The sequence below is a fragment of the Carcharhinus amblyrhynchos genome, chromosome 15, assembly GCF_965287045.1.
Source record: "Carcharhinus amblyrhynchos chromosome 15, sCarAmb.v2.hapA, whole genome shotgun sequence".
Lineage (NCBI taxonomy): Eukaryota > Metazoa > Chordata > Chondrichthyes > Carcharhiniformes > Carcharhinidae > Carcharhinus > Carcharhinus amblyrhynchos.
Window position 1 is genome coordinate 15,809,539 of NC_137338.1, and position 121,896 is coordinate 15,931,434.

At 42.7% G+C, this 121,896-nt stretch overlaps 2 protein-coding genes across 4 annotated transcripts; one reads left to right on the plus strand and one right to left on the minus strand.

Annotated features, from left to right (window-relative positions):
• Positions 1-8,658: 8,658 nt before the first annotated feature.
• Positions 8,659-54,832, plus strand: gpa33a (glycoprotein A33 (transmembrane), paralog a). Its single transcript, XM_080203455.1, has 7 exons — positions 8,659-8,783; positions 20,607-20,770; positions 25,340-25,553; positions 30,480-30,644; positions 39,078-39,194; positions 42,337-42,463; positions 54,326-54,832. Exons 1-7 carry the CDS (start codon positions 8,750-8,752, stop codon positions 54,531-54,533), a joined length of 1,029 nt encoding a protein of 342 aa, XP_080059581.1. The 5' UTR covers positions 8,659-8,749; the 3' UTR covers positions 54,534-54,832.
• A 10,042-nt stretch (positions 54,833-64,874) lies between these two features.
• On the minus strand, positions 64,875-116,376 carry LOC145352915 (protein maelstrom homolog). 3 transcript variants are annotated; one of them, XM_080203214.1, is made up of 12 exons: positions 116,245-116,376; positions 108,717-108,815; positions 102,954-103,017; positions 99,587-99,742; positions 97,276-97,317; positions 82,925-83,055; positions 81,289-81,343; positions 80,014-80,155; positions 72,375-72,437; positions 71,494-71,623; positions 69,536-69,614; positions 64,875-65,392 (listed from the first exon to the last, which is right to left on the minus strand). In XM_080203214.1, the coding sequence occupies exons 1-12, from the start codon at positions 116,374-116,376 to the stop codon at positions 65,265-65,267; spliced, it is 1,221 nt and encodes a 406-aa protein (XP_080059340.1). In that variant the 3' UTR covers positions 64,875-65,264. The 3 variants fall into 3 exon arrangements, with proteins under 3 accessions (XP_080059340.1, XP_080059339.1, XP_080059341.1); XM_080203213.1 differs by having other exon boundaries at positions 69,536-69,617; XM_080203215.1 differs by lacking the exon at positions 116,245-116,376 and adding an exon at positions 115,095-115,115 and having other exon boundaries at positions 69,536-69,617.
• Positions 116,377-121,896: the final 5,520 nt, after the last annotated feature.

The window sequence follows — 121,896 nt, forward strand, 5'->3', positions numbered from 1 at the left end:
GTGGAGCATTAAGATTTTCTATCAGCTTTTAACAGCATAATGATGGCGACTGACACACATGGAATGTACCATTCCGACGGCACACCGAGACTGATGGAAGGGTTATTGAGCAGTGAGAAGCAAATGCGAGGAATAACAAAATATTTGATCTAGGCTAGTGCTACCACTCTTGCAACAGGGTTTAGACTGCCGGTGATATTTTAAAAGTGTAAAGAAAACGTAAAGGGCCCTATTTTACCATTTTGATTCTAAGTGCTGGGCAGACTTGAAACTGGGAGTGTTTCAGATCCGACCTTTAGATCCATTCTATCAGCAATCTGCCTAAAAAAAATCCCAACTGAGTGGCTGTGGACCCCGCTTTGGGCCTTGGTAAAGGAGGAACCAGCACAGAGGTGGGTGTGGATCACACCACTCCCCTCACACCCAATTTGACCAAGTTTTCGCGCCCAAAAATGAGTGCAACGTGGTGGTAAAATTGGGTCCAAAGGGTTTGAGAAAAATTCTTCTGCAATATTTCCAACCGAAATCTTCATTGTAATATATGAGCACTGTCCCTGAGGTTTTACTGGGTGCTCAAGCATTATAGAGTGGCAATTGTGAAAAGGAAGACTTCATAGTGATGAGAGAATTGCAACTTCAGGCTATGGAGGGATAATGAGCCATCTTCCACACTATAACGGGCGGAGAAATGTCAAAAAGGACTGGACAGAATGCGTGGGCCTGCAGAAAAGTGAACAATAGCTGTATTGTCCAACTTGCTTGGATGCAGTGCAGAAAGTAGTTCACTCATCTTGTGGGACAATGGCTGCCTGTGCTTCTCTACAAGGACAAAGTATTTTTTATGTGTACACCAGACACTTCATAATCGCTATTATAATACAGTTCCAAAAGAACTTAGAACAGTGGTTAGCGCTGCTGACTCACAGTGCCAGGGACCCAGGTTCAATTCCCAGATTGAGTCGCTGTCTGTGTGGAATTTGCAAGTTCTCCCAGAATCTGCGTGGGTTTCCTCTGGGTGCTCCAATTTCCTCCCACATTCTGAAAGACAGGCTGGTTAGGTGCATTGACCTGAACAGGCACCAGCCTGTAACTTCATTGCAGTGTTAATGTAAGCCTTACTTGTGACTAATAAATAAACTTTAAATTTACTTTAAATTCTTATAGCCCACTGTTAAAAGTCTCTAAGCTTCACCATCTCTCCACCATCTCTCATCCACGGGGATATAACCATTCCTCTAATCAGCTCCACTTTGACATTTTTAGTTCACAATATTCATCCATATTTTAATATGTAGAAGAACGCATCTCCTGTGTCTTCACAAATCTGCTTTGATTAGCAGGAGAATAGCAAATCCTGAACAGGAACACCAGAATAGGAATAGGCCATTTGGCCCCTCAAGTCTATTCCATCACATGGCAAAGTGTAACCTAACTCCATATTGTCCCATATTACTTCGTAACTGTGGTTAACAAAAATCTATCAATCTCAGGGTTTTAAATTAAGAATTGACCTTGCATCAGTTGTCATTTGCAGATGGGAGTTCCAAACTGCTGCCATTCTTTGCTTGTATAAATGTTTCCTAGTTTTATTCCCAAAAAATGGAATCCTAATCTTGAGACTATACCCCATATAGATGCTACTCACCACCCTGACTTGGAAATATATCGCTCTTGCTTTGCAGTCACTGGGTCAAAAACCTGGAATTCTCTCCCTAATGGCATTGTAGGTCAACCCACAGTACAGGGACTGCACCACCACCTCCTCAAGGGCAATTAGGGATGGGCAATAAATGCCGGCCTAGCCACCGACACCCATGAATTTAAAAAAAGGCAAAGACTAATCTGCATATCTTTTTAAACTTTTACTTTTGGATTCACTTCTCATTTCTAATCTGTGTTAATGTGTGTTGTTTTCATTTTTATCTTCTCATATTTTAGTAACTAATACACTCAACTTTTCTCTAACTCAAGAAAACCTGGTTTAATTGGCTCCTTTTAAAACATAGATAAACCCGGACTGAGAAAAAGTATTGACAAGGGAGGGAATCTATTTAAATTAATCTTGCTGTGACCAACCAAGAGTTAAAGACAAAGTTTATTTATTAGTCACAACTTGGCTTACACTCACACTGCAATGAAGTTAGTGTGAAAGTTCCCTAGTCACCACACTCCAGTGCAGTTACTGTGGAAGTTCCCTAGTCACCACAGTGCAGTGCCTGTTCGGGTATACTGAGAGAAAATTTAGCATGGGCAATGAACCTAACCAGCACATCTGTGGGAGGAAACCGGAGCACCCAGAGGAAACCCACGCAGACACAGGGAGAACATGCAAACTCCACACAGACAGTGATCCAAGCTGAGAATTGAACCCAGGTCACTGGCGCTGTGAGGTAGCAGTGCTAACCACTGTGCCACCATGCACTAACCACTGTGCCCATGGGTATTGAATAAAGTGAAGAGGGATGAACTGGTTCCTCCAATTTTTCTGAGTAATCCTGAGGATCCTGCAGAACTTACTCAGTGCAGGGACATAGAATCCCTACAAAAACTGGAGGAACCAGTTCATCCCTCCTCAGCTGGGAGTGTGACAATTTGGGAGACCTTACCTGGGGACTGGTCGTAACAGTTAGTATGCTTGGATGCAACAGATCTGTTAGCTGTATTGACCCACTCTATCTATTTTTATCCCTCTTGTGTCTCAATTACTTTAAAGTTTATTTATTAGTGTCACAGGTAGGCTTACAGTCACACTGCAATGAAGTTACTGTGAAAATCCCCTTGTCGCCACTCTCCGGCACCAACTGAAGGAGAGTTTAACATGGTTTATTCACCTTAACTGCACATCTTTGGACTATCTGAGGAAACTAGAGCACCTGGAGGAAACCCATGCAGACACGGGGAGAATGTGCAGACTCCACACAGACAGTGACTCAAGTCAGGAATCGAACCCAGGTCCCTGGCGCTGTGAGGCAGCAGTGCTAACCACTGTACCATTGTGCCGTTTCTCTTTCATGATAATTTGAGCAGCATTTTCTGCCTTGGTAAAAGTGAATGCAAAGTATTCACATAGAACTTTAACCTTGTCTTCAGCGCTCTCTCATAATTCCCCTTTTTGGTCTAACACCCCACACACCTGCCACCCTACCCCCTTACCTCACCCACCCTACCCTCTTACCCATCTCACCATACCCACTTACCTCCTCTCCGTAGCTTTTCAAAAAAAGCTTTGAGACATTTAACCTGCTTATATAACAGAATATGACAGCAGAATATATCATATGTAAAAAGGGGGCGTGACACATGTGCAGATTCCCTTCAATGATATAGCCACGGGTGGCACAGTGGCTAGTACTGCTGCTTCACAGCACCAGGGACCCAGGTTCAAATCTGGCCTTGGGTTCACTGTATGTGTGGAATTTGCATGTTCTCCCCATGTCTGTGTGGGTTTCCTCTGGATTCTCTGGTTTCCTCCTGCAGTCCAAAGATGTGCAGGTTAGGTGGATCAGCCATGCTAATCAGCCTCAGTGTCCTAATATGTGTAGGTTAGATGGATTAGTCATGGAAACTACGTGGGGTTATGGGGATGAGGCAGGGGAAAGGGCCAAGGTAAGACACTCTTTCAGAGAATCAGTGCAGATTTGATGGGCCAAATGGTCTCCTTCTGCACTGTAGGGATTCTATGTTCCTGCACTGAGTGAGTTCTACAGGATCCTCCACTGGAAGATTGCCCAGACAAATTGGAGGAAGAAAAATCTGTTCTTTCTATCTGATCAAGGTTGGAAGATTTGGGCATGATGATCTTGAAAAGCAGCCCATTGCTCAGATACAATCTTGCCTTCCAGTCTTTGAATCCAAATTTCAAGGACCAAGTCCATTCTCACCTCTCTGAAACTGGTCCCTCTCTAATGAAGTATATCTACTCAGGAGTGCTCCTCATTTGCCAATGCATACACAATGGACTGAATGGTCTCCTGCACTGCAGCAATACTTCCATAGTTAACCTAACCCTTATGATATATGATAAATGTTCCGATAAATGGGCGGTACTGTGGCACAGCAGTTAGCACTGCTGAACAGTTGAACCCAGGTTCAATTCTGGTCTTGGGTGACTATCTGTGTGGAGTTTGTGACAATCAGTGTGGAGTCTGCACGTTCTCCCATTGTCATCCCTGGGTTTCCTCCAGGTGCTCCGGTTTCCTTCAACACTCCAAAGATGTGCTAGTTAGGTGAATTGGCCATGATCAATGCGCAAAGTTATAGGGTTAAGGTGGGCATTGGATCTAAGAAGAGTGCTCTTTTGGAGAGTCAGTGCAGATTCAATGGGCTGAATGGTCTCTTTTACACTGCAGGGATTCTATGATTCTTGATCCACCTCATTCCCAGAATCCAGGTTGAACAATGCTCCCTTCACCAACGGGCCAGAGACATACAGATCAAGAAATTCTCCTAAATACCCTTCAAAAGTTCTCCCCATTCTCTGCTCTTTACAATATTATTTTTCCAATCTGTATAAGAACATAAGAACATAAGAAATAGGAGCAGGAGTAGGCCAACCAGCCCTTCGAGCCTGCCCCGCCATTCAATAAGATCATGGCTGATCTGTCGTGGCTCAGTTCCACATTCCCGCCCTCTCCCCATAACCCTTAATCCTCTCCCTTATCAAAAACCCATCAACCCGCGTCATAAAAATATTTAGCGAGGTAACCTCCACCACTTCAACGGGCAGAGAATTCCAGAGATTCACCACCCTTTGAGTGAAGCACTCGGTATTAGAATTAAAGCAATTTTTGTCACATATGCAGGAATTCTACTACCCTGCCCACCATGAGAATCGGAGTGGACAAAGAGCAGAAAATGATTGATCTTGGGCAGGATTTTCCAGTCTTGCGTCAAGTGGAAAATCCCACCCATTGTGTATGGATTTTGTAGCTCTCTATAAATTCCATGCAAATTTGGTCCTCTATATCATTCCCATCAGTTGGTGGTCAATGGAATGCATCTAATAGCATTTTGGTATCTCTATTGTTTCTAAACTAAATAGATTTTGTCACCACCCCCTCAAGGACATCCTGACCAGTGCCGTAATTTTCACCTTAATTATTCCTGTCATCCCCTTTCTTTTGCGAATAACTTGCACCCAGAGATATTTAGGAGCCAGTCACACCAATTTTTTTCAGCAAGTCTCTGTTAAAGCAGCAAGATCATTTCGCTACATGGCTATCTGTGCCTTCCACTCAACAACAGGACTTACATCATTCTGTGCATTTATATAGATACATTGTAAATGTAACTTAGATCTCATTGCATCTTATAATATAAGATAATGAAGGGGATGGATAGGGTAGAGATAGAGAGATTCTTCCCGCTTAGAAAGGATAGCAGAACTCAAGGGCACAGCCTCAAGATAAGTGGGGGGGTGGCAGTTTAGATTGGAGTTGAGGAGGAACTTCTTCACTCAAAGGGTGGTGAATCTCTGGAATTCTCTGCCCGTTGAAGTGGTGGAGGCTACCTCGCTAAATATATTTAAGTCACGGGTAGATAGGTTTTTGACAGACAAGGGAATTAAGGGTTATGGGGAGAAGGCAGGAAAGTGGAACTGATCCACTTCAGATCAGCCACGATCTTATTGAATGGCGGGGCAGGCTCGAAGGGCTAGATGGCCTACTCCTGCTCCTATTTCTTATGTTTTTATGTTCTATTATTCTTAATATTACCTGTTAGAGCCTCGCTTGTCCCAAAACATAAAATCCCGCCCAAGATCAATGTAGCTTTCCATATTCCGCCCCTTGCCCACTCCGATTCCCGTGATTGGAGGGGGTGGGCAGTAAAACTCCAGCCATTATGTCTTATTTCAGTGCTATCTATCCTTTCCAACTCTTCATGAAACTTGTTTCTCCTTTCTAATGCTACATCGTGGCTCCCAACCTCCAGTCAAATCAGATTAAACGATTCTCAACAACATAAGTGAACCAGAAAATCTGTCCTGGCTCTATTGAGCCTGTAAAGGTCCCACTTCCCCCTAAACTAGACTCCATGGCTCAGAAATCTGAGCTCTCCCTCCTGCACAATCACTCTAGCCTGGATCTGTTATATCCTCACTAGCATGTGGCATCAGGAGTAATCCAGGGAATGCTACCTCTGAGATCCCATTTTGCCAGTCTCCTTCGCAGCTCCCCAAGATACTTTCTTGACCTAATGATGTGATCTAAAATTGTTGACTTCAATGTTAAATCTGAACCAATGTTAAAACGCTGAACCAAAAGTTGAGACCCTGTTCCTTCAGCTTACATTGAGTTTTACTGGAACAGTACAGAAGACCCAGGACAGAGTGGTACTGGGGTGAAGAATTAAACTGTCAAGCGACAAGAAACTCAAGGTATGCTTATGGACTGAATGGAGATGTTCAGCAAAGTGACCTCTCAATCTACATTGCTTTCACTCACACAGAAAAGGCTGTACCATGAATAATGAGTACAACGAATATACTGTTGTTAAGAAAGCCCACCAATGTCTCTATTTCTCAGGAAGCTAAGGAAATTTGGCATGCCTGCTATGACTCACACTGATTTTTACAGATGCACCATAGAAAGCATTCTTTCTCGATATATCACAGCTTGGTTTGGCACCTGGTCTGACCAAGACTGCAAAAAAACTACAAAGAGTTGTGAACGTAGCCCAATCAAACCAGCTGCCACCACCTCCCCCCTCCCCACCCCCCGCCATCACCCCTATCCATTGACTCTATCTACAGTTTTTGCTGCCTCGGAAAAGCATCCAGCATAATCAAGGACCCCAGACATTCTCTCTTCCACTTTCTTCCACTGGAAAAATGATACAAAAGTTTGAGGTCACGGACCAACCAACTCAAGAACAGCTTCTTCCCTGCTGCCATCAGATTTTTGAATGGAGCTACCTTATATTAAGCTGATCTTTCTCTACACCCTAACTCTGACAGTAACATTATATTCTGCACCCTTTCCTTCTCTCTCTACGAACAGTATGTTTTGTCTGTATAGCACACATCCCAATACATGTGATAACAATAAGTCAAATCAAAAGTAGGATAAATTGAAATTTATTTCTACAACTAAACTGTTATATAACCTGATGTGTGTTTGGACCCATGTATGGTGGAAAGTGGGAGGTGAAAGGCAGATGTTGCATCACCTGCTCCTGAACAGATAGATGGCAAAATAGGGAAGGAAGGAAATCAAGTGGACCAGGGGGAAATGGGGGGAATGATCCCTTTGGAATGTTGAAAAGAGAGGAAGGGGAAGACATATTCGGTGATGGCATCAAGCTAGAGATAGTGGATGTTCTTTGTAAACAGGATAGGCCAGATTTTGCAATAGATAAAAATGGTAAGGCTATCAGCACTCATTGTCATTAAAAAACAAATCAGACACCATTTCCTGCAACTGCACACACACAGCGGCACAGTGGTTAGCATTGCTGTCTCTTAGCCCTACAGACTCATGTTTGATTCCCGGCTTGGGTTATTGTCTGTGTGGAGTATACACATTCTCCCTGTGTCTGTGCAAGTTTCCTCTGGATGCTATATTTTCCCCCAGTGTACCTGCACAGGCACCAGAGTGTGGCAACTCGGGGATTTTCACAATAACTTCATTGCAGTGTTAATGGAAGCCTACTTGTGACACTAATAAATAAACTTTAAACAAATCAGGAAGTCACTGTCTTTAAGAAGCTTTACTGTCACAATATCTTGCCATGGAACTCGCCATTCAAACACATGGAATTGTCAGGCTTTTCAGTATTAACATAATATATACTAACTAAAATCTCCAGCAAAATATAGGCTATGTCTATTCCGGTGGAAGTACATTTTTTATTGGCATGATAAATCTAAATGATTGTCAAATAACAGTTCTGGGACTGAAAATTAACATTTACTAGTGCAGGGTCTCATTCCTTCAGATTTTAATTATTGTTGGAGATTTTAGTAGAAAATTTATCTTCTTTATCTGAGACATTTTCATTCAATTTCTGTGCATAATTGGGCAGTGAATTAAATATTCTAGTTTGCTCCACACTGCCGATTAACAATTCCTCAATTTCTTCAGTTGCTTCACGTATGTCCCAGATCCACCGTGTTGATCTGAAATTGTTCTCTAATTGGTAACTTCCAGTGCAAAACTCCCATAGAAATTGCAGTGTGGCTGGCTGGCAGATAGCAAAACCTGTTTTTTTTAAACAGTGCTGTACAATTAAGCCTCCGCATTCATCTAACTTAAAGCCAGGCAGCGTGCGATGCAAAGCGAACACTCTTCGGCACTTGGATCACTAGGTTAAATCAGCGACCGTAGAAACTATGAACTTCCACCAGCGTGTAAAAAAAACCTCTCGATTGGTTTCCATAAACCTCCACCTAAACATCATTTAGCATATCAGAAAATCATTTCCAGATGAGGACAGTTTGGGAGATACTCAAGGACGAGGTGACAAAGTGTTTTGTGGATGTTAAAAGGGGAGGAATTTTTTTGGGGGGGTTATTAAACTTGTGTTCGCCCCGAGGGGGAGAGCACTTACTCCCAATCAAAGTGAAGGAGTTCTGCGGCGCTCCAATGAGATAGTCCCTGCAATGATTGACATGTCCTTATTCTTCCGGGAGCAGGCTACCTGGCAGAGGGGCAGGCAGGTTATCACTAAATCAATACTTTCAGTTTACACTCGCTTCGTGGAGGGTTCGCTTCTTTTAAACATCTCACCACCGTTCAGAGTTAACAGGAGAATGTTTGCTGGAGTTGGGCTGATTCTGTTTTCTGGTAGGTGTTCCGATTGATCAGTGTACCTGGAATCATGGTTGGTGGCCGCACCTTACATTTGCAGAGAGAGAGAAAAAAAACGAGCCATCGGTTTCGAATTTACCTGAGAATGGAGTTTGGTCAGATAGCTGGAACTGTATTCATCGTCTTCGTTAAGTGTGAGGATGGAAATATGAACTCTTCTCCCATCTCTCTTTGTTTTAACCCAGTTATCCCCCCCGTCCACACACCGTGTACTGGGTTGTTCTGATTACTTTTAGGCACTTTGTTTTTTTTCCTCTCTCCCCCTCACTTCTCTTATTTGTTAAACCAATCACTTCCTCATTCGGGGAAGCTACCAAACCAGGTCAGAATTAATGGCTAAACTACCTGGAGCATAGCCAGAGAGAGAAACTAATCCAAATGCTTTACAATTCGTTAAGAATAAGTTGAAGGAAGGTCTTTATAAGACGGGCAGTCATTGAAGGGTTGTGATCCGATTTGCCATATTAAGCATAAAGAGTTAGAACATAGAGCACTACAACACAAACAGGCCCTTTGGCCCACAAGTTGCGCCGATCATATCCCTACCTATCAGGCCTATCTATAACTCTCAATCCCGATAAATCCCATGTACTCATCCAGAAGTCTCTTAAAAGGCCCCAGCGAGTTCGCCTCCACCACCACCGACAGCAGCCGATTCCACTCACTCACCACCTTCTGAGTGAAAAACTTACCCCTGACATCTCCTCTGTACCGGCACCCCAGCACCTTAAACCTGCGTCCTCTCGTAGCAACCATTTCAGCCCTGGGAAATAGCCTCTGAGAATCCATCCTATCTATACCTCTCAACATTTTATAAACCTTTATCAGGTCGCCTCTCAACCTTCGTCTCTCCAGGGAGAAGAGACCTAGCTCCTCAACCTATCCTCATAAGGCATGCCTCCCAATCCAGGCAACATCCTTGTAAATCTCCTCTGTACCCTTTCAATAGCTTCCACATCCTTCCTGTAGTGAGGCGACCAGAACTGCGCACAGTACATGATGTGTTTTTTTTTAAGTATTTCAATTTTATTTATTAGCCACAAGTAGGCTTACAATAACACTGCAATGAAGGTACTGTGAAAATCCCCTAGTCGCCACACTCCGGCACCTGTTCAGGTGACACTGAGGGAGAATTTAGCATAGCCAATGCTCCTAACCAGCACGTCTTTCAGACTGTGCGAGGAAGCCAGAACACCCGGAGGAAACCCATGCAGACGTGGGGAGAATATGGAAACTCCGCACAGACAGTGACCCAAGCTGGAATTGAACCTGGGTCCCTGGCTTAGTGCTAACCACTGTGCCGCCCCAAGATATTTAATATTTAGATATGGCTTTTTAAGTGTAACATCAGGTCTAATGCCTGTTCTTGTCAGTTTCGATCTTGTATGTCTGTCTTGTGGGAACTGTGAGTTGGACTCAGTTTAAATTGTTTTTTTAAGCGAGCGAGGAGATGGATTAAAGGCTTGCCCTGTCCACTTTACAAATCGGCTTTGTAATTGTAAGAAAGGAATAAAATTTTATTCCTATTTAAACTGAACTTTTGTCTGAATTCATGTCACAGTTTCATTTCTTGCTTGGGCAGGGGTGGATGTGGGTGACAATCTGTGTGCCACGTGCCCCACTATTTTTAAAACTTATTTTGAACTTTATCATTCTCAAGGTCATGGAGGTAAGAACTCCACTCTTGTCCACTCAGTCAAAGGTTACAGCTTCCCCAGGGTCTCATTAGTCAACAATTGTACTAACTTGTTCCAGTTATCCAATAACTCAACATTGATAGGTAGGAATTAGGAGTAGGCCCCTCGAGCCTGCTCCATCATTCTTATAACTTGAGCCCCACATTCCTGCTTATCTCCTTGTCAATCAAGAATCTAGCTAGCTCTGCCTTAAAAAAAAATTCAAAGACTCTGCTTTCACTGTCTTTGGAGGAACAGAGTTCCAAAGATTCATGACCTTAAGAGAAAAATGTTCTTATCTTTGTCTTAAATGAGTGACACCTTATTTTGTTTAAACTGTGACCCCTAGTTCTAGATTCTCCGATACAGGAAACATCCTCTCCACATCCACCCTGTTCAATACCCCTCAGAATCTTAAAGGCCAGCTGCCTCACAGTGGGGCGGCACAGTGTTAGCACTGCTGCCTCATAGCCCCAGGGATTGGGCTCAATTCTGGCTTGGATAAGAACATAAGAAATAGGAGCAGGAGTAGGCCATCTAGCCCTTCGAGCCTGCCCCGCCATTCAATAAGATCATGGCTGATCTGTTGTGGCTCAGTTCCACATTCCCGCCCTCTCCCCATAACCCTTAATCCCCTCTCTCATCAAAAACCCATCAACCCACGTCTTAAAAATATTTAGCGAGGCAGCCTCCACCACTTCAACGGGCAGAGAATTCCAGAGATTCACCACCCTTTGAGTGAAGAAGTTCCTCCTCTCTGCCTGGAGTTTCCACGCTTCCCCTATTTCTGCATGAGTTTCCTTCCACACTCCAAAGATGTGCAAGTTAGGTGAATTGGTCATGCCAAATAGCCTCTTAGTGTCTCAAGATGTGTAGGTTAGGGGAATTAGCCATGGGAAATATGTGTGGTTACAGGGAAAGAGTGAGAGAGAAAGCCTAGGTATGATACTCTGATAGGGAGTCTGTGCACATCTGATAGGCTGAATGGCCTCTTCTGCACTGTAGGGATTCTATGATTAGTCATGTAAACTCTAGTGGATACAAACCTAACCTCTCCAATCTTTCATCATAAGACAACACTGCCCATTTCTGGTATTAGTCTTGTAAACCTTATCTGAATTGCTTCGAATACATTTACACCTTTCTTTAAATAAGGATACCAGTACTGTACACCCTACTCCAGGTGTGGTCTCATCAATGCCCTAAATAACTGAAGCAGAACCTCCCCACTTTTGTATTCAATTCCCTCTCTCAATAAATGATAACATTCTATTAATTTTCTTAATTACTTACTGTACCTGTTTACTGTGACTCAGCGGTGTAATTGTAATAGTAACGAGACTAACCAGATTGTTTATACACTAAAATTGTGGATGAGGTGGTAAGTGGATCCTGTCACTTGCAGCAAAAGGAAGGACCAAGTTGAATTCAAATAATGTCTTGGTCAAGATGAACTCCAAATGCTTTACAATGAGGTTTTATTGGGGTGGAACTCTTGTCATAAAACAGGATGTAATTCATTTCCTCACAGGAAAGTAGCTGAAACTGCAGTGAGATGATTGACCTGAAAATTGATTTCTTCTGCTCTTAAATAGAGAATGAATGTTGACCGGAACAATGGGAGAACTTTTCTGTTCCTCTCAAAGATACAAAGGAATTACACCCTTCCACCTGAGCAGGTTGATGGGGCATTTGTCACAACTAAAAGATACAGCATTTCTTCAGTCCGCTACAAGAATGTGTACTACAACTTATTAGTGGTTGAATGAAATAGAATGATGCCAGAAACTGGGTGTGACTGAAACTTGTGATATGATTTCGCAATTGTGTTTTGTAAATGAATTATGTTTATTTCCCATTATCTTACACCAGAAATTAAATTCTCTGCTGATTTAAATGCACCTTATTTTACTATTTTTTTTTCTCAACCATTTATTTGAGCTAAAGAATAATTTAAAACCATAAAATAACACAGGACAAAAGGAAGCCTTTCAGTCCGTTATAAAACTAAGCTGGTGCCTTGAAAGAACTATCCAATAAGTCTGCCTTCCCATCTTTTCCATATAGCTATGCGGTTCTTTTTTCATTTTCAGATAGTTCTCCAACTCCCTCTTTGGAAGTTATTAAATCTGTTTCCAGATCTGTTTTTCAGCAATGCATTACACATCATAACTATTGCCTAAGAAGTTTTTTTTCATATTCTAGCCATGTCTGTAACACTACATTCTGCAGTCTTTCGTTTCCTTCTCTATGAATGGTATGCTTTGTTTGTGTAGCATGCAAGAAACAATACTTTTCACTGTATGCTAATACATGTGACAATAATAACTCAAATCAAAATCACTTCCTATTCTTTTGCCAATTACTAAAGCACGGAAATAAGGTATAATCTGTAAAAAAAAAAGTCTCTCACTGGAGGAGTTAGATATTTAAACAAAAATAGTAGATTCAGGGCTTCACTACAGCTCCAAAGGTTCAATTCCTTTTATGTCAGATCACAGAATGGTTAAAGCGCAGAAGGAGAGACCATTTTACTCATTGTTTGGGATTTTCGTCCTCGCTTGTACCAAAATCATAAAATCCTGCCTGAGGTCGACAGACCTTCTCATTTTCCACCCCTTGCCCTTGATTTCTATGGCAGGCGGGGCAGTAGAATTCTGGCCATTGTGTCTAGGCTGACTTTCCAGAGGTACATTTACCTAGCACCACTCCCTGGACTTCTCTTCCTTTCCACATCATAATCCAATTATTTCTTAAATACCTTGACTGAATCTGCCTTTACCACACTCTCAGGCATTGAAGATTCCACTGACTCACTGTGTGAAAAGGTTGTTCCTTGTGTCCATTGTTTCTCTTGCCACTTCCTTTAAATTTGTGCCTTCTTATTCTCGATCTTTCCACCAGTTTCTCCCTATCTACTCTGTCTGGATCCTTCATGATTTTGAAAACCTTTATCAAATCTCCTCTCAACCTTCACAAAGGAAAACAGTCCCAACCTCTCCAATCTATCTATGGAACCAAAGTTTCTCAATCCTGGGTCGTTATTGGGAATCTTTTCTGCACTGCTTCTTGTACCTTCACAGCTTTCCTGAAATGTAGCACCTGGAACTGGACACATTACCCTTGTTTTTTCCTTACAGGTTTCACATGACTTCCTTGCTGTTGTGCTTTATACTCCTGGTAATAAACCTAAGCTGTGGCATCCTTTATTAACTGCACTCCCAGCCTGCCCTTCACTTTAATTTTGCATCTATACCCCCAGGTCCCTTTGCTCTTGTACCCTTTTTAGAATTCTACCCTTTATTTTATATTGGCTTTCCATGTTCTTACTACCAAAACGAATCATCTCACACTTCTGTACACTGAATTTCATCTGCCAATTTTCCACCCATTCCGCAGACCTGCCTGCAATCTTCCTCACTGTTCACAAAGCTTCCAACTTTCATGTATCCACTATTTTTGAAATTATGCCACAGGCACCAAGGTTTAGGTCATTCATTTATGTATCAAGTCTGTTGTGCAGCACACTTCAAATCCCTTTTTGAAGCTTGTGTATATCATATCAACAGCATTACCCTGATCAAACCTCTCTGTTACCTGATCAAAAAATCTTCTAGTTAGTTGAACACAAGTTCCTCATGACAAATGGCTTTCCTTAATTAATCTGCATTTTTCTCAAGTTGCTACTTAATTTTGACCCTAATCATTGTTTCTAGAAGCTTTCCCGCCAGTGAGGTTAAACCGACTGGCCTGCAGTTGTTCAGTCACCCGGTGGCACTGCTACCTCACAGCGGCAGGGATCCATGTTCGATTTCCAGTTTGAGTCACTGTCTGTATGGGGTTTGCACGTTCTCCACATGTCTGCGTGCCCTTCCTGTGGGAGGAAACTGAAAGACGTGCTGGTTAGGTGAATTGACACAAACAGCAACCAGAGTGACGACTAGGGGAATTTCACAGTAACTTCATTGCAGCATTAATGTAAGCCTTACTGTGACTAATAAATAAACTCTAACTTTTTCTTGCTGTGGAAATAAAATCATTGCGTGGTAAAATTGTTCTAAAGAAAGCTAAAATGCAGTTTGCAGGAATACTGGTCTAAGACTTGTGCTGTAACGTGGTAGCACAGTGGTTAGCACTGCTGCCTCTCAGTACCAGGGACCCATGTTTGATTCTCAGCTTGGGTCATTGCCTGTGTGGAGCTTGCACATTCTCCCAGCGTCTGCGTAAGTTCACTCTGGGTGCTCCAGTTTCCTTCTACAGTCCGTAAGACATGCTGGTTAGATGCATTGGCCATGTTAAATTCTCCCTCAGTGTACCCGAATGGGTACTGGAGTGTGGCAACTAGGGGATTTCACAGTAACTTCATTAAAGTGTTAATGTGACACAAATAAACAAAAACAATTCTGTCATTTGATTTAACACTCCATGTTTCCTTGGGAATCTTGACCTTACAAATATAAATGATATGAACTCTACCTATGTTTATTGCATGGTAACTAAGCAACTTCCACTAATGTACAACTTTCAACAACAATGTTGAACATTATTGAATATTATTCATCATTACAAGTCTCAAAACACATGCCTGAGTCATGGATTATAGCATTCTATAATGTTCTATACTATTTTAAATTAAATAATCCTCATTCATACCACAATTTCCAACCTCTACTAAATCCACAGTACTGTGTAAGGATGGCGGGGAAAGCCTGATTCATGTATACAAACCACTGTCTTATCTTGTCTTAAAAAGCAATTACATGTGAACTTTGGAAAATTTAACCTTCACGTTAAATTCGCACACTGCGAAGAATGTCTCTTCAAATAATTCAAGTGATCTTGACTTTTGTCCTTTCAGGAGTTTATTTAGTTGAACTGATGGAGATTAGTGAAGAATTTCTCATCAGTTCCTTTTACTGGTTTGAATCTGGGTAGCCCTTATCTTACTCTGAAAGTGATCTTCTGAGTCTCTTTCTATCCTGTTTACCATAACGTGCACCTTTTAAAATCATAAAACTCTAAGTCGCAGGAGTTAGATATGCCCTGTCATTATTGGGGACGAAGTAGAAAGGGTCGAGAGCTTCAAGTTTTTAGGTGTCCAGATCACCAACATCCTGTCTCCGTTTTTCACACCCCCCCCCCCCCCCGCCCCCCCCATGCTATAGTTAAGAAAACCCACCAATGCCTCTACTTTCTCAGAAGACTAAGGAAATTTGGCACGTCCGCTAAGACTCTCACCAACTTTTAAAATGCATTCTTTCTGGCTGTGTCACAGTTTGGTATAGTTCCTGCGCTGCCCAAGATCGCAAGAAACTACAAAAGGTCATGAACGAATCCTAGTCCATCACTCAAACCAACCTCCCACTCATTGACACTGTCTACACTTCCCGTTGCCTCAGAAAAGCAGCCAGCATCATTAATGACCACGTGCACCCCAGACATTCTCTCTTCCACCTTCTTCCATTGGGGGGGAAAAGATACAAAAGTCTGAAGTCAATACCAACCGACTCAAGAACAGCTTCTTCTCTGCTGACATTAGACCTTTGAATGGACCTACCTCACACTAAGTTGATCTTTCTCTATACCCTAGCTATGAATGTAACATTACATTCTGCACTCTCTCGTTTCCTTCTCTATGAATGGTATGCTTTGTCTAGTGCGCAAGAAATAATACTTTTCACTGTTTATTAATCCATGTGACAAATAAAATCCAATCAAATAGACCATTCAGCCCATCAAGTCTGCTCCTTTGTTCAATGAGATCATGACTGATCTGATAGGATAATCCTCAACTCCACTTTCCCATCTTATCCCCATAATCCTTGATTTCCTTATTAATTAAAAATCTGTCCATTTCTGCGTTGAACACAGTTAATGACCCAGCCACTACAGCTCTCTGTGGTAAAGAATTTCACAGACTCACCACCTCCTGAGAGTGTTAATGTAAGCCAACTTGTGACACTAATAAAGAAACTTTAAAATTCCTCCTCCTCTTTCTTAAGTGGATGACCCCTTTCTCTGAGATTGTGCCATCTGGTCCTAGACACTCCCACAAGGGGAAATGATCTTTCAGCATCTACCCTGTCAAGCCCCCTGAGAATCCTGTATGTCTCAATAAGGTCACCTCACATTCTTCTAAACTCCATTGAGTGCAGGTTCACCGTACTCAACCTCTCCTTGTAAAAAAAAACCACTAAGATCACCTACTGAACCTTTTCTGGACTGCTTGCAATGTTGGTATATCTTCAATCAGGGGACCAAAACTTTTCAGCGTTCCAGATGTGGTCAAACTAGTGCCGCGTCTGGTTTTATTGATCATTATCTCCTTCCACGGCTGAGAAAACACTTTCAGTTTCCTTTCAAAGCAGGAGTCATTGACAGAAGATTTGTTCTATCCTCAAGCATTGTCTCTAACAATTTAACGTGTGGCTTAGTGATCAGATTGGACGCAGGTTAGACCGAGCTGTACAGCATTTGGTCATAACTTTCTCTAACTTAAGTTTTACTAATCTTGTTATGTGGTTCAACATTTTACTGCTTTTGTTGGTTGTTTATACCAATCAATATGCAACATTGAGTCCCAGTCAGATCCTCAGCCCACTTCAACATCATCCCTGTTTGAGCTATACTGATGCAATATATAGGTAGCTAATTTTCCCATAATTTGTAGAACACTTCATACTTGTCCATCTTTTAACTTAGTTTCTCATTGATCCATCCACCGCATTGTTACTTTTGATTCATACTCTCAGGTTCTGTTATTGCTCCTACTTTGTTTTAATTGGAACATTTTTGAACCAGTTTGCAGTAATATCGTCACGCAAGCCACTGATATAAATCAGAAACATTACAGCTATTGACACCAGAGTACAACCCCCATCAAACTAACTTCAACCAACATCTGTCGCTTCCGAAACTTCCATCATTTTTATCTATTCCGACAAGTGCCAGGCAATGACCCAACAAAGAATTTAACCATCTATCCTTGACACTCCAATCACCAAATCCCCCACCATCAACACCCTGGGCATTGCCATTAACCAGAAATTGAACTGAACCAACCATAAAATGTTGTGGCTACCAACACATTATGTGGTGAATAACTTCCCACGTCCTGTCTTCCATTGAGACGACTCAAGTCCGGGGTGTGATGATGCCTGGATGTCTGCCGCTGTGACGACACTCAAAGCTTGATACCATGCTGGACAAAGCAGCTGCTCCATTGGCACTCCATCCATCACCTTAACCTTAACCATTCACCCACTCCACGTTGGTGCATAATGGTACAAAATTCACTGCAGCAATTCACCTGGGCTCTTATAAAAGCACCCTGTGCATCCATGACCTCTGCTACCTAGAAGAACCAGTGCATGGGAAAGCCAGGGCCTCCACGTTTCCTTCCATGTCACACACTAGGAACTATACCATCATTCCATCATCACTATTAGGTCAATTCCTGCAGCTCCCTCCCTATCAGAACTGATAGGAGGGGTTGCAGACGTTTAAGAAGGCAGCTCATCTCTACCACCTTGAGGGCAACGGATAATAATAAATGCTGGGCTTGCACTCATGCCACGGAGTAATTTAAAAACACAGATTTTAAGCTTAGTTAGCAAACTTGAGCTTTAACTTAGAATGCTATCCAATGATTTTCAAATTGGCTTTGATAACCATGAGATTCAATGGGTGCAATCGTACCAAAAAATTCAGAGTCTAAAAATCAGAGTGTTGGCACTGAAATCTTGTTGGTTTTTTTTGACATTTGGGAGATTTGCACCAGAAGGGGAGGGTGTTGAGCTTATGGATACCAGGGAAGCTGGCACCCCAATTACCAGTGCACTGTGAGACCTCCTGCCTGACTGCTGTGTAACCCCCTCCACTGTAACATGGGTCATCAGCATCGGGACCCTTCCAATAAGCCCCCTGTCATGGCACCCTCCCACCCCCAATCTTTGCTGATCAGACCCCCCCACCCCCTTAATCTCAGGCCCGATCCCTGGCACTGCCAGGCTGACAATGCCCAATGGCCACTGCTTGACCATGCCCCCAATCACCCAGGGGTTTCAACAGACTAAGATTGAGCCCCGCCAGTGGAGTTGCCTAATCCCCTTTGGTGGTGACCAAGAGTGATTCTAAGTGTCGGGAGACTGGAAAAGGCCATGCCAGACACATTAATGTCATACCAATCATGACAATTCCTAAATGGGCCCCGTCAGCAAAAAAAGAGCCAGGAAAATGACGTTTGGTGCAAGACCAATTTGCACCCAGCACAACCCAGCGTTTTGGGCTGCTTCCTGGCCCACCATGCTAATCAACTGGCGCAGTAGACCGGTAAGATCGTGCTCGATGCCTGTGATAAGGGGCTTGGCCCAATCTCCACAGATGGGGCATTAGTGCCAGCCCCCTATGGGGAGAATAAACTACGCATCACATCATAAAAGAGTGTCTAATTCACAGACTCGGCCTATCCATACTCAACACTGCAGGACTGGAAGAAACTGCTTGGCTTAGGGACTTTGCATTCATTAAATAAAATAATAAACTTGTGATAGGAAAGCAAGATTCACTGAGGTTTGTGTTCTTGATGGTGGAGGAGGAGAGGTTCAACCCCAGCCACAATATGGGCAAATGATCTGCCAATGCTACCCATCAGAATCATATGAATAATTGCCATTTGGATTAGGCATGAGACAATGCCCATAGCACCATCCCTCAGCAAGATAGAAATACCTTGGAGAGGGCGAAAGAGGTTGGAAGAAATGGCATTTTAGACATAGTATCCTGAGAAGCTAAGTTTAATCAGTAAAGTGGTTTTTGTTTGAAGAAAGAGCATCTGTCGATTTTTTTTTTAAATCAAATGTGTGATGTTTTTCAATATAATGTGTTTTTAAATTATTGTATCTTATGTTTGTCAAACCTTGTTTAATTCAAATGTTTTGATTAAAAATAGTGGTCTAATTTTAAAATGGCCTTTTCCGTATGATGTCTAGTTGAGCTGATCATTGCAATCCCTGCAACTTAAGCTTGTAATGGAGTGAATCAGTGTGCAACAAGCTTCTGTTGTTTGTTTAGGAAAACCACCTGGTTTTACAGCAACCTAACTGGTGGAAAATCTGCATGATCACCAGTATACATACTCGGATGATTAACTGGAGATATTGAGCAGATTGGGCCTATATTCATTGGAGTTTAGAAGAGTGAGATGTGATTTTATTGAAATATATAAAATACTGAGTGCCAAGGTTGATGCTGAGCAAATATTTCCTCTAGTGAGGGGAGTCTAGAATAAGGCAACATAGTTTAAAAGGAAGGGGTCTCCCATTTAAGACATGAGGAAGTTATAAGTTCATTTTTTAAAATCGCCAGCTGGCTTACGTTAATACTACAATGAAGCTAGTGTGAAAATCTCATAGTCACCACACTCCGGCACCTGCTCGGGTACACTGAGGGGGAATTTAGCATGTGGCCAATGCATCTAACTCTCATCAACTGTTACAGATCCACCATAGAAAGCATTTTTTCTGGTTGTGTCACACCTTAGTATGGCTCCTGCTCTGCCTAAGATCACACAAAGGGTCGTGAATGAAGCTCAGTCCATCACACAAACCATCGATCCATTGACTCTGTCTACACCTCCCACTGCCTTGGAGAAGCAGCCAGCATAATCGAGGGCCACGTGTACCTTGGACATTCTCTCTTCCACCTCCTTCTGTCAGAAAAAAGTTATAAAAGTCTGAGGTCATGTACCAACCGGCTCAAGAACAGCTTCTTCCCTGCTGCCATCAGACTTCTGAATGGACCTACCTTGCATTACGTTGATTTTCCTCCACACCCTAGCTATGACTGTGACACTACATTCTGCACTCCCTCCATTCCTTCTCTGTGAACGGTATACTTTGTCTGTGTAGTGCAAGAAACAACACTTTTCACTGTATACTAATACATGGGACAATAATAAATCAAATCACCTTGCTGCATGATACCAATTTATTGGCAGTGATAATTGAAAGAATGTGTGTTATATCTGGGCCAACGTTTAATCTCATTGAAGAAGAATAGCACCTGATGTGGTAGAGATTCTCTTGGACCTAATTGCAATTTTCCTCCTTTTTTAATTCTACAGTGCTAACAGCTGTGACTGCAATTGATGTCATCACCTCTAAGGATGCATTGGAAGTTGCCAAAGGTGGTGATGTGCAGTTAAGTTGTAAATATATTTCAACTGCGCCAAGAGGCAGTGGATTTAATGTTGAATGGTTTAAACACCCAAACCAACCAGGAGATTTGGTAAGTGTAAGCCTTGCATTTTAACCACTTCACTGGTGGCTGTGCTCTCATACCTTGAGTGCTAAGCTCTGGAATTTCCTTCCTATGCTTTTTTACCTCACTTTTTCCTCATTTAATATACTCCTTAAAGTCTACCAACATTTTGGTCACTTGACCAAATATCTCCTCATATGGCTCAATGTTATACTTTTGTTTTATGAGAAATGCCTTTGTAATGTTTTACTGCATTAAAGTCACTGTATAAATATTAAAGCAAATTATTGCGGATGCTGGAATCTGAAACCAAAACAGATATTTTTGTTGGAAAATCTCAGCAGGTCTGGCAGCATCTGTAAGGAGAGAAGAGAGCTGAGGTTTCAAAGCCAGATGACCCTGCATCTATGCTTTGACAAAGGGTCATCTGGACTCAAAACGTCAGCTCTTTTCTCGGCTATGTAAATATAAATGGGAAAGTTGTACTTTTGGAATTAAATGGTTACAATCGTAATTGTTGCTAACACTGCTTTTTGAATCATTTGAAGTACTGAATTGAAAGAGGATTGCAGGTGAACTGGATTAGCATTAGTGACAGTCAGAATTTACCCTCAGTAACGTGCCACTTTATAATGGGCCAGATCGTACAGTCACGCTGAAGATTTGCTGCTCTCTAAGCTGACACCCTACTGAGTTGAGACTTGTCATCGCCAGGGGCAGGATATGTGGGGCTGAATATGGGAGGTGGGCAGATGCAAAAAAAAGACATTGTTGTTACTACTGTCAGCTACTTTGCCTGGAGGGAAAGGCGACGCATTGCAATCTGCCAAATTCAGCCAGAAGGCACATTGATCTTGGCAAGTCATCAAAGGCCAATTTAGAAATGTTGTGGGAAGACCTGGATTACGTGAAAGATCACTCAAAGGAGGCAGCAAAACAGTCAAGAAATATGGCCACACCATTCAGTTAGGTGGAGGGCTCATTGCTGAGAGGGTAACGGGTGGTCTAAGCATGCTTAAACCATGGTGACTCGCCAGGGAATATTGGCCAGACGAGCCAGGGATAGAGGAGTCCAGTAAGCTTTGGTAGTCCAGCTGAGCATTCAGTGAACTGTCAAAATGAAGTTCCTGAAAACGTTGGTTGCTTCCATTTAGGCAAATGTTGTCTGGCATTTGGGCTCTCATTGAGGGAGGAAAACCTCAGGCCTTATAGTACTGCCCAGCATACTCTACCTTGTAAAGTGCCTGCTGCCTTGAACTTTTTCACCTGTAGCTCATTCTAAGAATCAGCTATAGACTTTAGCATCTTTCAAATGACAGCACACAATTGCATCTCAAGTGTTTTGAACTCCAGGGAGACCATTGAAAGGATTTGAATGCCCAGCTTTTAATTGAAAGAATAATGCCACAAGATTTCATGTTTTAAACAAAAACATTTAATGTTTATGAGTTAAGCAAAGCAAGTACTAACACATATATAATTTGTGAAACCTTCATTACTTGGACTTGAAAATCTCAACAGACCACTTTCAGTTCTGTTTTTGACTCTATTTGAGAGATCCATTATACCTTCTGGGGCCATGTAATTTCTTTCACTTCTCCTTGGACCTAACAATAATGTGCCACAGCTCTCAGGAATTCACTTTGATTATCTTCAGTTTCCCAGCCTGGCACTTGCGCTTCCAGAGCGCTCCCATTGTGAACATTCCATTGTTGATCCCTTCCACTGGCTTTACCAGGCAGATCTGACAATTTTAATTCTTCATGTACTTGGTTTTCTCGTTCTGAGCACAGTTCCCACTTCTAATTTGTACTTAGTTACTCCAACACAGGAACATCTCTTGTTCCTAATAGCCTCTCTGCTACTTGTTCTGGTTGTTGGGAGATGCACTTTTGCCTTCTCACAGTCTTTCAAACTGACTCCTGGCATCTCTCTCTGCCTCTTGAAAAAACCACCTTTATGAAATCTATTCCCATGGCAACATGGCATACTTGGGATGTTCAGATCATTTCAACTAATTAATTTCAATTTTCAACCTTTGATCTGAAAAGCATATTAAGTAGAAGCAACATTTTTTTTTACCATTTGATTCTCAAATATTTATTTGATCTGGGATCCACGTTGATAATTTAGCATCTTAAGAAGGCAACTGGAGACATTCCAACTCTGCCAAGTACCTCAGGAAGGACTGGATGGTAATTATCTTAGAGGTGTTTACCAATTTATCAAACCCAGGCCTTTTCCACTTATCTCACATTTAACAGTTTAATCCCCAAACTAAAAGTTATATTTCTAAAGCATTTGAAAGTGAATAATTTCATGCTTCATAATGCTGATTTGAGACAAGCTGTGTGTAGCCAGTGAGAATCATTAACAGGAACTGCTTCCATTTCCTAAGTATTCAGCTGCTCTGTGATAACTAGCTTGGTGCCTGGGTGTGCTTGCTGTCCTGGAGCTCCTCATGTCACCACCCAACCTCCACACGGACAGATTCTTAAGGTGAACCAACACAATGTGCAAGCTCTCTTGAATATTGCACACATTCAATGTGCAATGTTCAGCTTAAGAACATCCCTTGAAGGGCTGTCTGCTAACCCTTTTGCATGATCCCGAACACACAACAAAGCTACCTACTCACCAGGACTACCAACATGCCTCTGAAGATGTAGTTCTGATGCCTCAAGGATCTTGCACATTGTGCTGGTTCTCTATAACTTGGCCCCTCCAGACCTGGAGGAGGGTGAGGCGCTAGTGAGGAGGAGAGAGATGCAGAGCAAAATGGTCCCCACGCTGAGCAGGGAAATGCCTGGGGTGGCTTGCGAGTGAAATCTGTCATTAGGAGGGGGTCAGTGCAAGGGCTCTCCTGATGAAGTGCACTTCACCTAATTGTTCTGTTACCGTGTGTCCTTGTAAGCCTTTTCTCCTATGTTATTATATTCCTCGTGTCTGTCCACCTAGCTCAGAGGGATATTTGCAATAGTCTGGAGGGATACTTCTTTATTGCCTCCAGCAGCTAATTGAATTTGGCTGGAATTTAGTATGTTATAGTGTACACATTGGGAATGATGCTTGTGTCTGAAAGTCAGAGGAACAAATGGTGAGAAATCCACTGCTATCTTTTTGGATGTAGTTCTGGGATTTCAAGAGTTACGGAAATTTTAAAGTTGAATCTGGAATTAAGCAGTTTCCCCTTGGTATATGTTTCTCTAAATTCATCCTTGGGATGTGAGTTAGTCAACAATTATTGCTCCTTCCTAACTACCCTTGAGAACGTGGATAGAGAATATTGTTACGCGTGACTTGTATTGCATTTGACGTTGTGATACAGATGATCTGCCAGTATTTACAATGATTTTGAGAAGATGACAGCTATTGTGTTCAGTTTGCTAGTGGTCAAGGCTTTGGAGGTGAAATTCTTTTAAGGCCATGGCAGAAATAAGTAACCAGAAATCATCTGCCCATTTTGTAGTCAGGCATGGTGGGAAGCAGGCTGCCAAAGTGCTCCTGCCTGTTTCCATGCTCAGTCTAAAGCCCTATGTATTGTGAAGTAAGTCATGCATCAACGTTCTCTGACTACCTATAGACTGTTGAAGCAACTGTTGCGATGGGTAATTTGTCCGATGTGGATTTCCTAGTTGTAAGGTGGCACGGTGGTTAGCACTGCTGCCTCTCAGCGTCAGGGACCCGGGTTCGATTCCCAGCTTGGGTCATTGTCTATGTGGAGTCTGCATGTTCTCCCCCTGTCTGCGTGGGTTTCCTCCGGGTGCTCCACTTTCCTTCCATAGTCTGAGAGGTGTGCCAGGTAGGTGCATTGACCTGAACAGCGACTGGAGTGTGGCGACTAGGAGAATTTCACAGTAACTTCATTGTGGTGTTAATGTAAGCCTTACTTGTAACTTATAAATAAAACTTAGATCTTTATTTATCTTATTTATGTTCTCTTTATTATGTGCCACAGATTTTTGAAATTTATTTATTTGTGTCACAAGTAGGCTTAGATTAACACTGCAATCAAGCCACTCTGGTGCCTATTCAGGTTAACCGAGGGAGAATTTAGCATGGTTACTTCACCTAATCTGCACATCTCTGGACTGAGAGGAAACCGGAGCACCCGGAGGAAACCCTCGCAGACACGGAGAATGTGCAGACTCCACACAGACAGCGACCTGAAGCCAGAATTAAACCCCAGTCTCTGACGCTGTGAGGCAGCAGTGCTAACTACTGTGGCACCGTGCTGCCCGATTTTTCTGCTTTGAACCTCTTAATGATCGACAAATGGGAGTTCTGGGTGTTTAATACACCACCGTTAAAAGGGAGTGAAATAGCGCAGCGTAAGACCTACTTAAATCCACTAAGTAAATCACCACAACACATCAATCCTAGGATTGTGTAATTCCATAAAAAGAGATTCTTGAAAGAGTTCTGAATGAGGGCAGTCCTCTGAATATTGAAGCTTAATGTTTAATTTAAAATGTTAAAATGGCGGCGTGGGCTCGTTGGGCCAAAGGGCCTGTTTCCCGTGCTGTGTTGTTCTTTGTTAATAAGCTCTGTGTATATATGCTGTTCGCTGATTTTAACCTTTTGTTTCAAAAATAGATTGATGTAATTATGTACTTTTATGGTGGAATCTTCAACGTTGGAAAGCAGTACAAGGACAGAGTGAATTTCACAGGAGACATTGATAATGATGATTGCTCAATCCAGATCAGCAAATTGATTGTGGAAGACAGTGGATCTTATGGAGTTGAAGTGAGAAACCCTTTGGATTTGTCCGGCAACCGTGATGGCAACGCAGCTATCACTGTACTGGGTAAGAGTTTCTGCTTATTTAATAAGAACATAAGAAATAAGAGCAGGAGTAGGCCATCTAGCCCTTCGAGCCTGCCCCGCCATTCAATAAGATCATGGCTGATCTGTCGTGGCTCAGTTCCACTTTCCCGCCCTCTCCCCATAACCCTTAATCCCCTCTCTTATCAAGAACCCATCAACCCGCTTCTTAAAAATATTTAGCGAGGCAGCCTCCACCACTTCAACGGGCAGAGAATTCCAGAGATTCACCACCCTTTGAGTGAAGAAGTTCCTCCTCAACTCCGTTCTAAACCGCCTCCCCTTTATCTTGAGGCTGTGCCCCCTAGTCCTACTGTCTTTTTTATTTCTATAAGTAGTAATGATATTAGCATTTATTTATTCGCATAAGCACAATTCCAGTCATTGAAAGGAAAAGGATTAGTTCATGATGTATATTGATGGCTATGAACTGTATTACAGCTCTTCAGAACAATCTGTTAGCTAATAGCATCATAGAAAAGTTACAGCACAGAAGGAGACCTTACAGCCCGTCTTGTCTATGCCACCCGGATGCCATTTAATCCCACCTTCCTGCACCTGGCTCATAGCCCTCCAGATTACAAAAAGTACCTGGATCTGCACCTTATGTGCTGTAAAGAGCTTAGGATTTCTGCCTCCTTCAGCAACTCGGGCAGTGAATCACAGGCACCTGCCACCCTCTGCGAGAAAGAACTTCTTCCTCATGTTCCTTCTACACCTTCTGCCACTTATCTTTGAATCTATGTCTGCTGGTTCTAGAGTTCTCCACCAAGGGAAACAATTTTACCCTGTCCACTCTACCTCTTCCCCTCATAATTTTGTACACCCCAATCAAATCACCCCTCAGCTTTCTTTCTTTGAAGGAAAAGAAACCCAATTTATCCAATCTCTCCACGTGGCTACACTTTCCTAGCCCTGGCAACATTCTTGTAAATCTCCTCTGCACTCTCTCCAGAGCAATTACATCCTGCCTGTAATATGGTGACCGGAACTGCACGCACTGTTCCAGTTGTGGCCTCATCAGTGTTTATATAATTCCAACATTTATTTCTGATGTGGGAGAACTGTTAAGATGCCATTCGCACATTTCTTAGCTGTAAATCATCCACTCTTGTTTGCTTTGGAATTACACTTTTAGCGATTCTCAAATTGGTGCGGCATCTATGGATTTTAAAAAGCTACTTTCAGTGAACTAATGAATTAGGGGTGGCATGCTGGCACAGTGGTTAGTATTGCTGCCTCACAGCGCCTGGAACCCAGGTTCAATTCCAGCCTCTGGTCACTGCCTGTGTGGAGTTTGCACACACTCTCCCCATGGGTTTCCTCCGAGTGCTCCAGTTTCCTCCCGCACCCTAAAGATGTGAGGGTTGGGCGGATTGGGCATGCTAAATTGACTCCAGTATCAGGGGGATTAACAGGTTAAATGAAGGGTACTGGAATAGGGCAATCCCTGTGGATGGGATTGTGGTCGGCACAGACTCAATGGACCGAATGGTCTCCTTCTGTACAGTAGGGATTCTATGATAGTGTGCATTAGCTAAACTAATCCCATTGTCAATGTCGCAGATTTGTTCTCTGTATATCCTGAGTTAGTTTACAGCAGCGAGTGCTTTACAATGTACTTCAGTGCTCTTGACCCAAAGAAGGGAAAAGCTTTGAGCTGGAATCGCACGTATTGAACCTGGCTTGTGTGTGTTGTTTATGCTGGAGAATAGCCAACATTCATAGAACTTCACTTTTTTTGAAGGGTGGCACTAGGAAAGATTCAGATTCATTCAATTAATCATTTCCATAACTTTTTAGTTTGCTTGATATGTTTAACTCGGGTCTGTTATAAAATGCAATGTGAATCTGTGTAAAAATTTTTTACAAGTCGCTAGTGCTTTAATTTGTTCAATCATGAAATGTGGGCTCGGCCGGCATTCATTGACCATCCTTGGTTGCCCTTGAGAAGCTGGTGATCAGCCACCTTTTTAACTGATGCAGTCCATGTGTTACACTTGTATCAACAGTGCCTTTAGAAAGGAAGTTCCAGGATTTTGGGTCAGCGACAGTGAGGGAACAGGAATAGAGTTCCAAGTCAGGATGGTTGTGTGGCTTGGAGTGAAACTTGCGGGGTGGTGGAATTCCCATGAATCTGCTGCTCTGGACCTTCTAGATGATAGTGGACAGGGGTTTGGAAAGTGCCGTTGAAGGAGACCTGGTGATTTGCTGCAGTGCATCTTGTAGATGCTGTCTGCATACTGATTGTGGAAACAATGAATGTTTAAAGTGTCCACAGAACCCTACAGTGCAGAAAGAGGCCCATCGAGTCTGCACCGAACACAATCCCACCCAGGCCCTATCCCATATCCCTATATATTATACCCACTAATCCCTCTAACCTACACGTCCCTGGACACTAAGGGGCAATTTCTTAGCATGGCCAATCAACCTAACCCGTGCGTCTTTGGACTGTGGGAGGAAACAGGAGTACCTGGAGGAAACCCACGCAGACACGAGGAGAATGTGCAAACTCCACACAGACAGTGACCCGAGCCGGGAATCGAACCCAGGACCCTGGAGCTGTGAAGCAGCAGTGCTAACCACTGTGCTACAGTACCACCCGTCAGATGGGATGCCAAGCAACCACACTGCTTTGTCCTGGATGCTGTTGAACTTCTTGAATATTATTGGGACTGGATTCACCCAGACAGCTGGAGAGTGTTCCATCACACTCCTGACTTGTGCCTTGTGGATGCTGGACAGACTTTTGCGAGTCAAGAGATGAGTTACTATCTGCAGAATTCCAAGTCTCACTTGTGCCTTTTTAGCCACTGTATTCATTTAGCTGGTCCAGTTCAGTTTCTGGTCAGTGGTAACTACCGCCCCCCCCAGGATGTTGATGGTGGGTTACCCAGTAATGATAATGTTGTTGAATGTCAAGCAGAGAGAGTTAGATTCTGTCTTATTGGAAAAGGTCACTGCCTTGGTACTTGTGTGATACCAAATATAACACAGCACTTAGCAACCCAATACTATCAAAAACTTGTTGCACGCAGACACAGAATGCCTCAGTTTCTGAGGAGGTGGTGAACAGTACTGAACATCTGCAATCATCCATGTGCGTCTCTACTTCTGACCTGAAGATGGAGGGAAGATCATTGATGAAGCAGCTAAAGATGGTTGAACTTGGGACTACTTAAGGAACTCCTGCAGTAATGTCCTGGTGTCCTGGACTTGAGCTTGGCCTCCAACAACCACAACTATTTTCCTTGGTGTTGCTATGATTCCAGCCGGAGGAGAGCTTCTCCTTTGGTCGCATTGACTCCTTTATGTCATGCTTGGTCAAATGTTGTTTTTGTGGGGAATCCTAGAACTTGGGGCACAGGTGAAGATACAATGTCTCCCATCTGAGGTGGAGATGAGGAAGGATTTCTTGTCTGACAATCCTTGGTCTTTGGATTTCTCTGAGGAGTGAAGGCTATATTGAGGGCTGCGTTGGACAGACTTTGTTTCATTAGAGGGTTACAGGAGACAGTCAGAAAGTGGAGTCAGATCAGCCCCGAGTGTACTCGTGCTTCTATTTCTTGTTTCCTGTTTTTATAGGTCTGATATTAGTGATCAGTGTTACTTTTAGCCATCTCAAGACATTACGATTAAATCAAACAGTGTTTTCTTCTTTTTCCTCCCTTTCTCTTCCCATCTCCCACAAATCACTCACCTGATGAAGGAGCAGTGCTCCTAAAGCTCATGATACCAAATAAACCTGTTGTTGTGAGATTTCTTACTGTGCATCTCCCACAGACAAATGTAATCTCCTTCCAGTGCCTAATGTCATTTTAAAATTAAGTTTAAGAACTGGAATATTGAGTAATAAAATAAAAGCAGTTTGGATTCTGGACAGTTGTGTTTTCAAATAGGAATCGTAAATGCTAAGAGTATCAAGTACAACAGAAAATGATACTCCTTGCTGTTTGTCTGTCAGTCATTCTCAGATTTTATGAACAATATTTGGACTGCACTGTAGCCTTGTTCCTTCCCACCCAAGAAAACTCCTCCAACCCTTCTACAAGCTATATACTCTCATCCAAGTCTGCCCTCTTGTGCATCCCACATTTGTTTTTATCCATGCACGGGCTCTCTGTTCCACAAGCACTGGAATTACATGTCTAAATATCCACTCACTCACATACACTCATGCACTCACTTCAAGCTTTTGATTACGTGCTTTGTTTGACTGACAATCTTGGTGGTGTGCCTTGGCATGTCAAAAACATTGGTCCAGACCTTCCAGTCTCCAGAATGTTTGATCCTGGGGGTACCCTAGAAGGTGCACAGGTAGGCTTCCCAGAACTCCCCACTTAAGGACTACAGGGGAGTTATCCAAGATGTTTCAAGTTGCATTGATCAATAACCTGGAATGCTCCCAAAAGAGAGATCGGATAGTCCTATCGCCCTTAGCAGAATAGTTACCCAGGAAAAGCTAGCAGGATTAAAACTTATGAGTAACTGGTGGCTTCATTTTCCCCAGTGAAACTGCACCGACTGCAGTTTCCCATCCCACCTGCCATGGGAATCGTAGCGGGTGGGACACAGACTAAACAAAGGTCCGTTGACCTCCAGTGGGATTTTCCAATTTTGGGGCAAGAGCAGCTGGAAATCCCACCCTGAATGTTTGCCAGAGGAGCTGGGTTGCTAATTCAAGTAAGAGATGTGTAGCTTCAACCCAAGGTAATTTTAAAATGAAGGGTGGCAATCTGATGGTAAACAGAAGGTTTGGCCCAATGATATAAATGTAACTCGTTGTATAATGCACTTGAGAAAATTATTTCAAAGTAATGTACTAACAGTTTCATGGCAACTACATTTGAGAGAGAAATGGGGTTTGGAAAACTCCTGACTAATTTATCCTGACTTTGATTTCCAGTGCCTCCATCGAAACCAATTTGTACAATCGAAGGAAAAGCTGAATATGGACAAGATGTTAAACTGACCTGTCACTCCGAGGAAGGAAGTCCAAAACCAACCTACTCTTGGCAGAGTTTCAATGGACAAAATCAGCTCCGACAATTGCCCCCCAGGTCTTCTCAGGGTTAGTAGCATTTGCTGCCAATTGTATCTAAACCTGAATATCTTGGTTTTGTTTAACTGGTACTTCAGAATTGCTTCTCCTGTTAAGTAGATGTTAAGGCAATCTTAATTCCATGTCAGTGTTTTTATTATAAAATTATCTTTGCTATTTTATAATCTTCCTGTTGGCATAAGACATAGGAGCAGAATTAGGCCACTCTGCCCATCGAATCTGCTCCACCATTCAATCATTTTTCTCATCCCCATTCCCTTGCATTTTCCCATAACCCCATCAAGAACCTATCTATCTCTGTCTGAAAGACACTCAATGACCTGGCCTCCACAGCCTTCTGCGGCAAAGAGTTCCACACATTCACCGCTCTTTGGCTGAAGAAATTCCTCCTCATCTCTGCTTTCAAAGATCATCCCTCTAGCCTGAGGTTGTGCCCTATGGTTCTAGATTTTCCTACTAGTGGAAATATCCTCTTCACATCCACTCTAAGCAGGCCTCTCAGTATCCTGTAAGGTTCAATAAGATCCCCCTCACCCCTCTAAATTCTGAGAACAGACCTGGAGTCCTCAACCATTCCTCATTCAACAAGCTTTTCATTCCCAGGACAATTCCTGTGAACCCCCTCTGGACCCTTCCCAAGGCTAGCACATCGTTCCTTAGATACAGGGCCCAAAACTCCAAATGGGCTCTGACCAGAGTCTTGTACAACCTCAGAAGTTCATCCTTAGAAGGGCTTGTGTTCTAGCCCTCTCGACGTGAATACTACCATTGCGTTTGCCTTCCTAACTGCTGACCGAACCTGCATGTTAACCTTAAGAGAATCTTGAACAATGACTCCCAAGTCCCTTTGTGCTTCTGATTTCCTAAGCATTTCCCCATTTAGAAAATAGTCTATGTCTCCACTCCCTCCTTCCAAAGTGCATAACCTCACACTTTTCCACATTGTATTCCATCTGCCATTTCTTTGCCCACTCTCCTAACCTGCCCAAGTCCTACTGCAGCCCCCCCCGCTTCCTCAATACTACCTCTTTGTATCATCTGCAAACTTGGCAACCGTGCCTTCAGTTCCTTCCTCTAAATCGTTAATGTATATTGTGAAAAATTGTAGTCCCAGCACCGACCCCTGAGGCACACCAGTAGTGCCATCCTGAAAAAGACCCCTTTATCCCCATTCTCTGCCTTCTGCCAGTCACCCAATCCTCTATCTGTGCCAGGATCTTACCCTTCACACCATGGGCACTTAGTTAACTCTCCTATGCATCATAAATTAGATCAATTTTGTGGCCACTCTTTGGATTCCAACTGTGCCATGAATATTTCACTCATTTGGCTTTTGCTTTTGGCATTTAAAAACTAACTTTGTCAAAACTGCTTTGTATACAGGCAGACATCACAGATTCATGTCTTTCTATTGAGAGGTCAATAACTTTGGACATAATGGCCGATTTCCACTTTGGGTGTAATGGATGAGCTTGGCACAAAATGTGCTCAAACTCATTTGTAAAATCTTCCATGAACCATCAGACTTGGGCAGTGCTTTAGAAAGGAATTTAAAAAAAAACTTTTTAAACTCTGCATGTAGTTAAATGTGGTAACTTGGTACCATTTAACTAAAAATGCTTATTTAGTTGTGATAAACCCCTTCAAAGCTGTATTAATCAATATCCAGTCCACCATCTGTGAGTAATCTGGTTTTTTTAATAACTTGAGCTGACATTTAAAAAAATGCTATCCAGAACAATTTGCTATTTATTTTGGTCAACAGTGTCGTGGTTGAGAGAAAGCATATTGAATATGCCTATTAGTATTTTTGGACCAAAAAGGACCAACTTAATTGAAGAGCTCCCTTGAAGGGCTGCAAATGAATGCAATTAGCAGAGCTGCCAAGGGTGATTAATTCCAGGCAGGGCTGGTTTTGTGGGTGCAGTTGGCTTTTTCAACCAGCTCAAGTGACTTTGGAAGCTCTATTCGTGCTTCTTTAAGACTGCGGTAGGTACGTTCTTGATTAATAAGGGGATTATGGGGAAATGGCAGGAGAATGGGGATGAGAAAAGTATCAGCCATGATTGAATGGCAGACCAGACTCGATGGGCCGAGTGGCCTAATTCTAATCCTATGTCTTATGAATGTAATTTGTGTTTAAACGGGTTGGTCAATTTTGGAAAAATTGCATTGAAGAGAAGCGAGCGCAGTAGGGAGGAAACTGCAACATGTTAGCTGATGTGTCTTTGTGCAGCATCAGTGTATGAATCATTGCATCTTTACTGGTGTAAAACAAAGAAGGAAAAAGCTTTCAAAATGACTAATTGGTGAACGGTTTTTGAAACGTTTTAAAAAAAAAATTGAATCAATGCAGGGCCTTCATAAAGCCTGACACATCATGCACATTCATCCCATTTCATCATTTGAAAGAGCAATTCAAAACTAACCCCACTGCCCCAAGATCTCACAATAGACTCCTTCTGTCTTTCTCGTGTTAAATAGTTATCCCAAAAAGAAATGATTGAACTATTTCCTGATATAATTCTGTGTTCCATCAACCCTTTCCATATAGTAAATATTGTTTAGTCTTATACAGTTTTTCTAACTTGCATGCTATCTCTGGGTTTTAATGTCCATTCTATAACGGTGTGTCGAATATTGCACACAATCTTCAATTGGCAACTTTTTTTTTTTACAGTTGTCAATTACAAATGGCCTTTGGAAAAACAAAATCTATTCTGGCTTTCCTCTAGTAACCCATGCGTTTCCTAAATGCTCACATATCTGTTTTTGAGTTGGGGAGTCTAAACAAAAGTGATGATAGACAGACTGGTCCATAATTATTTATCTCAAGTTTGTTTATTAGTCACAAGTAAGCTTACATTAACATTGAAATGCGGATACTGTGAAAATCCCCTAGTCGCCACAATCTGGCATCTGTTCAGGTACACTGAGGGAGAATTTAGCACGGCCAATGCACTCCTAACCAGTACATTTTTTCGGATTGTGGGAGGAAACCAGAGCAAACCCACACAAACACAGAGAGAATGTGCAAACTCCACACAGACAGTGAACTAAGCTGAGAATCAAACTCAGATCCTTTGATCTGTGAGACAGCAGTGCTAACCACTGTACCACTGTCTTCTGAACAGGGGTGTTGCATCATCTACTTGCCACTTGCAAAGCATAATGTTTCTGTCATACCTTCAAGATTATCTCCTTCGTTGCTCAATGGTCCCCTATTATTTTTAATTATCTTGTTTAAGAAGTGCTATTACTTTTTGTGTTACTTTCCATCTTTTTGTATTCCTTTCTAGTATATCAAATCTCATAATTTCACTATCTTGCTAGACTTTCTAGCACTTTTATGCCCAACATTACCATATCTCTCACCTTTAAATTTGGTTGGTCTTGCTAATTATACATAAAACTTAACACTTGCATGTACAAAATAAATGTTAAAGATTTCCAACTCCTGATCAGTCAGCCGTGTCAACTCTTCTGCCTATTTAAATGGAGACAGATTCCCTTCTACCTTCTGGGCATTTTATCACTGTCCTTTTTAACTTTTGTAATAACTGTAACTATGTTGTAATTATTATTTATAGAACACTACAGTACAAACAGGCCCTTCGGCCCACAAGTTGCGCTGATCATATCCATACCTACCAGGCCTATCTATAACTCTAAATCCCGTATACTCATCCAGAAGTCTCTTAAAAGACCCCAACGAGTTCGCCTCCACCACCACCGACGGCAGCCGATTCCACTCACCCACCACCCTCTGAGTGAAAAACTTACCCCTGACATCTCCCCTGTACCTGCTCCCCAGCACCTTAAACCTGTGTCCTCTCGTAGCGACCATTTCAGCCATGGGAAATAGCCTCCGAGAGTCCACCCTATCTATATCTCTCAACATCTTATTAACCTCTATCAGGTCACCTCTCAACCTTCGTCTCTCCAGGGAGAAAAGACCTAGCTCCCTCATCCTATCCTCATGAGGCTTGCCTCCCATTCCAGGCAACATCCTTGTAAATTTCCTCTGCACCCTTTCAATAGCTTCCACATCCTTCTTGTAGTGAGGCGACCAGAACTGCACACGGTATTCCAAGTGGGGTCTGACAAGGGTCTTATAAAGTTGCAGCATTATCTCACGACTCCTAAATTCACTCCCTTGATTAATGAAGGCTAGTACACCATACACCTTCTTGACCACATCCTCCACCTGCAAGGCCAATTTAAAAGTCCTATGGACCCGGATCCCAAGGTTCTTCTGCTCCTCAACACTGCTAAGAGTCCTACCCTTGATATTGTACTCCTTCATCCCATTGTACCTGCCAAAATGGACCACTACACATTTATCCGCATCGAAGTCCATCTGCCACTTCTCTGCCCAGTCTTGCATCCTATTGATGTCTCACTGCAACTTCTGACATCCCTCCAGACTATCCACAACACCACCAACCTTCCTTCGTATCATCAGCAAACTTACTTACCCATCCCTCCACTTCCTCATCCAGGTCATTTATGAAAATGACAAACAACAAGGGTCCTAGAACAGATTCCTGGGGCACTCCACTGTTGACTGGCCTCCATGCAGAAAAAGACCCATCCACAGCCACTCTCTGCCTTCTGCAGGCAAGCCAGTTCTGGATCCACAAGGCAACAGCCCCTTGGATCCCATGCCCTCTCACCTTTTCCAGAAATCTTGAATGGGGGACCTTATCAAACGCCTTGCTGAAGTCCATGTAAACCACATCCACCGCTCTTCCTTCATCAATGTGTTCGGTCACATTTTCAAAGAACTCAACTGGGCTCGTAAGGCACGACCTGCCCTTGACAAAGCCGTGCTGGCTATTTCTGATCATACTAAGCTTCTCTAAGTGTTCATAAATCCTGTCCCTCAGTATCCTCTCCATCACCTTACCAACCACTGAGGTCAGACTCACTGGTCGGTAATTTCCCGGGCTATCCCTGTCCACCTTCTTGAAAATAGGAACCACATCCACAATCCTCCAATCTTCCGGAACCTCTCCCATCTTCACCAACGATGCAAAGATCATTGCCAGAGGTTCTGCAATCTCTTCCCTCATCTCCCACAGTAACCTAGGGTAGATCCCATCCGGTCCCGGCGACTTATCTATCTTGATGCAATTTAAAAGTTCCAACACATCCTCTTTCTTAATGTCCACAAACTCAATCTTTTCAGTCCGCCACAAACCTGCAGTACAACCTCCCAGATCATTTTCCACCGTGAATACCAAGGTGAAGTATTCATTAAGCACTTCTGCCATTTCTTCTGGCTCCACACAGACATATCCCCCTTCACCTTTTATAGGTCGTATTCCTTCACATCTCATCCTTTTACTCTTCACATACTTGTAGAACACCTTGGGGTTCTCCTTAATCTTACCCACCAAGGCCTTCTCACGACCCCTTCTGGCTCTCCTAATTTCCTTTTTAAGCTCCTTCCTACAACCCGTATACTCCTCTAGATCCTTAACATCTCCTAGCTCTCTGAACCTTCTGTACACCTTTCTTTTCTTTCTGACTAGGTTCATCACAACATTCGTGCACCACGGTTCCTGTGACCTACCAAAACCTCCCTGTCTCATCGGAACGTTGTCATGCAGAGCTCCAGACAAACATTCCTTGAAAATCTGCCACCTTCCTTCAGTACTTTGCTGCTGTTATGCCCTTTGTGACAAAATTAAACAGTACATCTAATTGAATTAGGAAAAAATTGATTCAGGAAGCAGCTCTGAACTCATTCTAAGATGCATTATTCATTTTGGCAACACAAATTTTCTTCATTCTGTGTGATAAAATCTTTGAAATCGCCCTGTATGGTTACCTTTTCCATATCTCTGCGTCTGTCTCCACTCTGCCATTTAGTGTCTTGTAATCCAATTCAGAAATTGTACCATTCCTTTTCTGATACGTTAATGCAATATGGATTCTCAACAAATGCCAATCCTTTGGGTACAACATTGTAGAAATTGCAGCCTGTCTCCATCCTTCCTCCTCTAGCCAGAGATGGTGCTTGGATAAGGGAGAGTCATGCACAAGACTACGTCGAACATCTAATTATGACTGCAAAACTGCCCACTCTATAGAATCCTCCTGCACTAACATACTCCCATTACTTTAGTGTAACCTTTTTTTCACCCTATTAGGTGGTGATCCACATTGTTTCACAAGGTCATCTTTGCATTATCACCGGTGCTGGGGCCTCAGCTTTTTACCATTTATATAGATGATCTGGAGGAGGGAACCGAGTGTAGGGTGTCGAAATTTGCTGATGACACCAAGATTGGGGGAACGGCAAATTGTGCGGAGGGTGTGGAGAGTCTGCAGAAGGATCTAGATAGGCTGGGCGAATGGGCCAGGAAATGGCAAATGGAATTTAATGTTGGCAAGTGTGAGGTGGTCCACTTTGGTAGGAAGAATGGTAGGAAGGACTATTACTTACGGGGCGAAAAACTGCAGCAGGCGACGGTGCAGAGGGACCTCGGGGTCTTTGTGCATGAGTCGCAAAAACCCAGCTTGCAGGTGCAGCAGGTGGTCAGGAAGGCAAATGGGATGCTGGCCTTCATAGCGAGGGGGATTGAATATAAAAGTAGGGAGGTCTTGCTGCAGCTGTATAGGGCATTGGTGAGGCCGCAGCTGGAGTACTGTGTGCAGTTTTGGGCGCCGCACCTGCGCAAAGATATTTTGGCCTTGGAGGGAGTGCAGAGGAGGTTTACTAGGCTGATACCGGAGTTGAGGGGGTTGAGCTATGAGGAGAGGCTGAATAGACTGGGCTTGTACTCGTTAGAGTTTAGAAGAATGAGGGGAGATCTCATTGAGACGTATAAGATGATGAATGGGATGGATAGGATAGAGGTGGAGAGACTCTTCCCGCGCAAAAAAGACAGTAGGACTAGGGGGCACAGCCTCAAGATAAAAGGGGGGCGGTTTAGAACGGAGTTGAGGAAGAACTTCTTCACTCAAAGGGTGGTGAATCTCTGGAATTCTCTGCCCGTTGAAGTGGTGGAGGCTGCCTCGCTAAATGTTTTTAAGACGCGGGTTGATGGGTTTTTGATAAGAGAGGGGATTAAGGGTTATGGGGAGAAAGCGGGAAAGTGGAACTGAGCAGCGACAGATCAGCCATGATCTTATTGAATGGCGGGGCAGGCTCGAAGGGCTAGATGGCCGACTCCTGCTCCTATTTCTTATGTTCTTATGTTCTTAACACTAAGTATCCATTGGAAAGTTCAAATAGCTCAGAAGCTTCCTGGATTGGTGCATTTTATCTTCCTTTTCAGCCTTTGTAAATGGTCAGCACTCTTTCTATCTCCCATACTCTGAGCTGTCCAGTACTGTCTCTTGAGTGGTTCTGTAGAAAAATACCTCTTTCTCAACTGAACCAGAAAACTGAATTCCCTCCGAGGGTTAAACAACACTCTCTTGTGGCTTCTCAATCCAGACTTCTCCAACATTAAGAATGTAAAGGGAGACCCAGCTTCCTGACCAATGTTGAGTAGCTCTTTAATCAATTGCCAATTTGAAATGAGTTACATTTTCTAATATTTCTCTCCCTTGCATGCGACAGTTATCTTATTAACAAATAGAATCACAGGGGAAGGCGATGGCCCGGTGGTATTATCACTTGAATATTAATTCAGAAACTCAGCTAATGTTGTGGGGACCCAGGTTCAAATCCCACCATGGCAAATGGTGGAATTTGAATTTAATAAAAAAAATCAGGAATTAAGAATCTACTGATGACCATGAAGCTATTGTTGATTGTCGGAAAAACCCAACTGGTTCACTAATGGCCTTTAGGGAAGGAAATCTGTCATTCTTACCTGGTCTGGCCTACATGTGACTCTAGAGCCACAACAATGTAATTGACTCTTAACTGCCCACAGGGAACTAGGGATGGGCAATAAATGCCGGCCAGCTAACAACGCCCACGACCCATGAATGAATAAAAAAAATCGCTACAATGCAGAAGGAAGCCATTTAGCCCATTGAGTCTGCACCAACTCTCCAACAGAGCATCTTATCCAAACTAAACCCCCGCCCTATTCCCGTAACTCCGTGTATTTACCCTACTAATCCTCCTAACCTACACATCCTGGGACACTTCAGGGGCAATTGATCATTGCCAATCCACTTAACCTGCATGTCTTTGGACTGTGGGAGGAAACCAGAGCACTTGAAGGAAACCCATACAGACATGGAGAGAAAGCACAAATTCCACACAGACAGTCATGAAATACCATTTAATTTGTTAATCAATCTGGATATTGTCCAAAATCTTTAAGCATGGCAAATTTATTTGATAGGGTCCACCAAACACTCAGCTACTTTTGGTACCTCTTTATTTAAGTTCAGTGGGAACACAACTTAGGCTACCATAACGTATATTGCATTTTTAAAAAAAAAAGTAATAATTTTTTTTTTGTCCTTCAGAACCAGACGGATTATTGCTAAAAAATCTTACAGCTGATACTTCTGGCTACTTCATTTGTACTTCAAAAAATAAAATCCAGTCTGCCTCTTGTAACATAACCTTAGCAGTAATGCCTCGTAAGTACCATGGCTAAAATGAGCCAATACAATTTCATTTAATTTTAATTGTATTGCAATTGCTAGAAGTGTTTGTGATTATAAAATCAAGTGTAACAGTCCTCTTTTCGTTAGTTTTTATTTCCTGTATCTATAAATATACTCAATAAAACTATTGGGCTAGACAATTACTGTGGCATGCTAAGTGTACCACAGTAGTTTCCATGGCACTGCTGTTTACTGTTAGTTCAGAGCATGAACAGCAAAGTGGAGGATCTATGTGGGAAATGCTGTTTGCAGCAATCGAGTTGAGATGTTGAGCATGAAAGGAGTTGGAATGTGATCAATGTCCACTTGCTTTAATATTCCTTTATTGACCACCAATACGAAGGGAAGCACGATTCGCCAAGAGTTGACATGTATTTACTTTTGGAAAGAGAATAGGCGATGAAGGAAATTCACCAGGAACCAATAATGTTCCCAAACTGCTGCTGATTTGTTTTATTATTGTCACATGTATTAGCATACAATGGAATTTCTTGTCTGCTATACAGACAAAGCATACCATTCATAGTGAAGGAAATGAGAAAGTGCAGAATGCACTGTTACAGTTGTAGCTAGGGTGTAGAGGCAGATCAATTTAATGCAAGGTAAGTCCGTTCAAAAGTCTAACCGCAGCGGGAAAGAAACTGTGCTTGAGTCGGTTGGTACGTGACTTCAGACTTTTGCATCTTTTTCCCGATGGAAGAAGGCGGAAGAGAGTGTCCAGGCTGCGTAAGGTCCTTAATTATGCTGGCTGCTTTGCCGGGGCAGTGGGAAGTGTAGACAGAGTCAATGGATGAGGGGCGGTTTGCGTGATGGATTGGGCTATATTCACAACCTTTTGTAGTTCCTTGCGGTCTTGGGCAGAGCAGGAGCCATACCAAGCTGTGATACAACCAGAAAGAATACTTTCTGTTGTGCATCTGTAAAACTTGATGAAAGTGGTAGCTGACATGCTAAATTTCATTTGTCTTCTGAGAAAGTAGAGGTGTAGGTGGGTTTTCTTAACTATAGTTTTGGCACAGGGAAACCAGGACAGGTTTTGGTGACCTGGACACCTAAAAACTTGAAGCTCTCAACCCTTTCTATTTCATCCCTGTTGATGTAGAGAGGGGCATGTTCTGCTTTATATTTTCTGAAGTCGATGATAATCTCCTTCATTTTGTTGACGTTGAGGGAGAGATTATTGTTGCCGCACCAGTTCACCAGATTCTCTATCTCCTCCCTGTACTCTGTCTCACCATTGTTGGAGATCCAACCCACTATGGAAATGTCATCAGCAAACTTGGAAAATTGAATTGGAGGGGAATTTGGCTGCACAGTCATAGGTGTATAAGGAGTATAGTAGGGGGCTGAGAACATAGCCTTGTGGGGCACCAGTGTTGAGAATGATCTTGGAGGAGGTGTTGTTACCTATCCTTTACTGATTATGGTCTGTGAGTTGGGAAGCTCAGGATCCAGTCACAGAGGGAGGAGCCGAGGCCCAGTTTGGAAATGAGTTTCAAGGAATAATGGTGTTGAAGGCTGAGCTGTAGTCAATAAATAGGAGTTTGATGTAGGTGCCTTTGTTATCTAGGTGTTCTAAGATTGAGTGCAGGTGCAGAAAATGCAATGCAGAAGAAGGAAACCAGTTAACAAAGAATTACACAAAATGTAAAGTTAGATGCGGGAGGGAGACAGTCTCTATTCAAACAGACGCATCTTACGGCCATCTCATGATCCCAAGATGATTCTCCCTGGTCACACCAAGACAAAGATTAATCAACTTTTATTACTGGTGGGGGATTCAAAAAACTCTGAAAATAGAGGAAAGCGCATGGAGGTGATTACTAAAGTTACTGCTCAGTGAAATAGAGATTCAGGAACCAACCCAAGCTGTGGACTGTTTACTGTAAGGACTAATTGAATGGGGTGTCTGATGTGTGACAAGCACGTAAGGGGACTCTTCCTTTTTTGTAGTTTAAACTACAGGTTGCCCACAAAGTAGTGCTCGGTCAATAGCGCAAATAGTCTTTTGTTACAGGTTTAAGGTGCTGGGAAGCACGTACAGAGGAGATGTTGGGGTAAGTTTTTCACTCAGAGGGTGGTGAGTGAGTGGAATCGGCTGCCGTCGGTGGTGGTAGAGACGAACTTGCTGGGGTCTTTTAGAAGACTTCTGGATGAGTACGTGGGATCTAATGGGATTGGGATTTACAGATAGTTCTATGGCTCGGTAGGTATGGACGTGATCGGCGCAACTTGTGGGCCGAAGGGCCTGTTTGTGCTGTAGTGTTCTAGTGTTCTATGTTCTATGTTCTAAAAAGGTGAAATCTTTGTAGTCTCATTCTTTCAGCAGGGTTCCTGAATCGCTGTTTCTCTGAGCAGTAACTGTAGTAAATATCTCCATGCGCTTTCCTCCATTTCCAGAGAGTTTTTTGAATTTCCCACCAGTAATAAAAATTGATTTAATCGTTGTCTGAGGGGGGAACCAGAGAGAATCATCTCAGAATCACGAGATGGCTATAAGATGCGTCTGTTCCATTAGAGACTGTCTCCCTCCCACATCCAACTGTGGAAGTTCACAAAGCCAAAATAGCCTCTTCTGTCTGACCTATCTGATATTGGTTTGGAGGGAAGTTTGTAAACTGATCTTGACAATGGCTTCCTCTGCATCCTTCCCCATGGCAATGTGAATCACATGGGCTTTGTATCTAGACAGAAATGCTAATAGCTGCCCTTGTGAGGCCAATTTTTTCACCTTGAAACTAAGTGGACAATTTAAAGCACAATTGTTTCCCACTTCACATTGTCAACACCTTCCTGGAAGTTTGAGAGACTGAGTCTGCCCGTTGTGGATTCCAAGACTGCCATTATTGTCTCCAACCTGGAAAATCTTCCACCATCACCCCAGTAACACAATCTGGAGCCCTCTTTGCTGTTGTCAAGCAGATTACAGAACAGGTCGCATGTCCCTGTCCATTTTGTCCTCAATTGAAGACATAATTCCACTACACATAATTGGGGTTTAAAACAGTGTTAACAAGAGGGAATCTATGCATGTAGACTTGTACAAAAAAAACTTTTCTGGAACTTCTAATGTGGAATAATAATCCAAATATGAATTTCATTTTCCTTTTCTTAGCCTCAATGAACCTCGGCTTTTACGGTGGAATTATTGGGGGTGTAATAGGTGCCTTAATAATCCTTGGCATCGTTGTTTACTGCTGCTGTTGCCGTGATGGAAAGCAACCTGAAGATTATGAAATAGAGTAAGTAGAAATTACAATAGATAATGGCAATATACCTGGTTCACATGCTGACATGAAATCTTGAATATTTGCCTGGAAAGGCAGATGGAACCTCAGTTTAACATCTCATTTAGAGGCTGGGGGAAACATGATGTTGGACATCTGTAAACCTTTGAAAAATGACAACAGCATTTTGAAAATAAACTGACCAAAGTTGAATGCTACCGATCTGTGGCACTAGATGGCTGAGTTGTTTCTGTCTGTTAGATTTGGTGGAGCAGACTCAAGGGGCCACATGGCCTACTCCTGCTCCTAGTTCTTAATTATTTTCAGGACCTCATATTGGGCAGCACGGTGGTTAGCACTGCTGCCTTGCAGCGCCACAGCGGACCCAGGTTCAGTTCTGGCCTCGGGTGACTGTCTGTATGGAGTTTGCACGTTCTCCCCATGTCTGTGTGGGTTTCCTCCCACATCCCAAAGGTGTGCAGGTTAGGTTGATTGGCCATGCTAAATTGTCCCTTAATACCAGAGAGACTAGCAGCGTAAATACATGGGGGTTACAAGGATAGGGCCTGGATGGGATTGTTGCCAGTGCAGGCTTGATGGGCCAAATGGCCTCCTTCTGTAATGTAGGGATTCTATGAATTTTAAACTTAGCACATTTGAATTGGGGCCTCAAGCAGGTGTTGTTAGCCATGTACACCCTATTACTCGCTGTCCCTAATCAAAAGCAAAAGACTGTGTGCACATGGGGAAACTGAAAGATAGAAAGACCACCAGCTGAAATGATAGCTCTGTTTCTTGCTCTGTGACACTTGCAGTCCTGCCTGAGGCTCCGATTCCCATTTACTAGTTTTAAAGTTATGTGGCCTCCTGCATGCTGTTATCCAACTGGAATATTTCAACCTTTTTCCCCATCTATTTTCCCCTTGTTTGACCAACAAAGGACAGACAGCCAACTCACATTTCACTTAAACACTTATTTTATAAACACTCTTTATTTAACCCTTCAGGTACTAATAATCGGCATACATCTACATTAGTTGCAACACTCTAACTTGATTCATTTAACTTTAACCTTAATTTTAACTCATTTAACTTTAACTCTAATGCACTTTGAGTTGTAATTGAAAACCAAATACTTCCCATTTGAACGAACTGGCCAGATCCACATTGTGGATCTTCCCTGTGGCTCTTCGTTCTTCTCTGAAGATGATCTTCAGGGCACACGTCGCAAACGTGATTCTCGCGTTTCCAATGAGGAAAAGGATTCAAGGTACTTTTTTATTCCTAAGCTCTGCACGTTCTTCCAGAAACGTCTGTGTTCCTTTGGGTAGGGAGTTCTTCACCCCATTTACTAGGATATACCCTCCCCAACATGGTGGTAAAGGACCAACATAACCTATTTGCAAATTAGTCCACGGTCCATCAATTGCTCTTGTTTGCCTGAATTCCTCTTTACTTGTGTGTCTATCAGGGTTACTTTGAGCACATCCTCAATTGTCTACATAATGCTTTGAGGGCTTATCCACAAGAGGCAATCGTTACAGCCATTTAAATCAATCAAGGAGTTGTTTCTGCTCCTTGATGACCCTGAGTGTTATGATATTGATAAATTGATTGTGACCTTGAGTTGGCACCACATGCTGTCTACTTTAAAGAACATGTCCATCCTGGAGTTATAACTTATCTTTCCATAAGAAGTAGGAAAAATAGCATCACTGTCCTGGACCTGTTTGAGATCTCCCACTTTAGCCTGAGTAACAGTAACAGCATCTGTCTGTTTACCCATTTGGGGGCTGCCAGCCTCGAGCACCTTGTTTTGCCAATTCACCTGCTCGAGAATTCCCAACTGGAGAAGATGAACAATCTGCCCTAACCTTAACAATCCCATATTGCTGTCCTTGGGCAGCTTGAAAAAACATATTCGCAGACAGTGGAGGTTTTCCATCAGCTGAAACAAAAGTTCTCGCTTCCCACAGTGACAGGGAGTCAGTTAAATTATTCGCAGACATACGTGCTGTCAGAATACGTATCTGCTGAAAACACAGACTTATCAGGATGACAAACCGCAGTTAACAATTCAGCAGCTTGAGCACTGGGTAGTTTTAGAGCTAACTCAGCAAAACGTATTACTCAATAATCCTGAAGATATATTCCACATCCTGCCTTTCTATTGTTATCCTCCACCGCAGAGAATCCATCAACAAAAAAACATTCAAAGACCATTTAGTGGCATCCCTCTGTACAGGTATGTTAAGTATATGTCCAGAACCTGCAGTCTTTAGGGCTCCTTCCCCCACCCTCCCCGTTTTAGTTTTGGAACAAATGGTCTCTTGGGATCATTTGTTGCCACAATTTGATGCTCATGAGGCTCATCACTGTAATTTAGATTGTCAGCTAAGAAAATGGGCAATTTAGTCCGCTTAACTGTAATATCTTGCCCCTGAAGCATTAAATTCCACCGTGCTAAGCGTATTTGAATGACTGTAATCTCTAATTCGTCCATCAAAAAACAACTGAACGGGAGTATGTTCTGTCAGTGTGTTCAAAGGATTAAGCCCAATTGTATCACAAAAATGCTGCGCTGCCCAGGAAATTGCAAGAAGACGTCTTTCACACTTTGTGAACCCTACTGGGATCAGGGGCCTGGAGGCATAAGCCATCAGTCTGATTCTCCCATGATGTTCCTGCAGAAGCACTGCCACGATTGTTGAGTCTGTCGCTGTGATCGCTAGCGCAAATGGGAGTTCTGGGTCTGGTACTTGCAGCGCTGGAGCCAAGGCGAAAGCCTGTTTTCATTCCGAAACAGCCCGTGTGTGCCTGTCAAGTCCACTGCCATGGAGCATTCTTCAAAAGACCTGATACTGGGGTGGCTTTTGTAGCAAAGCCGCAAATATGATATCGACAATACTCCATTAACCATAGAATCCTACAGTGCAGAAGGAGGCCATTCGGCCCATTGAGTCCTACAATCTCACTCGCTATCCCCATAACCCCATGCATTTACCCTAGCTAGTCCCCCTGACTCTAAGGGGCAGTTAAGCATATCCAATCCACCTAAGCACATCTTTGGACTGTGGGAGGAAACCAGAGAACCCGGAGGAAACCCACACAGACATGGGGAGAATGTGCAAACTCCACACAGACAGTGACCCGAGCCGGGAATCAAACCCAGGACCTGGCACTGAGGCAGCAGCGCTAACCACTGTGCCACCCTGAAGGAGATTGAAGTGAATTCACATCTTTTGAAAGGGATAACTGCACAGCTGATGCAACGTGCTTCTGTTCTAATGGATTAACACAGTTCCCAAATACACCACCTGAGATTTCATAATTTGTACCTTCCCAGGTTTATTGTTAATTGAAGATATTCCTCCCGAATATCAGTTTGGAGAGGGAGGTGATCTGTACACTGGTTTAAACAATCAGGTCATGAAAAAGCTCTAACCCTTTAGCCAGTCTCCAAAAGAAGATGATGGAGAGTTATGGAACCCTTGGGGTAAATGAGTCCGTGTGCATTGCTGATCTTGAAACGTAAAAGCAAATTTATACTGACTTTGCCAATTTAAAAGAATAGACCAGAACCCATGACTAATATCGAGGAATAGTAAAACATCTCGCTTGTGGAGCCTGTTTCATCATTGTCTGAGAAACTAGTTCCTACTGTTGGTGATATTAATGGAGTCATTTTATTGAACTCCAAGAATCATCCAGTTTCCTCACTGGCCAAATTGGTGAATTGTTTATGGAAGCTGCAGGTCGTAAAACTCTGTGTTGCGGCAAACTTGTGATTACTTTCACAATCTCCTCCTCAGCTTGTTTAGGGAAATGGTACTGTTTTTGATTGCAACCACACACACACACACACACACAGGCATGGGTATTAAAGCAAATGGTGTGAGCTTGGGAGAAGGAAGTCCAAGAGGTAGATAAGGGCAGAAGAAATATGAGTGGGAAAATGTTTCCTGTAAAAGGTCCAAATTCTGGTCCGTTGTGGAGAAATGGAGGAGGAAGAGGGGATGTTGTTAATCCTAGGGGTTTCCTGCCTCCAGCATCTGTGGGAGAAGCCAAGGCAAACCACAAGGGAACACTAGATCAACGGTGCAATGTGATAATTGCGGTTGAAAGGGTCACCTTGCTTGCCTTGTCAGTACCCACAGGGACAGGGATAACAAGCCTTGCCAATAGAGGGGCTAGTGCGGCAGGCTTCCAGTAAGGAAAGTAGAAGAGACTGCTCCTCTTTATCCATCGTTACCAGATTCAAATCTGAGGGCACAACAGTGCCTGGCTTCCCCAGTGTGGGTTTGTGATACTGGGTGGGATAGCGTAGGGAGATCTGTGATAAAATGTAATTCCTATGGGATATGGCAGGGCAGGGGGCTTCCTGCACTATCCTTAACACATCCAGAGATATTGGTTTATCTTGGTGGAAAAAAAGGGACAATTAATTTGAGTGGGCTTACTTGACATTTACAAGAAAGATTTGAAATGGGGCCTATAAAGTTTAAGTTGGGGGGCATGGTTTGTTTTCACCTGGCTATATTAGCATGTCTTCTCCAAACAGCACAGCACATTTTGGGTTGCAGTTTTATGAGCAGATGTAATTGGTATTTTGAGCTGGCGAATTGTTGCATTTGGCAGATGGCTGAATAAAGCACCAACAGAAATAGCCACGGGGGACTTGTGCAGACAGTGTCTGTATATTTGGGGAACCTTGGCTTAAACCTGCTGATCTGTCTGATGATTTAACAAGACAGGAGATGACTGCTGGACCTGCAGCTGCACTTGCATAACTGGTCAAATGAGAGGAGAAGTAGTTTTTATATATCAATAATTAAGTGCTCTGACCCACAACTCAAAAGCTCATTTCCCTAAACAAGCTGAAAGTAATCACAAGTTTACTGCAACACAGAGTTTTATGACCTCTGCAGCTTCCACAAACATAATACACACACAAGTGTGGGGTCCAAATTCTCACGTGCCTCCTTTCCCTCTTCTGCAGCGTGTGCTACTGGGGTTCTTGTCCAATTGAAACATCACAGCCATGCAACCTTGCACATTCTGTCTCCCAAATAAAATCAGTCAACAAATGACCAGCACACCCAGTTGGATGCTCCCCTTTATTCTGTCCACGCTTACTTAAATCTTCCACTGCATCCCCTCTGTTATAACCCGCCACCGTTAATATAGCTCCTTTCGTTTCTCCCAACTCCCCTCCTACTATGTTCTGGGAGTGGATAAAGCAGAATTAATCAAAGGGCTCAAACGCTTTAAACAATTACACCTCTTCCGTTACATCCAGCCTGGGTAAAACCCTTTGTGGGCGGGTGTGTGGATCAGCAGAGAGCACAAAAGTAGGGATCATTTTAGCTGTTTTCCCCCCAGTCGTGCTGCTGTAAGTGGGGTTGTGTAGGTAACTGGATGCAGGCTCTCCTCACCTTCCTTGCGATTAGTGGTCACTGGATTCAGGGTGCAGGTTCTGGGGACACTGAGGGATTTGATGCCTCCAGAAAAGGAGTTGGGGGAGCCCCAGCTCATCGCCATGTGCAGCATACTAACAGGCATCCTCCTCTAGCTCACTCCAATCCACTCTGCAATCACCGTCTCATCTCGACTCAAATGTCCCAATACAGATATCATCCCTTTTTGTATCGACAGCTGAGGTTTTAATCCGTCAATCTCCTGCTGGCACTTTGATCAGCTCCGGAGATTGTTTCCTCTGCTCACGCAGTGTGGAACTTCAATCACAGCCTGTAATGTTGTGCACTCCTCATTTCACTCAGTCGCTGCTCTTTTAGCTGCGTCACAGTCACTGCCTGCACGCTATGTTTTCTGATCAGCTTTCCCACATTGAGTCTGAAACTTGCCCGTGTGCAACAAACTTACCTGGCTGTCTTGTTGCTGTTCTACCACTTTTTCTAAAATTAAAAGTTTACTTGTTAGTCACAAGTAAGGCTTACATTAACACTGCAGTGAAGTTGCTGTGAAATTCCCCTAGTCGCCACAGTCTAGTGCCTGTTTGGGTTAATGCACCTAACCAGCACATCTCTCGGATTGTGAGGAAACCGGAGTACCTGGAGGAAACTCACGCAAACATGGGGAGAACGTGCAGACTCCACACAGACAGTGACCCAAGCCGGGTCCCTGGTGCTGTGAGGTAGCAGTGCTAACCATTGTGCCGCCCACCTCACAGGATTCACGTAACTTCTCATCCTCCAGTGTCATATGTTCTAATTAATCTTTTAACGTCGCTTTGTCTGACTGTCTTCCTCGTAACTTGTAAACAGCTGGCTATCGCTGTACCTTGCTGTACCATGTGTTTCTTCTGTCTGGGAAACAACCAATATCGGGGTCTGGGTTTTGCTAAATTCCTGCTCAGTTCCTCTAACACTCAGCCCTTCTTGTGGCTGACTCGAGAGTTTACCCTTACCCTACCACCCCCCCCCCCCCCCCAACTAACCTACTTCTCAAATTATGTCATTTGTTTGTCAAACGCAGCAAATACCCAGTTGATATTCAATAATCGGTCACTCCTTCTCTATTCCCATTCATGTGGGGCTACTTCCCTTTTAATTTAAGCTCAGGTTGGATGTCTGAGAATATGTGAGGTTTTATGGTTTGATTTCAGAGCAACTTCAGCTATTTCTTATCGATGCCCACCCAGGAAGTCAGAGTGTTATTTGATTGGAATATTTTAAACCTTTTCCCCAGATATTTTCCCCCTGTGTGACCAATAAAGGACAGACAGTTGACTCAGATTTCACTTAACCAAAACCTTTCTCTTTATTTAATACTTTGGGTACCAATAGTCAACATAAATCTACATTAGTTGCAACCCTTAATTCATTTAACTTCAACCTTAACTTTAACTCATTCAACTTTAAATTTTGATTAAAAACAAATACTACCCATTTCAATGAACTGGCCAGGTTTGTCCTTGGATATGGATTTTCCTTGTGATTCTTCTCTGAAGATGATCTTCAGGGCACATGTCACCAATGTAATACTCAAAGTACCTCTTTTATCCCGAACTTTGCACATTCTTCCAGCAAATTCTCTGGCACTCAGCCAATGATACCACTGGAAACTGATTACAATGGGGCAGCACAGTGGTTAGCACTGCTACCTCAGTGCCAGGGACCCAGGCTCAATTCCCAGCTTGAGTCACTGTCTGTGTGGTGTTTGCACATTCTCCCCGTGTCTGCATGGGTTTCCTCTGGGTGCTCCGGTTTCCTCCCACAGTCTGAAAGACGTGTTGGTTAGGTACATTGTCATGCTGAATTCTCCCTCAGTGACAGGAGCCTGAGTGTGACAACTAGGGGATTTTCACAGGAACGTCTGCCTACGTGTGCCACTAACAAAATCAACTTAATAAACAATTTTCGAGTATAGCCAATGGAATTGCACATGACAACTCCCAAATGTTTATACCAAGTTGCATGTAGATCACATCGCCTCATTATATATGGAATAAGTGGTGCTGGAAAGTCTGGCACTCATTTAGAAAACGATCCTTATTTGGTCAACACAGGGGCGGCACAGTGGTTAGCACTGCTGCTTCACAGCGCCAGGGACCTGGGTTCAATTCCGGCTTGGGTCAGTGTCTGTGCAGAGTCTGCACATTTTCGCCATGTCTGTGCAGGTTTCCTCTGGGTGCTCCGGTTTCTTGCATTCTGAAAGATGTGCTGGTTAGGTGCGTTGACCCAAACAGGTGCCGGACCGTGGCGACGAGGGGAATTTCACACTAACTTCATTGCAGTGTTAATGTAAGCCTTACTTGTGACTAATAAATATGCTTTTACTTCACTTGTAAGTGTCAGGTCACATTTCCCAGGACAGGTCACAACTCACTGCAACCTGCATCTGTGTTTAATACAACTTGGTTGAAATTCCCGGCATGTTTGATTGTAGCTCTCAACCATTCTTATTGTTGCTGCTGCTGTTGGCCATCCAGCCTCAATGTTTTCCAGGATTTTCTCTTTTTATCCCTATCCTCGGTGTTAGCAGTATGACTCTCAACAGAAGCACAGGTACAAACCAAAGGAGTGTGAAATAGTATAACCTTCTCTCAGAAATACCAATATCTTTCGTTAGGAGTCACATGTAGAGTTCCCATCCCTCCAGGATAGTCCTGGAATCTGCAGGATTTAAGGATTCATCCCGCGAGCATCCTATGAGTAATTTTGTAAATTAATTTATGGGATGTGGACGTCACTGGCTAAATGAGCATTTAATTGCCATCCCTAACTGCCCTTGAGAAGATGATAATGAACTGCCTTCTTGAACTAGTGCAGTCCAGGTGATGTCGGTACACCCACAGTGCTGTTAGGGAGGGAGTTCTAGGATTCTGAACCAGTGACAGTGAAGGAATGGCAATATAGTTTCAAGACAGGATGGTGAGTGACTTGGAGGGGAACTTGCAGGTTGTGTGTTCCCATGTAACTGCTGCCCTTGTCCTTCTAAATGGTTGTGGGTTTGGAAGGTGCTGTATCAGGAGCTTTGGTGGGCTTGTGCAATGCAATTTTGGCAGGTATATAATGCTGCCACTGTACATCAATGATTGAGGGAGTGAATATTTGTGGAAGGGATGCGAGTCGAGCGGGCTACTTTGTCCTGGATGGTGTCAAGCTTCTTGAGTGTTGTTGCAGGTGTAGTTATCCAGACAAGTGCAGAGTATTCCTTCCCATGTCTGACTTGTGCCTTGTAAATGGTAGAGAGGCTTTAGACAGTCAGGAGATATGAGTTACTCGCTGCAGGATTCCAAGTCTCTGACCTGCTCTTTTAGTCGCAATATTTATATGGCTGATCCAATTCAGTTTCTGGTCAATGGTAATCACCCAAGCTGTTGATTTGAGCGGATTCAGTAATGTTAGTGCCATTGAATGTTGGAGATGGTCATTACCTGGCACATGTGTGGCATGAATATTACTTGCCATTTGTCAGCCCAAGCCTGGATATTGTCCAGGTGTTATTGCATTTGGACATGGACTGCTTCAGTATCTGAGGAGTCATGAATGGTGCTGAACATAGCCCAATTATAAGCAAACCTCTGATCTCATAACGGAAGGAGGGTCATTAATGAAACAATGGGGCTAGGACACTCCTGAGGAACTCCTGTAGTGATCTCCTGGAATTGAGATGACTAGCCTCCAACAACCACAAGCTAGATGTAGGTTTGATCCAACCAGTGAACAGTTCTCTCCCTGATTCCCATAGACTCCAATTTTGCTCAGGCTCCTTGACGCCATACTCAATCAAATGCTCAATCAGCTGCTCTCACCTCACCTATGATATTCAGCTCTTTTGTTCATGTTTGAACCAAGGCTGTAATGAGGTCAGGAGCTGAGTGGCCCTGGTGAACCCTAAATTGAGTGTCGCTTTGTAACACAGTTCATGACCCCTTCCATCACTTTACTGATGATCGAGTGGACTGATGGGGGAGGTAATTGGTTGGGTTGTATTTGTCCTGATTCTTGTGTACAGGACATACCTAAGCAATATTCCACATTGCTGGGTAGATGTCGGTGTTGTAACTTGCTTGGCTAGAAGCATGGGAAATTCTGGAGCACAAGTCTTCAGTACTAATGCTGGAATATTGTCAGGGCCCATGGCTTTTGCAGTATCCAGTGCCTTCAGCTGTTCCTTGAAATCACATGGGTTGAATCAAACTGATTGAAGTGTCACAGCTAATGGACATTTAAAAAACGCATAATTTTCTTTGAAAAATGTATTATTTATTTTTAAATATTGGAAATGGTAATAAAGGCTGTTTGACCAAGTGGAACAAATGGAAGTGAGCGATCTTGTGAGGAAAATCCCTAGGAGTATATTTTGCCAGAGTTGGCCACACAGAGACACAAGTAACAGAAATTCTTTGAGGGGCTTAGCTAGTTGTAAAATGTTTTTTGAACTGTTGAGTTGGATTAGTGAGCACTACTGAAATTATAGAATCCCTACAGTGCAGAAGGAGGCCCATCGATTCCTCACTGACAACAATCCCACCCAGGCCCTATGCCTGTAACCCCACGTATTTACCCCTGAACCTAAAGGGCAATTTAGCATGGCCAATACACCTAAACTGCTTCGGACTATGGGAGGGAACTGGAGCACCTGGAGGAGACCCATGCAGACATGGGAAGACCGTGCAAACTCCACACAGAACTAAAACATGTTTTAGTTTGCCTCTGCTTAGGCTATTTTTTAAATGCAAATTGAGCTTGACTTTACAATACCTTTCTACAGCTTCTGCACCTGCCTCAGTTTAGTTATTTTGAGAGGTTTCTGTTTCTTGTTTTCACTTCCTCTTTTGGTGAAAGTGCAGTAAATTGAAGCAAAAAGCTTAAGAATTTCAAGTTCTGTGTTTCTTTTAATACTGGAAGGCTCGGAGGATACTTTGGGACCTCCTGGTAGTGGGGGGTTGTTACAGTGTAGACTGGCCCTCTTCAACTAGAAACTTATACAAGGCTTGGCAGGTTGGATAAGCGCTGAGCTTCCCTCTGGCAAATGCTGTGAGCAGCCACCGATCCATTCACAAAATAGAAAGGAATTGTAAATCCTCCTGCATGTGACTCTCTCACACTGATACTTTGCATCTCGGAAGATGTTAAATTTGCCAAAACAAAGAGGTAAAATAAAGTTAAATTTATTTATTAATATCACAAGTAGGCTTACATTAACACTGCATTGAAGTTACTGTGAAAATCTCCCAGTGGCCACACTTTGGTGCCTGTTCGAGTACACTGGGAGAGAATTTAGCATGGCCGATGAACCTAATCAGCACGTCTTCTGAACTGTGGGGGGAAACTGGAGCGCCCAGAGGAAACCCATGCCGACACAGGGAGAATGTGCAAACTCCACACAGACAGTGACCCAAGCCAGGAATCGAACCCAGGTCCCTGGTGCTGTGAGACACTGTCCCACTGTGCTGCCCCATGGCTGGTGGAGTTGTGGTATTGTCACTGGACTAGTAATCCAAAGACCCAGGCTAATGCTTTGGGAACACGTGTGTAAGTCCTATCAGCTGGACGGTTAGTAAAAGCATCTGTCAGTAATGGTGATTTATTGTAAAAACTGTCTGGTTCACCAGTATGCCAAATCTGAAAGTCTGGCCTATGTGTGACTCCATCCAGACCCATAACACTTAGCTGCCCTCTGAAATGGCTTAGTAGGTCATTCAGTTCAATGGTAATTAGGAACAGGTAACGAATGCTGGCTTGCGAGCGACGGTCAGGTCCCTACAAAAGAGTCAGTCATAGAGGTTTACAGCATGGAAACAGGCCCTTCGGCCCAACCTGTCCATGCCACCCTTTTTTGTTTAAACCCCTAAAGTAATCACAATTGCCTGCATTTGGCCTGTATCCCTCTATACAATGTAACTATTTAAATGCTTTTTAAAAGACAAAATTGTCCCCCCTCTATTACTACTACTGGCAGCTTGTTCCAGACACTTGCCACCCTCTGTGTGAAAAAATTGCCCCTCTGGACTCTTATTTATCTCTCCCCTCTCACCTTAAACCTATGCTCTCTAGTTTTAGACTCCCCTGCCTTTGGGAAAAGATATTGACTATTTAGCTGTATGGGTCTGGATGGAGTCACATGTAGGCCACATTTTCAGATTTGGCCCCTCATTATTTTGTGGATCTCTAAAATATCACCCCCTCAGCCTCCTATGCTGCAGAGAAAAATGTCTATCCTCAGTCTCCTTATAACTCATATCATCAAGTCCCGGTAGCATCCTAGTAAATCTTTTATGCATTCTAGTTTAATAAAGTATAAATTAATGCATATTTGGAGCATGAAAAGTTTTTATTCACCATATTTGTTTGTTTATTGCAACATTCCTTTTATTACAAAGGTTAATGCTGTTGTGGTGTTTTATAGGGATCCACGCTACAGGAAGGGATACGAGGAGGAGGGTGACAATGAAGAGGAAATTCCTGAACGAGATTTTGACAAGCGTGATTATCCTAGAGCCAATGATGATGTTCGTTATGATAACAGTGGCAAGAATTCTCCCCATCCTACTGTGAGAGTACCATTGGTGCCTCCCAATAAACCTCACTACGAACCAGAGAATGATGATGTGTAAACCAAGCCATTGTCTGGCTTTAATCTAATGGGTGAAATAACTTTGGGTCTTAAAATTGTGAAATTGAATAGTGAGCAATTGGGATGGTTTTATACAAGAGTATACATATAAATAGATAGCAGACTATTTTTCTTAAAGAACCTTTTCCATGTTTTGTTATAGATGCCCAAGTTTCACTCTTAATTTTCATTGCCTTTTGAAAGTGCAAGTCCTCCGTATCATTTTTACTATTTCAATCTTGCAGTAGGATTTAATTACTTTTTATTATGGCCCTTTGTTTAAAGGAAAGTGATTTTTTTTTTGTTTCTTTTAAAAAGGTTATACAGGAAATTGAACAGTTCTAATCAAATAATTTAGAATATCTTGTGGTCAGTACTCTTGAGAATCCATATAGTTTAATGTATTAGAACATGACTAGGCTTTTAGCAGCCAGTTGATTACTTTGGTTGTAATTGGAATGTGGCTTTTCAACAGTATATTGTTGTGATTTTAAAATCTCAAATACTTTCGACCAGTTTGCTTACTCCAATGTTCTACCCCGGTGCCCTTATTTGCAAGATGGACAAAGGACAAACACAAGTAAAAGTTCAACAAGTTTATTAACAATAACACTACTAACTAACCCTTAAATTACCCACATAAAACAAGAGGATACCCCAGATTCAAATATGCTACCCGCAAAGATGGTTTGGTTAAAACTGCAGGCTCGATTCTCTGAGTCCCTCTGGTCCGGTGTCATGAAGGTGAGTCTCGACGGCAGCTTCTTCCTTCCTTCTCCGATCAGCCTTCCGAATGGCTAAGGGTCACCTCCTTCATCGAGTCTTTGCTGCTGGTGTCTGAAAATGTCTCTGTTTATCCCCTGCCTGCTTGCCTTTCCAGAAACTTCTCTGGCTTCCGGTCAATAAGGTCCCAGGAGGGGGTTCCAATACCCAGTGGGTTTCTTGATGTCTGCCTGACAGGACACCAGGGTCCACCCCCAGGTGTCCATCTCCATGTTGTTGCTTACATGTGACCTGTTATCAGATTAAGCCAACTGCAGGAACTTGTGGTGACAAAGTCTGGCCCAATCTGGGCTTCTATCAATAGGTCGGTGCATTTCAATGGGGTGCAATGATCTCCTGCTAAATATCAGTAGAGTGCAACGATCTTTCATAGGAGACTGAATCAAGCCCAGACAGGTTTGTGTATTGTACAATTGGCCGGCCTGAGGTTTGACTGTGTTTGATTTTTAGTATGCCCAATTCTTTAATTTAGGGTATCCAATTTTATCAGCCTTAAAACTGGGCCCTGTTTATATTACATTTATGGAGAACTCGCAGGACACATTGGAGTAACATGTCAGAGTTTAAATTGTTAAATTAGATCAGAACATAGAAATTGAGAGATTTGTAAATGTGTTAAAAACCATGAAGGATTATGCGATGGCTGAAGGGTTGTAGATCACGGCAGATTTTAGATGATTGGTAAAGGAATCAGAGGCAGTGTAAGGAATCACTGTAGCAAATTGTGACCTGGAATGCACTGCCTGAAAGTTAGTTGATGCAGATTTAATAACCACTTTCAAAAACAAAACCTGAATAGGGACAAACTAAATTACTCTGCAAAAGACTTCATGGGCCTTTCCTCTGTGCTATACTATTTCAAATAATATGTTTAGCAATAACTCAACTTTAATGCAGTTGGTAAGGATTGTACTTTTAGCTTGCTTATCAACATTATTCAAGAATCATAAGTTATTGATACTCAGTTACCAATGACACTTTTTTTTAACCCATTCTGGTATTATAGATTTGGGTTTTTTTGGTCATAACTATTTTAACAATCCTCCTATCTACAATGTAGGCCACGCTTAATGCAACAATATGAAAAAAAATGCAACACTGAAACTGCTTGTCTGAAATTCAAGAGTCTGAAACTCTTGAGAATGGAAGCAATGCCGGTGATATTTTAGCACTTTTTTGTGCTGTCTTGTTCCAATGGCTACACAATGCTCAGTTGGCAAAAACATGTGACCTGTAACTTAAGAGTGTTACACCAGTCAGTGTATTCTTGAAAAAGGATGTGAATGTATGACTGAAATGTATGAACAAAGTGACCTATTCCCCATTCCAACATTCTCACATTAAAGATAGAAAATAGAACTTTCCCAAAAACTGAAGGAAGGATTTAGTACCTTTACGAACCATGTGTGATTCTGTCAAACAGATATATGTTTGACAATTGTAAACACAACATTATGGTGCCCTATTGCTACACTGGTATCACAGGAAACAATCTCTCATATGGTTGACTTTTGGTGGCACAGTGGTTAGCATTGCTGCTTCACAGCACCAGGGACCCAGCTAGCTTGGGCCACTGTCTGTGCAGAGTCTGCACGTTCTCCCTGTGTCTGCGTGGGTTTCCTCCGGGTGCTCTGGTTTCTTCCTACAGTCCAAAAGATGTGCTAGTTAGGTGCATTGGCTATGCTAAATTCTCCCTCAGTGTACCCGAACAGACACCGCGAGTGTGGCGACTAGGAGATTTTCACAGTAACGTCTTTGCAGTGTTAGTGTAAGCCTACTTGTGACACTGATAAATAAACTTTTCTGGGTATGTTTAGAAACAGAATTATTGGATTTTTCCCAGGCATTAAGTGTGATATTTAATCGGATCTCAATTTTTAACGTTATTTGAAGGGATTTTCTGTCTAACTCTTTACACACATCATTCATGAGTTATAGATAGCAGTGAGAAATTGAATGGCAAGACTCTCATCTAAAACCATGAGAGGCACGTATGACATTTTCTTTCAAAGTTGAGAACCATTTTTTAAGCCGAGATCGTATTTTTGTCAATTAGTTTATGTTCTTTATAATTACTTCAGACAGTTTTTATATTTTTAAAAAAACTGTATTAGTTTGATCTGCTAACCAGCACTAGAAACTAATTTCATCAATGGGGAGTACCATTTGCTGGTTTACTATCATGGTTGCAAAAATATAGGGCCCTATTTTACTATTTTGATTCTAAGTTGCTGGGCAGACTTGAAACTGGAAGTGTTTGAGATCTGACTTTTAACTCATGCTGAGGCCCCCACCCCCCACAAATACACACTCTGCCTGAAAGAATGTCAGCGAGTCGGAACCATGCCTGTGGGCAGGGCTTAACACAACCGAAATCCTGCAGTTCCGATCGGCGCTTCCAACTGCCCATGCACAAAAAAAAAGATGCTGCTCCCCTGCCACATCGCTCCCAGGCTGGATAATGTCTCCCCCTGGCCCCCACAGACATTGCCCCACCCCAACAACATTACTGACCTCTTTATCCCTCCCCCTCCCACCGACCTCAGGCAGAGTAGCAGCAGACCCCCTTCCTCCACAGAGAGCCATCGGACTCTCGGCACTTACCTCGTCACTAACTGGAGTGCCCGAATCGGACTTTTGTGGCGCATGTCTGTTTCACACCGATTCTGGATGGGCAAATGCAGTGGTAAAAGGGGAAGTGCAGTTAAGTTTTGGTGTGTAGCTCACCGTCAGTTTAAATGCACACAAATGCATTTTGGTGTAGTCCCAAACACAGCCATTTTTGGGCTTGGTAAAGAGGGAGCGAGCGTGGAGGCGGGCATGGATCGTGCTACTCACCTCACGCCTGACTTTACCATGTTTTTGCTCCTGAAAATGGGCGCAGCTTGTTGGTAAAATGGGGCCCACAGAACCTTCTTGATAATGAGATATTGTGCATTTTATTGTGGTTTTTAAGTTCTGCCATTCTGAACATCTTGTTATAAATAACAATTTGTACATTTTTTAAGCAAATGCCAATTGTAAAAAAAAGTCTTAAATGGGATTTGGGGGGGAAAAAAATCTAGATTTTAAAAAAAAATGCTATGACATTCCAGCAGCAATTTTGAAAACTGCTTTCTTGCTAAAGTTTAAAAGTAATTTCAAATTTTCAATGTTTTATAAACTTCAATGCATTTATAGATTATATGACTTTTCACTTCTTGCCTCATGTTTTGAATGCATTGTATAAAGATCTTTTAATAAATTTATGATTACTTATCATTTTTTAAAGGGACTGGTTATAAGTTTCACTTTTTCATGAGAGTCTGAAAATGCCAGCATTTTGCCATCAAGATCAGTAGGTATAAGCTGTTTGCTGCTTAACTTTGGCCTACTCCTGCTCCTATTTCTTATGTTCTTAACCCGAGCTGAAGTCTTATTCACTCGCTACCCCCCCCGCCTGAAATTCTCATTTATTTAGATATTGTTACAGTCATGCCTCTCGTAGGCAGGTGGGTGAAAAAAATTCCCTGAAACTTTGGTGAGCTGTAGATGGTGGAAACGGCTGCTTTGTGTTTCTTGGTATTCTCTGAAGAGCCCACCAAGGCACTCATCAAAACACAGTAAGAAGTCTCACAACACCAGGTTAAAGTCCAACAGGTTTATTTGGTAGGACAAGCTTTCGGAGCATTGCTCTTTCAACCCTAAAAACACATCAGCCCTATCCTGCTCCCCACTTGACCCTACCATCCATGCAAGCCTTTAAATACACACCACACAATTCAATTTATTGCAAAAGGTTTATAGCTCTACTGTAATTTTTTTATTCATGGGACATGAGCGTCACTGGCAAGGCCAGCATTTATTGCCCATCTCTAGTTGCCCTTGAAAAGGAGGTGGTGAGCTGACTTCTTGAAACGCTGCAGTCCATAAAAGTAATGCAGCTTTTTATTTTAATTGGCTTGAAACTGGTTGTAATACTCTGCTGTGAGCTCAACTCCACTAGCTGCAGCTGGCGCTGATTCGCAGAAGATGAACTGACCCCAAGAAAACTGAAGCCTCTGTCTCTGTATAAGCAGCCACTTATTTTTGATTTTATAAAGCCTAAAAAGATCTGAATGCAAGGCTGCAAACCTGACCTGAGGGCTGACACTATTAGACTCATTTTTCTACAACAGCATCTGAAATATTTAATTAAATTGGTAGGGTAACCACATGAGTTGTTGCATTGTCACAAGAGCAGTAACAAGCCACAATTACTTTAGAACAGCAAATCCTCTGACTCACGTTGGTCGAATTTTACCAGCACATCTGTCCGAGGTTTGTACGATCCCATCCGAGGCCAATGGTGAATATACCATTCTGAGTCGTCCCCAGTCCCTGGAATCAGGGCAGATGTGTCGGTAAAATTCCAGCTGTAATTTGCAAAGCACTAATGATGTAATTGTGATTTGATTTTTCTTTAGATGTATTTTAGGAGGGTGATTTGAGTCAAATTGTGTTCTTACAAGATGGTATTCTGTTCTTTTGCTTTCCCATGGCTCAGCTGACAGCTTTTCAGAGTTAAACAATGTAAGTAAGTTCACTTTTTTGTTTGAAAGGACACACATCAACTGGGATTTGCCCAGCCTGCTGCGCAGGAGACATCAGCCAGGGACATTTAGCAGGACGTGTGACCGAAAACGAGTCTTTCTGGCTTTTTCTTTCCTGCACAATCAGCTCAGCACAGAGCTGATTACTATATGATAACAGTAAGAAGTCTGACAACACCAGGTTTAAGTCCAACAACTTAAACCTGGTGTTGTCAGACTTCTTACCGTGTTTACCCCAGTCCAATGCCGGCATCTCCACATCATGACTATTATATGATCAGCAGGCCCAAGACAGTAGTCTCCAGGCCTGCTAGCAAAGCCTGGCTGACACTTGGTGGTGGGAAGAATACAAATCAAGGACAGAGTTCATGGTTTGAAGTTTTTGACCTCGAGTCCAAAGGTTTGGCTGTAAAATGCCTAACCGAAGACAAGTTGCTGTTCATTCCTTCAAGCTTGCATTAGGCTGCAGCAGACTGAGGAATGTGAGCAAGATGGTGAAATGGCAAGTGACCAAAAGTCATGGTTGTGTTTGTCGACTAGAGGTGTTCTGCAAAAGCAGTCACCAGCTAGTGTTTGATCTCTCCAATGTAGAGATCAGATTGTGAGCAGTTAATATAGAAGACTCAATTGAAAGTATATCATTCATTGATGTGGAACTAATGTTGACAGTGAGAAAGGAGGAGCTTAAGGGACAGGTGTTATACCTGTGATTACATGAGACGTTGAGGTGTTGGGATTAATAGTTCTTGGCAAGGGCAGGAAATGGCACTGATATAGTCATCTTTCTACCAGAGTTGTGGGAGGGAGTCTGAGTAGGATTGGAGCAAGGAATGTTCTGCTCACACCACCTGACAAGGCAGGGCCTATGTAAATATCCATCACCACACCTATTACTTGGCAAGTTAAAGGAGAAATTGTTCATTGAGAGAACACATTCAGCCAGGCAGGCTGTTCAGGTCTCTATTCACAGACACCGAGGGTGGGGTGGGGAGGGGATGTAGAGGGCTTGAAATTCCATAGAGAAGAGGAGGCAGTTAGAATAGAATCTCGACAGTACAGAAGGTGGCCATTCGGCCCACTGAGTCTGTACCTACCACTATCTCACCCAATTCCCGTAACCCCACATATTTAATTGCTAGTCCCCCGCCATTAGGGTCAATTTAGCATGGCCAATCAATCTAACCCGTACATCTTTGGACTGTGAGAGGAAACCCATGCAGAGAGGGAGAATGTGCAAACAACCACATGGATGAATTGAACCTGGAGCCCTGGCACTTTGAGGCAGCAGTGCTAACCACTGTGCCACCATGCCACCCTAAATGCCCTATTAGTTCCAGATCAACCAATGGTATACTTCTTTCAACTCGGTCTTTTATATTAACTGCTCACAATGTGGTCTATTCTACACTGGAGACACTAAATGCAGGCTGGTGACACCTCCTAAGTTTGCAAGCATGATACTGATTTCTGGCCACTTGCCATTTCCATTCACCATCTGGCTCTCATGCTCCTATTTAGGGCCAGCAAACTAAAAATTGTTGAAATGATGTAGGGTGTCAGAAACATCTTGAATGTAGGTGGTAAGAGACAGGATAAGGAAACAAAAACTAAGTCAAAATAGAAAGAAATAATCCAATGGGCAGGAGATCAGGCTGAAATGATGGGTCTATCAAAACAGTCCTGTTTGTAGATTTTGGGATGATTAAGGGACTATGAGACGGAGGGAAGATATCCAGAGGAGGGGAGGTCAGTGATGGTCCTGGAAATGGTGGCTTGGTGTTCAGTCAGATTGGTCATGATGCAGGGAGAGGCAAAAAGTGTCTTAGAGTTAGAATCCAGCCTCTGAGGTAGAAGTCAGTACGGCCAACTACAGCACTACCATTGTCCACAAGATTGATGAGTGCTGCAAGGTCATAAGGAGACACGTTAAGAGTGTGAGGGGTGCAGGTAAATTAAGAAGGTTGATGTCACAGCAACTGTTCTCAATGAAAAGATAGTGGACAAGAGGCTAGAGGGAGGGTCCAGATGGAGGGAGACTACTAGAGACAAGGGGTCCACTGACTAGGAGGATGTCTCCTGCCCAAAGGACTGAACATGGAGGTCAAAGTGATGAAATAATACTTTAAAGCTGTGCCAAGTCTGAAAATGTTTTGAGGTGGGGACATGAATCCATTGTAAGCACTGATGATTCAGCATCAGAGAGAGGAAGGTCAGATGGCATAATGAATACACGGCAAAAGCTGGGGTGAGATGGGATAGGGTTAGATTCAATCCTCGAATTCTGTCCCTTTACAGCACTGTGCACTACTTACACATATGGATTGCAGTGATTCAAGAAGGTAGCTCACCACTTTCAAGGGAAATCAGGAATGGACAATAAATGGTAGCCTGGCCAGCAAAGGCCACATCCCAAGAATGAAAAAAAAAGCTCAAGTTGCTTAATACATGAAGGAAGAGAAAATGTTTATTAAGACATCAGATGAGGTGGAAAATAAAACTGGGGACCAGGATTTTCCACCTGCGTTTCTGACATGTCTTGTTTCCTGAACCGAGGATTCCACCCCACTGTGAATAACGCTGCCCTCAAATACATCCAACCCATTTCCCGCACTTCTGCCCTCACTCATTCCCATGCTGCACAGAACCATAATAAGCTTTCCACCCTGTGAGTGCCAAAGGATTATTTCCTCTGCCATTTCTAACATGTACCTGCATGCCAACCCTTTGCGATTCATGCAATAGGACACCCAGATCTCTTGAGCTTCAGAGCTCTGCAATCTCTCACCATTTAGATATGTTTCTTTTTTATTTTTCCTGCCAAAATGAAACATTCACATTTGCCAACATTATATTCCATTTGACAGATTGCCCACTCATTTAACCAATCTTTGTCCTTACATTCTCTTCACAACTTACTTTCCTTCCTAGCTTTATTTCGTCAGCATATTTAGCAACCATAACTTTGGTCCCATCATCCAAGTCACTTATATAATGTGTAAAAAGGTTCCAGTACTGATCCCTCTGGCATACTACTTAGAAACTCATGTATGGCTTCTCTCCATTTCCTGTTACCAAGTCAATCATCCATGCCAATATGTTACTCTTTACACCATGAGCTTTAACATTCCTCAATAACACAAAACAATAATGGACAACAGGCTCGGGGAGGGTCCAGGTGGACGGAGAGTATTGGAGGCAAATGAAAGGGTCCACTGAGCAGGGGGATGCCTCCTGCCCAAAGGAAAAGCATGGAGGTCAAAGTGACAAAAGAATACTCATTCACAGCACATGTCTCCTTCAGAAAACTGGAGTATGAAACCTCCAGAAAACAAGACCATGAATTTTGGCTGAGAGTATTGAAGATTATGGAAGGATGCCTGAATATTCAAACCTAGTTTTTCAGTGTGTTGGGGAGCAGAGGACATCAGGAGATTTACCACGACTGCAATCTTCTTAGTCTTTCGTGATGTGGACATCAACAGCCTGAGAGTTTGGCAGAACTGTAGTGAAATTCTTGAGCAACATGGTGGAAGTCAGTAATAACTTCCTTTGGAACTTTGGTGTACAAAAATATTTCAGAGTTCTATTATTTTCTTTTAGGAGATCATTAATTAATTTAGTGAATTACCTGAAAACATAGACCAACCACAACTGCCTAGAATTAGCTTGGTCTTTGAAGAATTTCAGAGTTAATTTTTGGTCTTTTTCTGCAGGGTAAAGACAAACCTTAAATCATTCTGTTGCAAGAGGATAAAGTAAAATACTCTAGTAACAATCATGCTTTTCAAGTTTACTTGTTTGTAAAGAAATTCATAAATTCACAAATATACAGACAAAATTAATTTCTCATTCTGTCTCTGCTTGGGTAATTTTTCCTGCTTAGCTAAACAGGTAAGCTCAAAAATTAGCATCAGCTCTTTGGTCTAGCATCAGTCAGCATGTTGTGAAGGTAAGTAAAACAAACTTCCAAATTGGTGGAACGGCAAATTGTGCAGAGGGTGTGGAGAGTCTGCAGAAGGATCTAGATAGGCTGGGCGAATGGGCCAGGAAATGGCAAATGGAATTTAATGTTGGCAAGTGCGAGGTGGTCCACTTTGGTAGGAATAACGGTAGGAAGGATTATTACTTACGTGGCGAAAAACTGCAGCAGGCGACAGTGCAGAGGGACCTTGGGGTCCTTGTGCATGAGTCGCAAAAACCCAGCTTGCAGGTGCAGCAGGTGGTCAGGAAGGCGAATGGGATGCTGGCCTTCATAGCGAGGGGGATTGAATATAAAAGCAGGGAGGTCTTGCTGCGGCTGTATAGGGCATTGGTGAGGCCGCAGCTGGAGTAGTGTGTGCAGTTCTGGGCGCCGTACTTACGCAAGGATATTTTGGCCTTGGAGGGAGTGCAGAGGAGGTTTACTAGGCTGATGCCGGAGTTGAGGGGGTTGAGCTATGAGGAGAGGCTGAATAAACTAGGCTTGTACTCGTTAGAGTTTAGAAGAATGAGGGGAGATCTCATTGAGACGTATAAGATGATGAATGGGATGGATAGGATAGAGGTGGAGAGACTCTTCCCGCTCAGAAAGGACAGTAGGACTAGGGGGCACAGCCTCAAGATAAAGGGGGGGCGGTTTAGAACGGAGTTGAGGAGGAACTTCTTCACTCAAAGAGTGGTGAATCTCTGGAATTCTCTGCCCGTTGAAGTGGTGGAGGCTACCTCGCTAAATATTTTTAAGACGCGGATTGATGGGTTTTTAATAAGAGAGGGGATTAAGGGTTATGGGGAGAGGGTGGGAATGTGGAACTGAGCCACGACAGATCAGCCATGATCTTATTGAATGGCGGGGCAGGCTCTAAGTGCTAGATGGCCTACTCCTGCTCCTATTTCTTATGTTCTTATAATTCTCAAATCTACAAATGATTGTACTAAAAATCAGAAAATATAACGCTCATTAATTTTTTTTATTTTAGCAAGTTTAACAGGAACAATCATTCAGAACACATAACAAACAAGAATTTATGGTCATTTCTCCCACAAAAAATCTGCAGATCTTTAGATAAACAATAGTATTTTTTAAAGACATATTCCTCAATTTCTCTTTATCAAATTACATCATTTGAAAATTGCAACATCTTTTCAATATTTTCAATGAAGATTTATCAATCTTATTACGAAGAACTGATCTTAGTTTGTTACAATCATGCAATTGGAATCATTGCAAATGCAAACTCTGATAAACAGCATGGTTTCATATTGTGATACTGGGGTATTCCCACATCCGATGCAGGGTTTATGCCAAATGCGCAAGAATATTAGCAACAGAACATCAAGTAAAAACAAAAGCTGTATTAAATGCCTTTCTTTTTAACAGTCTTGAATATTCTTAAATACATTTACTGCTTAATTCCTGGAGGTGAGCGGGACGGAAAATTTAACCATGCAGCCAGAGCACCTCTTCCTCTCCCAAATTGTGCTGCAATGGGATAATCCCTTAAATTGGGCGTGGAAACACAACTTTTATCTGTGGTATATGAAGATATTATTCAGTTAAACTACAGATTGTACCTTCTATTCAATAAATAATGCAATTTCATGCTCAAATAATTATTAATCAAAACTAATTACAGACAAAAGATACATTGAAGCTTTTTGTTTTGCACTCATTAGGGCATTTCACAAGAATACCAGTACAAGAGGTAAACAACAATTTATACTGTACAAAAGAGAATGCTGACTGGTTGGCAAGCGTACACTGACTGGTAGAGATGTTGCCATGGAGAATGTACCAGTTGATGGTGACTGACAGTCAACTGCCAAAACTGGTTTAAAATTCAACCCAAACAGCTTGATCCCAAGACCAACGAGTCAGCGAATGGCTCCGAAATAGGTGGAATGTGTTTACATGTTCTGTCTGTAAACAATGGTGTTCTATGTATTAACATATGTAGCTTTCAGTACATGCAAATGCACCACACTGCGAGCCTGACTGACAATCTCAATTGTTGTTAGCACAATTTTTAAGCACACAGAGGATTATTTAGTAAATGATGCACATGGTGTTTTGAGTTTTGCAATCTTGATGGGCACAATCCGTACGTTGCCTGTTGTGAATAGAGACTGGGACATGCTGATTGATATGATCCATCAGTCTTTAGAACATAGTCTACATACACTGGCACTGAAAAACACCACATTACTCATTGATATGATAGGCAGCATGTCTTTTTAGCTTGACAGCAGCATCCTGTTGGCAGCAAGTACCATTCAGGTTGCTATTGCATAGTAGTGGCACAAAATAATTAGTTTTGCTTGCTGTTCAGATTTTTGAGATACCCTGCCCTTCCAAGGTAATCCAAGATAACTGGCCACTTTTCAGAGCCCAAAGTGACCATTTGGTCAATTCATTTTGTGCAGAACTGGTCGTAAGATATGATGGGGCACACAAAGACGTCACTTGTGTGTGTCTTGGGCAGCCCATACATTCACAACAGCAGCAAGCCATGAGGACAAAGCCCACACAGAAGCTCATCACTTTTACACATGTCTGGCAAGCATTGTTTTTAAAAACTTACTTTTGAGCAACACTCTCAGGTCATGCCGAATGGCCGGTCCAATGGATACAAATTTGCACTCATCGTTAACAATAGCATGCACTTTGCTGATATCATAACCCTTGTTAAGGCTGCCTATTCCCATCTCTTTGTCAGGTTTACTGATGTGTAAGTCTGGGTTGGTCTTAAGACCTCACAAAGCTGTAAGACATTCACACTGCAAGTGAACATTGGACAGATCATTTGGAATCCTGCAATAGGCAGGCGCATGTAATAACTTCCTTACATGTCTTAATGGATTTCACTTCAGATTCAAATCTACTTTGAGATGGAGCAGAAAAGTGAAGTCCCCTTGAGAAATTTGCCAAGGGTTCCCTAGCATGGTGTACTGCAAGCCTACCTGCACTGGTCAATTTGTGTGTTGGGATTCTTACAGTTCCACATACTATAAGACTGATCTCATCAGCAATCTTGTAAATAGGGCCCGAGCCATTTGCTCACCATACAAGCTTCATATTGAAATACGGTCACCGTCTTGTATAATGGCTACTCTGATCAGATCATTCAGAACTGTAAATCACAAAATCTCATGGACAATAGTACCAAGGCTGTCACTTTCAACCCTGAAAAGTACCCCATCTGCCTCAGATTATAAAGGAAGGGCAGATATCCCAAAAATCTGAGCAACAGGTGAAGGTAGCTGTTTCACACTGCTGTTATGCAGTAACGACATAAGTGGTATTCACCAACAGGATACTGTCATCAAGCCAAAATGACATCCTGTCTGGCACAAGGAGTAATGTGATATGAATTTCAGTGCCAGTGTGATGCTAGGTATGTAGGCCCACATCCAAAGAGTGGCAGGGAATCATATTAAACAGCACATCCCAGTCACTGTTCGTAATGGGCAAGGTATAGACTGTAGCAAACAAGCCCGTGCTTGCAAACTGAAAACACAGTTTCCAGAATTAGATGTGATTCTGCGATTGGAAATTTGCTAAATAATCCTCAGTGTGCTAAATATTACTTTGACAACCAATTTAAGATTGTCACCTTGGCTCATATATAGTGCAGGAAGTGATATACACAGGGCCCTGTTGTTTACAGACAGAAAGAACACAAACACACTGTGCTTATTTCAGCTAAACAAAATAAATGACAGCATTCACTGACCCATTCCTGAGAGAAAAGTCAGGGGCAAATTATCTGATTTAAATTTTAAACTTGGCAGTTAACTGTTAGGCATCACCAACATGCATTCTCCACAGTAACACCTCTACCAGAGTCCACTTGCCAATCAATCAAATTTCTCTTCTCTCAGTATAAAATGTTCCTTTCCACCTATACTGGCAATCTTGTGAAGTGTTCTGACGAATACAAAATGAAAAATTTCAACAATACTCCACAACCACTAATTCTGACAAATCACCAGCCCCACGAGGACTTTTAAAAAAAAAAGTGATTCATCATTACACAAATTAAACATACCATTCTATTACCATGTAGATTATTTATTAAAATCTTGTTTCAAGCTTTTCATCATTGGAGCAGTGCGGAGAGAAGAAAATATGTACACTTATTTGTAATTGGGAAAACTATTTATTTTCTCTGATTTTGGAATATTTACTGAAATTGATTTTGAACTGTTTGTCATTCTTTAGAACCATACAAAGTTGATTATTTCGAAGTAATACTTGTACACGGTCATTTTTATAAAGTGAATTTTCAATTTGGATTTTTCATGATTTAAGGTTTATAGCTGAAAAAAGCCATTCATTACCAAATAGCCAATTCAAAAATATATGGTGGCCATGACATTCAACAAGTGGGTGTCTTAAATTCCATCACGGGGTAAGGGTGTCATTTGCTAGGTCAGCATATATTGCCCATTCCTAACTGCCCTCAAGAAGGTGGTGATGAACTATATGATATAGGTGCATCCACAGTACTGTCCAAAGATGTGCAGGTTAGGTTGACTGGCCTAAACTACTTCTTAAGTGTCCCGGAATGCTTAGGTTAGAGGGACTAACAGGGTAAATATGTTGGGTTACGGGGATAGGGCCTGGATGGGATTGTTGTCGGTGCAGACTTGATGGGCCAAATGGCCTCCTTCTGCACTCTAGGGTTTCTATGATCCTATATTAAGAAGGGAGTTCCAGGATTTTAACCAAACAACAGTGAAAGAACAGTGATATATTTCCAAGTCAGGATAATGTACAGCTTGGAGGGGAACTTGCAGTAGGTGGTGTTTCCATTCTATCTGCTATCCTTTTCCTTTGAGGAGATAGAGGCTACAGGTTTGGAAAGTGCTGTTGAAGGAGCTTTGGTGAGCTGCTGCAATACATCTTGTAGGAGGTAAACAGTGCTGCCACTGTGCATCACTGGATATTTAAAGGCAGTGGATGGGGTACAAATCAAGTGGGCTGCTTTGACCTGGTGACTGTTAAGCTGCTTCAGTGTGGTTGAAGTTGCACTGCTCCAGGCAAGTGTAGAATATGTCTTCACACTTGTGCCTTGGAGATAGTTTTGTGAAGTCAAGAAGAGAATTACTCACTGCAGAATTCCCAACCTCTGACTTGCTCTTTTAGCCATGGTATTTACATGGCTGGTCCAGTTCAGTTTTGGGTTGATGATAATTCCCCAGATGTTGATAGAAGGGAATTCAGCAATGGTAATACCACTGAGTGTTAAGAGGATAAGGTTAGATTCTCTCTTACTGGAGATGATCAGTGGCTGACCCTTCTGTGGCACACGTTATCTGCCATTTAACAGTCTGAACCCGAATGTTGTCCAGATCTTGCTGCATATGGACGTGGACTAGTTTGCAGCAGATGCAGAATCTTAATTATTTTGTTCGTGATGAATCACTACTACTCATAACTCAGACAGAAATTTGCTTTTTTTCCTGAACTGAGTAAAAGTTCATTTTTTAAAAAAAATTGTCCACCTAGGTCAAATGGGAAAATTGTCCACATAGGTAATGTGGGAACAAAGCTATTAAAAGTCAATGCTTTTGAGTACATGGTAATTTCCATATTTTATTTGTACTAAATTGAAATTCAGGATAACTAAACTAGTTTTTAAAGATTCAGGGAAAATAAAATTCAGCTCACCACTGGAGACACTAGAAGCTGTAGCTTCAATGGGCAAATGGAAATATCGTCTGGTCACATTATTCTCAGTGGGTTTTGACTGCTATTAAGAAGATCAGAAAATTATTTTCAATGTTATATTTCTTTTGCTAAACGATTCATTTAAAAGTCCTCTCATTTTAAGATTTACATCATCTTCTCCTCCTAAATTACACTATTTTCTCAACAACATCCTGGACTCCAGTTCCAATGACGCTTGCCCAATTAGCCATATCTTACCCAATTAGTCATTATTTCTTGGCATTAAAACATACAGAAGGATTGCCATGAGAGCTAACACAATAGAACCTAATCTCAGCTTTAGCAAAGGTTTGCTTGTATTTTCCACTTGGAAGATACAGGGAATCCTGTTTAATTCTTCCCCTTCATGGAATTCATACTGCTATCCCAGTACAAATCTGCTGAATCAACATAGATCATGAATTGAGTTTTTCTAATCTACACCACTGCAACTGTAAGTTTATCCAGTGAGCCATCAGGATGATTATGTAATAGATCTCAAAAATAACATCTTAATATATAGTGCCAGCAATCTTCCTGACAGATTTATTTTTATTCTGGATATCTCTGGAAAGCTCACTCAACACTTGATGAAAACACAGAACATCGAAAGTGTACAATATGTTTGAATGAATCTGACTCCGAGTGACAAGAGAATTGTTCATATCAAAATTATTTTTTAATTTGGATGAAAGCCTGATGGTGGTAGAAACTTATTAATAGCAACTGCAACACTAGGCACATTAAGTGAAATGTGATCAAATAATTTCCTATTAGGTAATCAATAACAACAAAATAACACCTTTGTTTCTTTCCGAGCTCATTTCTATAGTCTTGGAATGAGAATTGTGACCAGTTCTGCACTGCAAACTAACACTCAGTAATACTGGGCCAAGATGATCTTGGATTCTAAAGGAAACCCCTCAACACCCAGGCTTTGCCTGTCCTATATTTATTAATCCTATTTTTCTTTAAGCTTGCATGGGATATGGGTTTCTCTAGCAAAGACAGCATTTGTTGCCCATCTGTACCTCCTTCGAACTAAGTACCTTGCTAGGTTCTTTCGGAGGGCATTTAGGAGTCAACCATATTTTGTGGGCCTGGAGTCGCACGTTAAGGATAGCATATTTCTTCCCTTAAAGGACATGAGTGAACCAGATGGGTTTTTACAACAACTCTGCATAGTCACCATTGTTGAGACTAGCTATATGTTCCTGATATCTTCATTAATTGAATTTAACCATATTCCTGGAGTTTTAGCCTGGTCTTCTGCAACAATATTACCGCAATACTAACTTCACTCTCTAATCTTATTTCAAGAAGATGTTAGCATGTAGAATCTATTTTAGGGGGCCAGAGGACGGCAGGGGAGGGGTGTGTGTGTGTGTGTGTGTGTGTGTGTGTGTGTGGGGGGGGGGGGGGGGGAGAGTGGTGAATCAAGATAGCAATGATCAAGAACTGTAGAGGAATTTTCAAATTATTAACAACAATAATAATGGTCTTTTATTCAAGGAACACATTCATAATTTTGCCCAAAGGCAAAATTGCAGTGTAATTTATATTGTGGTCAACATTTTTATTCCAAAAAGGGAGAAAGATCCACTGCATTTTACGCTTTAAATCAATTTGTCTGAATATATGACCACAAAATAACTTTAGCTCAGAAAAATATGTCATACCAACTGAAATAATTAAAGGAATACCTAATAGTGATGAAAAGAAAGACAAAATGCTGGAAAATCTCAGCAAGTCTGGCAGCATCTGTAAGGAGAGAAAAGGGCTGAGCTTTGACAAAGGGTCATCTGGACTCGAAACATTAGCTCTCTTCTCTCCTTACAGATGCTGCCAGACCTGCTGAGATTTTCCAGCATTCTTTCTTTTGGTTTCAGATTCCAACATCTGCAGTAATTTGCTTTTACCTGGTAGTAATGGTCCAGTACTAACACTTTAGGATTCAACTTGGTGCCGTAAGTCAAGTCCTTTTTTGGGATGTGCGCTGATGTAATCTGAAATTTATAGATGGAAGCCAAAGAATCACTGATGCAATACCTAAAGTGTACAGTAAAGATGATCAGATTTGTTTTTGTGGCTGCAGTAACTACTATTTTATTGAAGTAACAAGAGCAATATAATATCTTGATAGAAGCTACCACTACTTTACTAAAGAATGCTGTAATTGTGGATATAACATAAACAGTACCCAAATATATTAGAGTGGAATGACTGATTGATAAAATAATTGATTTCAGTGCAGCACCAAAGCTGCTTTATCCACTACAATTACTATTTCAAAATTACTATTTTGTATTATACTGGTAAATAAATGGGAGGAAAAAGTCTTTCAGTAGTGCCTTACATAGTAAGCATTGAATACCGGATTACTTTTTGCACCGATTTGTAACTCCAAGTTAGTTAGCCTTTTGTGAATTGTGATTTAAAATGGTCATTTACTACTCAGAAAACATGCCTGATGTGTTCTTCATCTGCTACGAGTCATGATTCAGAGAGATCGGATGTAACTATTATAAGAGGATGTCATTGGCAAACAAAATGTTTGCAGTACCATTTTTCTTACAAATTGGATTTAGATGCAAGTATTGCTGCAAGCTATCACAAATCAAATGAAAATGTCCAATAATTCAAGACACAAGGAAATAAATATTCTGGGCTATTGAATGAAATGTTGTTAAAAGTGATGCAAGCTCCTAAAATACCATGCCTCTACTGAGTATCTTCCCAAATTCTATAGAACAATTACAACCAGCAACTTTCCTGGAGAAAATATCAGGATCTCACTTACGCATATTTCTTGGTTGTTGCTAAGGCACAGTACACTACGTCATGCTCATCATGCCATTTACACCTTGAGGGGGAAAGAAAAGAAAAACAATTATAGGCTCATTAAAATCCTAAGAATCACACTGACATTATGCCTTATTGAAATTCAACATTTTGCATGACATAATATTACATCATGCTGAAGAGTAAAAATAACACATTGCAGGTTGTAATCAGCTAGATTTCAAAATAAGCCTTAAGAAACCACTGCAGAAGTGTGAGCCCTTGTCAACAAGTACAAGATTCTTGCTCCTTGTGTGATAACGGGGGGACTGTAGAAGGCTGAGTAAACTGGCTGTCACCGTGGCTCAAGGAGATGTTCAAGTGGCACAAGAAAAGACAAACGTAAGCATAGTATAGTTAGGGGACTAGACACTGTTCTCCATAACCAGGATTGAGTGTCTCAAAGGCTGTGTTGCATGCCCAATGTCAGGGTTCAGGACGTCTGTTTTGGGCTGGAGAGGAACTTGCTGTGGGAGATCCAGTGGTCTGGCCCACATAGGTACAATGAGGAAGGAGGTTCTCTGAGGAGTTCAGCACTAAATTAAGAAACAGAATCTCCAATAATTTCTGGATTATTACTTGAACCACATGCAAATTGGTAAATGATACATAAAATTAGAGAGATGACTACAGGGCTCAAAGACTGGTGTACAAAAACTGGGTAGTGGTTCATGAAACATTGGCATCAGTACTGGGGGAAAGTAGGGGCTGTGCTGTTGGGTCAATCGACATCTCAACCATGCTGGGACCAGTGTTCTTGTGGACCGTATAACTAGAGCAGTAAAGAGGACTTTAAACTACAGGAAGGGTGAGGACTCAGTTGCTTGGAAAATTGGGAAATCAAAGTTAAAAGTAGGAATGCAGGTTAGTGATCAGTCCGAGTGTCAACAGAAACTTGCAGATAGGAACAGATCATATGAGCATTAAAGTTTAATTATTAGTGTCACAGTAGGCTTACATTAACACCGCACGAAGTTACTTGACACTCCCTTGGTCACCAAACACTGGTGCCTGTTCGGGTACACTGAGAATTTAGCATGGCCAATGCACCTGAACAGCACGCTTTTTAGACTACGGGAGGAAACCGGGGCACTCGGAGGAAACCCCTGCAGACACAACAAGAATGCAAACTCCACACAGACAGTGACCCAAGCCAGGAATTGAACCTGGGTCTTCGGCGCTGTAAAGCAGCAGTGCTAACCACTGTGCCACCTTGGTTAGAGCCTATATTACAGCAAGGACTTATTCAAGGGCTCTAACTATGAGGGAAAAGGGTTCCAAGATCGGAAGGCTTAAAAAAAAAACAGGCACATGGGGGAGTAGTAGCACAGGATAGCAAGGGAGAAACTTGACTTTCAGCATGACAAGTCAGGGCAGAAAACATAAACAAAAACGTGCACCACAAATCTAGAGTTAGAGAGACATAGAGGTTTACAGCATGGAAAAAGACCCTTCGGCCTAACTTGTCCATGCTGTCCTTTTTAAAACCCCTAAGCTAGCCCCAATTGCCTGTATGTGGCCCATATCCTGCTATACCCATCCTAATCATGCAATTGTCTAAATGCTTTTTAAGAGACAAAACAGTACCTGCCTCTACTACTACCTCTGGCAACTTGTTCCAGACACATACCTCCCTCAATGTGAAAAAATTGCCCCTCTGGACCCTTTTGTATCTTTCCTCTTTCGCCTTAAATCTATGCTCTCTAGTTTCAGACTCCCCTATCTTTGGGAAAAGACATTGACTATCTAGCTGATCTATGCCCCTCATTATTTTATAGATCTCAATAAGATCAGCCCTCAGCCTCCTACGTTCCAGAGAAAAAAGTCCCAGTCTATCCAGCCTCTCCCAATATTATTGGAAGGTGTTGGAGTCAATAATCAAAGAGGATATAGCTCATCATTTTGGAAAGCAGAATGTAATCAAATTTAGTCAACACGGTTTTATGAAAGGTAAGTAATGTTTGACAAATTTGCTCGAACTCCTTGAGGATGTAACAGGGACAGTAGATACAGAGGAACTGTAAATGTACTGTATTTAGATTTCCAAAAGATATTTGATAAGATGCTGCATAAGAGGCTGGTGCATCAAGTAAAAGCCCATGGAATTGGAGAAGTGTGTTAGCATGGATTGAAAACTGGCTGTCAGACAGAAAACAGCGAGTTGGAATAAATGGATTGAAAGATGTAACTAGTGGAGTACTGCAATTGATCACTATTTAAATTAACGACCTGGAGGAATGAACAGAATGTAAGGTTTCCAAATTTGCCAATGATACAAAGATAGGTGAAAGGGCATGTTGTGATAAGGATAATGTCATTCTGCAACGGGATACAAATAAACTGGCTGACTGGGCGAAATGCTGGCAAATGGAGTTTAATGCAGGGAAGTGAGAGGTCATGCACTTTGGTGGGAGAAATCAAAAAAGCAAATTATTACCTAAATAGAGACAGACAACAGGTGAGTGAAGTGCAGAGGGAAACAAAATTGGCTTCAAGATACAAAATTGGCTTCTTCACAGAAGCCAGAGGGTGGTTGTAGAGGGTTGTTTTTCAAACTGGACTCCTGTGACCAGAGGTCTCCCTCAGGGATTGGTGCTAGGTCCACAGGTATGTGTCATTTATATTAATGATTTGGATGAGAATATAGAAGGCATGGTTAATAAGTTTGCAGATGACACCAAGATTGGTGGCATAGTGGACAGTGAACAAAGTTATCTCCAGTTGCAACAGGATCTTGATCAAGTGGGCTGACAAATGGCAGATGGATTTTAATTTAGATAAATGTGAGGTGATGCATTATGATAGATTGAAGCAGGGCAGGACTTAGTTAATGGTAGGGCGTTGGGGAGAGTTGTAGAACAAAGCGATCTGGGGGTACATGTTCATAGCTCCTTGAAAGTTGAATCACAGGTGGATAGAGTGGTGAAGAAGGCAGTCAGCACGCTTGGTTTCAATGATCAGAACACTGAATACAGGAATTGTCTTGTTGAAGGTAAGGCCACACTTGGAATACAGTTCTGGTCACCCTACTATAGAAAGGTTATTATTAAACTAGAAAGAATGCAGAAAAGATTTACTAGAATGCTACTGGGACTTTTGAGATGGCTTGAGTTAAAAGGAGATAGAGTTATAAGTTATAAGGGATAGCTTGAGTTAGAAGGGATAGACTGGGACTTTTTTCTCTGGAGTGCAAGAGGCTGAAGCGTGATCTTACAGAGGTCTATAAAATAATGAGGCACATAGATCAGCTAGATAGTTAATATCTTTTCCCAAAGATAGGGCGGTCTACAACTAGAGGGCATAGGTTTAAGGTGAGAGGGGAGATACACAAAAGATACACAGAGGGGCAATTTTTTTTCACACAGATGGTGGCGAGTGTCGGGAATAAGTTGCCAGAGGTAGCAATAGAGGCAGGTACAATTTTGTCTTTTAAAAAGCATTTAGACAGTTACATGGTTAAAATGGATATAGAGGGATATGGGGCAAATGTGGGTAATTGGGACTAGCTTCGAGGTTTAAAAAAGGGCAGCATGGACAAGTTGGGCCGAAGAATCCATTTCCATGCTGTAGACCTCTATGATTCTAAGTGTCCTTGTGCATGAATCCCAAAAAGCTAGCAAGTAGGTCCAACAAGTAGTTAAGGCTAATGGCATTTTGGCCTTTATTACAAAGGGAATGGAGTTAAAAAATATGGAAGTTTTGTTGCAATTGTACAAGATGTTGCTGAGGCTGCATCTGGAATACTGCATAGTTTTGGTCCCCTTACCTTAAAAAGGCTTTAATAACATTGGAGGCAGTCCAAGCTAATTTTTGGGATGAGGGGGTTATTTTGTCTGGAGACTAAATAGCAGGGTCTGTATTCCTTGGAGTTTAGTAACGGATGAACGTATTCAAATGTATACTGAGCCTGAGGGGGCTTTGAAGGATTGATTGTGAGATGTTTTCCCAAGTGGGAGAGTCTCAAACAAGGGGACATACCATAAGATAAAGGGCTGATCATTTAAAATTGAAGTGCATCAAAATTTCTTCTCATAGAAGATGGTGAAAGACTGGAATTCTCTGCCCAAAGGGTAGTGGAGGCTGGATACTTAGAAGAATTTAAAGTAGAGGTGGGTAAATATTTGATATATCAAGGAATAGAGGGTTGTGGGGAAGTGCCTCAGGGAAGGAGTTGAGGCCAGCATAGATCAGACATGATTGTACTGAATGGCAGGACAGGCTTGAAGGGCCTGATAGCCTACTCCTGCTTCTATTTCCTGTGTTCTTGTATAAAACTGATGAAATGAACATATAGAAAGCATCAACAAACCATTGATTCACATTTAGAGGCACATTGATCATTCCTTCCACAAATAACCTCAATGCAGTTAAATGTTTCATTTCAATTTTCAGAGATGGTGACACAGTGGCAATGTCTTTCAACTAGTAATCCAGATGATCAGGCCTTGGAGACTTGGTTCAAATCCAACAGTGGCAGACGTGAGGATATGAATTCAATAAATAAGGTCTGGAATTGAAAGCTAGTCTTGGTAATGGTGACCATTAAGCTATCATCTATTGTTGTAAAAACATCTGATTCATGAATGTCCTTTCTGGAAGGAAATTTGCCATCCTTACCCCGGTGTGGCCTACACGTGACTCCAGATCCACAGATTGACTCTTAGCTGGTTTGGAAATGGTCTAGCAAGCCATTATATCAAAGGACAATTAGGGATGGGCAAATGCTGATGTTGCCAGCGACATTCGCATCCCATTGAAGAATTAATAAAACATGTAGAGCACTAAGAAAAGTCATCTTTGTTACTAAGAGGCTGCTAAGAGTAACATTACTGCAGGTGATCTAGCATTAGTGAACTAGGCGGATAGAAATATCCTGGAAAATTACAGCAGAACTAAGTAATGCACAGAAGTTTGTTTTTGTTCAGAAAATGTAGATGATACATCTAAGTTGAGTATGCAGAACTGGAGCACAGGACAGCTGGGAACACAGAAGGCACAGGAAGTACCCACTTTGCAACAGTTCCTAATTCAGCAGCATGCATAACACTATCAGTTACCAGAGCATGACAGAAGCACTGCAAAGCAGTCTGCAATTCCAGTACAGAAGCTGACCTACAAAAAATTTGCAAGGGCAAAGGAGCCATCTGCAATGAACTTACAGCAGCAGTGAAGGTTATCATCAGCCTTTCAATAACATTAAAGCAATAATAGATTTTCTCTTTGAATACTTACACCTTTCCCACACAATATATTAATGATGAACCAAAAGAGTGAAGACTGATGGATTTTATTAAGTTATGTAGTGGTGATAGTGTTTGTGATTAATATGTCTTCCTGATACGGTCACTCACATCTGAAGAACTTGTGTGTTTGGTGTGCACATGCTCTATTTCCAGTGTTCATCAAGCTGATTAGGAACGGGTGTAGGCTGCATAACTAATGCTAACTAACTAGTTAGAGGGAAACAGCAGGTCCACTCTCTCCCTCTGCAATTAACATGAATACACCTACATCAGCACTAGAATCCTACTCATGGAGCTGCTACATGGTCATTACTTTGTGAAGTACCCATTACTGAAATAAGTGCAGGCTTCTGCTCCCATCACACCACACCCATCAATCATGTAGGGAGTTTCCAACCAAAGATCAGCCTGAGCACAGAATAACAAGAATCTATGGAGGTCCTGAAATTACTCTTTCCTACTCGGTTTGTACCATGAAATCTATGCAACTGAATTTTCCACTGCAGTTGTCAATGATGTGTTATTTTCAATGGCAGACCATTGTAGACAGCCATTACTCCAACATTACTAATAAGGGAAATGGTGGTACACAAAATCCCTAGAGTGCAGGTGGTGGTCATTTGGCCCATCAGGTCTGCACCCAGGTTTATCCTGCTAACCTATATAGCTTGGGGAACCAGATTGCTTGTTAAACTCACCCAGTCTATCCTGACCACCTTTCATTCTTGTATAGGTGAAGACAAGTGACTCATCAATATAGTCCTGGGGTATAGTAACCATCCTTTTGAAAACAAGCCTGTTGAAATCAGTAGATGCATATGTTGGAATTCCACCATGCATCAGGTGGCCCATCAACCAGTGTCTCTACTGCTACCCACCTCATCACTGCTCAATGCCTCACCATTTGCTTCTTTCTCAACTTCACTAGTCTTCAAATGGAAGTATTTTCTGAGCAAGTGACAGCTGGAGCTCTTGGTAGTGACAGCGCTATACTCTGTGGTTTTAACCACAGGATTGTTTTTACAGCTCTTTGAAGGGAATAGATAACATTTTGTGAATAAGTAAGCTGTTAGTTTCAACAAAACAACTATCTGCACTTGTACCGCATTGTTACGATACCATTCGTAAGCAGATGAGCATAAGTGCATGGATACGTGCATCTTCTCATGCTTGTGCTTTCCCCTGTACTCTGGAGCTGACCTCACCCCCCAACTCTACCAAAACCAACCTCACAATACTCCATTACAGAGTCAGATAATTTGTAAGGCCTAGTTGTTGAACACAAGTCTGCTGTGGAGACAATCTCAACACATACTGCACTCCACCATTTCAATGTTTAGAACAATTCAACGTTCTGTGATTTAAGTAGCTAATGAGACAATGAAGAATAACAGATGTAGCATTAAATAGGATCAAGATACTTAAATGATTTGTCTATGGGACAAGTATTTTATGAGTTTGTACAAATCACTGGGAAGATCACAAATGGAACCAGGTATGTCATTCTCCCCAGCTATGCACAGAAACAAAGATGTTGTCAAATTTGTGTTTGCGACATGGATCAGGAAGTGGGGTTAATCTGATCCTTAAAAGTGGCGAGAGCGCTACGAAGACCAGCAGCCATACTCAAATGATTCATTTATTTAATCTTCATGGAGACTTATATCTTGCGTTTTCACTCTTGTTAATCATTTCTTTAGCTGAATTGAGAGATTTATTCCTGTTCAGTCATCTGTGTTCAAACAACCAGCTCTCAAATTTAGGGAATCATGCTCCACTTTTATCGATTTTCACAAGATTTGAATATGTTAGGACTGTGCAGAAGACCTGCAAGCCAATAATCATATGTATGAAGCATCATGGGGTGGCACGGTAGCACAGTGGTTAGCACTGCTGTCTCAAAGCCATGAAGTGGAGATGCTGGCTTCGGACTGAGGCAAGCACAGTAAAAAGTCTCACAACACCAGGTTGAAGTCCAACAGCGCCAGGGACCCAGGTTGAATTCCAGCCTCAAGTGACTGTGTGGAGTTTGCACATTCTCCCCATATCTGTGTGGGTTTCCTCCAGGTGCTCCAGTTTCTCCCGCAGTCCAAAGATGTGCAAGTTAGGTGGATCGGGCATGCTAAATTGTCCCTTAGGCTCAGGGGATTTGCAGGGTAAATAGATGGGTTATGGAATAGGGCCTGGGTGGGGCTGTTATCAGTGCAGGCTTGATGGGTCAAATAGTCTCGTTCTGCACTGTGACTCTATTAATGATGGAGGAATAAAAGTAAGCACTATTATACAGTTGAATGGATTCCATCATGCTATCATTTCTTACTTTTTTTAAAAAAAGTGTACTTTTAATGCACATACCTAGTGTTCGTAGCGTAATCATAAACCATTACATCCAGCATTCTCTCCATACTGGCTTTGGAAGGTTTTTCTTTTAGTTTGTACTCATAAAGTTTCTCTATCAATTCTTCTAGCTCAAAAACATTCACTGGAGTGCTACTACCTGTTGCAAAATTTAAGAAAATTAGGTATTTGACTCACTCTGAAGAAAACAATGAAGGATTATCTCAGCCACTCCTATTATTAGAAAAGCACAAATATGCAATATTCTGCGAACTGTTGTCAACTATCGGAATACCACATTCATAAAAAGCACTTTAAATTCTGGACACTAGGAGCACCTTTTTCAACTGAATGGGTGTGCCTTGGAAGTCAAACTCTCTTATCCTTCAATGCACCACTGACAACCCTTTGTCACCTGCAATCCAGAATCCACGCCGTTAACTCCTCTATACCCCCCCCCACTTTAAAAATCCTTTTTAAAACCCAGTCCTTTCACCACACTTCAGATTAGCTTGGCATTAATTTTGGGACAATTTTCTACATTAAAAATTCTATGTGAATACTTTGCTATTGTATACAAATGTGGCCAGGTAAGCATGAATTTTAAAAAACGAAATCAGATTCTGTGAACATATCTTTTTTTTCACTAAAAAATGGAGTATGAAGTAGTGTATTCACCTAATGTTGCCAATTGCTACTGTTTGACTTTGGCACATTTTAGTCACTGGTTGAATACTGGTGAAATTGTTTTATGATCAGTAATGAGGTATGTCATAATAATGTTTTTATTAGCACAGTAAATGTACAAATGTAAAATGTACAGTCCAGGGGACTCTCTGGACCTTGTAACAGTTAAAACGAAACCCCAAAAGATCGTTTTGCACAACATGCTAGTGTTGGCCAACGAGGCGGTCTTACATTTGTCAAATTTCAGAGCTGTGATCTCAAAACAAGATCCTTCTGTATTTCTGAACCTCGACACAGAAGTTGAAGTCTCATTAACATACAATACTAGCATCTCCTTTTCATTTTGTATACAAAATATCTGGAATTCAGCAATTACACATTTCATCACACTCATCTGCATCACCTGGCAGTTTGTAATCTCAAACTCACAATGCATCTCATTCAAATATATAATTTCCAGAAATTGTAATGTTGAAATTGCAAATTCAATAAGAAGAAAAAACTGAATCTCAGATAATCCTAAGAAGGCTTTTCATTCACCATGATTAATATTCTGTAGTCTTATATTTGCTTTAAAAATGAACTGGGAAAAAAAAAGCAATGTACCTGCTTTGCTGGCTAACCAGTTCAGACACCAATTCACTCTGAAGCACTCAGTCAACTAGAATTGAAAACAAACAGATTTCAATTTTAAAGTGACGATTGTGAAACATTTATAATAAGCTTATACTTGGATAGGCTCTCTCTGCTGGCAGACCAGTGCTCATTCAATTGTCATGACCACTATCAATGGAAAATATACAAGTAACGCTAGTGACTAAAATGTGAATCAAGTATTTTTTCTCAGTTTGAGAGTAGTGTGCTGTAGAAGTGTAGGACGTCACTATAACATTTGTACAGATGTCAATCTGATTTTCAATTAGAAATTTAAGACACTGCAATTATTGCACTTGTCTGTGGCATTCCGATGTTAATCCAGTGACAATATTGGGTAGGGGAATTATAAAATCAGGTGAAAGCAAATTATAAAACACTCAAAGGTGGTAAAAAAAAAAGATTCAACAAGTTTCACTGGTTGAGAGATGTCAGCATCTCACGGTTATCAAAATTGATAATACACTGCACGTATAATTGAAATATACTATCACATATAGTAAATATATCTTAGTTTGTTGAAACAGTTGCAAAATTTCAAATAATCTGATTTAATATTCATCCAGCAGTCAACATTTCTTTACACCAATATTCTTCCCCCATGGCTCTCTTTGAGGCTACCAAGGGCAAAGATGTTAGGGCTAATTCTCCCAGCCTGCTGCGCTGCTTTTACAGCACAGTAGGCCAGGAGACTGAAGTGGAGGCAGTTGCACAGGCTCCCCACTGGACGCCACAGTCTCTGCAATTCTCTGGCAGCTGGATTTCCAGCACCATCAACTCCATGCCAGAAATCGGAGCAGACCTGCATAATTTATGCAAACCACAATTTAAATGCACTTTAAGTATCATTAGCAGGTCCAGAACTGAAATCTCTTGGCCCACTCGCGTCTTCATTTCCTCCCTCCCCCCCCCACCAATGATTCACTCCAGCAAGGAGCTACGCTGGAGTGAAGGGGGGGGCAATTGAGCCCCCTCCCTGGGCACTGCCACTCTGGCATTTCCAGCCTGGTTTTCTAGCACTACCCAAGGGGCAAAGTGCCAATGCCCAAGTGGCATAAGGTAGTGCCAAGGGGGAAGGAGGTAATGGTGAGGCTTCTGAGGGACAGTCAGTGCGAGTGGGGAGTCCCATTGCTACTCTGCACTCAGGACTGCAATCAGGGTTTGGAAGGGGGGGGGGGGGATCGCATGGCCAATGGTAAGGGGTCATAAGACAGCAATCGAACTGGCCAGCGATTGGGAGGCTGGCAGTGTGGGCTACTGTGCACGTGTCAATCTCGGCACTGATAGATCGGCGCATATGCAGTGGCCCACTCAACACTACGCTGCCAGGCTCTCCAGCAGGAATAGGCCCTGCCCTGATTTTTGGAGCAATTCATGTTAGTGCACTGCAGAGTGCACTGAGTGTGGGAGACTATCACTGAAAAAAAAGCATGATTTACTCCTATTTTTATGCAAATTTGACACGTGGAATTTTTTTTGGGAGAATTGCGACTTATGATTCCAATTCTATTTCCCCCTCCCATACAGCAACAGATGCTTCCTGAAGTAAAAAGTGAAATTTTCCCATAGAAAATCGTATTGCTATTACCTTACAGTATACTGGGAGGAAACCACTGCTTCGTGCTGGCCTCAGAAAAGTACAGAACTGCTGGAAGATCTCACGGTGATTGGAACTAGCAAGTTCAAAGTTTGAAAGTGGGATTTTGTGAGTGGCATCACCTAAGGAAGTGTTTATAATTGTAGTAATTATTTACAATGTCATTAATTCTTTCTGCAAATTTCCCCCCCAAATTTCTCACAACTGAATAATTTTAAAATATATTTACTTTGACGATTTCCAATTGTGCTCTAGCACTTAACTAGAAGAACACCTGACCATTAACTAGCTTATGTTGAAATGCCAATTATTCAAATTTTGGTCCTACCTTTAAAATGAACAATAGACCCGGTAGACAAGAAAAACAGCCGTGTGCTTTCAAGTTCAAAAAGATACAGAACGGTTAGAATAAAGTTATCATAGCCAGAAATTAGTAAGAGAGATATTTAATTTTGTAAAGCTTTTAACAATAATTAAGTTTATGCTCAAGTTGTTTTTTTTTATATTCTGGGTCAATTTGGTATCGGTGTTAATTGAAGACTTGAAAATAAATGCTAACCAAAGAAGATTGGAATTTTCCCAGTCTCAGAATCATGGATTTACAGGGAGTATTACGACCAGGTGAGAAGGATTAAATTGGCTATTCAGACTCTTCAGTTAGTCAAAACAAAGGATTAATTTTCTTTTTCATGAGGATATGCTTCTTCCAAATTCAAATCCAAATATATTTAACTGTTGAAGCGGTGAGCAATAAGGAGCCAATCAAACAATACACACACACACAAACACACCCGCAAAATTGTTTAACTTTGTGTGTGTGTAAGTGTCCTTTGAGTATCCTTAAGGTGTAGATTTTTAAATATTGTGGCCTTTTTTATTAGCTGTTTTCGTGGATGCCTAAATGCAAATGTTGCAATTATTATGATATCTCAGTTCACTGGCAGACCTCAAGTAAAGGCTTGCGAACTGGTTTATACACTTGTTCCAAAAGAGAAAGAGTGAGCTTTCAGCCTGTCTTGTCTAAGTCTTTCTTGCAATCTTTCTGCAGTAGCTGCAGTCTGGCATCTTATAATTCACACATTGTGTATTTGCAAGGGGCTTTGGGTGGATCTGTGGCAAGTATTGTTTTAATAACCAACACTTTGCATTTTTAACGTCTTCCTTAGATAGTGACTAGTTTTGATGGGCTGAAATCTCCAATTAGTCATAGAGGTCTACAGCACAGAGAAATCCATCACACCTGCACTGGTCAAAAGAAAGCACGTCTATGTTTTTCTAAGTGCGGTGGAAGGTGGGTCTGATGATGCAGTTTTGGATGGCCAGAATGGTATACACTTTCATGCTTGTAGCATTTGGGCACCACTTATAAATCTCAATCTAGCAGATCATATCACTTTCTCCAACCCACCTGCCTTCACAAGACAACGCAGGATGTCCAGAATCCAGAGGCAAAACAATTCTCAAGAAGTCTCAATCACCAGGCCATCGAGGCCTTGATTCAACGAGTCCAACTGCAGAGTCCCAAGGTAGATCAGGAAACACCAACCTCACTTTTCTGGCCTGGAAGGCACTTGCCCAGGTGGTCAGTGCAACTGGCAACTGTGCTAGAGGCACCACGCAGTGCAGGAATAAACTCATCCACTCCACCAGGGTAAGTCCTCCCACAGCTCCGCGGATAAGACTGTCAATCTCTCAACATGGTATCTTATACTCAAATGGGATTCTCTTCACAAATCTCATGCATTCATTACTGGTGAACACAAACGCCCATTCTCCCATCTGTCATGCTGTTCATGCTCCATCCCCTGGTCCTTCTGGAGAAGGCTCATCTCTTTGTATAGCCCTCCCAGTGCATACTGCAGAGCCACCTGAGCCATCCACGCATCTGAATCACATCCTCAGAAATCCTATTGTCTGCTCTGAGGGAATGTGTGGAGTTTGGAACAGAGTTGTACCTCTCCTCAGCACAAATTTGAAAGCCACTGCTCAAGTGGGTAGCCTTTACCCTCAGCAAAAATCTGTGCACATGTTCTTGATCCAGTCATTGTTCTGATGGACATTCCCACCCTCTCATCCAAGCCCATCACCTGTAAGACGCCTACGCTTCACATGATCTCTACCCACCCTACCTGGAGTCTGTGTGCATCCCCTTCCAGGATACATGTGGTATCCCTTTGACCCCCTTATTTGTGAACATTTCATAGAGCCTTGTCAAGGTCCAGCTCTCTAGTCTTGGTCTCTCCTCCGTGTTCTATTTTTCATCAGCCCCCAAAAAGGGTCCAAATATATTCTTCCTCTCATAACTACTGCCTCTCGTTTCTGGTTTAATTTTAGGAAATCTTTTCCGTAGGAAGAATGCTGAAGTCATAGAGGACATAAAATTGAGAGGTCTAAAACCCAAATTCAAACTAACCAATCAGTTATTTTGCTTCTGCATTTTATTATTCTGCTTAGAGAACACAGAATCCCTTGCGGTTTTACGGCAAGAAGAATTTATCAACTTGTCCTCCACTTTCAAAGACAGGGGCCTGGATTTTGCTGTTACAACAGTGAGGCTATCAACACTCAGTTATTATAGGGTAAATCAGAGAGCAACATCTGGCATCTGCAAATGTGCAGTTAAGTGCAGAAATCAGAAGCTGCTGTCAGATACAGTACTGAGCTTCTCAACAGGCTGCACTGTAGCAACCCTTGCCAAAAGATTTGGCACCAAAATTACAGCAACACTGAACTAATACTTGCTCACTAGTTTCACACCAAAGACAGGTTAGAAAGCCAGGGCTAGTGCTTTCAAGAGTGAGTGAATTTTAAGGACCTGATAAAATGTGATTACCGTAGACCAACCCCTCTGGACCTGAACATTTAATATTATAGTGTCATTCCCTTGGAAGAAAATGTGTGCTGGAGGTTTTTAATGTTTTCTTCTTTACTTTTCTTCCTCTCTCTAATTCCTGACTACATTTCCCAATTTTTATTTTGTTTTCACTATACAATTAAAATTTGTTTAATTTCCTGCATTATACATTTTGTTTAGACTTCAGATGGATCGGTAAGGAATCTTCAATCTGTTTCGTTGAAGGGTCTCTGTGTTTCTCGCCTTGCACAGACCACACTAATCCCTTGCAGAGGACAGCCATTGGCTCAATACTCAAAGACAGGATGTCTCCACTCTAAACCTAGACAAATCTTTGTGCAGCTGTCAGTGAGGCGAAGGACAAATTCCTTTCCTTCACTGCCGGCCACAAAATCCAGGATTGCGCATTAAACCCAAGTTCGACTGTTTAAAAGACTATTACCATTTTATACCCACTTATTCTTCCTCTGCAAAATGTACCAACTTACTTCTCGGTCTCAAATTTTATTTAACATTTAAGTTCTGAGCTATTACCAACATCAAATGGTCCCAGCTATGATTTTGGTTACAGCCCTCCAGTTCAAAACACATCCATTAACCCCTACTGTTTAGGGTTAAGTAACTTTCTATCCATGCTGCCATATTCTCTTGAAGTTTTCTGCATGTGCAAATGGCAAATGGTCAGGCTATTTACCTTTCCATGAGATCCCATCAACACCTGACCACATTTTTCTTTGGCAGGACAGACAGGGACAAGCAATAACTTTGAATCAAAGGTTAGAATCTTGTCCCATCTAGCCATCACTAACTGGGTGAGAGAAGCACCCAGCCCCTTTGCAGCAGCTCACATATCTCAAAGCACAGCATTTCAATTGGAAGAAATCATGAGAAAAAACACGTATTAATAAATGTGGGGAGAGATGGAGGGAAACAAAGAGAGGATTCAAGTATGAAAGTGCCACAGTAGAATGAAAAACAACAATCCCCAGTGTTTGCAACCAAAGCTTTCTGAAGTTATCCTTTACGCTGATGGAGACAAGGACAAAATAAAACCATGGAAAGGGTATCCCCAACACCAAGAGAATACAGGCAAATTGAAAGAGATGGATCAGACCATCAGTGCCATATTAGCCACCCTCATCATTCCACTATACTAAATCACATTTCCAGCATTTGTTAAACTGCCTTAAAGTAGTTCACACAAAGAGGACATCTACAGACAACTGGGTAAATAAAATTGTAATCAGCCGCCTCTTCTATATTTCTGGTTTCTTTACAATGAAGTTGTGTATGATTATAGACAAAGCAATAAAACGGTGGGCATCAGGCAAGAAAACCGTAAGAACGTTCAGTATTTACTTTGCAAACAAACTGAACAGAAATAGAGACTGGTGGAGTAGGAGGAGGATACGCTTGATTCACGCATTAAGTCTCCTATGTGTTGAAGATGGTGAATAAGTTGAAGGAGTCTACTAATTATATCTCCATTACTATGATATTCCCCTGCAGTTCATGCAATATAGGTGTAACCACAATGCCGTGAAGAAGTGTGTTCCAGGTTTTGATGCAGTGACAGTTAAAAGACAGTGATATATTTCCAAGTCTTTAAAGAACAAAGAAGAACAACACAGCACGGGAAACAGGCCCTTCGGCCCAACGAGCCCGCGCCGCCGTCCTACTATCTCAGTGACCTATTCATGATTTTAGTCTACGCCTAACGTGCGAGGATCAGGGAGGTCCAATTTAGGGACAATTTTAGTACCCAATCAATCAGCCTAAAAGCACATCTTTGGGGGATGTGGGAGGAAACCGGAGCACCCGGAGGAAACCCACGCAACCACGGGGAGAACGTGCAAACTCCCACAGACACAGGCCCAAATCCATGTGTCCGCACAGCAACAGAGATAGTCTCTGAGCTGTCATGTTGCCCTCGAGATGGTCCAGTTTAAGCACACTAACGACATGAAGCAATAGGCAACTCCCGAAGCAACATCCAAGAGCAGCCCACTACAACCTGCCGCCTGCATGCCCCTTGCTGGACTTAAATGCCTGTGGAGACAAAAAAATTCATTATTAAACAGGCAAAGACTAACATTCCTGAGGCAAAACGTATTCCCAAGCCTACAATGTTCAGTAAGGCCTACTATATCCCCCTATATGTAGCCCGCTCATATGGCTGTCTAAGTGACTCTTAAACAACCCTAGCGTGCCTGCTTCCACCACCTTACTCGGCAGTGCATTCCACACCCCCACTACCCTTTGCGTGAAAAACTGCCCTCTAATATTTGTCTTATACCTAGCCCCCCTCACCCTAAGCCCGTGACCCCTCGTTCTATCCATTTCTTGTAGCGGAAAAAGCTTACCACCATTTACTCTATCTATCCCCTTCATAATCTTATAAACCTCTATTAGATCCCCCCTCAGCCGACGTCTCTCAAGGGAAAACAGCCCAAGTTCATCCAATCTTTCCTCGTAAGACAGCCCTTCCATACCAGGCAACATCCTGGTAAATCTCCTCTGCACTCTCTCCAGGATCTCTACATCCTTCCGGTAGTACGGCGACCAGAACTGGACGCAGTACTCCAAGTGAGGCCTAACCAACGTTCTATACAACTGCAACATCAGACTCCTACTCTTATATTCTATACCTCTTCCTATGAAGGCTAACATACCATACGCTTTCCTCATCACATTCTGCACCTGTACCGACACCTTCAGGGACTTATGCACTTGCACCCCCAGGTCTCTCTGCGTATCTATACTCCGGATAGTTCTACCTTTTATCGTATAACTCCCCTCCACATTATTCCGGCCAAAGTGCATCACCTCGCATTTCTCCGGATTAAATTCCATTTGCCATCTATCTGCCCAATCTACCAGCCTGTCTATGTCTTGTTGCATTGCCAGGCACTGCTCCTCAGTACCCGCCAATCCAACCATCTTGGTGTCATCAGCAAATTTGCTGATCACACCACCTACCCCCTCTTCCAAGTCATTAATATATACCACAAATAGAAGAGGTCCAAGTACCGAGCCCTGCGGCACACCACTGGTGACAGGCCTCCAATTGGAAAAGGAGCCTCCCACTACTACTCGCTGTCTCCTCCTCCCAAGCCAGTTCTCCACCCATCTACATACCTGGCCTTGTATCCCATGAGCCTTCACCTTTTCTATCAGCCTACCATGAGGGACCTTGTCAAACGCCTTACTGAAATCCATATAGACAACATCAACGGCTTGTCCTTCGTCAACCGTTTTTGTCACCTCTTCAAAAAATTCCACTAGATTCGTAAGGCATGACCTCCCTGTAACGAAGCCATGCTGCGTATCCCTGATCAGATTGCAGCGCTCCAGATGTTCATACATCCTATCCTTGAGGATCCTCTCCATTAGCTTGCCTATAACTGAAGTCAAGCTCACCGGCCTATAATTCCCTGGGTTATCCCTCTGACCCTTCTTAAACAACGGTACTACATTTGCAATGCGCCAATCCTCTGGGACCTCACCTGTGTCCAAAGAAGAGACAAAGATTTGCGTCAGAGGCCCAGCAATTTCATCCCTCACCTCCCTTAACAGCCTGGGATAGATGCCATCAGGCCCTGGAGATTTATCCGTCTTTATACTGTCTAAAAGTCCCAACACCTCTTCCCTCGTGATGACTATATCCCTCAACGGATCCTCAAACTCCTCAAGCACAGCACCAGACATCAGGCCCCTCTCCTGCGTGAATACCGACGCAAAGTATTCATTCAGGATCTCCCCCATTCCCCCAGGCTCCAAGCATAGTTCCCCTCCTCTGTCCCTGAGAGGACCAATCTTCCCTCTAACCATCCTTTTATTTCTAACATAGGAGTAAAATGCCTTAGGATTTTCTTTAATCCTACCCGCCAAAGCCATTTCATGGCCCCTTTTTGCCTTTCTGATGCCCCTTTTAAGTTCTCTCCTACATTCTCTGTATTCTTCTAACGCTATCTCTGTCCTCAAATGCCTAGATCTAATGTACGCCTCCCTCTTCCTCCTGACCAGGTCCTCAATATCCCTAGTTACCCACGGCTCTCTAATCCTACCCTTCCCATCCTTCCTCTTGACCGGCACGTGCCTTTCCTGCAAAGATTTTAGTTTTCCCTTGAGAGACTCCCACATACCCAGCGTCGACCTGCCATCAAGCAGCTTACCCCAGTCCGTATCTTTAAGATCCTGCCTAATCCGGTTGTATCTAGCCCTCCCCCAGTTTAACACCCTCCCCTTAGGACAGGCTTCATCTTTATCCATTAATATCTTAAACCAGACAGAGTTGTGGTCACTGTTAGCCACCTGCTCTCCTACTTCAACGTCAACCACCTGCCCAGGCTCATTCCCCAGAACCAAGTCCAGTATAGCCCCCTCCCTGGTCGGGCTATCCACATACTGCTCCAGGGATCCTTCCATTACACACTGTACAAATTCCTCCCCGTCAGCACCCTCTGATCTTGGCACCTTCCAGTCTACCCCGGGGAGATTAAAATCTCCCACTACCACCACCCTATTCTTCCTGCACTTATCTAGAATGTCCCTGCTTATCCCTTCTTCCACAGCCCTCGGGCTGTTGGGCGGTCTGTAGTACACACCCAACATAGTAACATCTCCCTTCCTATTCCTCAACTCCACCCATAGCGACTCGATTCCTATATCCTCTATTCCTCCCTCCCTCTGCACTGCTATGATGCAATCCTTAACTAACAACGCCACTCCCCCACCTCTCTGCGACCCTCCCCTATCACGCCTGAAGCACTTATACCCGGGAACATTCAACTGCCAGTCCTGCCCTTCCTTTAACCAAGTCTCTGTCACCGCCACCACTTCCAACTTCCTTTCGAACATTATTGCCTTCAGTTCATCTGTTTTGCCAGTCACACTCCTAGCATTGAAACACATGCACCGAAGACACTCAGAAACAATCCGATCCTTCTTCCTACCCTCCGGGCTTACCCTATCCCCAATCCCAGTTCCGTCCACATCCCCACCCCCCCTCCATATTAGTTTAAACACTGCCGAAACACTCCAGCTAACCTTCCAGCTAAGATATTCACACCCTTCCCAGTTAACTGTACCCCATCCCTCTTATATATTTGCCCCTCTTTCATAAAGACTTCCCAATGGTCTACGAATCTAAAACCCTCTGCCCTACACCAATCCTTCAACCACGCATTGAGTTGGAGTATCTCATTATTTCTAGCCCTGCTAGCCCCAGGCACCGGCAGCAGCCCAGAGAACGCCACCCTGGAGGCCCTACATTTCAGCCTAGCCCCCAACTCCCTGAACTGCCTACGTATGTCCCCCCTGCACTTTGTTCCTACATCCTTCTCTCCTATGTGCACTATCACATCAGACTTGGTCCCTCCACCCTTCAAAATTCCCTCTACCCTTTCTGAAACATCCTGTACCCCTGCCCCAGGGAGGCAGACTACCATCCTGGATTCCCGCTTTTGCCCACAGAACCGCCTGTCAATCCCTTTGACTCTCCCATCCCCCACCACTATCTCACACCCTGCACTCTTCCCTTCCTCCGAGATATTCTGATCTCCCTCCCTTGCCTTCTCTACCCCAGCTGTCACCCCACCCTTGATATTCCGGGGTAATTCCTCTGGGGCGGTCCTAGTGCCACGACTCCTTTTCTTTTTGCTCTTCCTAACTGTGACCCATCCGTCTCTCCTCCCAGGTCCTGGTATCTGCTCAGTGTTACTGTCCCTATCCATTATTTCCTCATTTTCCCTAACTAAAAACATATCCTCCAGCCTCAGTTCCAGCTGCCTCACGCGGGCCCTTAATCTCTGCACCTCTAGACATTTCCCGCATATGTGGGCTTTCGGGAGATGTGCTGTCTCCAGAAATGTCCACATATGACAACGAACACAGTGAACACGTGTAACCCTAGACCCTGCCATTATGTTTGCCCCCTATTAAGTTGTCCTATTAATTCCTGTTACCAAGCCTACTCTCGCCCAAGCCCAGTGAGCTTAAGCCCTTTTACCTCTCACTCTGCTTCCCGCCTCACTCCGCTGCCCGCTAGCTACCCTGGCCTTCTTTTTATACTCCCGCTCTCCCTTCCCAGCAGCCCCCGCGCCTATCTCCCGCTACGGAGCGCCAAAATAATCAAAAAACCCTCTCGAACTAGAATTAAGTCAAAATATAGTAATTACAATGCAGCACACTCACCAAAAGGCAGCCACTCGTCGAAATCACAGCTCCAGAGAACAGTGAGGTGGATCCTCGGGTGAGTGACTGTTTTATACTCCCGCGCTCCCTTCCCAGCAGCCCCCGCGCCTATCTCCCGCTACGGAGCGCCAAAATAATCAAAAAACCCTCTCGAACTAGAATTAAGTCAAAATATAGTAATTACAATGCAGTCTTGGAGGGGAACTTGCTGGATGTTTGATTTATTACTGTCACATGCATTAGTATAGTGAAAAATATTGTTTGTGTGCTATACAGGCAAGGATTACTGTACACAGGCAAGGAAAGGACAGTGCAGAATGTAGTATTACAGTCATAGCTAGGGTGTAGAGAAAGATCAACTTAATGTGAGTTAAGTCCATTCAAAATTCTGATGACAGCAGGGAAGCAGTTTTTGAGTGAGTTGGTACACGTCCTCAGAAGTTTGTATCTTTTTCCCGATGGAAGAGAGTTATGTCCTGAGTGCATAGGGTCCTTGATTATGCTGGCTGCTTTTCTGAGGCAGCAGGAAGTGTAGGCGGTTTCAATGGATGGGAGACTGGTTTGAATGATGGACTGGACTTTGTTCACAAGCCTTCATAGTTTCTTGCAGTCTTGGACAGAGTAGGAGCCGTACCAAGTTGTGACACAACCGGAAAGAATGCTTTCTGTGGTGCCCCTGTAGAACTTGGTGAGAATTGTAGTGGATGTGCTAAATTTCCTTAGTTTCCTGTGAAAGTAGAGGCATCGGTGGGCTTTCTTATTCATAGTGTCCACATGAAGAGACCAGGACAGGTTGTTGGTGACCTGGGCACCTAAAAACTTGAAGCTGTCGACTATTTTTACTTCATCCCCATTGATGTTGACAGGGGCAGGCCCTCCACTACACTTTCTGAAGTCGATGACTATCTCCTTTGTTTTGTTCACGTTGAGGGAGAGATTATTGTCGTCACACCAATTCACAAGATTCTCTATCTCTTTGTGGTGCTCCCATGGATCAACTGCCTTTGTCCTTCTAGGTGGTAGAGCTCATGAGCTTGGAAGATGATGTCAAAGGACTCTTGGCAAGCTACTGCAATTTATCTTGTGAATGGTATACACTACTGCCACTGTGAGGCTGAAGGAGGGATTGAATGCTCGTGGTGATGTTGATCAAGCAACATGCTTTATCCTGGGCATGTTACATATCCAGACAAATGAGGCACATTCATCATACTTCTAACCTATGCCTTGCAGAAGCGGACAGGTTGTGATGAAATCAAATGTTGAGTTACTTGCCATGGAATTCCCTGCTCTGGCCTGCTCATATAACCATGATGCGGAGATGTCGGTGTTGACTGGGGTAAACACAGTAAGTACTCTCACAACACCAGGTTAAAGTCCAACAGGTTTATTTGTAGCAAACACCACTAACTTTCAGAACTGGTTGTTCCTTCATCAGGTGGAACCTGACAAAGGAACAGCCAATTCCGAAAGCTAGTGGCATTTGCTACAAATAAACCTGTTGGACTTTGATGTGGTGTTGTGAGACTTCTTACTGCTCATGTTGTTACAGTACTTACATGGTTGTTTCAGTTCGTCTGGCTAATGGTAACCCCTGGGATGTGGTAATGGGGGATCCTGCAATAGTAATGTTGTTGAAGATGAAGGGAGATGGACAGTTTCTCCCTTGTTGGAGATGGTCACTACCTGGCATTTGGACTGATACATGGAAATTAACATTCAAGTCTAAATGCCATGCTCAGAAGTTGAAATTGGTACTGAACATTGTGAAGTTGTATATTGTATCTATACCATAGAAGGAAGATGACTGATGCAGCAGCTGCAGATAGATGGACCTTGAATAATACTTAGCACTTCTGGCTGAAGATGGCCCTTTGCACTGGCATAAAAATCAGCATTGAGGATGAAAATGACTATGTAGCTTCCATTTCTGATTGGTTATGGCTGGACTGAAGAATTTTGATCTGGTCTGTTGCTTGTGAGATTGCTTGGCTGTCTCTTTAACACACTGCTTCTGCTGGAGGAACAAGCAATATTGCTCGACAAATCTGCTGGAATTCTTTGAAGATGTAACAAGTACAGTTGACAAGGGGAAGCCAGTTGATGTGGTATATTTGGACTTTCTGAAAGTGCTTGACAAAGTCCCACATGAGATTATTGTGCAAGATTAAAGCGCATGGGATTGGGGGAAGTTTAACGAGATGGATAGAAAACTGGTTAACAGAGAGGAAACAAAGAGTAGGAATTAATGAGTCCTTTTCAAAATGGCAAGCTTAACTCGTGGGGTGCCACAGGTATCAGTGCTGGATTCCCAGCTATTCACTATGTATATTAATAATGTGGGTGAGGGAACAAAATGTAACATCTCGAAGTTTACAGATGATAGCATGTTAGGTGGGAGGGTGAACTGTGACGAGGACGCAGAGATCCTTCAGAATGATCTGGACAGGTTGGGTGAGTGGGCTAATTAATGGCAGGTGCAGTATAATTTGGATAAATGTGAGGTTATTCACTTTGGAAGCAAAAACAAGGTGGCAGGTTACTATCTGAATGGCTGTAAATTGGGAGAAGGGAGTGTGCAGTGGGACCTGGGTATCCTTGTGCATCAGTCACCGAAGGTAAGCATGTAGGTGCAGCAGACTGTAAAGAAAACAAATGGCATGTTGGCCTTTACTGCAAGAGATTTTGAGTATAGCAGTAAGGATGTGTTGCTGCAATTATACAGGGCCTTGGTGAGGCCACACCTAGAGTATTATGTGCAGTTTTGGTTTCTTTTTTGAGAAAGAATGTTCTTACTCTCGAGGGAATGCAGCGAAGGTTTACCAGACTGATTCCAGAGATGGCAGGCCTGACATATGAGGAGAGATACTAGGTTAGGATTGTTTTCACTGGAGTTCAGACAAATGAGAGGGGATCTCATAGAGACTTATAAAATTCTAACAGGACTAGACAGGGTAGATGCAGGGAGGATATTCCCGATGCTGGGGGTCCAGAACCAGGGGTCACAGTCTGAGGATTGAGAATAGACCATTTAGGACAGAGGTGAGGAGACACTTCTTCGCCCAAAGAGTGGGGAGCCTGTGGAATTCATTACCATAGGAAGTAGTTGATTCCAAAACACTGAATTTATTCAAGAGGCGGCTGGATTAGCACTTGGGGCAAACAGGATCAAAGGTTATGGGGAAAAAGATGGACTAGGCCATTGAATTGGATCAACAGCCATGATCATGATGAATAGAGGAGTAGGCTCGAAGAGCCAAATGGCCGCCTCCTGCTCCTACCTTCTATGTTTGTGACACCAGAAACCAGTTTTGCAAGACCAGTTGAATAATAACATAACCTTCAAATGTTCTGCTGACACAGCCCAAACCACAAATCCCATCTAACACTGCATACGTTGGAGATTAAGATCACCTATGAAGTTCAGCAAAAGTGGTAACCATAAGACATCTTGGTGGTACAGAATAATGAATGGACACATTGAAATGAACAATTTCAATATTTGGTAGTCAACACACGGATGGAATACTTTGTTATCTTTCTTATCTGATTATTCATATTTGCAAGCATCACCTTTTGAAAGAATATTCAGAGGTATTAAGAGTTGGATAATGGTTTTGACCCCAGAACATTAGTTGAGTTTCTGAATTTATAGTCTAGCAATAATACCACTAGGCCATTGCCTGTCCATGATTTCTTGTCTAATGCCTCATATTGCTGGCACACTGCTGATTATTGGGATGTAATCTCCTCATATTTCATCTTTCTCTTTATGTAGCTTGTAGAGCCAATCCCTTGGAAATGATCAAATTAGGGATAACGCAACTAGCATTATAATCCTTAGACCCTTTGCTGAACTACATTGAGAAGCTTCACCAATGTTTCCATACAATGCAAGTGGGACTTGAGAATAAAATATTGCTCAATGGCAAAGAAAGTACAGTATGTGTAAAACTGTCTGCCAGTACACCACCAGCATCTTGAGTTACTGTTCAAGGTGAATTTTCCCCTCAGTATATTTCATTATACAATGAAGTTCATTTGTCCAGCGTGGCCAAATTTATGCATGTCATATGAAGTTACCAGATTTCGCCAACTAATGAGCTTTAACTCCTCATTCCCATAGCTGTTCCCCAGTCTGGAGAAAAGGCCTCTATACAAACAATTTTTAAAATCTATAATTTTTTAATTCTTTAATTGGGATGTAGGCACTACTGGTTGGGCAGCATCTATCTGGAGTCACATGTAGGCTAGATCAATTAAATTCAGTAGAATGCCTTCCCTGAAGGGCATCAATGAGCCAAATGGGATTCTACAAAAATTATCATGGTGGGATTTGAATCCATGTCCCCTGAGCATTATCCAGAGCCTCTGGATTACTATTCTATAAGTGGAAACCCTCTGGACACTGAACTAGAATCAAAGTAAATGAATGCACTCTTTCCATTTTTTTTTACTCATTCATGGGAAGTGGTTGTTGCTGGCTGACACAGCATTTATTGTCCATCCTTGGGGACATTTAAGAGCCGACCACATTGCTGCGGATCTGGAGTCACATGAACGCCAGACCAGGTAAGTCCCTAAAAGGACATGGGTTTTTGCAACAATCAACAATCGCAGTACAAGAGGCCATTTGGCCCATCAAGCCAACATCATCAGCAATTACAACCAGGCCTGATCCCTAATCAGCATCTACCCTGCTTATCTCACTGATACTAAGGGTCAATTTAGCATAGCCAATCAACCTAACCCGCAATCTTTGAGGAAACCAGAGCAGCCAGAGGAAACCCACACAGACATAAGGAGAATGTGCAAACTCTACACAGACATCGATTGGAGGCTGGAATTGAAGCTTGGTCCCTGGCACTGTGAGACCTCAGTGCTAACCACTGTGCCACTCTAGTCATCTTTAGACTTTTTAAAATTCTAGATATTTATTGAATTAAAATGTCACCGTCTGCCATGGTGGGATTTGAACCCAGGCCCTAGAGCTTTACCCTGGGTCCCTGGATTATACCATCACCTCCCCTAATGAAATAGAAAAGGTTTCATGATCTCAAGAATAGAGCCAAATTGAATTTTGGTGACAGTATTCACACTCCAGCAGAACACTTAAATAACTCAAGTCTCATTGTTTAATTAGTATGCACAGGTTGCCAGTCAATCCGAACAATTAATCTTCCCTGATTTCATCCATCATAACTATAAACCTGGAAATCTCTAACCTGTGGCAATTTTCACAGAAGTTCATATAAATGGTAATTATTTCATTTAAAGAATTTCAATTACTTACTTGATACTTGGCAATGGTACCGAAAACCACATGGGATCGTACCTGAACCGGGGAGAAGGGGAAAGGATTACAGAATGGTTACAGCATCGGAGAAGAAAACAGAAAATAAGTAACTTTAAGCATTTGTGTCATAGACAGTACACATTTGTACCCTTAACGTTTTGCGAACCATTTAGGGAAAAATCACTAACCATGCCGACACCAGCAGGAGCACGAGTACATCACGGCCAAATATTTTCCTTCAATTTCAATAAGAATAGATTTGGTTTGCTTGGTGAGCAAATCAACATGACATTGTTGTGCAGCCCATAGAAAAACAAACACTCAGATTGCTGGCTGCATTTCACATTTCCAAATGCCATCTTAAAATATTACTTACAAGGATCAGTTTCAAAGTACAAAACTATACAAAAAAGTTAATGGTGTAAGACAAACTCTTACAATTGTCTGAATTTATTGACTACAAACAACCCACTATTTCAAAATGAATTTAAAATCTAACATTATCCACATTTAATCAATGCAGATGCAAACCTGCTTTTCTAAAAGGCACTATTACCCGACAATAAAATAAATTTAACAAAATCTAGTGCAGTAGAAACACATCACATATGATGGAGGTCATAACTATCAAAAATAAGCCTCTTCAACAGTCCTATGCTCAAATGAAAAGCAATCTGCTGAAGAATGGCAAGCAGCCACATGACTTAGTTTTAAATGCACCTTCACTGGTTGCCATGGTTGTGCAATAAATTCAGTTACATTGAAATTTTCTTCCAAATTTCTATCAGGGAAGATGCCTGCTATGTCTTGTATGTAATAAAAGCAAACATACTTTTTACAGTATTCAGAGAAAAGCATCCTAATATAATACCAAGTCAGAAAGAGATGTATTCTTTGTCAATTGTCCACCAGTGTAAAGCTCAGCTTGAAGTTGTCCACTGCATTTTCCATTCTGCACTGCACTCCAAATAGTACAGCATTAGTACGTCTATATTGAGTTTGGTAACTACGCAATACAATTCTCACAAAATAGAGGTTTCTTTCAAACAAAGAAGCCCATGCAAGTCATTATAAAGTGGCTTTTGTGGACTTTTCTGGGAACTTAATTACAAAATTCAGTACGTGTCGCTTTCTAGTGATCTGCAAGGTGTTTGGAGACTGCACGAATATTAGTATCAACAGAAAATGCTGGAAACAGTCAGCAGGTTTGTCAGCATATGTACAGAAAGAAACAGAGTTAAGGGCTGTAATTCTCCAGCTGTTTAGCTGCCCAGATCTTTTGGTCCCACCGACCGCACACACCCACCACGAGTTTCCCCGTAGCGTGGGGTGCAGTCAATAGGAAATCCCATTGATGGCAGCGTGACCAGGAGATCCCCGCCACCAAACGGTGCACTGTCATAAGAAAACATGCCACGTGAGAGGCCCAAGAATTCCACCCGTTGTTTCTGTGCCCCTTCATCAGTTTTACTGAAAGGTTGCAGACCTGAAACATCATCTCTTGTCAATCTCTCCAAAGATACTGCCAAATCTGATTATTTCAGCATTTTCTATTCTTATTTCAGATTTCCAGCTTTCACAATGTTATGCTTTTGAACATTAGTATTATTGGTCACAGAACTGCTACAAACCAGTTCCCAATGAAACACGAGACTACTGCCCCCACTCCTCATCCTCCATAGGCCTACAGCCTGCTGCCCTACACCTAATCCTGACCCACAAGACTCAGTTAGTGGGCATCTTACTTTCTTGTCTCATTTTTCCTATTCCATCTTTTCAAGAGTGTAGGATCTCATCCTATACGTTCAAAGACATGGGACAATTGTGGACATGTGCCCTGCATCGTGCTGAAGACCAAATCGAAGTCCGGCCTTTCCCTGTAAGTAATATTAAGTTTAATACTTGTGGAGTTCACTCACACTTAAGGTGACACCATTCACTGAGACCGAGTTGTTTAGCAGTAACATACCCTCATATTTATAAGCAATTCTATTGGAAATTCACTTGTTACTTCTGATTTATAAATTAAACCTTATGCAATGTTATACTGCCCAGCAGAATGCAACATTTCCTTGCTCTCTTCCATCACCAAAATCTATCTACAGTAGTGCCTGGCAGAGTGAGTTTGAATATAAATTGGAAATAAAAGAGATATACAAATCCCAATTTGCTCCACTATCCAATAATGCTACAATCATTTTAGTAATGTGGAAGTTATTATAAATTGCTTCCATTCCAAACTGTTGCAGAGAACAAACCTACATCTTCAATATTCCATTAATACAGGACCAAGTGGATAATTACACACCTGGATCTATGAAGCAATGAAATTCGTCAATGATGCCATTCTTCAATGAATACTTAACACAAGCCATTTCACAAGGAAGGAAACGTTGTTCACAGCTTGGGGGAAGATCTGCCAGGCTCAAAAAACTGATAAAATGGAAAACTTCATCACAAACACCTTTAAGAGAAGGAAAGATATTTGTGACTGTCACCATTATATGTATTGCAATTTATACAAGGTAGCTATCAAGCTAAATTGAATTATTTCACAACAATATATTGTTTAAAAAGCCAAGAAACAAAAAGAGTATACTTCAGTCACAATTATAAACAAACTTCAACAGTAACTGATTCGAATGCACAGGTGAACAAGGCCAATTCAAAGCCAATGTGTCATGAGTTTTAGCTTAAGGTCCACCCAATGTATTTATGTATTTTTGAGTGAGAGGCAATCCGGTTTAAACTCACACCACAGTTATAACCGGCACTGAACCATCTTGAAAACAGCTCACATTCCCAGGATCATTAGAAAGATGAGCAGCCATTAGTAAACTTCCCACTACTACTTTTCAATTAATGCTCAGCCATTTCTAATTATTACGTGGCATCTGTAATATAAATTGTACCAAGTTTGATCGCTTGGAAAGAACTGGTAAAGACCATTTATGCATGCTTTTTGGTTAAATATGCTAACTTTTAATACAACCCATTTTTATGCACCACCCCTACCATCTACAGATTCAGAGCTCATACTCCTAACTCTTTCTTCATAGTTCTTTCCTTTTCCATTATAAGGCAGAAATTTTCTAACCACTTTACAACACTCCTCCCAGGGTTTGCTTATGTTGCAGCAACCGTATGCAGCACTTCAAGCTGCAATCTGAAGCGAGAATTCTGTGGCTTCCGTATTATTTTTAGGTAGTTAAACTCAACTGATTTTCCAGAATAAATCAGCTTCATGTTCATTTTGTTTATTGTTGCTTCATATTGATCACTGGAAGTAATGCATCAGCTGCGTCCACAAGTTCTCACTCAACTTTCCATCAGTAAATTCTAGTCCCCCATGCAGCATCTTCCATATTCCTCCTTTTACAATTAGTCTCTTTTCTTCCCTTTGATCATTTATTAACCCACAACCATCTCTACAGTTTGCGGTCTTTGCTATCTGAGAATTCTGCATCTGATTTGACCAATCAGCCTGGATATTGCAAATCCTGTAATGCCATTAAATCCCACAACAGGTTCAAAACAGGATTTGCATTGGCAAGATTTCAGTTTATAATCTTCTTCATCCTCCCTCTGATGACATGATCAGGTTCATGCAAAGGAAGGGCATGAGCCTGATCAGCACATCTTACACTAAATTTGAATGTAATTATAGGGCTTAACTCTAACTGCCATCCTCACCACATCATCCCGTGTGAATCACTTCTGGTTTTCAATAACTAAAACCCGTTATGTCCACATCAGGACACACAGTATAGTCCCTGGGTAGTGAGGGACATGACACCATGGCACTGTTGTCCGGAAAGTCTGGAGTGAAAACTTGGCTGTACATCTGGAAACACAGTAAGAAGTCTCACAATAAGAAGTCTCACAACACCAGGTTAAAGTCCAACAGGTCAGTTTTCAGTCTGAACCTGATGCTCACCCAGATATTGGTAAAATTCTGCCCATAGTCTCTGTCTTTAGGAGGGATGGCTCAGTTGCCCTTTTTGAACATACATACCAACATATAAATTAGGTGCAGTAGGAGGCCATTTGGCCCCTCAAGCCTGTTCAAACATTGAATATCATGGCTGATCTGATTGTGACCTCAACTCTATATTCCATGCATCCCCAATTACGTCCCTTGTTAGTCCAAATTTTATCTACCTCTGCCTTAAAAATATTCATTGACCGGACTGTACTGCTGTCTAGGGAAGAGAGTTCCAAAGATTCATAACCCTCAGAGAACAACTTTCTTTCTCGCTAAGCCTTAAATGGGAGATGTCTTGTTTTTAAACTGTGTTCTCTGGTTCTGCTGAATAATGGAACTGCAATTGTCTATTTAATTTGTGGAAATCGATCTTCAAAATCTCTTCCTTTGTATCTTTGAACGCAACTACAGTACCCCAGCTGCTGCTCCTGTTGAGATCAGCTGGTTACTGACATTCATGCCAGAGTGGGGACAGACAATAAATATCTTTAACAACAGAGATTAACCATTTCTTCAAATTGTCAAATCCCTCATCATCAATATCTTTGTAGACACCCCTGACCAGAAACACACATGTCCAGCCATATAAATACTGTGGCTACAAGAAGTAGTTACGGGCTGGGAATTCTATGGTGAGTTACCCATCTCCTGACTCCCCGAAGCCTGTCTATTTTCTATAAGGCGCAACATATGAATGTGTTGGAATACACTTCACTTGCTTGGATGAGGGTAGCTCCAGCAACTCTCCGAGTTTCTTGCTCAATGCCACTGAGGACAAAGCAACCTGCTTGATCGACCCTCCACCATGGGTACACTGTGGGTGTACTTACATCACGTGGACTGTAATAGTTCAAGAAAGCAATTAACCATCACTCTTCATGCATAATTAGGATGGACAATAAATGCTAGCCTTGCCAGTGATGCTGACATCCAGGAACAAATAACAGAAAACATAATGGCTCCAGTTTGTACCATCTAAACGAAGCACTTCAGCAAGTAAGGTTTACCGTAGAATCACAGAATCCCTACCTACAGTGCAGAAGGAAGCCATTCAGCCCATCAAGTCTGCATTGACAACAATCCCACACAGGCTTTATCTCTGTAACCCCGCATATTTACCCAGGTAGTCCCGCTAACCCACAACCCCAGGACACTAAGGAGCAATTAAGCATGGCCAATGCACCTAACCAGCACATCTTTCGACTGTGGGCAGAAAACAAAGCATCCAGAGGAAACCCATACACAGATACAAGGAGAGTGTGCAGACTCCACACAGACAGTGACCCAAGCCGGGAATCGAACCAGAGTCCCTGGCACTGTGAGACAGCAGTGCTAACCACTGTGCCACTATTTCTTTGATAGTAATGTCCAAACTCATGTCTTCTACCATGTAGGACAAAGGTGGACGGTGCAGGGGGAATCTTTTAAAAACCCTCCAAAATCAAACACCATCCTACTTGGAAATACATTGTGCAGGAAAGGTACTGCACTTCAAGATGCAATTCACCATCACCTTCTCATAAGTAATTCAGGAAGAGTAATAAATGTTGGCCGCATTAGCAAAGCCCATGAGTGAATAAAGAAATAGAATCACATACCAAAAGACATGTGTTTATGATTACTTTAGTGGTAAAATAAACACCTTTACTTTTAAACAAGAAGATCAGATTGCACAACTCTTTTGATCTACCTTCATCACTGGACCAGGACATAGGCGGATTCATTCCCTTTGCTGTTACAGAGAATATGGGGTTCTGTAAGTTTAAGAGAAAGCAACAAAAAATTATGGTGAGAGCTAGCACAAAACTTCATGATACCCATTCATAATGTTAATTAGATGCAGTAATATGTAACAAAATTCACTTAATCTAATAAAGCATCCCAGTGTTCAACACTGAAGCAAAATAAATGCTTACAATAGGAGTAAAATTAGTGGAAGTAACCAACGGCTTGGTTGAAGAGCTTGATCTTTGGGAAGCTTTTCAAAGCAGAGGTGAGATCAAGTATTGGGGTGTAGAGGGGCATACCAGAGAGGGTAGGACCACAACAGCTGAAAACCTTGCTATTAAAGGTGAAGCAGACAGTTGGAAAATACCCACCATTACTGTGGGTATTACTTTAAGAAATGAATTTGTGTTATGTTTCTTTTGCAGGACTTATTTTAGCAGTCAGTTTTATTAACCAGCAGTCCTGTTGATACTACAGAAGCACAATGGCTCCTGATTGCTGGAATGTTCGTTTTAATCTAAGCTAACAAATTTTTGTTATTTTAGTATTTTCCTTTGGGGTCTTCCAGAGTAGGACTTGATTAGATTGACTGCCAAGAAAACTCACGTGACAGGGCAGAGGTAGGCTAGAAAACAACAAGAAAACAAGTTGGCAGTTGACCGACTTTGGGCAAAGCACTAATCCTCCCACTCTTATATGGAGTTTTGCTACTTGAAGATAGGTATTGTCTCTGCAGGCTGCTGTATGGGAGTCAGAAGACACAGGTCTTTCTGTATCTCTGTCCAGAGGTGTTAAAAAGTTGAAAGCCTATCCACTCATGTAAACCTGTGTGTTTTTTGCCAACTGATTCTGAACTGTGGATTTACATCTATAAGGATGTTACTTAGATTGGGACTATGGATAGCTAGCTGTTAAAAATAATACCTTGTCTTATTTAAAATTTTTCAACTGATAAAAATTATGCCAATTCTTTTTATTATATTTTAACTGTGTTGTTAAATAAAGTTTGTTTTAATAAAAGCTTCCTAGTGAGTCAATTGAATCAAACTGGAGCGAAACACCTTATGCACACACTAGGGAGTTGGGGTCCAAACTGAAGAGCAGGACCTCCAGGGTGGCATTCTCTGGGCTGCTGCCTAGTACCAGCAGGGCTAGGAACAACGAGATCATGCAGCTGAATGCATGGTTGAGGGATTGGTGCAAGGTAGAGGGCTTTACTTTTGTAGACCACTGGGAAGTATTTGTGAGAGAAGGGCAACTGTATAGGAGGGATGGGGAAAATTTGAATGGGAGAGGGACAAATGTCTTAGCAGGGAGGTTAGCTGAAGTGTTTAGGCAGGGTTTAAACTAATAGGGGGGGGGGGTGGGGATGTGACTGATAGCTCATTAGACACTGGCATCGGGAGTGAGTTGGGTGATAGGGTAGATTTGGGTGAAAGGAAAATTATCAGGGAGAAGGAGGTTCTGAGCGGCCCTGGTGTGTTGGACTGCGTCTGTTTTAGTGCGAGGAGTGTGACGGGTAAGACAGATGAGCTTAGGGCCTTGATGTTTGTGAGGAAGTTAGATGTGGTGGCAGTAACAGAGACGTGGTTATGTGAAGGTCAGGACTGGCAGCTGAATGTTCCTGGGTATAAGTGTTTTAGATGTGACAGAGGAGGGTTGAAGAGAGGTGGTGGGGTAGCATTGTTAGTAAAGGAGCACATCACAGCAGTGCAGAGGGAGGACAATATGGAGGAGTTAGGGATTGAGTCGAGGAATAAAAAGGGAGAGATTACAATGCTAGGGGTATACTATAGGCCACCCAACAGCCCGAGGTCAGTGGAGGAAGGTATTTGCAGAGGCATTTTAGATAGGTGCAGAAAGAATATGGTGGTTGTAGTGGGTGACTTTAATCTTCCTGGAGTGGAGTGGAAGGTGCCTAGAGCTGGGGGTATGGATGGAGAGGAGTTTGTAAAATGTGTGTTGGAAGGGTCCCTGGAGCAGTACGTAACTAGCCCGACTGGGGGGGGGGGGGGTTGGGAAATGAGCCGGGGCAGGTGGTTGAGGTAGGCGAACATGTGGCTAACAGTGACCACAAGTCCGACTACTTTAGGATAAAAATGGAAAGGGATGAGTGCCGTCCGAAGGAGAGGGTGCTGACCTGGGGGAAGGCGAGCTATAGCCGGATTAGGAGGGAGCTGAAGGACACTGATTGGGAGGGGTTGTTAGCTGGCAAGTCCACGGTTGGTAAGTGGGAGGCTTTCAAGGGCAAACTGATAATGTTGCAGGAAAGGCATGTGCCGGCAAAAAGGAAGGATGGGAAATGCAGGATTAGAGAGCCGTGGATTACAGGGGATATTGAAGACTTGGTTAGGAAGAAGGGGGAGGCATATGTTAGGTCGAAACAACTGGGAACGGAGAGTGCGCTGGACGAATATAGAGACAGTAGGAGGGAGCTAAAAAGGGGAGTTAGAAGGGCGAAAAGAGGGCATGAAATGGCTTTGGCTGATAGAATTAAGGAAAATCCAAAAGCATTTTACTCTTATATTAGGAACAAACAGTGGTTAGGGGGAAAACTGGTCCTCTTAGGGACAAAGGAGGGGAGCCATGTATGGAGTCTGAGGGAATGGGGGAGATCCTGAATGAATACTTTGCGTCGGTATTCATGAAGGAGAGGGATTTGGTGTCTTGTAACGTCTTGGAGGGAGCTGTAGATCAGTGGAAGGAAATATCCATTATGAGGGAGGAAGTGCTAAGGTTTTTAGGTAGCATAAAAACGGATAAAGCTCCGGGGCCTGATGGTATTTATCCCAGGCTGCTTAGGGAGGTGAAAGATGAAATTGCTGGGCCTCTGACGCAAATCTTTGTCTCTTCTTTGGACACAGGTGGGGTCCCAGAAGACTGGAGGGTAGCTAATGTGGTACCGCTGTTTAAAAAGGGTAGTAGGGATAACCCTGGTAATTATAGACCAGTGAGTTTAACATCGGTGGTAGGAAAATTATTGGAAAAAATTCTTAGGGATAGGATGTAGGAGCATTTGGAGCGTTGCAATCTGATTAGGGATACGCAACATGGCTTTGTTCGGGGGAGGTCTTGCCTTACGAATCTGGTAGAATTCTTCGAGGAGGTGACAAAAACGGTTGACGATGGGCGAGCCGTTGATGTCATCTATATGGATTTCAGTAAGGCGTTTGACAAAATCCCTCACGGTACGCTAGTAGAAAAGGTTAAGGCACGTGGGATACAAGGACAGGTAGCTAGGTGGATCGAAAACTGGCTGGGCAATAGGAGACAGAGAGTAGTAGTCGAAGGGTCCTTTTCTGGCTGGAGGTCAGTCACCAGTGGTGTGCCGCAGGGCTCAGTACTGGGACCTCTCCTCTTTGTAGTATATATAAACGACTTGGAAGAGGGCGTACGTGGTGTGATCAGCAAGTTTGCGGATGACACCAAGATGGCAGGATTGGCAGATACTGAGGAGGACTGTCAGGTGACACAGCAGGATATAGATAGGTTGGTATATTGGGCAGATAGATGGCAGATGGAATTTAATCCTGACAAATGCAAGGTGATGCATTTTGGAAGGAATAATGCAGGGAGGAGTTACGTGATAAAAGGTAGACCGATTAAGAGTATAGAAATACTGAGGGACCTGGGAGTGCAGGTGCACGTCTCTGAAGGTGTCAACATAAGTAGAGAAGGTTGTGAAGAAAGCTTATGGAATGCTAGCCTTTATAGGAAGGGGTATAGAGTATAAGAGCTGCCATCTAATGCTTCAGTTGTACAGAACGTTGGTTAGACTGCATTTGGAGTACTGCGTCCAGTTCTGGTCACCTTACTACCGGAAGGACGTGGAGAACCTGGAGAGGGTGCAGAGGAAGTTTACCAGGATGTTGCCTGGCATGGAAGGACTGAGTTACGAGAAAAGGTTGGAGAAACTGGGGCTCTTCTCCTTAGGAAGACGGAGATTAAGAGGGCATATGATAGAGGTGTATAAAATACTGAAGGGAATAGATAGAGTCAACAGTGGTAGGCTTTTCCCTAGATTGGGGACAATTACGAGAGGTCACGATCTAAGGGTGAGGGGGGAGAAGTATAATTTGGATACAAGAGGAAGGTTTTTCACGCAGAAGGTCGTGGGGGTATGGAACTCGCTACCAAGTAGGGTGGTGGAGGCAGGCACGTTGGACTTGTTTAAGGTTTACTTAGACACATGAGCGAAACAAGGATGGAGGGTTATAGTGGAGGTTATTAAATAGGGTCAAAGCCTCGGGACGACACCGGAAATGTAGTATTACATGTTAACGTTTTGTCTTTTTATTCCACAGGTGTCAGTCCACCTTGTTGTCAAACGAGGGGCATGCACACGGTGGGTCGTGCGTGGGCTGCTCTTGGAGGTTCTGGAAGAGGCCTAGTACTTCGTGTCGTCGTGTATGCTTAATCCTGGACCAGCAGACGGGCACCACAACAGCTCAGTGACTATCACTGCTAGCTGTGCAGATACATGGATTTGGGCCTGTGTCTCTGGGAGTTTGCGCATTCTCCCTGTGGTTGCGTGGGTTTCTTCCAGGCGCTCCGGTTTCCTCCCACACCCCAAAGACGTGCTCTTAGGCTGATTGGTGTACCAAATTGACACTATTCTCCCCTGAATCTGGCTACATTAGGAGTTCCACTCACAAACACACAGGGCAGGGTAGGTGTAGGAAGATGCGACGGCGCAGGCTCCTTGGGCCGAAGGGCCTGTTTCCCATGCTGGGTTGTTCTTTGTTCTTTGTAATGCTAAAATCAAAAAATGCTGGAACTAGGTTAGCTTCATAATATACTTTGGAGTTTCTGATCTGGTCCCAAACATCTGTCATTCATGAAATGCAGTATTCTGCACTGCTAAGTAGTCTTTTACTCCTACATCTATGGATTCCAAATGAAGGAAACTTTCGGCTTTTCACGGTCCACTGCACCAACAACCAATCTGTTGTTTTTTTTTAAAGCTGGCAGAAAAAAATCCTTTTTGAATACTTTCATTCCGATTGGAAAACTTCTAGTCTTTTGAGCATTAATGCCATTCCATTTGAAAACACAGAAGCAAAGCTACAATCAATCTGCAGGGTTCACATTGTGCATTTCTATTTCAGGAGATACAAATATCAGTCAAGACAAATGGCTAGTTATATCAGACATTGCAATTATCTGTAGCGCTTCTGAAAATGCAGCAAATGGCACTCGTCCCACTCACTTCAGAGAAAGTCGAGTCCTGTACTTGTATACTTCAAATGGAGGTGCATTGCTTATGCTCACCAGCCTCCAACCATTTTTTCCTCATTTGAAGTGAGGTGTAAGAATCATCACATCTCTCTAATATTAGAAATTCATACAAGTAAAATAGGTCACCTTGTACAGACATTAAACTTGTGAACTTTAAAGTCAACTTCACTGAGCTGTAGCCATATTGTATCAAATTATTCATGGTGAAAATCCACCTCTTGCTATGGTCTGACTTCCAGTCACTTCCACAAATGATATTAGCAACGAAGAGAAAATGATTTTCTTATATTTAGTTCCAAGACACTGACTTCTGCAAGTCTACATTTACTCAATAAATGAAAAAAATTAAAAAATCTACTTCAATGTGATGGAAGTAGAGTAAAAAGCCCTGACATTTTGCAATTAATGTGAGAAGTATAGGTCACCTTCAATCAGATTTCATTTTAAAACAAGTCCATCTCCTGGGCGGGTACAGAAACATGCTGACCTTATTTTTTGTAGGTTCGTTCAATGACTTGTTGCTTCTCTCAGCTTTCCATTGATGGGCCATCTGCGCAAATTTCTCTTTTTCCGTTGCTGTCAGTGCCTTCAACAGAAAGTAAATACAATTATCATTGTACAGAGATTGCACATCTCCACGTTATCTCCTAGTTTAAATACACCATGTAAAAGAAAACAGTTGTCATGTTGACAGTATTGGATTTTTTAAGACATCTTACATCGCAAGATTGAAAGTGAAGTCTCAATCAGTCCTAAGTAACCAAAATATTGCCATTTCCAACCTGACGCACGCAACCAGTGGATGGGGAAACAATTTTTTTTCTCAAAGTTGAGGGTTGAACTACATGGGCCTAAAATGCTACAACTGGGTACATTTATAAACAAAAATGTTGTTGAATTTTATTTTATGATTAGTTGATCTCTTTTGGTTCTGCAAATAAACAGCCCAAATAGATATAATTTTGTCATGTCACCTGGCAGGAATAAATCGGGAGGGACAATGGAACTAACGTGCAAGAGCAGAAGGAAGCCTTGCCCTATAATTAGTGGAGCATAGAATGCTTTGTCACAGGGAGATGGTTGAGAAAGGAGTATCAATTCATGCATTTTTTTAAGGAAAGATATTTGAAGTAGAAGTAATGGGAAAAAGTGTAAGGCAAGGGACAAGTTCTGAATTGCTCTAATAGGGCCACAGCAACCAGACCTTCCCTTCTGAATTATAAGGTTTGTTTTGATTTGTTCATTCCACTGGCCAGTTTCACAGCATCTACATCTTATGCAAATCAATTGATTATTTTAGTGGCAGCTCAAAAGCAACAAGGGCATCCTTACCGCCTGACTTTAAATTATAAAAGGCAAGCTGTCTGTGGACAGCCAGCAACATAACAAGTGTCAACTCAAGAATTACCAACTCCTGTTTTGGACCTGCCTGTCAGGTTCACATAGCGATTCTTTAGGTTTCTAGGTCTGCTGGTAGCTTCTCAGTATGTTCATAACACTTTCAGTATATCTTCTCACGAAAGGCTCCTTCAAGATTGGAAAGAGAGACAGAACAAGTTCAGATAAGGCAGAGCAGTGAGGAAGCAGCAGCAAAGGGGGAGGGGGGAAAACATGGCAGGAATCAACAGAACAACACACTGCCATTAAAACAGAAACAGAACCAAAAGATTGGCTTAGAGACAGAAAAAAAATATATCCAGGAAGTATAAGAAAGAAGGGAACAATCTTCAGCGTATCATGACTTTTTTTGTTCAAAATTAGTTGCACCCGCCCCCCCCCTCCCCCTCCCCCTCCATATGCTGTTCTTGACCAATCCACCAGTGACTTTACACTCTCATGAACAAATCAGGGTTCAGATTTCATGGTCAGTTTGAAGTAAGTGCTAGTCGTTGACCTTAAAAGAAAGCAACCAAAAATTTCTAATGATCTGTGGCATGGATTTCCTGTTTGCCAACTTCTGTCTGAATCTGGCACCAAATCTAGGGGATCACTAACCACCGAAGTGATACCATCAAACAGGGTACATAGAACATAGAACATTACAGCGCAGAACAGGCCCTTCGGCCCACTATGTTGCGCCGACCAATTAAAAAGCAACGACCCTCTAATCTAAACCAATCCCTTTCCGTCCATAAACCTATCCACGGATCCCTTAAACACCCCCAAACTAGGCGCATTTACAACTACAGCAGGCAGGGCATTCCAATCCCTCACCACCCTCTGGCTAAAGAACCTACCTCTGACATCCGTCCTATAACTACCACTCCTTAATTTAAAGCTATGCCCCCTCGTGCTAGCTTTCTCCATCCGAGGAAAAGACTATCACTGTCCACCCTATCTAAACCTCTAATCACCTTATATGTTTCAATAAGGTCCCCTCTTAGCCGCCTTCTTTCTAACGAAAACAACCTCAAATCCCTCAGTCTCTCCTCATAGGACCTCCCCTCCAGACCAGGCAACATCCTGGTAAACCTCCTCTGCACCCTCTCCAAAGCCTCCACATCCTTCCTATAATGTGGGGACCAGAACTGCACACAATACTCCAAGTGCGGCCGCACCAGGGTTTTGTACAGTTGCAACATGACGCTGCGGCTCCTAAATTCAATCCCCCTACCAATAAACGCCAAGACATCGTTATGCCTTCCTAACAACCTTATCTACTTGATTCCCAACTTTCAGGGATCTATGTACACATACACCTAGATCCCTCTGTTCATCAACACTATTCAGAGTCCTACCATTAGCCCTATACTCTACACATCTGTTATTCCTGCCAAAGTGAATTACCTCACACTTTTCCGCATTAAACTCCATCTGCCACCTCTCGGCCCAGCTCTGCAACTTGTCCAAGTCTCTCTGTAAACTATGACACCCTTCCTCACTATCTACCACACCTCCGACTTTGGTGACGTCAGCAAATTTACTAATCCACCCAACTATACTCTCATCCAGATCATTTATAAAAATTACAAACAGCAGTGGCCCCAAAACAGATCCCTGAGGCACACCACTTGTAACTGAACTCCATGACGAATACTTACCATTAACCACCACCCTCTGTTTCCTATCTGCTAGCCAATTCCTGATCCAATTACCTAAATCACCCTCAATCCCATACATCTGCATTTTCTGCAGAAGCCTTCCATGGTGAACCTTATCAAACGCCTTACTAAAGTCTATATATACCATGTCAACCGCCTTACCCCCATCCACCTCTTTGGTCACTTTCTCAAAAAACTCAATAAGGTTAGGAAGGCACGACCTACCCTCCACAAAACCATGCTGACTATCTCCAATCAATTCATTACTCTCTAAATAACTATAAATCCTATCCCTAATAATTTTTTCTAAAACCTTGCCCACAACAGAAGTACGACTCACCGGTCTATAATTCCCAGGGAAGTCTCTGTTCCCCTTCTTAAACAATGGGACAACATTCGCTATCCTCCAATCTTCTGGCACTATACCTGTGACCAATGACAACCTGAAGATCAGAGCCAGAGGCTCTGCAATCGCCTCTCTTGCCTCCCAGAGAATCCTAGGGTAAATCCCGTCCGGCCCAGGGGACTTATCTATTTTCAAACCCTCAAGAATATCCAGCACATCCTCCTTATCAACTGCAATACTGTCCAGTTTACAACCCTGTAACCCAGTGTTCTCCACAGCTACATTTATGTCCCCCTGCGTGAATACCGAAGAGAAATATTGGTTCAATGCCTCTCCAATCTCTTCCGGTTCCACACATAACTTCCCACTGCTGTCTCTAACTGGCCCTAATCATGCCCTAACCAATCTTCTGTTCTTAACATATCTATAGAACGCCTTAGGATTCTCCTTAATCCTATCAGCCAAAGTCTTCTCATGTCCTCTTTTAGCCCTTCTTAACTCACTCTTTAACTCCCTCCTAGCCAATCTAAAGCTTTCCAGTGCACTACCTGAGCCCTCAAGTCTCATCCTGACATAAGCCTCCTTTTTCCTTTTAACCAGCAAATCAACTTTTTTAGTGCACCACGGTTCCCTAGCTCAACCATTTCCTCCTTGCCTGACAGGGACATACATATCAAGGACTCGCAGTAGCTGCTCCTTGAAAAAACTCCACATTTCGGACGTTCCCAGATCCTGTAGTCTCCTAGTCCAACCTATGCTTCCTAATTCTCTCCTAATAGCCTCATAATTACCCTTCCCCCAGCTAAAACTACTGACCCGAGGGTAGGCATTCTCTCAGCCGGCAAAAAAGTAAAACGCGCTGAAAAGTTTTGACACGTGGAAAAAGAAATGATCGGGACAAGCACGTAGAATTAAGATAGATGCTGAATATCAAAGCTTTAATAAAGTGTAAATTGTGTTAATGGAGAAATTTGACATTCTATAACTAAGGTTTTCGGGGGCAGTGAGGCTGTTCAATTGTACTTATGAACTCATTAAGCCATTAAAGATCTAGCTAGTAACACTCATTCACCAAGATGCAACTTTTTCAAGGGCTCTTAGATTTGTTTTTGTTTTTATTCCAATTCAATCCAATCAAGTCCAATTTAGAGTCTCAACAAGTTGGGACATTCCTGATCCAAGCTGACAAGACAGGGCTCTCACCTCCTGTCTTGGGCTTGACTTACATGATCCAAGCTGATTGGAGCAGACATAACTCCTCCTCCAAGGCTTGATCTCATTTGCATCTTAGCCAAAAGGCCGAGATGCCACTTTTAAAAATTGCTTCAAATGAAGCTAAAATGTAACCTAATGATTTCAACCAAGCACAGCACGTTGATATTACATTTGATCTCAGAGGCTCTTAAAGCATGAATAACAGCATTAGAGGGCAACTTTTCAGCAGTTAAATGATTTCTATTTGACTGCAATTGGGTGGACACACACACACCTTTTAACAGTGCTATAGGAAAGCATAAGAATCACAAAGGCAATGTCACGTCCAGCTTTCTGCATTTAACTGCATATATGCAGACTTTAGTTGTTGCTGTCAGTTTCAGAGGAGCAATGATGGCAAATGCATTATTACCACAAAAGTCAGGCTGTGGCGTTATTAAAACAAAACTCAGTTTCCAGGACAGGAGTTGGCTTATTAGCAACACAAGACAACCACAGCAGCAAACAGAAACAAAGGATCATCAACTGCTTAATACTTCACATGAAGATGGAGGCTTACTGGGCGAGTTGCTGATAGACAGATACTGGGTACAAACACAAGGTAGCAAAAGAATTAACACTGAATTCCCCTAGTTCACTCCTTTTAAAATTAATTTGACATATCAATTTTGTGAGAAGGATAGAGAGAAGCACTTGGGAGATTTCAATGCTGCTTTTGCTCACAAATGCCAAAGGCAAAAATGAAATACATTCAAAATCCTGGGAAATGCACCAAAATATGCATATTTAAATTTTTCATTGGGTAAATGTCCTCAGATGTACAAAGAAAATAGATCTTGCAACTCTAGAATTCATTTTAAAATCCTAAATTTTCACTAACAAAATTGCAATTTACGTGTTTTTCTCCTATGATAGAACAGTAGGCACACTTGCAACCTAAATCATGAGGAGAGCATGTTCCACAACAATACCAGGTTTCATGTCACAAATGGAGTCACTGGGATTCATATTTGTCAGGAGAACCAAGCTGGAACAAAAGAATCTGAACAATGAAATTTTAAGAACTGAACATTAAAGTCATCTTACAGCCACTCAATGGCTACAACAGAGGCAATTCATTCCTTGTCTTGCAAAAACTCAGCTGATCCCACTGCCCGTGGCTGGCTGGCTGGGGGGAGAGAGAGAGAGAGAAGGGAGGGGTGTGTATGGGAGGCTGGGGGGGTGCGGCGGGGGAGGGGGGTGCGGCGGGGGAGGCTAAGGGGGGGGGGTGCGGCGGGGGAGGCTAAGGGGGGGTGGGGGGGTGCGGCGGGGGAGGCTAAGGGGGGGGGAAAGGAGGCTAAGGGGGGGGAAAGGAGGCTAAGGGGGGGGAAAGGAGGCTAAGGGGGGGGAAAGGAGGCTAAGGGGGGGGAAAGGAGGCTAAGGGGGGGGGAAAGGAGGCTAAGGGGGGGGGAAAGGAGGCTAAGGGGGGGGGAAAGGAGGCTAAGGGGGGGGGAAAGGAGGCTAAGGGGGGGGGAAAGGAGGCTAAGGGGGGGGAAAGGAGGCTAAGGGGGGGGGAAAGGAGGCTAAGGGGGGGGAAAGGAGGCTAAGGGGGGGGGAAAGGAGGCTAAGGGGGGGGGAAAGGAGGCTAAGGGGGGGGAAAGGAGGCTAAGGGGGGGGAAAGGAGGCTAAGGGGGGGGAAAGGAGGCTAAGGGGGGGGAAAGGAGGCTAAGGGGGGGGAAAGGAGGCTAAGGGGGGGGAAAGGAGGCTAAGGGGGGGGAAAGGAGGCTAAGGGGGGGGAAAGGAGGCTAAGGGGGGGGAAAGGAGGCTAAGGGGGGGGAAAGGAGGCTAAGGGGGGGGAAAGGAGGCTAAGGGGGGGGAAAGGAGGCTAAGGGGGGGGAAAGGAGGCTAAGGGGGGGGAAAGGAGGCTAAGGGGGGGAAAGGAGGCTAAGGGGGGGAAAGGAGGCTAAGGGGGGGAAAGGAGGCTAAGGGGGGGAAAGGAGGGTAAAGGGGGGGAAAGGAGGGTAAAGGGGGGGAAAGGAGGGTAAAGGGGGGGAAGGAGGGTAAAGGGGGGAAAGGAGGGTAAAGGGGGGAAAGGAGGGTAAAGGGGGGGATGGAGGGTAAAGGGGGGGGATGGAGGGTAAAGGGGGGGATGGAGGGTAAAGGGGGGGAATGGAGGGTAAAGGGGGGGAATGGAGGGTAAAGGGGGGGATGGAGGGTAAAGGGGGGGATGGAGGGTAAAGGGGGGGATGGATGACAGTGCAAATATACAAGGGCAAAAGCTCACCTAACAGCAGCAGTGACGGAGGTTCTGGCGCAATTGTAACTTAGCAGTTCAACAACTTTCACAGCCTCGATCACAGGTTCTGAACGGTGCTCTTTGACCACACAAGAAGTGCATGCATCAGGCATTCCGGGACATTCTGACACCATGTGTAGGGCATAATCAACTTAAGCCAACATTTGGGCTGGAAGTTACAGGCCATTGTCTTGTAAACCAGGGCTAGGTCATTAATATAGGTCAAGAAAAGCAGTTGACCTGATACTGACCATAAATTGACCCTACGGTCAGGCGGATTAGCAGGGCAAGTTGGTGGTGTTGCGAGAATAGGTTCTAGGTAGGAATGTGGTTAGTGCAGACTTGATGGGCCAAATCACCATCTTCTGTACTGCAGCAATTTAATGATTCTATGACTCCTGGAGAAAGCAACTGTGTACCTCCATCACCCTGGGAAACAACCATTCAATGGTACTCTCGGTTTCCTCCTGCACAGCTAACTTCATGACCGTGCTACAACGAACCCATTTATCCACTTCAGCCCTGTTGACAAGTCAACTATATGACATTCTCGTAAGTTGCCTTTTGGAAGTCCATATACACTGCATGAACTGCACTGTTCAGGGCCAACATTTCTGAAACAGGAATTTGAACACGGATCTTTGTGCATTACGTTCCTCTGGAATACACCAAGTTATTGAAACTACAAATGCTGGAAAACCTCAGCATCTGCATGGAGAGAACAGAGCCAATGTTTCAAGTTAGGATAACCCTTGAGATTTTCCAGCATTGTTTTTTTTCAGGTTCCAGCAATCGCAGTAATTTGTGTCTTTATCTTGTTAAAAGTGTGACTGGTTTCTCTGCTCAGCTTTGCTGGTTGGATGTGGACATGGACATAGATGTGGACGTGGATATATCATGGATGTAGGCATAATGACAGACATGGTCATGGATATGTCATGGATGTAGGCATGGTCATGGATATAGACATGGTAATGGGCATAGACACACTCATGGATGTAGACATGGTAATGGATGTGGTCATGGACGTAGATTGGATATGATCATGGACGGTCAGGGCCGCCTCGCTGACGCCCAGCCCGGAGGAAGGGAAGGTGCAGGCAGGCAGACAGCAGCCCGCTGAGCCGCCTCTCCTTACCGTCCAGGCCGAGCTGCAGAGCGGGGCGGCGTCCTTCAGCCCCTTCACCGGGATTCCCTGCTGCCGCAGCTCCGGGATCTTCTCCAACATGAAGAAGTAGAAGGGGTTCCTCAGCTGCTTCTTCTGCGGCATGGCGACTCGGAAGGGAGGCAAAGCAGAGGGTGGAATGGAACAGCTCGGCCCGGCCCGGCCCGCTCCAATCCGCCCTGATCCGGTCCAAACCGCTCCAATCCGGACCCAGGTCACGCGGGAGGAATTGGCGGGAACCCCGGAGCACGCGCCTGCTCCCAGGCTGCAAGCATTGCAGCTCCGCTCCAGCAACAGCTGCTGCTGCCTTGGTGGGTGCAACCTCTAACTCTTCTGTCCTACCTTTTCTTTTTTGGAGACAGACCCATTCATGCCTACATCTTCATCCTCCATGCACATTAACTTTTTGGTGTCTTAACAGGTCCCTTTACTGTGTAACTTCTCTTGCTTTTTATGTATTTGTCAAACATCTTTTTGAGTTTTTCCATTGTTTGACACCCAGGTTCAATGGTAGAATTCTAGCCTGCTACGTGGGAGGTCTAGGTTTAATTCCCGGCCAATGCAAGAGCAGAGTTTTAAATATTGTTTTTAAAAGGCGATAGAAAATAAGGGTAATGAGCAAGTGCAAAACCTATATTTTTAATATATTATGTTCCAAAGTTACCACACCCAAAAATGTTTTTTTTAACATCTAATTATATTCAGTTTGATGAATAATTCCACTTTGGAGTGTTTTTCCCACCATTGTGGTTCAATGTTTTACTTGGAGGAGATATGCTGCCCATCCCTGTTCATCGCATCCTTTGGAGAATATCTCATTGCCTGCAAAATGTTTTTTCCCTGCAGCAATATGGGTAGCATTTAAAGATTTCCAGGATTTCTGGAAATGCTGATTAAGATAGTTACAAAAATTGCAACAGATTTTATTTTGTACATTTTTGAAAGTTATTTGTCCAGAATTTTAACAATACAGTAGGCCAATTGGGCTATTGAATCACTTATACAATATAGAACAATGTAAATCTGTTGTTACCATCTGGAACAATGAAACTATAAATGTTGACAGGTTGGGGAAAGAATTGAAAATACTACATACAGTTCCAGCATAGCTGGAGCCACACTCTGAATCAATCCTTGTATATGCAGGTGACTTTAGTGACCTTTATCTTTGACAGGCTTAAAGGTCAGATTAGAGTGACTAATCTCTGGGGAAAGGGCCAGGGTAACGGAGAAGAGGACCTGGGTAAGATACTCTGTCAGAAAGTCAGTGCCGACTAAATGGTTTCCTTCAGCACTGTAGGGATTCTGTGACTAGCCAGCGCCTGAACTTGATGATAGCCAGATGGCTATATTACTTAAAAGGTATGCAGACTGTTTTATGGAGCAGCATGGTGACACAATGGTTAGCCCTCCTGGCCCTTACAGTGCCACGGACCTGGGTTTGATACCTGTCTTGGGTCACCGTTTTGTGAAGTTTGCACATTCTCCCCATATTTGCATGGACTTCCTGTTTCCTCCTACAGACTGAAAGATGCGTTGGTTAGGTACATTGGCTATGCTAAATTCTCCCTCAGTGTATCCGGATAGGCGCCGAAGTGTGACTAGGCTATTTTCACAGTAACGTTATTGCAGTATTAATGTAAGCCTACTTGGGACACTAATAAATAAACTAAATGTATCATCATTTCCTAAAACAATATCTAAACAAATGTATTCAGTGTTTTCTTGTCTCTATGATAGAACAATCAAAGTATATCTACAGTATTATAAATATATGCTTTGCACTTGCTCATCACCCTTATTTTCTAGTGCCTTTTTTAAAATCAATGTTTATCCATTTCAAAATTGTCCACTGATGCTAATATTTTAGATCAGAGAGAAGACAAATCAACATATTTAATGACAAAACCTAATTTACCTGTAATGTCATAGTTGCAAACCTTCCCCACCAGTCAGTGGGATGATGTTTTTTTTCCCATTCCCATCAATGGTAGTTTGCAGTTATATAGCACCTTTAGCAGAAGAAATCCGCTGTCCTTAATCAGTCAGGCATATATGTCATTCCATAATTGCAGTTGTTGAGTCTTAACTGGCCTTCTGAAATGGTCTGCCAGAAAACACAATGAAAAATAATCAAATAATACTGGATATACCACCAGGCATTAACCTGGGTATCAAACAGGGAAAAACGCAAAGGTGTTTTTTTATATATACATAAAAAGCAAAAGAGTAACTAGGGAAAGGGACCTATTGAGGCCAAAACAATAAAAAATCTAGGCTGAAGTGGGCATGGGTGAATGCTTTGGGCTCCAAAAAAGAGGAAAAAAAGAAACTCACTGCTCATTTTAGTCCCATTTCTCAGCACCTGGTCCCTACTCTTGCAGGTTACTGCACTTCAGGTGCAGATCTAGATACCTTTTAAATGTGTTGAATGTTTTTGCCTCAACCTATTTCAGGCAGTCAATTCCAGATGCCCATCATCCTCTGGGTGAAAATATTTTTTTTCTTAATACCCTGTAATTCTTCAACCAATTACTTTAAATCTATGTCCCCTGGTGGTTGACCCCTCTGCTAGGGGAAGCAAATCATTTCTGTCTTCCCTATCTAAGCCCCTGACAATTTTGTGCATCTCAATTAGGTCACCCCTCAACCTCCTCTGTTCTGAGGAAAACAGTCGTAGTCTATTCAATCTTTCCTCATTTTCAAGGACTGGCAACATTCTTGCAAATCTCCTCTATATCTTCTTCAGAACAATTAAGTCCTGTAATGTAATGACCAGAACTGTACCCAAAATTGTAGCTGTGGCCCAACCAGTGTTTTGTACAGTTTCTGCATTACATTCATGCTTTTGCATTCAGTGTGACATCCAACAAAGGAAAACATTCCATATGCTTTCTTTACCACTTTATCCACCTGTCCTGCCACCTTCAAGAACATATGGTCATGCACTCCCAAGGTCTCTCACTTTCTCAGTTCTTCTCAATATCCTCCCATTAATTGAGTATTCCTTTACTTTGATTGCCCCTCCCAAATGCATTACTTCAAATTATGTGGATTTAATTCTATTTGCCATTTTTTTGTTCTCAGTGAAACCATTGATAGAATTCTGGAGACAACAGCTGTTCTCTTTACTCTCAACTGCATGGCCAATTTTTGTGACATCTACAAATTTCCTGATCATGTCTCCCACATTTAAATCCAAAGTATTAGTAAATACAACATACAGCAAGGGTTCCAACACTGAGCCTTGTGGAACACCACTGGAAATTCTTTTTAATTCGTAAAAACATTCATGGACCGTTACACTTTGTTTCCTGTCACTGAGCCAACTTTGGATCAAGCTCACCACCATCCACTGTATTCCACAGGATCCCACTTTTCTGACAGTCTGCCATGTTGCACCTTGTCAAATGCCTTACTAAAATCCAAGTAGACAACATCCGCTGCACTACCCTTATCAACTCTCCTTAATACCTCAAGAGATTTGCTCATGTTAGTCAGACATGATCTTCCTTGAAGAAAACCATGCTGACTACTTCTGATCAACCGATGCCTTTCTAAGTGATGACTTATCTTGTCTCAGAATGATTCCTAATATTTGCCCACCACCAAAGTCAGACTTACCTATTATTTAATAGTCTTTCTCTTGTACCTTTTTCAAATAATGGTGCAATGTTTGCAGACCTCTAATCCTCTAGTACCTTTCCTATATCTAGGAAGGATAGAAAATGATCCTCAGAGCATTTGCAGTTTCCTCCCTGCCTTCTTTTAACAGCCTGGTACACAATCTGTCTAGCCCTGGTGTTTTATCCACCTTGTCAGTCCTCCTGTGCTTCCTCTCTCATTATGCTTATTCTAATATTTTACATGCCTCTCCATGCACTAAAATCTACCTCCAAGCAGTAGAACTTCAAAGAAAGAGACCTACTTTCTTGCAGATCCCAGTCTCCTAACCCAGAGACTCAGGGCTATTTTTTTTCTGGGTACAGCAAGTGAGTTTGTTTTTCTCTCGTGAGCCTAGACCCGCCCAGTTGCATAACTTTTCTCATCAAAACCTGAATCAAGTCTGAAAAACCCCAGGGAAAAGCACTAGCATTAGTCCAGATTAAAACAAACATTCCAACCATTAAGATCACTTACACTGCTGCAGTAACAACATGGGCTGCCAGGTACAGACAAAACAGCACTGATAATAAAACAAACTGCTGAAACAAATCTTGCACAAGAAACATGATGCAAATACATTTCTTAAAGGCACAGTAGCATCACACTGGCAAAACATTGGCATCATATGAATGATAATCTTAAAAGGAGACATTTGAGTGTGAAAAAGTTGAATCTCAAATAGGAGGTTTGCAAAGATCCAAACCAATATCCTTTCATCTGACCATTACATTCACATACCCATGCAGTAGTTTTCAAAATGTCCAATTTATTTACAGTGATAGAGCACTCATGAATGAAAGCATTTTAACTTTCCTAACCCTACCACTACACCTCGGTGCAGTGCCAACATCCACAGCAATGCTGGAAGCAGCCTGCTGACTGTTACATCCTGATGCCTGTGATGACCTTGGTGGGTGTCTTCTAGTGGCTCGAGCTCTGAAGGGGTCTGGTCTCATAATGGTGTCCAGTTCAGAGGCAGAAACACCCTCAGAGGCTTGTGCTGCTGGAGTTGGTGTGGACACAGGCAGAGAGGACTCTGAGCAGTTCACATACTTGAGGGTGAAAGCCTCGGAGTTTTCTGGCTGACACTCAAGCTCCCTGTGGATGCTAGAGGGCCCTGTCATAACTCCTTTAGGAAATGGGTGAGTGATCATCCTGCCTTGGCCCTCATGTAGCCTACTTCCCGATGGTGTCCAGCAGCGTGGCTTTGGAACACATGGCCAAGCGTAAATCCAGCAGCACCTGTTGGACCAAGGTGCTTGATTGTCAGAGCCATGACATCTGACAGAACACAGAACTCCTTCATTATGCGCTCTCCTCTGACAAGTGACTATTGACATTCTGCCCAATATTCCAAAACTTCCCTTTGCATCTCCACCAGTGAGTTGACAGCTGCTTCTAGAGACTCAACAATTGACTGGCAATGACTAGGTGGCTTGTTTCCAGGAGCCCTCTGAGTACCAGAAACATGGGCTGTTCCTGCCTCCAAATGCTGTGGGATGTGTCTGTGAGGAGTTTTATAGAATGTGAACCTGTGTCTATCCTAAAATTAAGCCTCTCTGACGTGTTTATCTCTGTGCTAGTGGAGGGTGTGGGTTAACGCTGTTACAGTTCTTCCTGAGCCCCGATGTGTTTTGGGGGTTTGGAGAGCTGTTGGGCTGGTGAACAGGCCACACATAGTCTGCTGGTACCGGCACAAAGGACGGTTTGGTGACACAATGGTTAGCGCTGCTGCCTCACAGCGTCAGGACCAGGGTTCAATTCCAGACTCAGGTCACTGTCTGTGTGGAGTTTGCACATTCTCCCCGTGTCCGAGTGGGTTTCCTCCTGGTGCTCCGGTTTCCTCCCACAGCCCAGAGATGTGCTGGTTAGATAGATTGGCCATGCAAAATTCTTCCTCAGTGTACCTGAACAGGCACTGAAGTGTGGTGACCAGAGGATTTTCACAGTACCTTCATT

Excerpts from the sequence above, each read along its gene's own strand:
- gpa33a (XM_080203455.1), top strand. The coding sequence starts at position 8,750 with ATGTTTGCTGGAGTTGGGCTGATTCTGTTTTCTG. Across the intron at positions 20,771-25,339 it reads CAAACCAACCAGGAGATTTG|ATTGATGTAATTATGTACTT; the intron begins GTAAGTGTAAGC and ends TTTCAAAAATAG. Across the intron at positions 25,554-30,479 it reads CGCAGCTATCACTGTACTGG|TGCCTCCATCGAAACCAATT; the intron begins GTAAGAGTTTCT and ends TTTGATTTCCAG.
- LOC145352915 (XM_080203213.1), bottom strand. The coding sequence starts at position 116,376 with ATGCCGCAGAAGAAGCAGCTGAGGAACCCCTTCTACTTCTTCATGTTG. Across the intron at positions 108,816-116,244 it reads TCTGCAGCTCGGCCTGGACG|GCACTGACAGCAACGGAAAA; the intron begins GTAAGGAGAGGC and ends TTTCTGTTGAAG. Across the intron at positions 81,344-82,924 it reads TCCTCCCAGTATACTGTAAG|TTGACTGAGTGCTTCAGAGT; the intron begins GTAATAGCAATA and ends TTTCAATTCTAG.